The sequence below is a fragment of the Gambusia affinis genome, linkage group LG15, assembly GCF_019740435.1.
Source record: "Gambusia affinis linkage group LG15, SWU_Gaff_1.0, whole genome shotgun sequence".
Lineage (NCBI taxonomy): Eukaryota > Metazoa > Chordata > Actinopteri > Cyprinodontiformes > Poeciliidae > Gambusia > Gambusia affinis.
Window position 1 is genome coordinate 12634046 of NC_057882.1, and position 112367 is coordinate 12746412.

Consider the following 112367-nt stretch of genomic DNA (forward strand, 5'->3'; position numbering starts at 1 on the left):
CCAACGGGGGATAATGGTGCAAAGATGTTCAGCTTTTCTCCAACAGAAAGGAAACTATTCAAATTGTTTTAATAATATGCACTTAATATGCACTCGTAATTGGGCAAAATAACGTCCAATACAAGTTTTGTATTGAACAATATTGACTAATCGATTGGGTTTGGGTCAGAAACAGTGCAAAGGCATCAGCGTGGTGGAGAGCCAGAGCAACAGAGAGCCGACCTGCTGCAGTTGTGTGAGGGCGCCGCTGGGTGAGACTGAGTCCCTCTCTCGGCTGCTTCGGTCTCCACTGCTCCCTTTTCCCAAAGAAAAGAAGAGGAGATCTAGGTCCGGGGAGGAGGAGGGCCGCCGCCGCCGCCATTATCGGAAAGCTGAGAGAAATTCCACTTTCACACGCGCGATCGGCTCCTGAAATTGCCCAGGACATGAAGGATTCGTGTTGCAGCAGGAGCACATTTCAACAAAGACACCAGGGCGATTACAACAAACTCACTGTTGTCTGGTGTGCGACACCGGCCCAGCGTTATTATGTGGCCACAACAATGGACAGAATAATGATTGAAAAAGCAACGTGGTGAAGCGAGAGGAAGACGTCTGGAGCAGACTTTCGTTTCTTTTTTTCTTCTTTTTTTTTACACGCCCGAATTTCGCAGGCGGAAATCTCCCTTTTGCAAGAATAGTCCTGGACATATTTATTTCTTCCCGGCGTTTAAATGCAACAATAAAAAAAACAACATTGTTGCAAAAAAAAAAAAAAAAAAAGAAGAAGAAGAAGAGGGCGAGAATCCAGACATGTGTGATGGGGATTCATTTCCACTGATCACGCCATACGCAGCGTTGTGATATCAGTGTTATTTGGGAGCAGTTCCTGGCGTTTATTCTGCGGCTTTTGCTTATGCACATCAGGCGGCGGCGAGGGCTGCGGCAAGCACTGGCCTGACAGATGCAAGAGGAGAAAGGGGAGAAACGCGATGGTATGTATGCCCAAACCCGCTCTGATCGGCTTCTTTATTGGCTGACCCGGAGAAGCTGTCGAGTGCTCACACCCAGGACGGTCTGGGTGGAAGTGGGTTCTCTTTAATCGTTGTGTGTCGGCGTGCAGCAGGGCAGGTCAGCCCACAGCCCCGGCGCTGCAGTTGCATTAGACAGCAGGCCTGGCGTGGTCAGCCCCTCTGAGCACCCTGGAGCCAATGTTCTCTGGTAATCCTTAGCGGAACACAGAACTTGTCTCTGTAAGCGGGTTATACAACCCTGCGAGCTGAATTTGCTCTCCAGATCACTGCTCAGAAGGCGTCAGATTGTTTTTTTTTTTATTTTTAAATATCTGTTTGTTCGGGCATCAGGCCTAGCTCAGCTACCCACATTTGTTTTTGACCCTGCTGGACTTTGCCTTCAAAGAAAGGGCAAATTGTGCCACCTCTTTTTTTTTGTATTTTAAATATAACTGCTTGTGTAATGTCGAAGTAGCCAAGGTCACTTTGTGTTATTAGTTTTACCTTATGAAGTGGCCATCATAATGCCATTGCATCAGTACTAATATAGAAGCAGTTATCTGTGCTTTAAAAATAGATGCGGTGAGAAAGTTTATCTTCATCTTTTGCTTTGTTGTACTTGTGCTGTAATTTTTTTTGGGGAAATTATTTTATTGGTGGCTTTTATTAGTTGGTAGGCTTGAGGAGGCGCATGTGAAGATTGTGTTTAGAGTCTTTTTAGTATTAAATATTTAACTCAGTCAAAAATAGCTTTGACATGGTAGAACAGGTAAAATGGAGTCTACTGCTGATAAGGACTGGTGATTGTTTCATCTGCTTAAAAGTAAACTATAACTGGATATATGGTTATTCCTGGATTGTTTATATAAATGATAAAAAAAAAAAGAAATGGCTCAAATACTAATCCTTGTAGAGCACCTGTCTTTATTTGTGCAGCTAAATAGTTGTATATGTCTATACAAATATTCGTTTTGCAATGGTCACACAACCAACATTGAAAGCCATAACATATTTTTGAGTTTTAGAAGTTGGAACTATAGTGGGAATTAAAGTTAAAGTCCAAAAATAAAAGCTTAAACATGTTTTTCAAATACATATAGATCAAAACCCAGAAGATTTATTTTGGATGATTGTTTTAACCCATTTCCCCCTCAGGAATATTTAGCATGAATAATTTCTGAAATACCTCAACTTTCTAACTTTTAACCAAAACATGGGAAACTTGTATAATTTGAGAGTTTAGTTTATTTCAAATATATATATATATAAACATTTTGCTACCTTATGTGTTTTTGATTATGCTGTTGATATAAGAAGATAGTTGGGGGGATGGGAGGATAGTTTGTTGGGCTGGAAGACATTTCAGTTAAGATTTATGTTCCAACGAATCAAAGTTTGAAAATTCCTAATCATAAACAATATCATGAATATAAATTTGGTCATTTTTCCCCTCTTGTAGCAGCACTATTTGTCTGGCTTAAAAATAAGTAGAGAATGGCGTGGCGTGTCGACAGCACAGTCATTTATATGCATGTCACTAAACTCTCTGATCAGCTGATACATCAGTTGAAGAGCCACTCCCAACATGCTTGTTCTTAGATTTTGGATCTCAGTCCCTGTCTTTTTTTTTTTTTTTTTTGATCAGCTGAGCAGTGCTGAGAGTAATCTCTGCAATTTTGATGATTACTGCATAAAACTGTCCCTGGTAAAAGGCAGACAAGAAAAAAGACCTGGTCTGATTTCTTTTAATTTGTCACCAATGAAAGTGTTACTCAGGCTAAAGCTCAATTATCGAATCAAATCTTCAGCAGGTTAATTCAAAAGCTGACATCGGGCCAGTCAAATGCAGAGCTCCAGCAAAAAGTCATTACAAAATAGAATTTGTCCACACAACAAAGAAAACATGTCAAACTAGTCCGTCCTCCTCATTGTTGTGCATTGTAGCTGCAGCGCTACAATTGATAATAAATAAGCTTCCCTTTTTTATGGAAATTTTGCGCAAACCTGTGTTTTCCAGATTTGGCTGCTACTACAGTGTGAGAAAAATCAATGGCTTCTGCCAGCAGATATTATAATGGCTGGCATTGGTGTTTCTGTAACACTCCCCTCACTAGGTTTGGCTTGTAATGAATGATGGTGCCAAAGAAATACAATAGGGCTTTACAAAAAAATAAAAATCTTGGAGCTGTACAGTAAGAATGCTAACAGAATAATTTCACACAGTGGGCAACTAATTGATGTAATTTTTGCTTGCAAAATGTCACACTTTGGTAAATAATTGATATTTTAATATTGATGAGCAAAAGGGACTATTTTGTTGCTGTGCAAAAAAGGTCAGCTTGGTGTTAAATTATAATTCTTGATTTAGAGGTATACATAGCACAGCATTTAGAAACATATTGCTATTGGATATATTGGAATTTTTAAAAAAATTTTGAATTTCTTTTTTTTTTTTTTTTACATTTTCTCAATTAACAAATGCTCTTTTTGTCTGACCTCCTTTCTTTTTGTTTGTTTTGACAGGATGTGACCCTTATAAGGAATGAATGAAAGGACCTGCTGCTCTTATCACTGCACTGTTATTTATTGTATCTGACGTCCAGCAGAAGGAGGAGCAATCTGATCTGTTCTGTGGATCAGCAGTATACGGACGAGCATATTAGTGATCTCTTTTATTCAGTGCCTATTTGTGGCAGGATGAGTTTTGAAAGGCTATAATGGCGAAAAAGCAAGATGCACGATCGCCCATTTACAACCTCATTGTGGTGGGTTTGTCTGGAACAGAGAAGGAGAAGGGGCAATGTGGGGTGGGCAAATCCTGCCTGTGCAATCGGTTTGTGCGACCCAGTGCTGATGATTTCTACCTGGACCACACATCAGTTTTAAGCACCAGTGACTTTGGGGGCCGTGTGGTTAACAATGACCACTTTCTATTTTGGGGGGAGGTGTCTCGGGTCCTGGAGGAGGGCCCAGAGTGCAGGATGCATGTTGTGGAGCAAACTGAATTCATAGATGACCAGACATTTCAGCCACACCGTAGCACTGCTATGCAGCCCTATATCAAGCGAGCAGCTGCGACCAAGTTGGCCTCGGCAGAGAAACTCATGTACTTCTGTACAGATCAGCTGGGTTTGGAGCAAGACTTTGAGCAAAAGCAAATGCCAGAGGGGAAACTGCAGGTTGAAGGTTTCCTGCTTTGTGTTGATGTGAGCCGTGGCATGAACCGTAACTTTGATGACCAGCTGAAATTCGTCACAAACCTTTATGGCCAGCTCAGCAAGACCAAGAAGCCCATTGTGTTGGTGTTGACCAAATGTGACGAAGGTGTTGAACGCTATATCAAAGATGCGCATACTTTTGCAATCACAAAGAAAAGTCTCCCAGTAGTCGAGACTTCTGCTCGCTCAAATATTAATGTGGATCTAGCCTTCCTCACGTTGGTTCAGCTTATTGATAAGAGCAGGGGCAAACCCAAGATCATACCTTACTTTGAAGCCCTGAAACTCCAGAGTCAGCAAATAGCCTCAGCCAAGGATCGCTATGAGTGGCTCATTAACCGTATTGTCAAAAATCATAATGAAACCTGGTTAAATGCCAGTCGGCGAATGAACAACTCACCAGAGTACAAAGAATATGTTTTCTTGGAAGGAACAGCTAAATGCAAAAAGCTTTTTCAACAGCATGTCTACCGCCTGAAGCAAGAGCACATCGAGAGGCGCCGCAGGATATACCTTAGCACTCTCCCTTTAGCACTTAGTTCACTGGTGCCGGATCTCGATGAAATAGATCAGCTGAGCTGGTCTGGAGTGCAGAAAGTGCTGGAGTCCAAGCAACACTTTACTCACTGGTTTGTCGTTCTGGAGGATTCTCCATGGGAAGACACATCTCACATAGACAACATGGAGGATGAGCGAATCCCCTCAGACCTACTGGAGACTGCTGAAGCAGAAGATATATTCAATGCCCATCTGGAACATCTAAGAAATGAATGTAGACGTGCAGAAATAAGACAGGAGTTTAAGCAAAAGTTAGCATCCTCACCCTTTGTCACGCCTGGTAAACCATGGGAGGAGGCCCGCAGCTTCATCATGAATGAGGAGTTTTATCAGTGGCTCGAGGAGCCAGAGTACTTGGACCTGTACAACCGCCATCAAAAGGAGATTATTGACCGTGCTAAAGAAGACTTCCAAGAGCTTCTGCTTGAGTACTCTGAGCTTTTTTATGAGCTTGAAGTGGATGCCAAGCCTAGCAAAGAAAAGATGGGAGCAATTCAGGAGGTTCTAGGAGAGGAGCAGAGGTTTAAGGCGCTGCAAAAGCTTCCTGCTGAAAGAGATGCCCTTGTGCTGAAGCATATTCACTTTGTCTATCACCCCACCAAGGAAACGTGCCCCAGTAGCCCTCACTGTGGAGACTCTAAGATTGAGCAACTCCTAGCGTCTCGTTTTCCCACCTGTTACCCCTTCTTTGATGTGAAAGCTCATTTTGGGGACACCAAAGCTGATAGAATTAATTTGGTCATCCTAGGTAAGGATGGGTTGGCCAGAGAATTTGCCAATGAGATTAGAGCTCTGTGCACAAATGATGACTGGTATGTTTTAGATGGGAAGATGTATGAGTTGACACTGCGGCCTATTGAGGGGAACGTACGTCTTCCAGTAAACTCCTTCCACACCCCCACGTTTACCCCTCATGGATGTCTTTGTCTGTATAACTCAAAAGATTCTCTATCTTATGTGGTAGAAAGTCTTGAGCGACTTAGGGAATCAACTCTAGGTCGAAGGGATAGCCAGCTGGCTCAACTGCCAACATCCCTTCTTTTAGTCACTAAAAGAGGGGTGGGCTCATATGTTGATATAGGTGGAGACACTGCCTTAAACCTAATAACACAGGGACAACAAGTTGCAAGGAGACTACAGTGTAGCTTTTTAGACCCGGCCTCCCCCGGTGTGGGCTATGGGCACAATGTAAATGAGTCTCAGATCAATCAGGTTCTTAGAGGCCTTCTTGATGTTAGAAGGAGCACATCTTTTAGTAGCAGCTCCCCACCGCTCCTCCCTGAGCCTCCCGGCCTCCGAGACTCTCCACATCAGCCAGCCCAAGAGGCAGACTTACGCATTGTCATGTGCTTAATGTGTGGAGACCCCTATGACGTTGAACAGCTCCTGTCTCCTTTCCTGATGCATCAGCATTGCAGGCCTATGTCAAATAGTGGCACTTCTGTATTGTTAGAGCAGACTATTGGGGGGCACAAGCTGGCTATAGAGCTTTCTCTCCTCTCATATCATGCCTCGTTCACTTTAAGGAAGAGCAGGTTAGTGCACGGCTATATTGCTGTGTACTCAGTCACCCGGAAAGCTTCCCTGGAGACCCTGTGTGCATTCTTATGTGAGGTTCAGGACATTATCCCCGTTCAGCTGTTGGCAGTAGGAGATAGTCAAGCTGAGCTCACTGACAGCGACTTTGCCTGTGAACAGCTGATTCAGGGGGAGGAGCTGGCCCATGAGATTGAGGGTCGTTTCAATAGTGTGGTTTGTGGATCCGGGGGAGTGGTGGGAGGCCTGCACAGAATAGAAATGTTTCATTCATTTCTGATGGAGGTGGTAGAGAAGCGCAACATCGTGGAGGCCACACATATGTATGACAATGTTGCAGAAGCTTGCACGGGTGAAAATGTATACTCCCCACGCTGCATCTCTCCCAGTCCTATGACCATGTTTGTGGATTCGGAGGATGACGTAGAGCCTTCTCCACCATATTACGATGGCACTCTCTCCTCTCACGGTGGCGGCTTCAACATGTCTGACTTGGACTCCAGTGACATCTCTGTCATATCTGATATCAGAGACTTTGAAAATAAGCTCAACAACAAAATAGCCCCCCAAGTGAGAGTAAAACCAGGTGTCACTTTTGACTTCCGGAAGGTTAGCCGTAGTCCCTACATCGACACCCTAGGTCATCGTCGGTCCCTGCCCTCTGCTGTTACCTGGGTACCTGGTGGAGATGTGGGTTACGACCCCTCAGACTACGCCGAACCCATTGATGCCGTCTCAAAACCCCGCCCTAGCAACGAAGAAATCATCTACTCAGTTCCACATGACAGCACGCAGGGCAAAATCATTACCATCCGTAACTCCAACAGGATGCATTCAAATGGAAATGGCTCGGACAGCGAGGCAGACAGCAGCTCTTTGGAGCGAAGGAGGAAGTTCTCAGCAATCGGAGTGAAGCCCCGACTGTACCGCGACCGCTCGAAGCGGCTGGGCAAGTTCAGCAGTTTCCGTACAAGCTTTATAGGCAGCGACGATGAAATAGGAGCTCTGTCAAAGTCCAAAGAAGATGACTTTGGGACTTTGAAAGGTGACAGTCTTGTTAACGAGGAGATTGAGGACCCAAAGAAGAGGAACATTCTGAAGAGCCTCAGGAGAACAGCCAAGGTTTGTATTATTACAACCTTTTCTATTTTAAATCTTAGAGAAATTAGAGTAGTTTTTGTCCAAATGTTAAATATTATCAAGGACTATTTTGTTTCAGCCTATGGAGTACGGTGCACTATTCTTTCTAATTCCAGCACAGAGGTACAGTACAGACCAAAAGTTTATCCCAGTGAGATGGCTCTACAAGCCTCGAGAATTAGCAGCCTCTATGAGGAAAACCAGGCTTTGATGAATATTTTAAACTAATCAAAAGTCCTGTTTTCATCTCTCGCAGAAAACAAGACCAAAGCCGCGTCCATCGATTCCCAAACCCATTGAGAGCTGTTACTTTGGAGTGCCGCTAGCAAGTGTGGTCTCCCCAGACAGACCGATTCCACTTTTCATAGAGAAGTGCGTCCACTTCATTGAGAAAACAGGTGAGTTCCTTTGGTATATTAAGGAGATTACAAGATGCACTTCAAAAATACATAAAGTTTATTTCTTACTTACAAATTTACAGATTTGAACTGATCGACACTTAGGGCTCAACATCCCGAGTTTGATGCTTTAAATAATTCAGGAGGAAAGTGATAATTTCTACTTTGATAATCCTGTCATTCACCCTGTGCCACTTATAAAAATGAAAGTGTTTCTGTGCGTGAATAAAGACTTAAGTGCTTTTTGAAAGACTAGAGAAAAGAATTGGTCATAATGAACAGAGTAATATATGAAATGGAAAACAGAAAAGGTATTAATTTGTAGGAGTAACTTGGTCAACAAGAATGCTTCAGTTATCTTTTCATGATCATTATCTTTAATATGCATTTCTTATCAATTACTGGCCAATAGAACACAATATATGTTTACTTTACATTGATCTTTTGTTTCTAAACGGATGCCGAGGCAGCCGATACTCATCTAACAATGGCTTTAAAGCAGATATTATGCTCAGTTAAGGTCAGTGCTGACTCATTCATAAATCGGCTGGAATCAGCAGAAATGCTCCAGATTGCGCTGTCCAAATCTCCGCTAGCTGAAGACTGCCAGATAAGCTGAAGTGTTGCTTCCACGAAAGGCACTGACCAGACAAACACAATAACACCTAGTCATTTTTGTATGAGTCAGTGTGATTTTTTTTTTTTATTCTTCTTTTGAAAACATGCTGTATTAGTTCATATAATATGTGCTGCATCTGATGAAGATATGTAAAAAAAAACAAGCAGAATTTGGGGCGTGCTCCGGTGGCGTAGAGGGTAGCACGCCCCACGCCTGGAGGCCCCCAGTCCTCGACACGGCCGTCGCGGGTTCGATTCCCGGACCCGACGACATTTGCCGCATGTGTTCCCCCCACTCCTTCCCCCTTTCCTGTCAGCCTACTGTTGAATAAGGGACACTAGAGCCCACAAAAAGGACCCCCTGGTGGGGAAAAAATCCCCCCAAAAAACAAGCAGAATTTATAAAATCTGTTCTTTTATCTAAAATCTAATATCTAAAAATCACATTTTTGCCCAGCTGCACTGCATACTTGAAGAAATAAATAAAAATTGGTCAGATAGATTTTTCACCAGCATTAGCTCAAGATCCAATATTTTTGCACTGCCAACACAACTTCTCACATGCATCTAAAACTTGGATAAGTTAAATTTAATGTTTAGACTTATTGGATTTTTCTATAATATTAAACAATACATTTTCTTTGCTTCACTTCCTCTCTGAGTAATTTCTCTTGGAAACCATTTACTTCAACCATTCATTTTTGTTTATTTGGGATAATTTGCTTCAATTTACAGCTAATTCTCTTGATAGCTGACACAAAGAGTAACAACTATTACTGGTTGTAATGTTTTTTTTTTTATCATTTCAACCAGTAAAATTACCACTAGTGGTCCTTTTACCATAGTTTGCAGTTTTGATAATTAGGTTAAATTGAATTCAGTTTATTCATATTGAGCCAATTCACAATAAGTGGATCTACTTCGTAAAATCCATTGGAGGTCCCAGCCAACGGAAAGGCTCGTGTCTCTGAATGCTTTCCTCATAAGATTTGTAATTTTTTCCCCTCAGCCTTTGTGCTGAGCTGACATCTGCTGATGACAGATTTCCTCTATATGTTCATCTGTTCCAGGCATGGGACTCGCACAAAGTCAAACTAAAGGCCTAAGAAGTAGCCACTTGCAATAAAGAATCAGAGGTTATGTTGTTCAGTTTACGTGACGCGGCGTCGATGCCGGTGAGCGCTTCCAAAGGTTTATTACTGAGAACCTGGAGAAAGGCACAGAGAGGCAAAAGCTGAAACAAAGTGATATAAGAGCTCAATTTACTCTTACTCCATGAAGAAAACTGGAGAGCTCCAAATGATCAAGACATGCTTTCTTCTTTTTCAGCGCTTTGTAACCTGATCACGTAATTTGTTAGGTGCTTTTGCAAAGCATCTGTATAGTCATGTCTGTTTGCAGAATGGCTGATGAGCCGTTTGTGCTTTCCCTTTTCGCTACTATGCCTCCCTCAACATACACACACCTTTGTTTCTCTGCTTGCTTCGTCCTTCCAGGCCTGAACACAGAGGGTTTGTACCGTGTGAGTGGCAATAAGTCCGAGATGGAGAGCATGCAGAAGCAGTTTGAACAGGGTGAGTTGCTCACGTGTAATTATCTGACTCTGAAAACGTCAACACAGGGCTGTCAAAAGGAAAGGGACAAGCTGCTGATGATGACTGAAACTGGTGCTCCGGCTTTCTTATCTGATCCCTTTTTACCTTTGTCGCTGTTTCCCCTTCAGACCACGGATTAGACCTGGTGGAGAAAGACTTCGCCATAAACACTGTGGCTGGAGCTCTCAAAAGCTTCTTCTCAGAGCTGCCTGAGCCCCTGGTGCCTTGTGCTCTGCAGGTGGAGCTACTGGACGCTTTCAGTAAGCAAACACTGCTGGGCTGGGAGGGTCCTCACACAAAACATAAAACAATATTTCCTTAGGAGGGATGGGAGCTCATCTGATCTGCTATTGTTTTGTGTGTTTGCGGTATTTGGAGAGAAAGGTTGTCCCAATGATCCAGTGACAGAGTTCAGCTGAAATTTGATCCGATGGATTAGTGGTGAGATAACTCTGTGTTTGTGTAGAAATCATGGACCGAGAGCAGAGGCTGTACGCCATGAAAGACGTCCTGAGGAAGTTTCCTAAGGAGAACTACGACGTCTTCAGATATGTAGTGAGCCACTTGAACAGGTAATCTTTCTGATTTCAATCCTGGTCTAATCGATAGACTGGCTTGCATTTGTTTTGACCGTATAAGTCCTTGAAATTTTTCCACAATTTGTCATGTCACAACCACCAACATATTCCTTTTAATTGAGATATAGCAAACCAACCGACAGCAGCTTTTAACATAAGTGAGGAGTGAATTTGTGTTTTGCCTCTTTTATTCTGATACCCAAAATTAAAGTCTAGTTCAACTGGGTCGGGTTATAAAGCAATGTCACAGCCTGCCAAGAGCCCAGTGTTGTTAAGTGGAAAGCCAAGAAGCCCAGGTTACTCTGGAGGAGCTTCAGAGATCCACAGTTCAGTTGTACACACGTACGAGTCAAAAATGGACTTTTTCTTTAACCTACATTCGTAACTGTATATGTCGAAACCAACTCCGCGCACCAGCTCAAACGCACCATCCTCATGGTGAAACATGATCATCATGCTAAAGATAGGTTAATGTGAAGGCAGATAGAACTAAATACAGGACAAACAATTGAGAAGGTTATAATAATTTAATGAATAATATATATATATGTATATATATGTATTAGATGAAAACGGGATAAATCAGGGCTTTTTGCTTCAAATTTGCTTCTCATTTCACATTGTTTAATTCTCTGATGAAGGACGCCTGTCTCTTCCCCCATTAGAAACAACATTTTTTACTGAATAGAAAACAAGATGTACATCTAAATCTGCAGGGTGTGTGAATACTTTTGGTCTTCAGTATATTAAAACTTTGAACCTAAATCCAACTGAGAATTTTTGGCAAGTCTCATTTTACATTCACAGATGCTCTTCAATTAATCTGACTGACTTTAAGATTATTTTGCCAAACTTTCATTCATTATAACTCAAAATCTTAAAAGATCTGCTGCTGTTATTGCAGCAGAAACTGGGTTTGTATCCTTTTCTCTCCACTTTATGATTACAGCCTTCTTCATGTTGGTCTGTCGCGTAAAATGTCTTAAAAGACCTTGGTGGTTGCAACGCTACAAAATGTGAAAACTTATGTTCTATTAGTTGCTTTTTTTTCTGCAGAGTGCTGTAGACGATGTGCTGTTGTGTGTTTGTTCCCAGGGTGAGCCATCTGAGCAGAGTGAACCTGATGACCAGCGAAAACCTGTCCATCTGCTTCTGGCCCACCCTCATGAGGCCCGACTTCACCACGATGGACGCCCTAACTGCCACGCGCACCTACCAGACAATCATCGAGACCTTCATCCACCAGTGTGCTTTCTTCTTCTACAACCAGCCGCTGATCGACTCGCCGACGGGCCTCGGGGGCCTCCCCGCCTCGCCCACCACCACCCTGGGCGGGAGCTCCGCCTACTCCTGCTACCGCTCCTCGCCTCCCCACTCCGCCGCGCACTTCAGCCCCCTGCAGCAGTCTCCGCCCACCACGCCGCAGTCGCCCCTTCAGTCCCTGCTGCCGCCGCTCCACCAGCACCCCCACGCCCACCATTCTCCTGCTGAACAAGAGACACTGTGAGAGACGATGACACCGTGTGTGCCCATGATGACGCTGGACCTTGTCGCCGCTACACACAAACACATTCAGACACGAAAAAAAAACAAAAAGAAAGCAAAGCTACATCTCAAACATGGACAAACCTGGGTTAGGACGACGTGGGAGGGGGCGAAGGGGAGGGGGGTGCAGGAAGTGATGGTGGTCATAGTTGTGTGAAATGTGGCATGCTTCCATTATCAGTGAGGCGGGCGGAGGACGCTGCAAGGCTACACTACCAAGAAACCTCCAACCCAAGCTGGACTGAATGATTTTCTTTTCTTATGTGTAATATTAATTTTTCTTAAAGTACCACCACTGGATTCATGGACCAGCCCCCCCTGTCGGTCCGCAGGGCAGCAGTTTGCTACATAGAAGCAGAAGATTATCGTCTGCCCTTCTTTTTTTTCTTTTTTTTTTAAGGCATTTCTCATGTTGCTCTGTTTGAGGGGCTCAGCATGGTAGGAAAGGAAAGAGGGTGGAGTATCACATCCAGGGATGCACTTTAACAATCACTGTTTTTCTTTGTTTTAATTTCTCAGCTCAAACAGCCATACGTACCATTGCCTCAACCGAGCTCTGGCAGATCAAACTTTGTTTACATCATGTTTTTTCCTATTATTTTTTTTTTTAATCCACAGACCTATCTGAAGCACTTTTTGATAGTGTAGTATTAAATATGAAGAAATGCCACATAGGTTAATTATCCATTTTGTTTGTTTTTAGTGGCTGAATGTGGCACGAGTGCAGAATCATTTTGTAGAAAAAACAAAACAACAACAAAAAAAAAGCAAAGTTAGTCTTCTAATTAGATCAAGTTGTCCCAGCTGTTTTGGGTTGTGATGGAAAGTCTGAAACTGCTTAATGTTCCTCCTTCATCCAGACATGTGAGGAAAATAAGGAAAAAGAAATTCTTCTCATCTTCTAGCTGTTTGTTGATCCAAGTGGATATTTAGGGGCTTTGTTTTCTTTTAATCCGACATCAGTTGAAGGAGAACTGTTGCCATGTTGAATGTGTAACCTAGTCGCATCATCATCCTCCTCATCGTCAGCCAGTGTCCATGGAAACCAAAATGCTTGAGACGCGATAGGTAGCCGAACGCGTTGTCGTGCTGTCTGTTGACCCTCAGCTCCTTGTCTTCATGTCCTATTAAGAACCTTTAACCGGGTCTGGGATCTTTACTGTTACTGCGGGTTCTGCTGAAACGGAACCGGGTTGGAGAGAAGCGAAACCCCTGCTGCGGTTGGGACCCGTTCGGGGAGCGTCTGCTCACCGTTTTCAGAGGCAGCTCTGCAAAATGAAGGCCCTCTTAACTTTAATCTTATGAACTTTTAACAAGAAAGTAGCCTGCTGTCTTTCAAATGCGAGGATTGTAGCACTGTCTTTTGGTTGCGTTTGCATCGGGCTCATCTGTTTTACTGGTACTGTTGGGGATTGTAATTTTTGTGTTCAACAGACTGGAACGAGGAAGAAAAAAAAAAAAATAAAAAATGAAGTGTTTTTCTCAGACTGCCCTGAGCTTGAAGCTTTGACCATTTAGACCAACATGATACCTGGGAGTGTATAAATAATATTGCTGCATAATTTGGCTTTCAGCAAAAAAAGGAAAGAAAAAATAAAATGAAAAGAGAGGAAAAAAATACCCGACCAAATGTGCCGTTGGAAGGATCAACGAGTGGGTGCACACCACGTCTCCGTTATGGTTGTTTATTTGTACGTTGTGGGGAAGGGGAGGGAGGGATGCCGGCCTTTAGTTGATGGTAGAAAATATTTCTAGTGTGTATTTCAATTATCGGAGGTTCCTTTTTACAATTTTTTTTTGTGAATGGTTTAAGAGGCCACTTAAAATTAGTGCATGATTTAAAAAAAAATCTAAAGAAATTAAAAGAAAAAAAAAACAATAAAAAAACATAATACCACACAAGAAGGGAGGAGGATGAATGCCCTCTTTCTGTTTTTAAAACATGAAGTTAAGTGTGAGAACAAGAATTGATTTAGCTGAAAAAGTTCATGTGTTGTGTGCACCAGGAGCAAACGGTGGAATTTGTCTGACCGAGAACGTTTGAATATGAAGGCCTTATGTGAACTGTATAATAGTTAATAAATTAAATCTTGTAAAACTTCCTGCATGTGTATGTATGTGTATGTTTTTATTGCTCTAATTTTCAGGTCAAGAGTCTGACTTTTTACTTTGATATTCAAAAGCCCCGAGAAACTTTGAATACCAAGCATCCTACTTGTTGGAACAGCGGTGTGTATTTGTGTTTGATTTACTTTCTGACCAAAACCAAGCAGCAGAACCAAACCTAGAATGAATCACATTTTATTAAATTTGAACCACAGATAAAAAGAAAGATAAACTTCATTTTATCTTTAGAAAAATGTGCCTGACATTAGTTTGCTACTACTTGAAAATGACTTTCAAGTAGTATGAATACTTTTCCATTGCACTGTACATTGTGTCTTCAAAGTTATAAGCAGACACCTTCAGCAAGATGAACACATGACAGGAACAGTGGCTCAACAGGCACTTATACTGAAGCTTATTAGGCAGAAGCTTTAGTATAAACGCACCGGTGTATGAGACTCTAAGAAACATCTATTATTCACAGCACATCCGTCATGAACGACTGCACTCTTTTAGGAGAGCACCTTTCGCCACAGTATCCCGAAGCCTCTCTGGACGGCCATAGCTTTGAAAGGATCACTGCGCCACCTTGTGGCCGTTTAGATGTAGAGCAGAAAAAAAAAAGATTTGGGTGTGTCCCATGTAACAGATTACCATGCCGTTACGAATTTATGCCTTTGAGTCTTCTAGATTTGTGGGAGATAGTTAAACTAATTACAGTGCAAATATTTAGGCAAGTGAGAACGTCTTGTACCAGAAGTATCCTATCAAAAATCTGACTTTTTTTCTTTCTTTCTTTCTTTTTTTTTCCACATCGAAATGGAACCTGTTAGACATCTCTTATGCTTAAATGCCGTCAGACAAGCGTCCAGAAGCAACGCTACGACTCGGATGCAATTTGGTACATAACCAATGATGAGGATGCAAATTATCCGCTCTTCAAGGAGCTGGCTTGTTTAGAACGGCCAGTAGAGGGCGCTAGCGGCGGGGCAACAGAGCAGTTACCAGGCATCGGGGTGTCAGTCAAATCAGCCAGTCACCAGGCGCAGATGACGCCCTGTTATTAGCAAGCAAACCGGCAATTGCATGATGTGACAACATTTATGCAGCCTATAAAATTGAATCAGGTTCATAGACTGTCAGATGCGCTTGCAACCGCTTGCAATACATTTCTGGAATCCCAACATCTAAATATGACCTTTCTTCCTTCTTGGTAAAAATTGCTGCTTTGAAAGGTGGCCGAGCTCTTCCGACTGACTGAATTGGCAGTTAATTGCGGAGCCAATCAGAGAGCTGCCTTCAGAAGACGCTAGTAGGAGGCGGAGCAGCTTTCGATGGCCATAAAGTGCAGAAAATGGACTTTGTCGATAGATTTATTAATCTCAACTACAAATAGAGTGTGTCTGGGAAGTTACCACTAAGTATTGCTAAATTAAATAGGGTGGCATGGTTGGCTTTTTGTTCTCTCAGCTGGCTTACAAGGTCAGATCTTTCTGATTTACGATGTGGTGTGGATTCAGGTGTTAAACATCCGTCAGTTCCTTTGTGTAATAGAAGCAATGACAACAGTTTCTCTAAATGGTTTTAATTGTAGTTTGCGTGCTTAAATAATTTGTTTGCCTGCTTAATAGTCATATTGTTGAAGTTCAAACTTGTCTATCTTTGCTAACATGAAACACTGGGCTCTGTATAACATTAGGTCAAATAGTTTTAGTCAAAACTAATAAAAAAAAAAGAAAACGGTTGGAAATGACAGAAGCCATGGCATATGAAAGATAGCTTTATTGCACAAGGTGTTAGAATGATCTTTTTAGTTTTTGCTTTTTCATAGAAAATGTACCTTTGAACACAAGCAATTGCTGTAACAAGCAACTTAAAGAAATGTTTGGGATATCTTCAACGTCTTTTTTTTTTGTTTTTTAAACATTTTTCATAAATTTTTCCATCAATTTTTCCCTTTTAGCAAGCATGCAATGACTTTTCAGAGGGTCGAACAAAATATAAAATAATGATATAAAAAAAAAAAGTAAATGGGACAAATGACAACATCAAAATACGTTTTTTCTCTTTTTTTTTAAAAAAAAAAAGACTAAAAATTCTTAAAATTAGTAGTATCAAAAACATAAGGGGGGGGGAAAAAACGTATTTGTCCATCTTAAGAAAAACAAAACAAAAACAATTTGTGATGTTATTTCAATTTTGAAAGTGGGACTTTCCACCTTGATGCGTCCCCTGATTTATTCTGAAGAAAATAGCTCTTCATACAAAACTGTGTTTTATGTACAAGACTCAATTTCAAAGCAACACTGACGAAGGTAGAGATGACGGGTCTGGTGTGGGTCGGGGGGGGGGGCAAATTGTACCTCAGTTTATCTCAGTGGGGAACGAAGGCGAGAGCCGAAACGATGCCGTTTCACAACGTGGCTCCGGTCCAGTATATACACAATACAATAGCAGTCTGTATGACCAAAAGAGCCACAAGTCCCTGATTTTACTTGGCTGAACTGGTGTGTAACACAGGCCGTGTACTGTTGGACCCCTGGAACCTAAATTTCTGACAAAACTGAAGAAAAATAAATAAATAAAAAACAACAGACCAACAAAAACCCCCTCCTTTCCTCTGAACAAGCAAGCAGACAAACTAACAAAGCAAATGGGTAAATAAATAGTCAACACAAAACACTATCGTGGGACAAAACGGCCTTCCCATAGGTTCTTGTGTTCATGTACAACAGTGAGAAAAGGATCATGGGGAGGGAGATTAAAAAAGAGTGGGACATTTACAGTTCTTCAGACAGGACGACAACAAAGATATCAATTCCGTGAACATCATATAATTTTCATAACTGAATTCCCTGACATATAACATCTCTTGACAGTAATATTATTAATACTTCATTCACATTATGACTGGCATTCACTTCAGCTTATTTATTTGGCTGAGAAGCAAAATAACTACATCTTGGGAGGATTTGCCGTCTAGCCACAAACACAGGCCTTAAAACCGGAGAACAACCCAAGTCTCTAACCACTTTGCAGCAAACTGCATAAAGGTGTTTTGGGATCCACTGAGAGAACAATATACAGTGCCTTGCTAAAGAATGCATCCCTCTTGATAGATATATATATTTTTAGATTTGTTTCATGTAAAACCTATTGATAATCACGTTATTTCACATCCACCACCAATTTAACTCTACTTTATGTTGCTTTGTCACATCATATCCCAATAAAATACATTGACGTCAGCGGCTGTGATGTGGAAAAGAGGCGAAACAGCTTTTACAAGACACTGTAACTTATGAATCTCAGCACATCAACCTAAATCGAACACTCAGGCTAGTCACAAGCAATAGAAGAAGACATCATTGAAGGCCTGGTATTGTGATTGTTCCCCCCCCCCAAACAACCGAGGCGTCACAGCCCAGGGACGGTGCAATCTTCCAATCATGCTTAGGGTCACTCTTCCTTCTTAGCTGGCCAGCACGCACTAACATACAGAATATCTCACATATATACTAAACATTTTCTTTCTTAAGTCCAACTTTTCTTACATTTTCTCTACTACTAAATTCAATGATTGAGCGATTGTCTCCTTTCTTAAAATTTGCCGGCAACATTAAACCGCTGTATATAACTATCACGTCGGTGTAGCGCATACAGTTTATACTTTGTCATCATTTCCCTTAGATGTCAATAATATACCTACATAGAAATATATATGTAAAATTCTTTATAATACCAAATATTCTCTATTTGTAAGGTGAGAAATTACAGCTGCTTCACCGGGGTTGTAGTGACTGGACTGAAGAGTTGAGACACCGTTCAGCTGCAGAGAGATGAGTGGAGAATACTGATTTGTGGAGGTGAATCTGAATTGTTACCTTTTGGAGTCGCAATTAAAAAAGGGAAATCTGCCAATTCTTATTAGGGAGAGACACCAAGAGAGTGAGAGGGAGCGTGGGAAAACAGGGGACTTTAGCTGAAGTCCAGCAAACTGATAAAAAACCCCAAAATAAGTCAAATCAAAAACTGTGAAGGACATTGTGTTTGCGTGGGCGTGTGTGTGTGTGTGTGACAAAACAAGATGGTCGCACAGCTTCATACTGGCTATTATAGTTTTCATGAACTCAGAGCCTTCAGCTCTTTGGTTACAGTCAATATTTGCAAAAATGACCACAGAAATCACATTCTGCATTTGGCTGTGTGTCTCCTGCAGGAACTGAGTGGAGCTGAGCACCAGCCGGCTGGAACTGTTAGTTGGAGTTAGTAGTTCTCGTGTATTTAGTTCCATCTGAACATGAACAGTAGGGTTAGCCGGGTCTCTGTCTAGACGGGTGGGACGCCTCCAACGCCTCCGCCCCCCTTGAAGGAAAAGTAGACAGGAAGCCGGGCGGTTCGCCATGAGCTTGGCTTTCAGAAAGATGCCCGCAAGCCTGTTGTGGCCCAGACTTATGCGGGCCAGAGTGGTGCTGGCTGCGGAGCGGGGCAGCAGTGTGAGTCTGCGCGGTAGACCGGACTACACCAGCGTGTAGGACTTGGAGTAGGCCCCCACGCTCTGCTTCTGCAGCCTCCCCAGGGCCGAGGAGCTGCTCTCGAGCAGCGAGTCTCTGGAGCCGCCCACCTTGTTGCTGTTGGTGGGGTTGCTGCTCGTGCTGGACGTGGAGGCCGTTGCTGCGTTGTTGGAGCTGGGCATGGTGAGAGTCCTCTGGGGCAAGGTGGAGGTGCTGGAGCTCGCGCCCAGGCTGCCCAGGCCGGAGTGACCCAGCGTCAGGGCCTGCTGCTTGGCCGGGTCTAGAGTCTTGTGGCGGCCCTGGGTGTGGTACGCCCGCTGCGTCAGGCTGCGGATCGAGGCTTCCCTTGGCGGCACGGCTGGACACGGGTCATGCAGAGAGTCCCCTTGCTTGCGGAAGAATGGGTCTGCCTTCATGTAAAGGGGTAGATTGCAGAACTCGCCTTTTGGAGAAAAAAATAACAATAATCAGGACAGGACTGTAGTTTTCTTTTTGACTGAAAGGGAATCTGAGTGCTCGTTGATCTCAGGGATCAACCCGTGACTCCTTTTTGCCTCTCCAATTTTATTATCACATCAGTAATACAATATCTTGCAAAAGTATTTGTACCCCGAGTTGAATGTTTTGTCTTTTGATAATTGTGAACTAAAAGGAAAATGACACATGACTGTCAAAATGCTTCATAAAACATAAATTCACTCTGAGACGTCCACCTTAGCGGCAGACATCCAGTGCTCAAGTGGGAGAATCTGTCCAAAGAAAAACAAAATTTTGCTCTCCATAAATATGTTTTTGTGGAGGAGTAGCAAAATGAAAACCTTCGTTAGGGAATGCCGAAGGACGTTTTGTTTGCTACGAGCCCAGTGGGAGACACAACAAACACATGAAGGCAGGTTCTCTTGCTAAATGAGACTAAAATGTAATTTTTCTGACCTAAGTTCAGAATGCAATTTGTTGTGGAAAATTAACACACACACATGGTAAGACATGGTAGTGCAGAAGAGATGGACGGAGCTGAAAAATAAATCAATACTGGAAGAAAAGTTCTAGTTCTAAGGGTATGAAAACCTCTGCAAAGTACCGTAAAACATCTGCACAAATTGTTCCGCTTACTTTTGTTTGCCCGGTGGGGAATGGGCACCGCCACGTTCTTCCCGCGGTCGTAGTCCTGAGGCTTGGGCGGCGAGGCGGTGAAGCGGCAGATGCCCGGCTCGGACGGCGTGCTGAGGGAGGTCATGCTGTCCGCGGGGTCGTTGGTACCGGTGGTCATCTGGTCCGACGAGCTGTCGGAGATGAAGCACTCTGTGATGGTGAACTTGGCGTGCTGCAGGTGCTCCTCCAGCTTGGCGTGCTCGTACGCTCGGGCCAGCTCCTCGTAGGTGGAGGAGGCGCTCTCCGTCGACACCATGCTGTTACGACCCTTATCTGGAAGAACAAAGGAGGCGTGTTCAGAGATGTAAAAGCTGCACGTCGGTATTTGCATTTTTCTAACAAAAGGTAGCAGTCAGATTGACAAACCCGTGTCTTGAGAGAGGCTGGCGCTGTAGCTGTCGCTCTCGGTGGCGGTGATGCCGTGGGAGCCCATCGTTCGCCAGTCAGACGTCAGAGTCCGCGCCGAAGCTGTGGACTGACTCGGTCGACTCAGCGTCCACTGGCTGGAGTATCTGTTCCTGGAGCTGTGAGCGGACTTTATGCTCTTCCTGGACACAGGGTCTGAGCGACAACACAGAGACGAGAGTTCAGCTCGGTACAACGAAGGCTCTGCATCAATGATTCAGCCGCCAAGACGTCCACTTTCGTCCGCTTGAGCATAAAAACACGACGCGAGCTCACTTGTGCCAGGGCGGATGTCTGACATGTCAATCAGAGGTCCTGAATTCTGGATCAGGGCCTGGTGGTGCAGGGACACGCCTGTGCAGAAGTTCTGGGGATTCACCGACTGGCTGAACTCGGTGTCTGTTACCGGCACCGCCGCCTTGTCCTCTCCTGCCGCAGACACGTGGAAATGCAGCGTTTAGACACTCCTGCTGTAAAAATGACCACTCAGGACGGATGATTTTAGCGTCCTGTTATCCAGTGACTTGCCTATCTGTTTGATGCCTTCCTTGTCCTCGATGAGCAGCTGAACTCGGGGAATGTCGATGTGGAGCCTCGGCCCTTGCGGAGGGCCCTTCACCGGCGTGTCTATGCTGCGATTGTTCTTGCTGGACACACAAACGCATAATGATGTCAAAACGTTATATAGGTGAACCTGGGTTGAGAAGGATTTGCAAATCTTTGTATCCTGTTTTTATTTATGCTTTAATTAACGTCTCAACGTCAATGGAAACGGGATTGTACCTCTTCTGCAGAGTTAATATTGATATTCATGATGTTTGTTCACAAAGTTTTAGAACAAAACCTTTTCTCAGGCCTGCACAGAACACATACTAGCAATTAAATTAATTAAAATAACTCCTAAATTTACTAATGTAAAGGATCTTGATTGCGCTGGAATTTATGTAGGTGCACCACAGTTCTGTTTTTGATCCACTTCACAGTCATGCTCGTCTTTCACAGATTTTGTGGTCGTCACATTTTGTTATTTTAGGAATACATTGTGAAATCTACATTGTTATAGAAAATAAGTCTCACCTGATCAGCATCTCAGCCAGGCTCTTAGCATCTGTAACGAGGGTGACTTAATCAGCTTACTGTTAGCATCGACTATAATCTACGCATCTTAGAGCAGATAAATTCAACAGATTTATCTCTTTCATCTCTTACCCCTGAGCCGCTTGAGCCTCTTCTCTTTGCGCTTCTTACGGATGATGAAGAGCAAAGCCACGCCCAGAGTGACCAGGATGACAGGAGAGCCGATAGAGAACAGTTTTTTCACGTCGTCCCCCTCTCCACGGGCAGATTTGATGGGGGGGATCGTACCTGAGGAGAGTTGGACAAAATAGCAACAAAGTCTAATTGAAATTCAGAAACAGGGAGGAGAAAAGGAAAACAAAGGAGAAAAGAAAAAAAACCACTCACTGCCGTCATAGTCGGTGGTAGCAAACTGGGAGGTCTGGTTTCCACAGCCAGCGCTGTTGCAGGCCTTCATTTTGAGCTCGTACCATGTGGCCTCGTGCAGCTCGCTGAGGAACAGCTGATTGGTGGAGTTGGCCTTAAGGCTCTGCCAGGCCCAGGTGCCTTTAGGCCTGAAGTCCAGCATTAGGTCAGTGATGGGGCAGCCGCCACTGGTCCAGCCCTGCAAGTTGAGTCCCGCGTGGGTGGAGTTGATGTGGGTGAGCAGCGGCTGGTCCTTGTTGAACACCGGCTCTGGAGAGAGAAGAAGACACCAGAACGCAACAGATGAGAAACAGGCCGAGACTTCGTGAGCATATGCTGTAAATAAGGCTGGTGGCAAGGTCACCTCCACTCAACATTAGCATGAATTTTAAATCAGTTTGGGGCATTTTAAGATTTCTCTTAGCATGGTGGAATAATTAGATAACAAAAAAAAAAATCTACAATTAGTTTTGGATACGAGGGTTGAATTTACTGCAGATTTTCACAAATCTATAAAAACAGGCTCAAATATATGCATACAGCCCCAGTAACGTCTGGATAAATGTCTTTCAGCAAGTTGCAAGTTTTGCAGCCATCAACACTTCTGGCTTAATTCTGTACATCTGATATCTCTAAGTAGTGCTAATTTAAAGAGGCTGGTTTTTGTGTGGCTTTTATGCATGACCAACATGTTTTCAACAAAATTAAGGTTGAGGCCATTCCTGAACCTTAACCTTTCACAGCTGTCAGCTTTGCTGTGGATTTAAGAAGAAGCTGAAAGAGTTGGAGGTATTCCTCCGTTTTCAGGATCTGTCCACTTTTTAGCAAAACACCATAATTGGCAGCCAAACAAACACCCAAAAGGATGATACTCCACCACCGTGCTTGAGAGACAGTATAAGTGCTTTTAGACTCAAATTGACTCCTCTAAACATGCTCTCTTCACTTCATTAGACTGCAAAATGTTTTTGAGGAACTTTCTAAGAAATTTTCTTTCGATTCAGGGAGATGGTTAGCGTCCACTTTCAGATCTTGTAAAAATTGTGATCTTGGCATCAGCAGTTGTTTAAAATTACCTCCTAAAGACTTTCCCATGTTTGTGTAAATCTACAAATCTCCTTCAAAGACCCTTATTGAGTTCATGAGCCGTTCTTGTCATTTTGATCAATTTAATAAACGAGGCCAAATAAAAATATGCGTTTATGATTTTAACAGGCAAAGAGAAACAACCCAGCTGCAGAAAATCATAAGTCTCGTCGAGTTGCGAGGCGTTCCAGAGGCCTCAGAAGCTTTTGGGGGTTCAGGTGAATGTATATTTGGTTGGAGAAAATCCACAATAAATTCAAATGTTTGCACTCATTTATTGTCTTAAAAGTGCATTGATCTTGTTTTTGCACTGACAGATTGTCCTAAAATAAATCTTTGACATCCCAAATTAGAACCTTACCGACATATTCACTAAATTAACATATAAGTCCCGATGAGTCGAGATTAGATAGATACTTTTCAATAAGCCCACATTTCTGTTTTGTAAAAATAGTCTTTTTTAATGGTTGCACTTTTTTGTTCTAACTATAATGTTTCCATTACCTGTAGTAATCACCATGTTTACCTTAGTGCTAAAGTTCCTGAAATTAATGGGCTTCTCAATAACATTCTCATTTATTGAACATGTCTGTACATACTCTGGTTCATTATTAATTTACTGCTTGAGACTTTATTTGTCAAACTGCTCCTACACCCTCCTCTCACCTCTTCCGTGCGTCTTGGCCTCGATGATCTCGCTGATGCGACCCGAGCCGACGCTGTTCTTGGCCGCCAGCTTGACTTTGTACCATGTTCCGCAGCGCAGATTGTCCAGCCTGAAGGAGCGCTCGCTGGAGCTGATGAACACATCCCTCCACTCCTCTGTGTTGTCCACAGAATACTGCAGCACAAATCCTGCAGGCGCACAACACAGTTTTTTTTGTCAATGAAGCCAATGATCAAGCTGAAGCTGCAATGTTTGGACACCAGGAGGCGACAGCGAGCTTGGAATTGATGCAGTCGGTACAGGATTCGCCTCTTCATACATGAATAGCACTTGTTTTCAAATGTAACTCACTTCAAGAGTGTGAAACTGGCAGAAAAAAAAAAATCTTCTCAGGAGCGACGTTTGTTTTAAGAATAAACTGTAAAGAATGAACAAGTGGACCAAGCGGACCAGTAGGGCGAGTACCTCTGATGGAGCTTCCTCCATTGTCCCCTGGAATCCAAGCCAGGGTGATGGAGGAGGTGGAGGTGGTGGAGACAGTCAGACGAGGCTGGTCAGGAGGAACTGAGCACGCAAACAGAAACACACTGAGTCAGCGTTTAGACTCTATGGAGCCACCTTCAACTAGTAAGTCAAAGAAAACAGCTTCTTCTCACCTTGCACCACCAGATTCACAATGATGGTGTCAAAGCCCAGGGTGTTGGTCGCCGTGCAGGTGTAGTACCCAGAATCCTCGGCTTTTACCGAACGTAGCACAAGCGTGCCGTTGGACAAGATCTGCCGCTGACCATCGGCCGTCACTGGGACGGCAGAATCCTCGCTGATGAGAGGAGGAGAGCAGTCAAACGGAGTTATTATTTTCAGTTTCCCTCCTGAAGCGGCAGCAGCATCCTTCTGAGTGAGTCGTGACTCAGACATGAGTTGTGTGTGAGGGGTCTGACCTGTCTTTGGTCCATTTAATGGTGGGGGCGGGCTCGCCGACCGAGCTGCAGGGCAGACGGACTTCCTTCATCCAGGGCGTGGTCACCGTGCCCCCGAAGGAGAGGATTTTTGCCGGGACTGTAGAGACAGACGAGAAACACTTCAACCTTTGACTCGGTCTGCAAAGTCTGTCTGTGTGTGTGCTGTTTCCTGCTCTGAACCGCCTGGAGGGAAAGGCCTTCACTTGCATCAGAAGGAATAAAAACGATGCAGCGGAGGGTTTCAGTGCAGCCCCCCCCCCCTCCAGTCTATTTTTTCTCCATAGATCCTCCCTTCGATTGATCCCTGCCTACTTCCTCCCTCCCCGGGGGTCATTTTACTAGATAGCCCCTGTTCATCACCACATAATTAACAACAGCATTCCTTGCAACGTTCCGACGACTCAATCAATACCACGGCTGTCAATCAATAACCAGGAAAAGAAGACAGAGACGGTGGAGGGGATGAAAGCGATTGGCGTGCAGGAGATCTCCCTCATAACCTTTACACAGCCTCTCTTTACACGTCTCCTCCGCCGCGGGCTCGCCTGACGGACCCACCTTTCCCAGCAGGCTCCACTGTGACCTTTGAGCTGATGTTGCCGCGGCCGGCGGTCGTCACGGCCGCGGCCCAGATGTGGTACTGTTTGCCGCGGCTGAGGTGCGTGATACGGTAAAAGAGCATCTCGGGGTTGGCCTCGTACTCACTGGGCGCCTGGGAACGAGAGCACGCCATGTCATGTTAGGAGGCCCTCACAGCGCAGCAAAAGGACAGGCTCAGTGGCGGCGCGTGAAACAAACACTGGACATATCGCAAGTCAGAATTTAGGTTTGGTACGACACGTGTAACAAGACCACATGAGAAAATGAAAAGATGCAGCCATTTCTGTGCATGTTTGGATTCTCTGAATGCTGGAGGCAGAAAACTGTTCGGGACTGTTTGATGATAGATTGTAATTTGATTGATCGCTTCACTGTGTCATAATTCTGCAATGAGTGAATCAAGTGTCTTTGTTAATCCGTTTTGTTAATAGTTGGGTCAGAAAAGACACGCAGCACAGCACAGTCCTGTTAGTAATATACGTTGGGAGAAATGTAAGCCTGATGAAAATATTTATGGATGTCTTGCTGTCCATTCAGCGATGTGTAGTAAACCAAATAGCCATATTTGAATCTTTTTTCTTTCAAATTTTTAATCTTACGTCTATATTTTTAAAAATAGTGTTTTCTATTAATGTTCTAAAACAACCTACGGTGTTATTTATCGCCACCATTTTATGACATATACTGGATATTTTATTTTAATTTGCAGCCATGTTTTTAATCTGAAAAAATAAAATAAAAAATCTAGCCTGTGTCAGTGTTTATCAATGAGGATTCATAGATTACAGGCATGTTGGAGATTTCTGGAATTCAGTCTCTTTTCTAGGATTTTGTTATTGTTGTTTGAGCATTTAAAAAAAAAATTACACACATTTACTGTAAAAGTGAAACATCCATGGTTCTTAAATCATGAACAGCAGGGGGCAATTCTGAATAACAATCTCAAATTCAATACTTTTTCAATGTACATAGTATTTTTAAATATAATTGCTCTCTGATATTGATGTAAGAAATTTGTTTGAACTTTTTTTTTACTTGCCTGTCTACTACACAAGCTGGGAGAAGTAAGAAACACAGCAATAAGAGACGTTATCAGACTACTTTTTCATTATTTGTTATATGATCAAACTCATTTTTCTGATACGTTTAGAAATATTAATTTTCTTTTGCGTACAAAATTCACTCATGTTTTCTTTAAAAATGTAGAAATAGATGATAAATAGACACACAAGAGTATTTGAAAGGTGAAACTGTAAGATCAGTTCAAGTCTTCAGCATTAAAATATTACTGCTCAATAAATCTCATCTACCATACGATTCACTGAGAAACATTTTAAAAGGTGAACATTTACTTATATTCTCACACACACACACAAAAAACAGAATAGCTTGTTCAAAAAACTCGTAGCTCTTTCTGTTTTTATTTCTTTGACTGGTTTATCTCTCGGCGTTAATCTTCATTTCCTTCACCGCTTGCCTTTCCTTTTCTCTCCTCTGTCCCTCGCTGTGTTACTTGGTGAAGAGGAGAGGATGGATGGACAGAAAGGGGGGAGATAGATGTGTATGTGTGTGTGTTAGTGTGTGTACAGGGGGGTTCGAACATTCCTCCAGCGTTGCGGTGGTGTTGTGGTGATCCAGGGAGTGATACAGGGAGATAATGAAAAGACGGACAAAAGCACTCTCATCTCGATGTGACTGATACCCTCTTCTACTCCTCCCTTCCACCCTGCCTGTCCTCCCTCCATCCCTCTCTTTTTCCCTATTTCCCTGTGGTGTCTCCCTACCTCTATCAGTGTGCCTCTTTTTCCCTCTCAGCCTCCTCTACCCCCCTCCTCCTGCCTTTCCTTCCCTCCCTTTCCTGCCCATGCTCATTTACATGGCACTCATGCACAAGGAGGGAGGAATATTTGCGAATAATAAGAAAGTGAGATCCATTCCTTATATCAGACTTCGCTGCGTGCTTTGCTGTTTATGTGCACATAATCTAGCCAAAATTGAAAATGCTCCACAATACGTGTATAAATAGAAAATGCTAAAATGTGATGTGTGTGCGTGTGTGTGTGTGTGTGTGTTTCTGATGCGGCAGTCTGCATGTGTGAGCTTGTTCTCAGCCTCATTTGCATATCTACGTCTCATCACGTTGCCAAGACAACCTCATCTGTTCATCTGGGAGGGCAGGAAATAAAGCAATGGTGCAAACACAGTGAAAGACAGACATGCGCAAAGATACACACGCACACACGCACACACACCAACACACACCCAAAGGTTCAATTAATTATAGTGGTGACAAATGAATCATTTCCTTTGGCTGATTTTATCAACTTCCTTTTACAAGCAACAGAAGCATTTTTTTTATTGACCCCCATAGAGGAAGGACTCACCGGCTGCCCAGATCCTGGACTGGAGCAGTAAATGGTGTACTTGCGGATAACACCATTTGGTTTGAGTGGTGGTAACCAGGACACGACCACGCTGCTCGGAGAGGAAGGAACTGCCTTGATGCCGGCTGGTGGGCCGGGAACTGCAGAAAAAACAAAAAACAGAGAGCAGAATTAGCACACGCAGGAATGCACATGCATATGCGTGCATGAGTATGCGTGCTCAGAGGTTTGCTGAAGGCTCTATGCGGCCAGAAGCAGCATTTGACTTGGAGGCCACCAGAGGATCAAACATCACAATCTTGATCAATGTTGTTTTGTGCATTAATCTGTGTTTAGTTCACTAGAGAAGATGCAATGATTTTCTTAAACGCTACCATGAGATGTCTAAGTCTAAATACATAAACAAGTAAATAAATGAATAAAGAGCACATATGCAGTTATTTCCCTAACTCACACTTGGTTCAACAATAGTGTCCACAGTGCTAGTCGGAAAAAGGTACAATATATACACTATACAAAGAAATTTACAAGGTTAATACATAATAAAAACATAATAAAAATAAAACCCAATGTGGCTGTAATCAGCCACAAATCTAAAATTCAAGAATGGGTAAAAACTTCTACTAATCATTTTTAACATTTGTTCCGGTAACAAATGCAACTTTTGATTTCAATTTTCCTGACATGTTGCTTCGTTGAAGTGTTGTTCTCATTTGTTGTTTATGGTGTCCAATAGAGACACCATAAACTCTATTGGGTTATGGTTTATGCAAAAACATATAAAACAGATATGTTTTTATTTATCTGCAAAAAACATATCTTTTTGCAGATATGTTTATTGGAGTCGTGCTATGAATAAATACATCAACTTGGTAAAAATTTATATGAATCAATCAATCAAATTTTATTTGCATTGCACCTTTCAGCACCAAGGCATTTAAAGTGCTTTAAATCACATAAAAATAAAAAATACAAAGTCAGAAGACACGGTCAACATTACATTTTCTACATCAAATTAATGATTGTCGAGATCAGGTTTCAAAAGCAACTCTAAACAGGTGAGTTTAAGTCTTGATTTAAAGGAACTAAGTGTTTTAACTGTGTTTTCTTGAAGTTTGTTCCAGATTTGTGGTGCATAGAAGCTGAATAACCATCATAATCTGTGCAAATTAGGAACTGTATGAGTTGGAGCAAGAATTTAGATTAGCTATCTTAGTGTCGATGGTAATGCTAAAGTCAAACTTGCTAGGTTAGCAAAACTGTTAGCTTTTTAACCTAAAACAACTGCTGTCAATGGACAGTCGGCTAGCTGTGGTAGTCAGGAAATGGTTTATATAGACCTATCAATCAACATAACAATATGAGGTTATGAAACTAAACTATAGCCAAACTTTTTATCAAGTTTCTCCTAAGCCTGTAGCAGCAATCATTTACTAATGAATGATACATATAACTTGTTGTCAGTGAAAAGGTTTTCATGCTACCTTGAAAATAGTTTTGTGCAATAGGATATTTATAAATAATTTCTTCTTTTTACTGTTTCTTAAATACCAGAGGACACATTAGATTAGCAAAGGTGTCTTTTTGCTTCTAATCATACACTACTTTTAGTCAAAGAATACAATATATATAAAATAAAATCTGTTACAAGAAAAGAGCAAGAAAGAACTGTCCAGATGTGTTCAGTGACACTGTAGAAACAATGTGACCCCTGCTAAAACCCAAAACTGACTGCAATAGATCGCTGCCAACATAACAATTAAAACAGGCTCTTCTGAAGACCTCCTGTGGCCTTGAGGGCCTCCACACAGCAGCACGCTTCGCTTATTATCCAGGCCGGCCCTGTGTGTGATCGCTCGTTGGGATGGCTGTTAAAGTGAGCAGGCTTGTTTGCAGATTGGTTGTCTTATCCCACACTAAGCCGCTCTGGGAGGACTCGGTTTGGGTGGACGGCGGTGACATATGTTCTTTCAGACGCTGGTCAGCAGTTCTGACTCTGTGACACCCTGCATTCTCTTAACTCTCACGCCCACAAACAGATTAGATATTAGTGTCTGATCCGCAACTAGCCACTTCAGCTTGAGACTGGACCCTGCTTAATGCTGATTACAAGATAATGATTCAAGAAGGCGCTTAGGGAAGGAGTCACACTTTACAAAAACACATCAGGACATTGAAATGCTTCAAAAAGGAGAACAAAAGAAGCTTTTTTTCACATTGATCGTACAGTATATGGCGCTACCAATCAAGCCTATTCAGTCTGCTCCATAAATATAATTCAACCTTGACTGTGGGCCTCATCTGGGGTATATAGAAGGAGACCCAGCCTCATAAATCCATCCCCCAGTTCTTCTTTTTATCCTCCAAGAGGCCCCCCAATCTAGCCATTCACCCAACTTATACCCCTTTGACTCCACACATGACATTAGTCAGCATGAAAACAACATTAACTAAGAAAGTGTTGATGCAGCCGGGGAGCACTCAAAGGAGGATGAAGTCCAGGGGAGAATGGTAGCTGTGTCTCCAATGGGACTGATCACAGAGCAGCCAGCGATCGTTATTGTAACTGGACCGCCATGTCAAAGTAGGAGAGGCAGATATATATATATATATATATATAGAGAGAGAGAGAGAGTGAGAGGGGAAAGATAAGTCCCATCTGGTGCCCAAAATCTGCCCCAGACTCCAGACAGACGGGCGGACTGTCTGCTACGCACGGCTAGCACAACCAAAATGATGATGAAGCTGAGAGGCGCAGCGGTGCTGCATTAACAGCCCCATTATGGATGCAGTATGTGCTGGTGTGTCAATCAGGGGAGGAGGTGTCACACCCCAAACAAATGGAAATTACAAAGGACTCTTTATTTCATCAGAAAGAAAGTCTACATCTCTATTTATTTATTTTTTTGCTCAGCCAAGGCGACCGAAGGATCAACTTTCTGTCTTTGCATCTTCAATCCACTGTGCTCCTCCTCCTTCTTTATAAAGAGACATGGATCTGGCTGTAATCCCGCCTCCAATGGTGTAAGCACAAAATTAATTCTCTCTAATCCATGCAGAGTTAATCTTTGCGCCTGTGGCAGGAGCGGATGCGGGCCGGGGCTGATGGCTGACTCCTGGATGCTCCTCCTGCTCCTTCTCCACCCCCCCTCGTTCCCACCGCCAGCCCTCCCTCAGCCTCGAGCCTTGGACCCAAAGCCTCTTAATTCTCATTAGCACCACTAATGGAGCTTCCCAACACAAATGGGCTTTTGTCATGGGCAAGATACAACACAGCTCGCTTTTTGTTATCTGCCTCCTATTCAAAGCGTCTCTTGACTTAAACACAGTGTTTAGACAAATATATTAGAAACTGTACACTCACGGTCCTCGCGCGTTTGGATGTACAGGACGTTGCTGCGGACTCCGTCGCCGGCCTGCGTGTAGGCCAGAACCTGAACGCTGTAGTTGGTGAACTTCTCCAGCCCTCGCAGCTCCACCTGTTCGCGTGTGGTGGTGATGTTCTGCATCTCTCCCCATTCTGAGGCAAAACAAGACCGGAAAAACGCGCGTGTTCATGACCTGCAGCTATTGTTTTTTTAAAATCAGAAATTCTTATCAGAAGGACTGTAATTAATGCAGAATTGCTCTGAGCAAGCTAGGATGGCGATAAACAGTTAACATTCAGTTTCCTTACAAAAACATATTTTCAGGGGAAAAAATATATATACTACATACATCAATATTTATAAAAATCAAGATAAATATACATATATATGTATATATTTATTTTACACAAACATGTGCAGTGCCTTGCAAGAGCATTTGTACTGCATGGTATTACAAAATCATAAGTCAGCGATGGTATTGATAAGGATTGCGTCGCCAACAGTGATTGAAAATTCAAATATTTTCTTTCTTGTTCAGCAGTTCTCCTTGCAGCAATGAGATTTGATTGGCTATATGGCATTCATTCCTATGGATTTGTGGGCTGTCCCAGTGTTCAGCCACATGCATGTCTGGTTAACTGGCCTCTCTATAGAGCCCTTCGCTCTGAGTGTGTGCGCATCGCTCTCTGTCCTGTAACGTTTTTCCTCGCTGTTTTGGTCTATTATATAAAATCCCAAGGAAATAAACTGAGGTTTAAAGCTCAGACATGAAAATGTGAAAAAAAAGCTAAACTCATTCTCGTTTGCAAGACACTGCATAGAAACACGTGCAACGAAACGAAAGATGCTTCATGAGAAAGGTAAACAAACAAGCTCACAGTACTGACACAGAGGTACATGACTATGAGGATGAGTTTTGGTGAATTTTAGAATGAGATAGGTGATAATTACTCTGCATCGGCCACTGGGCCCGGCCCCCACAGCACCCACCTCCGTCGGGGAAGAGGGACCAGAACACAACCCGGTAGCCTTTCAGCACGCCGTGCAGCGTCATGCGCGGAGGCTCCGACCACGTGATCACCGCCTCATCCGACGTCACCGAGATTGCTCTCACGTTCTGTGGGGGCTCGCTCGGCACTGTAAAAGCAAAAAATAAATACGATCCATGGAGTTTGACTTGACATATAATAAAACACTGGGTTTATTTTCAGACTTTAAAACCAATGCATCTCCACAGATCTGGCAGATGAATCCCTGAAAAGATCTCCAGCAACAGACATTGTAAAACCAATCAGTCTAATATGTTCAAATTGGCCCAGATTTAATGGTTGGTAATTTGCAGCTTTTAGAGAGAACAAGAAGTGGGGGTTGATGGAAGGGAGAAAGGGCATTAAGAGAGCAACGTTAATCATGAAATGGTTAAACCCAAGACGCTGAAATGCAGATGAGTGGCGATATGGAGAATAAAATCTTAAGTAAAAAACTATTCACACATCTTCAATCTAGCAGATGGCTGCAGGCCTCACACTGAGAGACAATAACTGCCACTCAGGGAGTCTACCATTACTTTTCAATCAGGCAGTAGGAGTCAGTGAAGAACTATTTTAAATGAGACACTTTAAAAAGAAAGCTTTTCCATTCTCTTCTCCACAGCTGCCCAGTAAAAATCTCCTCCCTCCGTCCTCATTTTACCATCAAATGGTCATACCGTCTTCCAGTGTGGTGGCGTTGATCTCGGTGCTGGACGGTCCAGTTCCAGCTCTGTTGAAAGCCTGGACGACCACGCCGTACTGAGCAAACTTCTTCAGGTTGTCCAAGGTGTACACCTCGCTGTCCCCCGTTGCTTTCATCTCCACGATGCTGTACTGGCCGTTGCTGCCAGGCCCGTTCTCCCTGTAGCCGATCTGATAGCCTCGGATAACCCCATTCTGCAGTTCCTTCTTGGGAGCCTAGATGTTTTGGAGTAAAACAGATGATTATTTTGAAGAAGAAAGAGTACGCGAACATTCGTACTCTTGAGTTATGCATTTTTTGGGTTTGGTTTTGTTTTTCTACTGAGCACCATTTATCAAGCAGCATATGCCAGATTATACATTCAGATCTAACAGCAATGAAGTGTGAAATCCCTTCAAACACATGATGCATTGAATCATAAAAACGTTGTTTGGGTAGAAAGAGCAACTTCCTCCAACATTGCAGGAAAAGTCTGCTGATCCAGAAAGAAGGAGCTCTGTTTTACTATATATATAAATAAATAAGATATATACACAGATATATAGATATATAGATATATATATACATCTGAGGCTCAAAAGTGAAATGTTTTATTTATTTATTTTTTATCCAAGATCTGAAACGCATTAAACACGTGGCTATTTCTTGAAAGGTAGGTGGATAAACGGCCAATAAATTATGATCAATTGCCAATACATTATGACCATATTCTCCATCAGCGATAGTCCAGAATTTCCCTGGCATTAGATGTCAACAGTGTCAACAATGACTCCTCAAAATTGGATTCATTTTCAGAGTTAAGGCCATTTTTGCGGATCCAAAAAAATGTAATTTTTTAAGCATACAATTAAAACACATAAAAACTAAATAAGACATGTTTATCACAGCAAAAAATCTGAGCAATGGCTTTACTGTTAATTTAATAAAACATGTATGTTTGAGGTTTAAATCCATAATTACATTGGTTGAGTAAAACCAATCTGCCTCCATATGTACCTGTGCTCAATGTCTCTTAAGGATTAAATCCCCGGAAAACAGCAAAACATGCAAAATTCTGCAAATATTATAATTATCTTCAACACTTTTAGTTAAAACACGTCGCTCTGACCAGCACTAAATGAATAAAAACATAAGTTTTAAGATATTTTTTTCCCAGAAGTTTTGTAGTTTTCAGGGGGGAAACGTCATTTCTTAGAAACTGCAATGAATTATTCTGTGGCAAAAATTACTCATAAAAACACTCAATGTTAAAATGCAGGAGAATCATGATTTTTACCCTCCACGTGACTCGAATGCTCTGAGACGTCATCGGTTGGAGGACAACATCCATCGGGGGCCCATCAGGCGCTGTTTGAGCAGAATTTATTGCCAGACTGACAAATCTGAGCCAAACAACGAACAAGCAGAAAACACCAGAAAACGTGGGAAGGACTTACGCGCTTCCTCAGTGCTGATAGTGAGCTCTTTGCTAGGGAGGCTGCGTCCAATTTTGTTATAGGAATACATGCGGATGCTGTAAACGCAAGCCGGATGCAATTCCACAATGTTGGCTTGATTGTTTGTAGGGGAGATGTTCCTGGTTGTGTACATGTGATCCCAAGAGTCTGTTGAACATGAGCAGAATTTTGGTATTTTACAAATCCGTACAGGAAGAAATAAAATAAGCACGTGGAGGCACAAATCTGAGCTGTTTTACCTGATTTATTCTTGTACTCAATATCATAGCTGGTGATGATGCTGTTGCCGTCAAACCTTTGGATCCAGCGCAGGTTCATGCTTCTGTCCTTCACCTCCCTCACTTCCAGCTCAGGAGGATCCGGTGGTTCTGTAAAAGGGGGAGGAATAGGCATTGAACTCCAGAATACGTATAAGTAATCGTAACCACAAATACAGCAATAATAATGTTATTGAGATATGGAAAAACGATGAAAAACAAACCTTGCACTGTGAGTTGGATGAGCCCTCGGCCCTCCCCATAGGAGTTGATAGCGTGGCAGGAGAAGAAGACTGAATCTCCTCGCTCGGCTGGGTTCAGCTGGGAAAAACAGCACAAAAAAGTTTAGCACACACCACAAACTAACATCCCAGCGTGGGGTGAAGATACTTTTTTTAAACAATATCTAATGTTCTGTACTGGGCTTGAAACGGCCTGGTCTTCTTAAGACAAAAACCACTTTTGTTAACCTTGTCCACCTCGAACACACAGTAGAGGGCAAAATATATCCCTACAGCTTCCCAAACAAATCATACAAGCTCAGTTAGAGACCAAATTTAAATAATTAAAATACACTGAATTATGTGTTTGCATCATGGGAAAAAGTGGAAAAGTTCATGAGCTATAAACGCTTTTTATTTGAATGATTTGTAAATCCAGCTTTTGAACAGCTTCAAATAATCCCCCTCCAGTTTGTTGCAAAAGCTTTAAAGCCGAGCCCAGCTTTTGTATTCTTACCTTCAGGGTGGAGATGACTTCATCTCCCTTCTTGTTGATGGTGATGGAGTACCGGGGGTTTCTCTCTGCATCAATGACCGTGTCTCCTCTCTCCCAGCGGATAATAATGGGCTGCTCGCCCCGTGCTGTGCAGTTCAGCTCCTTGGTCTGGCCCTTCCTCGCCATGGTGGTGTTGGGGTGGCTGGTGATCATGGCGGGAACTGAGCAGATCCACAGACATGTGTCACAGTAATGAATAGTTTTATATGGAGTAATGAGAAGAGGGAATGGGGCTGTGGTATTGGAAACTGTGGCTATAATACAGATGTATGGATATCGCTATTCTGCCTCTACGTTCCCTGTTGTCATTTCACGCTTCAAGCCTCAGCGGCTCCCTTACATCACACCCTACTTTCCTATTTCATCCTCGTCTCCTCCAAGATTTCTGCTCTTTCCTTCTCCTCTCTTGCTTACTTGTGGATTATTGATTGAACGGGGATCCTGTGGTTTTGTTTTTATCACTAATTCAGCAGCCTCTTTTCCTCGCAAAACATTGAGTAGCACGCAAACTGACAGCTGAAACACAAAAATCAATAACCAAGACGCCCCCCGGTTAGGGGTGCACAGGACAGAGACAAGATTTTTTCCGGGTTCGGTGCAGGCCGAAATAGCCTGGGGCGCGAGTGTATCTTACAATCCAGGAGATGTGGTTAAAAAAAGTACTTGAGCCAATGGAAGATCTGACTGGCACTCACTCTTGACAGTGAGGATCATGCTTTTACTGATGTCTGAGCCAACGCCATTGGAGGCCTGACAGAGGTAGTACCCTCTGTCGTCCTCAAGGACATGCCGGATAAGCAGGGAGCCGTTCGACATGATCTGGATGCGACCGGTGAGCGGGACGGGGTGGTACTGCTGTGGGTTTCCAACACCTGCAGATGAAATCACAGTTAACACAGAAAAGCGTGTCGAAAGCTTCAGTTGTTTCTATTTGTGGGAGCAGGCGACGGCTCGCTTTACCTTTGGCATGTTTCCACATGACTTTTGGAGGTGGATAACCCTCCACCGAGCAATTCAGAACGCCGGCTTTTCCATAAATGCAGTCCTGGTTGTTGGGCTGAACCACAAAACGTGGCGGCACTGGAAGCCAGACAGAAAAAGAAAAGTAGGTGAAACAATCGCCCCCCCCTCTGTCAGCTTCCTTTGCATGTTTGAGGCAACCCATGCCTCGCTCAGTGCCTCACCAGTGACAATCAGCTGTCTCTCCCAGCTGACGGTGGCTGCAGCGTTGCTGGCGATGCAGGTGTAGTTCCCGTTGTGCTTCAGTGTCACCTTGGAGATCTGCAGGGAACTCATGAACTCTTTGGTCTCGATTGCGACGCCAGAGGCAGAGCCTGGCACTATGAGTTGCCCGTCTTTGTGCCAGGTGATGCGTATGGGCATGTCCCCGGACGACACCACGCAGGCGATGTACATGAGCTTCCCCACTGAGGTAGAGGGGATGTCAAAGGGCTGGATGAGCGGCGGCACTGGGAGAGACAGGAAGAGCACATGGAATCAGAGGAATAAAGGCAGCGATAGATGTCTAAGGGTGGCAGTGTGGCCATCTGGAGCAATGCTGAAAGAGATAGAGAAGGTCATTGGCCAGTGGGTTCCTTCTTTGCTGCCACCCTCCCTTTAGCTCCCCCGTCTCCTGCAGCCCATAATAGCTGCTCTGGTTTGAGTCCAATTGGCTGGGGGAAGTCATCCCGTTGCCATAGCAATGGAGGTTGAGGTTGGGGTACTACAGCTGAGACATCTGGGGGATTTAATCTAGGCTTCATTATTATTCATCTAATTAAATCAGAGACACACTCACACTCAGGCACACGCACACACCCTTAAACACCTCTGCAGCTGCCGCGCTACCATCGTTAGCCGACTGTCAAGCTGAACAAAATAAAGACGCAAACGTCCGAAATTTACAGAAGACCACCAGCAAACACTACTGATCTGCATCAAAAATAATGCCATCGTTGCAAGTTGGAATATTGCATGTATCATAATTAGTCTGAGTTTACTACAATCAGTAGTAAATTATATTTACTACTGATTGTAGTATTAAATATAACTAGAAAATTCTTGAAGAAATTTAACTGGGGCCTGCCAAAGTGTGCCCGTCGGTTTGGACCCAGCGTTCTGATGCTAAAAATTAGCATCAATGCTAAAGAAAGCTGAATGGTAGTCAATAGCCCTTGGAGAGTCACAAGCATGTTGACTAACATGCACCTTCACCATTCAGTATGTTGAAATTAGTGTATAAGCTCAAGTTAGCCAAAATGCTAATGTAAGCATAAGTACTTTCAGTAACGTGGGGTAACAGATACAGATAATGCAGAATATTATTGCACCGTCTTGCTGCCTTGCTGCGCAAGGCAGTTCCCTGACCTGAGAGAAGAATATAATGCATTCTAATATTGTTGCACCACCACATATTCGCCTGAGGGGAATATGAAGGCTTTTATTTTGAAAAATAAACATAAGCTTCATATTAAATGCCCACACTAATCCGATGCCTAACAGTGTTTGGGTTAAATCCCTTATTTACAGGCCTAAACAGCCAGTAGTTCTAAATGGAAGCTCTGTTTTAACTGAGTTTTAGTTACAACTAAAGATATGGCGTTTCTAAAGATATGGCGTTTTTGTAGTCCTTTTTATTATCATTAGGTCAAAGGCTAATGCCATTAAGTCAGTGCACATTACTTTTATATAGATCTATATCTATCTATATATAAATGGATCTATATAGATAGATAGATATAGATATATCTAGATCTATATAGATATAGATCTATATATATCTAGATCTATATCTAGATATATCTAGATAGATATCTATATAGATATAGATCTAGATATATCTAGATCTATATAGATATAGATCTAGATATATCTATATCTATCTATCTATCTATCTATCTATATAGATCCATCTGTATATAGATACATATATCTATATATAGATCTCTCTATATAGATAGATCTATCTATATATATGTGTATGTATATATTAATCTATCTATATCTAAATCTAGATAGCTCTAGATTTAGATATATAGATTTATATATTTATAGAGAGTGAGAAAGATAGATATCTATCTATACAGACATCTATCTGTATCTATATATATAGATGATATATATCTATATAGATATATATTATCTATATAGATTTAGATTTATATATGCTATATCTATATATCTATCTATACAGACAGATAGATTTAGATACAGATAGATATATCTTGACCAGAAAGATAAATATTTTTCAAATTTTGTCCTAATTTGCATAAGTTTAGATTTCTAAAAGTCTGTTTTTGTTCCAAGTTGTTTACATTTTCTTTTTCCAAATCTCCCTTTAATTAATAAGTCAGATTTTCTTATTTTCTGTTTAGAATTAGAATTAAAACTCTAACAGTGGATGAACATGAGTGCTGATGCTGTTGAATGTGGGGGAAGCCGGAGCACCCGGAGTGAACCCACAGCTACACAGGGAGGGAGTGAACCCACAGCTACACAGGGAGACGTTCCCCACTGTGCAGTCCTGGCCTTTTAATATTGAAATGTCCAATTAACAACAACAGCAGCTCTTTCTAAATTACCGCCGATCACCCAGCCCACACCTGGCCCCACCGCCCTTTTAAATCTGACATACTGGAGACATGAAGTCTACGCTGGATGGACTTTACATCTGTTTTTGAACTTGCGCAGAGATTTTGGAGACAAAGCCTGTTTCAAACGCTTCCACAGTGACATCTTTTTCATGGGGATCTCTTCTTCTTCAGAGACAATGATGTGCTCCACTGGATCTTCAGCTGATTCCTGAGCTGTTTGGATCACTTCTTCCTTTAATGTACCGTTTACCTGTGGAGGGGATGTTCTCAGTGTTTCCATTAGACTACCCTCTGATTCTATGGAAACTACAGGAACTTTACCCGTTACATCTTCTGAACCTTTGCAAGATTCTGTCTCTATTTCCTCAAAAGCTGTCTGGGGGATCTCCGATATAATTTCTAAATCTGTTTTTGGTGTCTTGGTGTTTTGGACCAAGTTTTGTTCGGTCTCTATCGGGTTTCCAGTTTCCAGTTCAGCTTTCACTGCCATCTTTCTCGTTTTCTTACATCTAGATTTCTTTGATGTCTTTTTCTGAACTTCCTGGTCTCCATTTTGTTGGGTTTCAGAAACAGTTTCTCCTTCAGTGATCTGCTGTGGTTTACTGATCACTGCTTCTTTTGTCTGAATCTTACTTATAATGGAAGCTGTTGGATCCTCAACTGTTTCTAGAGTAGAAACTACTTGATGTTCACTGTCTTTTCCAGAAGCGTTTTCATTATTGGGAGTCTCCAATTCAGAGGAAGCTTTTAATGCTGCCATCCTCTTGCTCTTACGTCTGGATGTCTTCGATGTCTTTTTCTGATCTTCCTGGTCTCCATTTTGTTGGGTTGTTGAGACCATTTCTTCAGTGATCTGCTGTGGTTTACTGATCACTGTTTCTTTTGTCTGAATCTTGGTTTCTATGGAAGCTGTCGGATCCCCAACAGTTCCTAGTATAGAAACTTCCTGTTCACTGTTTTCTCCAGAAACGATTTCATTGTTGAGCTTTTCAAATTCAGAAGAAGCTTTTAATGCTGCCTTTCTCTTGCTCTTACGTCTGGATGTCTTCGATGTCTTTTTCTGATCTTCCTGGTCTCCATTATGTTGGGTTATTGAGACCCTTTCTCCTTCAGTGATCTGCTGGTCTTTAGAGATCACTGTTTCTTTTCTCTGAATCTTGTTTTTAATGGTTGCTGTCTGCTCTCCAACTGTTCCTAGTATAGAAACTACTTGTTCACTGTTTTCTACAGAAACTTTGTCTTTGTTGAGCTTTTCAAATTCAGAGGAAGCTTTTAATGCTGCCTTTCTCTTGATCTTACGTCTGGATGTCTTCGATGTCTTTTTCTGATCTTCCTGGTCTCCATTATGTTGGGTTTCAGAAACAGTTTCTCCTTCAGTGATCTGCTGTGGTTTACTGATCACTGTTTCTTTTGTCTGAATCTCATCCCCAACTATCTCTGGTACTGAAATGTTTTGCTGGTCACTGTTTGCTCCAGAAACCTTTTCATCGCTAAGAGTCTCCAGTACAGAGGCAGCTTTCTTTCCTGACTTTCTCCTGTTCTTACCTGCGGATCTCTTGAATAGCTTGTCCTGATCCTGATGCCCATTCAGCTCCGTTTGAGAGGGCTGTTTTCTTACCAATAAAAACAGCTCAGTTTGGGTTGAAATTGATTGATAAACTGGTTTGACTGGACATCTGGTTTCCAGTGTATCCATCTCCGTTTGTGTTGAAGTTGTTTGATGGATTGGTTTTAGCTGATAACTGGTTTCCAGTATATCCATCTGTGTTTGAGTTGAAGCAGATGAGTACAGGACTGTTTTCTGCTTTGGGGTTTCTTGAAAATCAGTCTGAGTTTCAACAGAAACCATTGAATTCTTTCTTTGTCGTCTCTCTGAGAGTCCTTTCCTGATCAGATCCTTCTGCTGTATAAGTTTTGCATTCAGTTTCTGATTTACATTGAACATCTCATCAAGTTGCTTGAATAAGTACTTCTGTACTTCCATATATTCAAGTTCAGTTTTCTTAAATTTAGCAACACATGTACACTGATTTGTTGTCTTTCCAGGAGATGGACTTCTCTGCTCTTTTTGCTCTTTTTGCTCCTGTGTCTCCAGCGGTTTGAAAATGGATTCCTTGGTGGTGACCAGCTGTCTTGAAGGAATCACGGTGTTCTTGGAAAAGCTTTCCTTTGTCAAGGAAGCTGCCACATCATGATCTTGCGTTGGCATTGAAACACTTTGGGCTTCAATATTCTCGGTAAAAAATTGTATATCTACGCGAGGTTCTGACTTGGGCAGCATTTTCCAAAACATCTTCTTTCCGCTGTTGGGCAAACCTGCTTGAAGACTTTGGTTTTCCGGCAGAGGTCCGTTATTAATGTCACTGTTTTCAGAAAAAAATGATAGATCTACGCAGGCATCAGGCTCGGGAAAAGATTTCCACAACAGTGGCGTCTTCTTGATGCGCTTAGTCTTGGATTGTTTTTCTCCTTTCTGATCCAGTTTCCTCTGTGGTTTGGAGATGTCGTTCTTTTCAGTGACCTGTTGCGTTACAGAAATCTCAGGTTCCTCTGTGCAGATCTCCTTCTTTAAGGAATCTTTCTGGTCACGATCCTCTTCAGGCAGAGAAGTGTGCAGCTTTTCAACAGTTTCAGTGCTGGACTGAAGGGGCTGTTCCTTCTCTATTGTCTCCTGCAGTACAGAGGTCGGTTCCTGTTTGGCAACCAGTGAAGCATCTTCAGTGCTTTCAGATGGAAGATCAACAGGGGAGTGTTTCTCCAACCAGATGTGGAATGGTATCATTTTCGTCTTGATGCGTCTCGTAGTTCGTAGCTGTTTCTTTGACATGGAGGGCTGTTCTTTCTCTGCTACCTTGACTGTCTCCTGCCCTCCCGCGGTGGACTCTTCTCCACTGACCAGTGATTCGTTCTGCTTCTCAGTGTTTTCTGCAGAAACCTCTTGGTCAGCGGGGACGTGTTCCTCCGACCAGGTTTTAGATGGTACCAGGTTCTTCTCCTTAGACTCACTGTCAGGTGTCGGTTTGTCCCCTTTCTGATCGACTGCCTCCAGAGCTTTGGTTATCGATCCATTGTCAGTCAGAGGTGAAGCGTCCTGCTGTTGGATGTTTTCAGCAGAGATCTTCAGCTCTTGCTGCTCCAACCAAACTGCAAACGACACCTTCTTCTTCTTCCGCCTGGGTGTCATTGGTGGCTGCAATTCCTTTTTGACAAAGTTGTCGGATGCAACCTCTTCGATTCTATGTTGGTTGGTCTCCATTGTAAGCTTTGCTTGTTCAGGTTCTAAGCTGAATCAATTCTCAAGAGAAGCGTATTAACAAGGCTGCTAAACGGCTGTGATGAAAGTTGATGATGTGAGGAGCTTATATAATGGCTGGTGATGTCAGAATTCTGCCTTTGGAGTTAAACTGTGATGTCACACTGTGACATCACAGTTTTGTTTGGTATTCAGAGCGGGCTTGTCTGATGGATTTTTTATCAACAGGACGGATGTGAAGAACCAACCAGACCACAGAAAGAACTGCCACTGGTTGCCATAGTTACCAGTGAGGTGCGGTCACTGGAAGCAAGTGATGCAGAGCCTCACCTGTCGTAATGGAAAAATATAATGGAAAAAATAATTTAGATAGCTATTTTTACCCTGTGGTTTGTACTGTAACGTATTTATTTTTTATTTAGCTTAACCAATTTTGATTATTTTTTCTTCAAAATCGCTGATTTTTTGCATTTTCCCATTCAAATGCTCAGAAGCGCAGCAAGTGAGGCAGCAGCAGCTGAGCCTCACCTGGGACTGATCAACTTCTCACTGGCTGCCATCCTATGAGAGCATGCTCCTCCTGTCTGTACGCCGCCAATAAAATGGTTAAAAAACATTTCATATATGAACTGATTTTCCATAATTTAGCTCATGTACATAATGCACAGTGTTTGTTGTCACCAGCTGTGTGTGTGACGTGTTTCGTGGCTGAGGAGCGATCAGAAACCAGAGAACAGATTCGAGGTGAGGCAGGCAGCTTCCCGTTGTTACTGTAAACAAGTTATTATTTGGTGGTTAATCAGGACAAAATACGGTGTTTTGTGGGTTTTTCCATCCATATCCTTTAAAATATTTTAGTTTAATAACACTTTTTATTACTAAACCTTTCTAAATAGATGTTGGTACCAATAATATGTGAGACTGAAGCTGTGTGATAGCAGTGTAATATTAGTGTACATGAATCATATCCTATCATTTCAGTGAAAAATTTGTTTCCTCTGTCTGATACTGTTTTGTTCTTACAAACGCCCCTGTACTTAAAATATTTTTTAACAGGTAGGATATTCTAGTAAAAGGATTAGGACAAACAGGAAGGATATTCAGATGGAGGAAGTGATCTTCTTGTGGTTTCGTCATGTATATAAATTGTTCCAATGATAATCTAATCATAACTCCTAAGCTTCCATTTCAGTCTCGTCACTCAAATAATGTTAAGGTAAAATGAGCAAAAATGCTAATGTTAGCAATGTTTTTGGGTCGCTCAGAAAGAAGATGTGGATAAACCATAATTCATATCGACGTGCTCTCTTCACTTTAGAAGAGATCACGGACGTATCTACAAAATGAAGTTTGAATGGCGTTTCTACATGAAGTTATGACGACACAGAAAATCCTCAAAAATAGGGTATTTTTAGGATTTAGTGGTTGCCTCGTCCCCTTGACGACGAGAGTTGCACCTGGTGAGCTCGTCAGTGATTTTGGGGTCGTTTTTTGCTTTTTACGTCGCCATGGTGACTCCAAATCCCACCAAAAGTAATAGCACACCTTCCGGGATCGAGCCGCACGTTTTGATACCACTTTTGTGGGTGGGCTCGCAGCGGTACGAGCCGCATTCCGGGTGACGGAAGAATAATAAATAATACTTAAAGAGACATTCTATTGGGTGTAGAACAATAGGTGCCTGCCATGCAATGCATGGAGGCAGTGACTGACTTTCTTCGCAAGTCAGTCACTGCTCTCCTTATGCATTGCTATGGGCAGGCCCCAATTATATTTTGCAAATAAAGCTTAGGTCTTTTTGTAGCTCAGAGTCCTGAGAGGTTAATGACTTTTTGGTGAACAATTTTTGACCATTTGTTTTGGATCGCTATCATGTTGAAAAGTACCAGTGATGACCAATTTTGAGTTTTCTGGCAGATATCCAGAGATTTCTACTTAAAAAGACTTTCTGATGCGATACGGAGCTTCACAGATCCTCTGCCATTCTTATTTACTGGCATGAAGGGTAAATAAATGCATTAAGCAGCATGTTCTACAATTCAGCATTGCTTTCAGTAGGCTTTTTTCAGATGTTGCAATTGGATACATTTATATTTTTTGCTATTTTCTCCTCACTCTTACCTTTAACCGTTACATGGACCGTCTGGTTGATTGACACTTGGGGCTGGATCAGAACGCTACACAAGTAGGTCCCTTCGTCGGCGCCCTTCTGCACGTCCGTAAGCCTCAGGGTGCCATTCTCAAACACCACTTGACGATGATTATCAGGCAGCTGCATGCTGTCCTTCAGCCACTTGATCGAGTAGTACGGGTAGCCAATCACGCGGCATGTTATATATGTGTTTCTGCCTGCCACCGCTGTGATATCTCGCATGGGTCTAATTCGAGGCGGACCTGGAGACACGGGGAAGAGAGGGAGGGGATGGAGGGAGGACACAGGGACAGACGCGAAAGTAGGAGAACAGGGCGGATGAGATGACGGAGGTCATAGGGGCAGCCAATGGGGACGAAAGGTGAAGAGATAAAAGTTGAGGAATGGAGTGATTGGGGCAAATTGACAAGTGGAGAGGAAGGTTAGTTATGCCCCCATTGCTAAAATCTGACTGAGGATATTTGTTAATATCTAATTACCCTAAGCAGATTTAAAATGTATCTAAATGAGTAAATACAAACAGAAAACTAGCTAGCTAGCTACATTTGTTTGATAGATACACAATATTGCCAAAGAAATTTGCTCATCTGTCATCCTATGCGGCACATGTGAACTTTAGTGCCATTTTTTAGGGTTTAAGATGATGCCACACATCCTCCCCAGCTATATTAGCTTCAATTCTTCTTTGGTAGCTATTCACAAGGTTTGCGAGTGTGAAAATGCATTTGTGAGGTCAGACACTGATGCTGGAAGAGAGAGCTTAGCTTGCCATCTCCTCCACAATCCATCCCAAACTTATTCTGTTTGGTTGAAGTCAGGAGTGTGAGCAGGTAAGTCAAAACTGATCTTTACTGACCTTGCTATTGTACTGGTGTGTAGTCATGTTGGAACAATCCTTGAGCTAATCTGAAGGCCACAAACATTTTGAAGCAATTGAGCCTACAGAAAGTTGGCAACCTCTGCACACGATGAACCCCAGCACATTTCACATGTCCAAGTTTCTGTTGTTTCCAGTCAATTCCACTTTTCTATCATACTACCAACAGCGGTGTTGTATGGACTTGTTCCAAAAGTGGCGTCCAACATTGATGCATTGATTCTATGCTGAAAGTCGCTGAACTCCATTCTGATGTGCTGACTGGCTTTTACGCAGTAGTGGCCATTGACATGATTAAAACACCAACTTCAATGATGATATGGTTGAGCAACTTTTGGCAACATAGTGTAGATACAGTTACAGGAAAAAAGAGTGCTCCCATGACTGTATTGACAGTTGTAGAAAAACTAAGCACACCCCTTGCATGTGAACTAGGTTTTGTAGACTTTCTCCTCTGTTGCTCTTCAGTATATTGAAATGAGAACAAATGTGTTTATACATCTTTCCTACAGACCCATCAATATGTTTCGGTGAATGCAACAGTCTTTTTTTTCACTGCAAAGTAAGCCAACATCATCACTTCACCACCACCAGTTAGTATAGTGAGTTTGTACCGACGTGGCGAGCTTGTTTTTCGCCAAATACGGAGCTGTGCGTTCTTCCTGTGGCAACTCCAGTATATTTTCCCGTAATCTTTTTGCAGGGAAAAGGGTCTCGCCTGATAACCCTATCAAAAAAGCCAAGCTTGTTCAGTCTTTCTCTAAATGTGGTGACATAAACTTTTAAAGGCAACGTGTTCCTCAAGCTCCAGATTTTTTTTTTTTTTTTTTTATTGATCTGAGCATCTTATTTTGGAGAGAATTTACTCTGACTGGGAAAACTTAAAAAGTTGGATTTAAAAATGTTCTTAAATGACTTATTAATCTTTCTCAGGTTGTTGAAGAGCAACAGTCGCTTCCTTAAAGTCTGAAAGTGTCTTCCGGCTTTAGCACTGCAGTAAGACACAAATGCTTTCTCCTTTCCCTTTAAATATTAGGAAGGCAGCAAGGGTGGACTTAGTTTTTGACAGACAGACAGACAGACAGACAGACAGACAGACAGACAGACAGACAGACAGACAGACAGACAGACAGACAGACAGATAGATAGATAGATAGATAGATAGATAATGATATTTGCTTTGATCTAAGCCCTGCATGTTTGTATAGAGTCAGGTGTGAGTGCATTTATATTGAAAAGCAGACAGGCACCTCTTACGTTTATGCGCGCTTGGTACTCGGCGCTACCGGCCGAGTTTCGTGCGACGCAACGATACACTCCCCCGTCTCGAATGAGTGGACTGCTGACGTTGACATGAGACACGGTCAGGCCGTCGGACAGGGTGTACTGGCTGGTCTTGTAGGTAGAATCTCGCACCACGGGCTCATCGTCCAGAGTCCAGGTGATAGAGGGCGGTGGGGCTCCTTTGGCAGCACACATGAGGGAGAAAGGCTCGCCGGGGTTCACCACCCGCTCGCTGAAGGAAGACACAATACGAGGAGTACCGTCTGAGAGTGGACAGAGAGGACAAATGGAGATGGAATAAAGCCGTGATTAAAACCAATTCATTCTGTAGACATCTCTTCTTATTAAGTATCCTGACGGCCTTTGTCCACGCACCCTCTAAGAGAATAATGGAAAAGTCCTGAGCTGTGTGGCCCTTTCGGGAAGCAAAGCATTGGTAGGCTCCGGAGTGGAACTTCTGAGCTGCAGTGATCTGCAGCGTGTCGTTGTGTTGTCCCTGTATGGAAATGTGCTGGTCGGGAACAATAGGCTCAGTGTTCCTGTACCAGCTGATGGTGTATTCTGGAGAACCCTCCACAGTGCAGGTGAAGAACAGGGTGCTGCTGATGCCTGTTTTCAGGTTCTTGGGAGACAGCGTCACTCGCAGTGGATCTGAAAAAAAAGAAAAAAGAAAAAGGATGTGATGACAGAATGAACTACCTGAAGGTATGTTCAGACATGCAGAGCAGAACAATAAAGGTATTTCTTTTTGTTGCATCTTTTATGTTTTCTTTATATTAAGTCTAAACACTCTCAATCAGCTGATTATGACACAACCAATCTATTAAGACAATACATACATTATAGTTCTTAAATACTCATTTTTATCAGCGCTAATAAACTTTTTCACAAAAAAAAACAAAAAACATTTTACTATGTGATACGAAACTGGAAGATTTACCAATTTTACACCTGAACGACCCTGAAAAGGGATTGATCAGTTGCAAAAAATAAAAATCTGATGCATTTGCAATCAGTGAGGTGTGTTCTCTCATTTAACATGCTGTTTTAGGAAATATGGGTCAGTCAGCATCTGTCTTCACTAGTAGTAAAGCTGAACGCTAACGCTAATGCTAAAAACCGCTCACAATAAAATAATTTTTTCTTTGATTGGAAATATTTCTGAAATATTTCCTAAGTTTGTGGGTTTCTTTCTCTTTCTCTCTCTCATGGGAATAGAAATTATTTTTACAGGCGTCTACGAAAAATGCAATGAACATTCAACTTAAAATTGGTAGATCTAACAGCCAATCACAGTGGAAAAAAAAATAATTCTGTTCTGTGCCATTTTCTGATGTTAGTTGCTAAATCTTGCACAAAATGACCAGATTAAAGACCACATGAAACAATACAAGTTTAAACTTTGATCTATTTGCAAAACGACAGCGCTCTGCAACATTAAAACACGTATAGAACTGCAACAATATCAATCAGAACGCTTCTTCTCTTCAGTGTTTCTGTGAGTTTTTGCTGGTGCAGCTCCGTGCTGCCTTCAGGAGGATGGGACATCAGAGTATCATTCACAAAATTTCATCCACATGGCGTTTACTGCGCAAATCAGTGCATTCAGTGGAAAACTAAAACTTCCAGATCCTTAATGCCATACAAATATGGGACAGAAACATGGATTATATCTTAATACAGACCTGAGTATTGATTTATAGATTAATAGTTTTACTGAAATTACGAAGAACAAAGATGGTTCTCAATCAAATCCTAATGAGTCAGATTAAAAGTGTCACGGAGTCACTGAACAACCTCGTGACATTAACAATGACATGAAAACTAATATTGAAGAAATAAATATATCAAAACTAATTAAAAACATAAATAAGTGCTAAGTTTTCTACTGATATGGTCTGTAAAGCAGTTTTCTTCTTAGATGGGGTCTCAACAAACCCACAGCACTTCAACAATATTACTTTACCTTTTATCTGGAAAATAGTGTCTGTTTGTTCTTGCCATACAGTACTCTGTATTAATTATTGCTCGAAAAGTCTTGCCATACCAGTTTATTCATCTGTATTTTCGCTAGTTTCTTAGTTTTTTTTTCTTCTTGTTCTTCATTCATTTCCATTTAGTTTTCTTTGATTAGTATTATCCTCTCTTGGTTTATTGTTATGTCCTCTTTAGTTTTTTTCCTTTTGCTAGATTTATTTTATCATTTGTATTGACGCTCAATCGCTCACCACCAGTAATCTTCACTCATCACCTGCTGCGCCGTCGGCTAATCATCATGTGTTTCACCTGATTTGCCTCTCATAGTGATTTTACATTGTTAACCGCCGGATTCGCTGATCCTGATTCTCATCTAGTTAGTTTGTTGCTCCGTTCTACATCTCGGTTCTCCTGTTTCAGAGTTTTGTGCGTGTCTTTTTCTTTTATTTTAACCTCCTACGGTGCGGAGCGGTCGGGAAGCATATCGATGGAGAAAAGCAGATTAACTTAAACCTTTTAAAACAATGGGAGGAAATCCCGGTATTCTTTATCGTGGAATCACCATTGGCGGGAGTTATTTATTTAAATTGGTTCATTTTTCTGAAGGATACAGTGAGTGTATCGTGATTTCAGTAATTACAAAAGAGCGATTTTCTGTTGTCCTTCCATGGAAGCGGGCAGCATCCAGACGGACAATAAAACACTTTTAAAATAAGTTGCTGCTTTGACATGATCACAGCACTGCCAAGACATATGTACAAAAATACTCAATAAAACAAAATGTTTGAAAATCAGACACCAGACAAGTGAATTACAGCAACGTCATCAGCCGGTGTAACGCTGAACTGACGCGGTGAAGCTACCAGTAGCAGGAGAACGGCCAAGAAGCTAACAGAAGCTAACAGAAACACTGAAGAGAAGAAGAGCTGGCATCGTTGCAGCCATGCATATTTTAATGTTACACAACACCGTTTTACCAAGTTGCTCAAAGTTTAAACTGGTATTGTTGTGCATATAAGGTGTAAGGTTTACCTTGGAGCAAACGCCCCCCAAAGGAACCTCAGCCCCCTCTTTGTAAAAATTTCCGCCAGCGCCCCCTGCCGCCCTATGAACGCCCCCGTTGAAAAACGCTACTCTAACCCACAACATAGAGAAAGTTTTTGCCATGCAGAGCGATACAGCGCTAAAAGTTTGAGTTGTTTTTAAGAAAACATTATTTAATTTTATTAATAGGATGGCTAACTGTATTATTTATCTGGAAAGTAGAAAATATAAATTGTAGTCTGCTGATAAAGGTATGAGCAGGTCAGAGCATTACACACCAAATATTTAGCTACAAAATCTCTGGTCAGAGCCTCTCTACTAAAAATGAAACATTTATTTTAAATTTAACAACGTCACTCTGAAACTGCTACACTAGACCAGCATGATGACACGCTGATTTAAACGTACAGTAGGTGTTTATGGTTAGAGAGGGCACAATCAGCAGTGGTGACTCAATCAGTTCGACACACTCATTAAAAAAGCAGCTGGAGATATCTCTTCACATCTCTGTCCACTTGTGTGTTTATAAGTGTGCCTGTGTGTTAAGGAGAGTACGTGTGTGTGTGTGTGTGTGCGTGTGCGTGTGCGGGTGTGTGTGTGCGTGTGTGTGTGTGTGTGTAAATGTCAGTGAGCAATAAGGCAGCTGGTGGTGTATGCTGGGGGGCATCGCTGCGTCTCCCAACCCCCCCCTCTCACCCTGTCAGAGTCACAGAGTGTGCTGCCATGATGTGCCCACTGGCAAAGCCTACTGCCTTTCCATTCTCTCCCTCTGTCTTGCCTTCCTGCCTTTGTTTCTTTGTATACTTCTCACAGTGTGCATTGATCTAACCTGCTCTTATTATCCTGCTATTACATCGTAGATAATGTCATTCCTACACTGTCTGGACATCTGATTGTCCCTTCTGTGACCCCTGGTCTTCTTTTCTATCTTCCTCAGCTTCAGTGTGTGTGATGGTGAATGGTGCTGGCAGCTGTGTTATGGAGTCACACTCCACAATTTACTGCCCCTGTCTCTCTTTTTGAGGGCTGATATGATGGGGCATCAAGCAGCTCACATACATTTGTTACCGACACACTCGAAGTGTGACCGCTGGAGAGTCGTGCCTCAAACCAAAAAGGAGACAGCTCAGAAATGTGTCCCTCTGCCACGATGATTCACTCAGAAGACACGGTGAGAAACTGTCAGGTTATTTGTCGCCAAGTGTGTGTGTGTCACACACCTATTACGTGAAGCTGTCCAGACACCTCCTTTGAGCCAAAACTGTTGGTGACCTCGCAGGCGTAGCTGCCGCTGTCCTCCTGCCTCAGGTCGCTGATGGTCAGCCCAGTCAAGCGCCGGGTCCAGCGGGCGTCTGAGGGCAGCGGCCGACCATCTTTCAGCCAGCGCACGGTGGGGCTCGGGTAGCCGCCCGCTATGCAGGGGAGCTCGATGCTCTGGCCGGCGTACACCTCCCCAGCTTGGAAACTGTCCAAGATGGTGGGCGAGGACTCACTCGGGTCTGAGGGTAGAGGTTTTGTTACAATTACTGATGAGCTAAAAGAGGAAACAAAACAAAACAAAACAAAACGGAAGTAAAATTGATTCAGAAAAAAAAAATTTAAAAACGGTGCTCACCCATTACTGACAGCCTGGCTCCGTTGCTTTGTCGCGTCTCACCACTGTACTTATGCTTGGTGATGCAGCGGTATGTGGAGAGGGCGTCCTCTTTCTGAACATCAGAGATGTAAAGAGCTCCAAAGGAGGTCAGGGAGAACCTGTTACCTAAAGAGAACATATCCACAGTGAAGAAGTGATGACCACAAATCAATTCATTCTCATTTAAACACAAACTAAACAGCACACAACAATACATAACACTGTCTCTACATGACAAAAGCTTATACTGACAAAGAGTTCAATGCACCAAAACAATTTTGGAAAGCCCAGAAGGTGATGTTATGGCTTTTGCAAGCTGTGGATGTAGCGGCGATACTAATAGGGAGCCATGTTTGCTGTGATTAGTTTCTTTATAAACACCCGATATAATATAAAACGTACTATCCCAGTCCCCTGTGCATTCTGACTGTGGAACAAATACGCTGCGCTTATTGCTAAAGGGTGTTTCACTGAGAGCTAACAGCTGCCTGAACAGTTGTCTCTACCTGCCTAATGATGTCGCCTCCAACAACCTGGCACTCGGTCAAGACCTGGAGGACAAACTTCGGTCACTTGAACAAAACAAATTGTCTCTCGCAATACATAACCCCTACTCTTCTGCATAATACCACAATAACTAATGTACTACAACAGATGAAATGATGAGCAGATTTCCAGGTGACAACGCTGCCTCTTCTCATTTTCCCTTTAGTTGTAATTGTTTGTTTTTATGTAAGCCATGTAAGGTTTTGACTTAGTGGCTTGGCTCAAAAGGTTTCTCCACTATTCAATGACTTTGGGCAAAACAATCACTTTTCTTCATATTTCCATTTTCCACTGCAAATATTTTTTTTTTCATAACTGTGTGTTTCAGGGTTACAAAAACTTTTAGATTCATTTTTCATTAGACTCCACTGAGCCTTTTACAAACAACAAAATGAACCCACTAACACTTAGTTTACAGATATTAGCTTTGCATAGGCATCTCTAAGTTAACCAATTATTTTAAGGCCTAAGTTCACACAGGAACACACAAGAAACCACATGATAACATGAGCCTACAGGGAGGTAGACTGTCCCCCGGTGACATCCTCCGTGCCGTCTGTCCTAGATCAATACAGAAGTCATTTAAGATTATCAGTCCTATAGATCAGCTCCACATCTTGTCCTCTTATTAAAATAACTGTTTAGACTTAAGTTATTTCTTTCTGAAACTCCCCTTTCAGAACATCATCACAACAATGCTTCTTATTATGCCATTTACAGCCATTCTTAGGGGCGTTGGACTGAGAAGTTGTTCATATAATGAGTTCAGGTCCACCAGGTGTTTGCCAATTGCTGCTGCCACTAGTCTGGAGGAACTACTGGGGACTGAAGCTCCATGGAGGAGCTTTGTTGAAATAGGTGGAGCAAAATGAGAGCAAACATTAAGACATCACCCAACGGTTGCCACGGGATCCTCAAACATGCATGACAGAATCAAAGTAACACTCTAGGTATGATTTTGATGAGGAAATAACATTATCATATGAAGTTCAATAATCCTTCCTTCAAGCTGCAAAAAACTGATAAATTCTTATATTAAATGAAATAATGAATATATTATTATAGCTACACTTATGTAGTAGTTGCTTTTCTGTTTTAAAATAAAAACAAAAATTTAAAAGATTTTTATGTTTCCATGGTTCCCAAAACTATTCACAGACCTGGAAAATTCAGTGACAAAGAAGTCTCTTTATTTTTACCAACATGCTTCTTCTCACTGGTAGTAATATGAAAGCTTTTTAGTGACCTAACCAGAGTCCTGACATGAATCTGATAGAAACTCTGTGGTGGAAGTTAAAGATTAGGGTGATGGCAAGAAGGCTCTCTAACCTCAAAGATGGGATTTTTCTACTTGTGGTTAAGAAGGAAGAGAAGTAAATGTAACAACATGAAACGAGATCTGCCCATCATGCTGAACATCAACATTTGTGACGTCATCTTTAACATTTAGGGGTTGAAAATCTAAGCCAGTGTAACTCAGTCCTGTTAATAATGATCGGTCCATTTTTGACAAGCACTGACTTAATTGTTTTTAACCTAACAATTTTTAAAGTGCACATTTTCTGATGTTTACTTAAAAAACACAGCAGTTCCAGTCATCTTTAAACTCCGCCACATCCCTCCGTCATGTCTTCCTCAGTTTTCATGCATCGTAAGTTCCCCTCAAGAAAAACTCGATTAAAAGAGTCCCTTATTAATAAAGTTATTGTATAACAAATAACAAATTGAGTGTGACAGGTTTCAAAATTGATTTAATGCACTCGGTTTTAATTTGCAAACATTTCATATCACCTGTGCGTTTTAGCATTCATCTGCTAGCAGCTGGTCTGTGCCCATGTGCATGTAAGTGTAAGTATGCACATAAGTATCAATATTTGATCTAAAATTCCTGTGTTTGTCAGTCAGGAGGCTGAGGAGATGTGGTGGAGGTGGCAGTTAAGGACTGTGTATGTGTTTCCTCTCACAACATCATGACCTTAGAGGAGGCACAGGCTGCAATTTCACAGCAGCCTTTGTTTGCCCCCCAGAATGAAGCCTTACAGGATAATGAGCACTTTAAGGCTGCTACTCCCACAACACCGAAGACATGCCTGTCACAACACTCTGACACAGGCAGGGAGAGAGAGGTTGCAGGAGAAAAAGGGGGGAGTCAGCTGGATCTGTCAAAGCCACACTTTTTGTCTCGGTCCCCAGGTCCTCTGCAGCGAGGCTCAATTCATCCCATCTGCAGCTTCTGAAACAATGCTGATTACACAACTCGTGTCACATAATCCCTCTCACTCTCTGTCCGTCCTGACCTAGTGGTTTGCTCACAGAATCCGTCTTGAGTTGACTCCCGTCTTTGTGTGAACTCTCATATCATCTGTCTCACCTCTTTTATCTCTCTCCCTTATGCTAGCTCTCAGTCTCTAAGCAGAGTGTCAGACAGAGTAAAATATTAATTACTAAATCTGAAATCACGGTGCTCCTTCAGTTTTTATTCATGTTGACTTGACTGGATAATGAGAAAGGGAGGGAGCATGCATCACACACACACACACACACACACACACACACACGCACGCAGACATGCACATGCAGGTGCAGCAAAATATGAATATAAAAATCTTAAAATGTGAGTAACTCTGTGTTTACTGAACAGGGAGGAAAATACCTCATCCACCAAAATCGTTCACTTGATCTGGAAACCCAAAAGACCCAACAACCTCTAAAACCAATGCATCTGAAAGTCTGGATTTGTATTAGTCTGATGCTATAAATAAAATCCAGTGCAATTAAAAAACTTCACAAGTCACCTAACTGGTAGATGTGTAATTTACTCTCAATAGCAGGAAGCCTCTGCAGAAGAAAATCCACAGAATGCACAGCAAGCATGTGGAAGAGGATGTTCCGGTCGCGGCCTTGACTTTTCAAGATTTAGGGAATTTACGACAGACAGAATTGTGTTTATTTGCTAAATGCTTCTGGCTGTCTTCCCACAAGTAGTTTGCTGGAAGTTTGACCCATTTCCCCTGACAGAACTAGACTGGCTGAGGATTGGAGGATGTCTTACTCACACATTTTATAGGCTGTACCTACAAAGGGAGTAAGATCAGGGCTTTATGTGTATTTCATAAAAATCTGACTTATTTATGCAAGGCAATTTGTGTCCCACTTTCAACATCCTGGATGATGCCTTGAGAAGTAAAGTTATTATTTTCCTTCTTTTACAAACTGCACCAATCCCCCCTGGAGTAAAACACCCACACAGCATAATGCTGCCACCTCCGTCCTTCACAGGTGGAATGGTGTCAGGTTTGCAGGAATGATACGATGGCTGGACATTAACATGTTATTTATTTCCTGTTTGAACAGATGGACGTAGCATCTTCAGGTGTCTGGAGACTCTATTCAAGAGTAAATGTGTACAAGTCTGAAATTCTTCTCCTGAAATCTTTAGATTTTTCTATGAGGAAGAAAGCTCCTCAAATGTTGTGAAATAATTAAATCTTACAAAGCAATGACATTACTATCTAGGTTGTCTAAAACTGACATAGTAATCTTAATAAAATAACACATTGCATGTGACTATGTGGTCAAAACTTTACTTCACAAACCTTAAACCCCTAAAGAAAGACTCACAAATGACCAAAACAGCTCCCAGGGACTCACAGACTAAAACAATTTGTCAACAACAAGATGAGTCTTTAAAAAATCTTTTCAGTCCTAAAGAAGCTCTTTGAAAGCAGCCGCGTTGCCTTAAGGAAGTCGACATTGTTGGATCTCGCCAGAGTTTGGTCAGCTTCAGTGAGATGCATTCATGGAAAAAAGATAAGCAAAATTGCTCATGATTCCTCCATGCAGATGGGCGCCAGATGGGAGCTCGTATTTCAGCCTCCTAATTCCAGCCCCTGCACCAGAATACCCAGAAGTGTTTCATAACGCCATAATAATAGCTAAAGTTTTGAATAAATTCATATTTGTTGCAATTTTCTCACTGGTTTTCCATGAAAAATATTTTTCAACTTTGCTGTTCACCTTCCTAAAATGCTTTGGGAAGGTGACATGTTGCTCATTTCGGACCAGCTTTAAGCACCCACGGGACCAAAGTGCTGTTAGCATTATGAATGATTTAACATGTTTGATGGGAATAAATTCAAAAAATTCAAAAATAAAATGACACATATGCTCATTTTGTCTTAAATTGGGCCTCAATTTGGAATGAATCACATGAATAAAGTCTAATCTGCAGGCCAGTTACAACTGGTGTTTATCCGGGACCTACTCTGTGTTCCCGTACAACGATTATCCGTAGTGTTGAGATTCATTACTCAAACTGATGTTTTTGTTTTTCTTTTGTTTTTTTTTATGTATTCAACAAAATGGCAGCCAAGCAGTGACATAACAGTAGTAACCTGCTGCAAGAAGGAATTTTAAAGTAGGGGAAGGTAAATGGGAGATATTACAAGTATAAATGTGTGCAAGAGAGAAAAGGAAAAGAAATATAAAAGCATGACGTTGTCTATAAATAGAGCATATACTGTAGCCTTTGTGGGTCCAAAGGTGTGCATGCAGCGAGTGTGAGTTAGGAGCAGCCTCATTTTCTCACATGCAAATGAAGGCGTCGGTGCAAAGATAACGAGGCCCATATTTCCACCTCCTCAGCGGGGCCATTATTTATTGATGTTCTGCATCTTCCCCCCTCCCCTATTACTCTCGTGCTTCCTTCATCCTCTCTCTGTTGCTAGGGCCTTCTCACCGCCATCACGTTAGGATTTCAGCGCACTTCCACCAATTACTAGATCATATTTTGTTTCGCAAATCGCTGAGGATGACAACGACCATGTAACCTTTGTAGTTTTTGGAAATACAAAACGGCTTTGGAAGTTGCTGAGATGAAAACGAAGATGCTCTAGATAAATTTATAGCAGCTTGGAGCTTAATTACTAAGTGCTATTGTTAAAAATATCTAAAATAGCACAAAATAATTTTATGTTGTGTTTTTCTCCAAAGGTCAAAGTGCAGTTCAAAAATTTAATTTTTTTTTTTTTTTTTTATCTAGCTGACTTTACCTTCTGGACATCTTTTTACAAATTGTAAATATACTATTTAGACTAGATCAAGTGATTTTAAAAGAAAGTTATGACTTTTTATAAGTTCCCTCTGCATGGACTCTGTCAAATCAGGCTGGAAAAGGCTAATGAGTCATTGAACTCTCACTCCTGTTCCTTTTTCTGGTGGATCATTACAATCTGTTCCCTGGCGTCCGCATCTTACTCAACACAGATTACAGTCAATGACAGCAGTTTATTCCCTAGAAGTCTCTCTACTTTAAATTCTAAAGCTTGCTAATTAAGACATCAGAGGATAGCAAGAAGTTTCAAAGGTAGCAGAAGGTCAAAGGTTTTGCAAACGGTGCAGAATCTGTCTGGACGTAGATTGTGTTTATTAAAACATTCATACCGCTTTTTTTTTTTTTTTTACATTTTCGTACTACCAAAGACCTTTATTCCTTTAATAGGGATTATACCTAATGCACCAACACAAAGCAGATAATAATAAAGAAGATCAAAGATAATACATTACAAATTTTTGAAAATAAAAATCTCTTGCATTTAACCAATTGTGAAACTACCATTTGTTGGAAGTGGGTCTTTAATTTTTAGGGGGGGGCTACATTCTTACTGGGTTTGCACATCTACATCTCAAATTACAAAATACATGGCTCAGTTGTATTGGATGGATAGAGTCTGTCAACATCAGAGTATTTGGGTTTCAGCTCGGACTTTCACTTTGATTCTAACAGAATGTATGTAGGCCACAAAGTTCAATTTAGAAACTTTTTCCACATCTTTGCAAACAGGACTTTCTGTGGCTTTATTTCAATAGTGGCTTTCTTATTGACGTTCTTCCATAAGGGTGAGATTTGTGGAGTCCAAATCAAGTCGACAGATACTTCTGATCTGCGGAGCTCTGCAGGTTCTCAACGGTTACCTTGGACCTTTTAGCTGTGTCTTTGAAGCTCTCCTTGTTGGATAAATTGGACGACCATGCTAAGATAGGTTTTGCAGTTGTGCGACACCTTTTCCACTTTCTGATGATTTAATAAACAGTACTCCATGAGACTCCAAGGTTGCAATTCTTTTATACTCTAACCCTAATTTGAACTTTTGCACAATTTTTTCTGTGATCCGTCTGCTATGGTCTTTAGTCTTCATGATCCTGTTGTTCACTTGCGATCTATAACAAACCTCTAAAGCCTTCATAGAGCTGCTGGAATTAAATTGAACTCTTTTCACTAATCAAGGGACTTTTGCTGGCAATTTGCTGCTATGGATTTTATTTAAAGGTATCAAATTAAAATTTTTTGTTGTTAAAAATTTTTTAAAACATTGTCAGTTTGCTTTCACTTCACATTTATGTACTTTTTTCTGTTAGTCCATCATACATAGTCTAAACATACAGTGACGTTTCTGTATGTTTAAAGGTGGTATAAATATGTTTTTCAAGGCTCTCTATCAATGAGATTGCATTTTTTTTTTCAGAATAGGGCACGTTTACACCAAAAATACTTCATGGATATAATAAATCACACATATTGTCTCCATTTTCTGTTGTCTGTTTTCTTTAGTTTATAATTAAAGCACAGCTGCTCTTAAAGCCACAGTAGTGGCTTTGAGTGCAGTTAAGACTTTTATATTTCAACAAAAGTCAAGCAAAAAATAAATGCACTTTCTGCAGAATATTTTAAAAGTTTTTTTGGTCTTTTCAACACATCAGAAATAGCTTTGCTGGACAAAACACTTTGAGTTTGAGTGTGAAAATATAATCAACATTCTAAATGTGACTTTATCAAAATTGTGCTCCGCTCTTCTGCCTTATACCTTTTGCTCTCAGCGGCAAGTTGCAGAGAAGAATTTGAAAGAAGGTGAGAAGACAGAAGGAAGGAGGAGCAGATCAAACACTTGTGACTGTCACCGAAAGGAGACAAAAGGAAAGAAAAAACATGCAGCATATTCTGGAGATATTTCCCTGCAGTGCTGGAATATGCGCGGTGCCCACAAATGCTGACATGATAGGCATGCACACACGCTCAGAAACACCAACCAAGCTTAAAATATATATCTTACACAAATGTATTTATATATATTTAAATGTTTGAATATTAGCTTCAAAAAGTAGACGATAAGTGTTTATTAATCAGAAGGAGATGGGAGAAAGGAAAGATGGGGAAAGTCAAAGGAAAGATGGAGGACTAGCTAAGGGGGATGCAACAGTGCATGTCTCTGTTCCCCATTTATGCAAAAAAGGAAGTTACATCTAAATTCAGAGCAAGAGCACACGGCAGCCTGTCTTTGCTTCTCTCTCTTTGTGCAGTGTAAATTTAAAGATCAATGCAGATCCAGGTGGTTGCCATGAAATATGTGCTTTCCTAGCTTTATTCTGTTATATTGTCACATATTCTGCCTATGTGGTTTACTAGATGACCACTAAAATATGGCCAGTCGCTGCAGTTGGATGATTTCCAGGTTTGACTGGTGGGTGGCTTGTCAAAAACTCAAAAATCCCACTTTTTTTCAATCTCTCAATGCACCATGTCTACCATGCTACCTGGTTGCAGAAAAAGCAACGCTCTTCAGTGTAGACATGTGTTCCTGAAAGAAGTAGTATTTGTAGAATCAGTGAGGTGCTTAACATCACTTATTTTAGGTGGTGAAATAGTGACACTTTGAACAGACACCCAGAAGGTCCAACATAGTACAACAAAAAAGTATTTTCACCAAAATCACACTGAAGCAGCTGCTTTATAAACACCAGCTCTGCTCACTGCAGAAGACAGTTTAAAATGGCAACTTTGTAATAATTTGTATTTACTTAAAAAAATAAAACATAATTTTATTGTGAATGTTTGATGTTTCCACTGCTTCCAATATAATTTATTGACCTCACATCACAGGAAAGCTGGGAAAAAATAAATTTTCAATGCTTTTCTTATGTTTTCCTACATAACCGTACAAAAATTACACATTGAAAATTGACCACAAACTTTGATTGGCGAGTCTCACACTGGTCTCCTTTTATTTCACAGTCAAATCAGGTTTTACTGCCACAACCGAGGCTCAACAACACTGATAAACCAGGGTCCATTCTGCTGCATTGCTCTAGCAAAAGAGATTTTGTTACGGCGGCCAAACCGTTCCTGCGGAGCATGAATCAATATGCCAGTTAAGTCCAACACAGCATAAGGAATGTCTGAATCTCAGCCTTCAGCTCTCTCTTTTTCTCAGCTCGCCTCTCTGTCACTTGTTCATTTTCTGGAAGAGGGTCGGTCGAGTCGCTGGGAGAAGCTGCGGCTCTGTCATGTTTTCATTAAAAAGCTACGCTTCACTGTCTAATCCTAACTACTGTCCTCTTCCCTAACCAATTCTGACTGCTTACCTCATCTTTCAATCATATGTGCCCTGCCTCTCGCCTATGTGTGATCTCTCGCACACCGACTCTGGGCGCGTGCGGAGGATGCTTGAAAGTTGAGCCGGACAAACGTAGGAGCAGAGACGGGGCGGGGTGGGTGACACGGACAGGGAGCAGAGTCCGGTTTCTGCAGCAATGAGACCTTGTCTCTTCTGCTCCACTGGACCCTCTGTCCCAATTTGCCCTGTGTGACTTTAAACAGTAAACACTGGGGGAGGGGACAGAGTGGAAGGGTCTGTAAAAAGTCTGAACGGATCGTTGAGGACAGAATTAAAACCAGCTGCATTCGCGAGATGCACACGACACAGAGCCACAGCAAGGACTGCGTCCCATCCCAACCAGACAGCCTAAATGGACCAACCCAGATAGAGGCAGCGGCAGGGAGATTAAGAAACAGTGGGAGCATCAGAGGAAACGAGGGATGGAGGGGGAAGAGGCTGAGCGGATGGAAGAGAAATAGGGAGAGATGTAGAAATAGGACTCCATTATTCATGACGTGTGTTTCATGTGCTGGGTGACATCTGGGACAGCAGTGATAATGAGAGTCCCACGAGACAAAAAAAAAAAAAAACTACATACACACACATCCTAATACACAGAATCATACAGACACGTGCTGCCACAGTCCACACACCTACCCTCTGCAGGATGTCCCATTAACTTCCACTGAACTGTTCATTCTCTATGCACCAAAATGTAAATTCAAAAAGAACGCAAGACTTTAAAAGTGTCCCGGAAAGCAAGACGCCCAACAGCACAAAGCTCTCACTTCTTTACCTTATTATTATTTTTTTTTTGTGCCTAGTTTCAAATAAGATAAAGATTGTCTGATTGTGTGTGTTTGTGTGTGATGCAGTGTAGTCCAGCTTAGCCCATGGCCTGGGGCAGTGAGCTGCATTAGCAGCGCTGAGTGAGCCGCCTGGTCTCTCCCTATTAGAGCGCTGGTGGCAGAGGAGTGTCACCGCCCAGCAAAGAGACACGCAGGACGACAGAGAACATAAATACCGCTAGACACACACATACACACATGAATACAGACAGTGACACACCACAGAAGGACAGGTAAATGACTCTCGATACAAACAGGACCAAAGAGTAATATAAAGACGTTTATTTCTAATAAGGAACACAATTATGAGAAATAGTTATATTTTCGTTTTCTGTGGAAACGCTCTCCTCCCTGCCATCACCCTAATATTTAGTTCTTGCCAGAAATTCCTCATCAGATTCAAGTCAGGACAGGATTCTGGTTTTCAAATGTAGAAAATAGTATTATATGTCAATAAAAACATGATCTTAAACATAAATCTGTATTAATAATTTTCAGCTGATTTGTATATATATATTTTTTGTAATTTCAAAACACAACTCAAAGAAACTCCCACTATCAAGCTGTTACAAAAACTCAAACCACTTCTCACAAAATCTGTATACCTTTAATATCAATTGCAGAAGTATGACAGAGTATAAAAGTCCAATGTGGGAAAAAACCCAATTTAGGTTGATTTTCAGTTCAGTTCAGTTCAGTTCAGTTATTTATATAGGTACAATTTAACAAATGCCATCTCAAGGCACTTCACAAAAACAAGTTTGCTTGACGTGCAGTTCACTGTTAGCACATTTTGCACCTTCGCCTTGCGGGGGCAAAAATCTCCTCCCATATGCTAACTGGTCTGGGCATCCCAGTTTGCTTTCAGGATTCTGTGTCTTTTGACAAGTAAAAAACTGACTGATAGTGTTTGGCAGAATACACTTCAGTTTGCATGACACAACTAACTACTGTTGCTGTCTCCTTTGTAGCTTTGTAGTTAAGATTTCTATTTAAAGTTGCAGTATGTAACTTTTATTATTAAAATATTTTTTCGCACTTTTATTGAAACTGTCACTATACTGTGACACTATAGTATGAGACAGATAATCTGTGAAAAATCCTCTTCCAGTGTAATCTAAAAACAACCAATCAGAGCCAGGAGGAGGGTCTTAGCGCTGTCAATCACCCTCTGTGTGGTGCTCCTCTTTCGCTACTCCCGCTCTCCCCTCCTTGCTCTCTCTGCTACAGCTAGAATAGCCTGTCATGAATAAACTGTTTTTCTGAAATGGTAAGTTGCTTCTCCGCCATTAACACATTTAGCAGCGAGTGCATGAGACTGATTGACAGCGCTAAGACCTTCCTCTTGGCTCTAATTAGTTGTTTTTGGTGAGGAGCGTTGCATTTTTTCAGATTGCAATAACAGCTGTCTGGAGGAAATTGATCGTTCCACAGATTACTTGTCTCATAACAGATAGTGACAGCTTTTTTCCTTTTTCTCCAATCAAAGTTACATACTGCACCTTTAATATCATGTTTATTTTGTGTTGATGTACCAGTGTGCCAGACAGGCTGGCCTTACTTTGCACCCTAAATGCATTTAATCACTTCCTCTTATATTCTGCTGTCACTTTTTGGTTGATAAAAAACACTTATCTGTAAAACATGAACATATTTCTGCAACGGGAGCAGCCCGGGTTCAAACAGGTTTTTATTGTTTGTAGCTGATTATAGTCCTAAGAGACTTTGACTGCAGAGAAGAAACCTAACCATGTGCTGAAGAATGTTGAATTATTGACTTGTATACATGCCACATTTTGTATGTACAAGCTAATCTACAAACAACAGCTGAGAAACAACTCTGTCCTCTTCCGTCACGTTAACCTCGCACAAGCCTTTCTGGTTTGTGCGCTGCTCATCTTCCTATCCGTTACAGTCAATCTCAGCCAGCAGTGTTGACTTGACCCATCTGTACGTTTGGACAGTTTATAGTGCGGAGAATCAATAGGTCTGATTGGGAGGTCATGTAGGAACATGGTGCCTGGATAACCTCCAGAGATCCCGTTCAATCCATGATCACGATTCCTCCCAGACTCTAAATGATCAGTGGTGTCAGATAAATTAAAAGTGAGTTATTTATAAATGTGGATATTCATAAACATGAAGTTGTCCATTTTAGAAAGACTTACTCCATGTGACTGTCTTATTAAATCTCATATAAAACACTCATGCAAGTTGAGAAGCTCTTTCTAAAGCCAGGATTAGAATAAAAATCACTGCCTTCCATAATGATGGAAAGAGACATGAAGATTGAAAACCAGATCCAAACTTCTTGCCACACTTTCCTTTGTCTTAGTAAATAAACATTTCCTTAAACACAATTTCCTAGTAGAGCCGCTCATAATCTCCTCGCATTAATCCGTCTTTCGTTAGCCTTAACAAAAGCATGGAAGGGAGCCAAAGAAAAGGGGGTAAAACCTCTTTACTTAAATCCTATTCCCACTCCAGGCCACATAAACCCTTCACCTCTTTTACTTTAAGCCTCGACACAAGCCTTTCTGCTTTCACTTTTTCTTAAAGACTCTGGATGAAGATTAGTGTCTATCCTTTGCAGCCCCAGTATGGACAAATCGCTTACCTAATTTTTAGAAAAGGTAGAAAATAAAAAGTGCACAAGCAATGCTAATCTTACAGGCTTGACGTGACTGAAATTACAAGACCTAATAATAAAGATGCAGCTAATTGGCTCTCAAAAGAAAATACACTCTTGTTGTGTTTTAGAATACACAGCACCTCTCAAAATTATTTCTACTTTTGAAAAATGTCAACATTTTCACACTTTACAACCATAAACATAACACGTTTTATTGAGATTTGAAGCGACAACCAATACAGTTGACCAAGTGTGGACTAGAATAAAAAAAAACATACAATTTCCAATTTAAGAAAAAAAGATTGAAGAGTTCTCTGTGGGTTGTTCAACTTTGCAGCTTAACTCTGCTTTATACTTCTCCAGATCATTACAGAAGAGTGGAGTGTATATATAGTTTTACGTTTCTTTCAGTTTCACAGTTAATCACCACTTTGAGTTCATCTAGCCCATAAAACCCAGATAAATTAAAATTGAAGTTTGTGACTGTAATGAGACAAGATTCAAGAAATAACCTCAAATGTTTGAATAGTTTTGCAAAGTTTTTGTGGACTTTGTGAGCATCAATTTGACAAATGAGGCTTGAAACCTCTGGTCAGTATAAAACAATGAATAACAGAAATCAGTAGATCAGAATTTATACTACTCATCAGATTTTGTGATAGCTTAACCAAACAGAATAACTTCCTACTCTATATGAAATCTTCATTTCGTTTAAGCCTTTCCAAATGTACTGGCTCCCTTTCTCTTTCAGTTGCCGTACCAACACTTCTTGGCTTGGAAGAAAAGATTGTGGCCAGATTCCTGTCAGAGTGATGTGCTCGCAGGGGGCTTTCCCATCTTTTCCTCTTACAGTGAGTGACACTGATACACTGACACACTGTAAACATGCCCGCGCAGCACCCGTTTTGTGTTCGGCGGAGACTCAAAGCCAGCGGAGGCAGAGGGGAGCGACTGCGAGCCACGATGGAGTGCATGCATTATGCGAGTTAAATGCACGCGAGCAGGCGAGTGTGGCAGTGTGTAAATAGTCAATAATAGCCGACACTTGTCAGCCCTCTGCTCTGCACACACAAAGCCTGCAGTTGGGTCATTGCTGAACCGCCTCTTCTACCCCACTCCCCATTTCCCATCTCTAGCCCCCCCCCTCTTCCCCCCCAGTCCCAAACACACACAACTGGGCCTCTCAAGCAGATATAATTATGCCTATTGTGCCCCTCGAACACACAGGCAACACGCATGCAGACACACGCACTTATCTGTGCTAATTAACACACCCACCCACGTGCCTATTCAACCTAACTGAGTAAAAGATGGCTGCCAGCACTCCATCTGCTCCTGCTCTGCTCTCAGCACACTGGGGCAAATAAGAGAGGGGGCAAAAATACACAGAGAAAGCGGCAGAGGTGAACAACCCATACATCAAGTGGCAATCATTTACTTGTGCTCAAGTTCTCAGACAAAATCAGAAATCAGAGCTAAATTTCAGCGCATTCGGGGTAAGTTTGCATGTGCGTAGCCGCACCCTCATCTGCATGATGCAGCCCTGACACTAACCCCCCACCTTGTGCCCTGCTGCGTGCCACATGGGACAGAGGCAGAGAAGAGGCGGGAGAAGGATGATGCGCGACCCGATGACGATGGGGGGAGGCGATGGTTGGTAGGGTTGTGTTCCAAGAGCCCTGGGGATGCCCTGGGGGTGCTCTCCGTCCTCCTCCGTCACACAGCGCCCTGATGCACCCAGGCAGCCCGAACACAACAACAACAGGACAGGCGTCACACAGCGGGGCAGAGCTCTGCCTTAATGTGTCCCGAGTTAATGTTTAATGAGTACTCCGCATTCAGGCCGCCTCATGCAAAACCTGAAAATGGCTTTACTATGTTGGATTTGAGAGCAATGCGTGTTTGTGCTTTGTACTGCTTGTACTTTCTGGAGGCGCGCGCGCGCGTGTGTGTGTGAGACAACTGTTTACAAGAGTCCGCGGTGTTCCAGACGAGTGTATCTATTAATGTATTCCTGCTCCGAGTGCACAGGCACAGATTTACAGTACAAACAGACAACGTGTCCTCTCATGCCGCTGCTCTCCATGAGGTCTCTCTGTCACCTCTCTGCTGCACCTCTGTAGAGCCTCATGACAATAACTTCTTAATCACTGAACAGGCATGTTACACAGCTTGTGCATAACCCTTTGACTTTGACTGGGAGAATCCAAAATATTAATATTACTTCCAGTCAAAAGAAACATGCTGGCAAAATTAAGAGACTACTTTTGTCAAAGTTAAATTTACAAGGTATATCAATCAAAAGATTTTATGGAGTAATTCATGAAAATGTTTTCCCTTTCTTTAAATTGAGTATTTTATAAAATTTTCATTCATTTAATATGAATGAAAATCTAACCTCAAAGGCCATTCACAGAATTATTCACACTCTCTGCAAGCTGATCAGCTTGCCTGTTGTTTTCCAGTTGTCTGAATGAATGTGTGTTTATAGGCTGCGCACTGCCATGTCTATTGAACGGCCTAACATCAAACTAGGACCTGAGGGACAAACAATCGATCTGTAATGTAGCCTGTAAGTGACCTCGCCACCTGGTGAGTCCCTGTAGAATCTAAGTTTGCACTACAGGGCCTCTTAATGCAGCATTTACACACTTCCACTGATTAAATTCGCCCAGCCTTCAACAATGAGGACTTCTGTTGTTGGACTAGATTTCATGTATATCATATGACTTCTTTGCAAACGCATAAACATGAGCAAACTGTGTAGCAGGTGGATTACATAGAGCATTGCGGGGCATCTTCTGTGGACCACCATGTGGCTGCAGCCATCTGCTGGTCCTGTTTCTATTCATCGGAGCCTCTCATTAGCTCTCTGCTAGTTAGACTGGCTGCCTGGATCTGCAGGCATCACTGTTATTTTTATTCTTGTCCACAAACCCTCCATCTCTCTGTCCCTGCTCCAGCTCTCCTGCTTCAGATCCTCACTTAGACTACCAAGCCTCCCTTGTCTCATCAAGGTCCATCGTACGCACACACACATGCAAGGCCCAACTGCAGGCAGTGTACAGTATGGGACGGCGAAGTGCGAGGGAAATAGGTCAGTCTGCCTGCACCCCTCCCCTGTTAAACCCCACTCACTGTCCTGGCTGGACGTAAAAGTGGGACAGGCGAGGGGACATGCACACACACACCAACACGCACAATGCACCAGATGGGTAACGTGTGTGTTTGACAAAACGGAACCTGTTGGGGTTCAAAGGGCACACGGCTGTGTTGTGTTATGTCATCAACTCCACCTTCCAACCGGTGTGTTGGTGCTAATGATCAGTGTCCGCACGTAATGACACCACTGTAAAAAAAAAAGAAGAAAAAAAAAGAAGTGCAGGTATGGAGAGAAAATGAGGTGGGGAATTAGCATTTTTAATTCAGTAGAAGCAGGGCTGCCTAGGCATTGGCTTGTCTTTATGTTGTGTCCAGATGGTGGGAAATTTTAGAGGAGAGCTAGAGGAATGAACTGCACCTCAGGTCAGCCGTAGCACAAATCTTCCTTTGAAGGCAACGGTTCTCTAAGACCTCAAGATCCCAACTAAATCAAATTGAATTTAAATAATCAACTAATGGAGAAAATCGGTAAGTAATGTAGAAAACATCTTGCAGGCCCTCTTGGTGACTACAATAAAACTCAAGGTTTTTATAAATCAGAACTAGGATACATGATGAAACTGGACAGGAAAGTCTACAACTTCCTGAACAACAGTTGTCTTTGCTACACAATGACAAAACTGGAGGTGTGCCCCAAAATTTCCAGTTAGACATTTCCAGGAAGACATTCACCAAAGGTCATTGGGCCAGGACTCGAACCTATGATGGCTGAATCGAGGAGTCAAGTCTGTGTCGCACGCTCTAGCCCTGCGGCATCCAGAAGTTAGCTGTTTTCATTATTGATCAGCTGTATAAACACGGATATAAGAAGCCACGTAAAAGAAAAATGTAATTTATATGGAAGCATAAGGACTATTCATTCAGGCAGGTACAACATAGAGTTAGGCTTATACTATGGTCATTATACTTCATTTAGTGAAATGTTGATTTGAGTAAATACCTTTTGTCCTTTGAAGTTGAATTTGAAATTGGAAATGTTGGGAGTCTTTTCGAAGTCTTAGTGAAGGTAAAGCCTGCATTGTCTGGACAATCTGCGTGGGAACTGATATAAGTCTTACCATGCTAATCGCTGTGATTACATGCAAAAGACAGCCTAAAATTTCAACTCTGGTCATTACAGCAACTTTTCTCTCTCACACACACCTCTGATTCTAATACAAGTAGTTAAGACCAGATATACTTATTAGAACATTGTTGCTATAGTGAAACTGGGTAGAGCTGGGCAATTGTCCACAGATCTCTGATTGGTAGATTTCTATGAGGTAATAAAGTCCATAATATAATATCTAGTGTTACTTAAGAGCGTGCAGTGGACTCCAGGAGTTCGCTGGGGTTCGGACCACATCCACTAAAATATCCCCTCTGAAAATGCTTATATCTATCTATTTTAATAGTTTAAACATCAAGTGCTGTAACGTGTATTAATAAGCACAATGGAAAACCATGTAAGATGTTAGCTTCTTGAGCAGAAGCTAACGTCTATAGTCTTCCTTATCTCCATTCTTGGAAGTACAGCCAATAAGCTCTTGGGGAAATCAATTGTATTGACTGGTTTGCAAACGCCAGGCAATAGTACGTCAAGTAGAATTGGACCTAAGGGTAGTTCAGCTTCCCAAACTGCATTTTCTTTGAATGTTTTAGAAAAAGACATCTGTGAATCTGTGAATACTGAACTGTAACCAGTGGAGGTCCACTGTATGTGACTTAGCTGTTAATGAGGTATGAACTGAGGCTCAGTTTTGGGAAATGCCTATTCTTAACATCCTTATATGCAATAACGTTTTCTAAGATGAAGATCACTAAGACGGTCAAAATGCGTCCGTATGAATTATGAACATATACTCATCACGGTGTGCTAGTGTTTTATGTGTGCGATGACAGGCAGGTTAGACAAGCCTCATCACTATCATTTAAAAAAAATATTTATTCATTTTATTGCTCAAATCAAACTCTCATCTTTCATGAAATCAATTTTATTTCACACTCCAAGAGCAAAGTTGGAAAGTTTTCTCATTAAATACAAAAAAGGCAAGTTATTAAATGAATGACCTAACTGTGTGCAGAGAAAAAGCAGACGTGTTCACCTTTACACAGTGGATTTACTCTCTGCGGATCAGCTGTAACACCTTCTGCTGTGTTTCTTAAGACCAACTCACAGGACTGTGGCAGGCAAGACAGGCAAGACAGGCAGTCAGCCGCTCACACACACACACACACACACACACACACACACACACACACACACGCACAGAGCTTTTAGTCACAAAATCAATTTTAATTTTCACATCTTCATTAGATCTATCCAGAGAGACCTTCACTGGAGAAGCAGACCATGATGAAGCACAAAGACAGTTTGGTGATGGTTAAAACTCAAGCATGAGATCAGCATCAATAATGTTTCCCAAATATTTGCTTGTTTCTGCTTTTATATGTTTCTATGTATTGTTCTGACTCAGATTTACTGGAATATGCTACGTTTCTGACAGCCAAAGACAAACATAAGCTGAGCTCAGTGTGCAACTCGTCTCGTTCAGCATCTGATTCTCACACTCACTGCTCATCAACTGACCTATATACCCCTAATTACCCACAGCAGCCTCACAAACCCATACACAGAGACCATAAATACACTCAGAAATGACACATCCAAATTAGATCTACCGAGCTTATAAAATTTTTTTGTTCTTTCCGTAGTTTTGTACATAGCACTCTACTGGATATAATTTTACATTTATGACAAAAAAAATAACAATAGAAACTCATTAGGCACATATTAAACTATGTGTCATGGTGCTGGCAACATCATGCTGTGTAGATGCTTCTTAGCAGCAAGCCCTGCAAGGTCAAGATTGATTGGAAAATTTTGCCAAGTGACTTGGGAGAACATTGACTTTCAAGCAAAACAAGGTCCCGAAGGAAGGGTAACACAGAAGTGGTTCAAAGACAACAAGGTTAATGTTCTGAAGTGGCCAAATCAAAACCAGAATCTCAATCCTATTGAAACTTTGTGTCTGGACTTGAAAAGTGCTGCTAACACCAATCAACAAGCAGCGAGGCAGAGATTGAGCTGTTTTGTAAGGAAGAATGGAGGAAATAAATTTAATAGCATCTCCCACAATGTTTATCCTTTGTAAACATGAAAACAATTTAATAACCTCCTTTACTTTGTGCTTGGATACCAAAAAGCTAAACCATCAAAAAAAAAAAAAAAATAAATAGATGAAATTATAATGAGAGCACAGTACAAATGCAACATGGTATCAGTATTTTTTGCATACATATGAAGTAAAACACCATCTGCTTCAGGACCTAAGGCCATTCTTGCCCTACTACCCTCTTTGCGTCTCTTACTTCCCGCTAATTTCTGTCTTCTGTAAAGGGATTGCGAAAATAAAGCTTGCATTCTTCATAAACATAAAAATTAAAATGCACAAAGTGCTGCATATAACATCAAGCTCAACTTTTTTCTGTATCTTTCCCTGTCAGACATACTCCCACCCTAATGAGGTTAATGAAGATGAATGTAAGGGCACCAGTCCTATTGACATCCTATGTCTCTAATTGTGGCCCTGTTCTTCAAGGACACGGTGGGAAGACAAGCAGGGAGTGGACAGAAATAGAAACGGTGGGACTTTTGGAAGAGAGTCTGTCTCTCGTTTTCTTTAGTGTCAAGCTCAATTAAGTGCAGGATTTGACATTAGCTGGGGAAAACTGAGTGTGATGAGGAAAGCGGTGAAAGGAGGGACAGAGAGAGGGAAATGTCAAGAAAAAAACAGGAGGAGGAGGATGAGGGCCACCAGATCAGTGATCCAGAACGGTAAGCAGACAGAAGACACACGTTAGGAGTTCGGTCAAGCAGAGCGCCGCATCAAACCCTCCTCCCACAAAATCAGAGACATAAAGGATAAAGACATTCCCACATCCAGGAGATGCAAAGCAATCAGAATCTCCAACGCACAAAAAATGAAAAAAATTACAATCGGCTATTTGATTTCCTACCTGGAACAATGGAAACAGTGTCTCTTTCCCAGGACACAACACTGACATACTCCTGCACGGCAGCAGGAATGAGGCACTTGAACACTGCTACGTTGCCCCGCATTGAGCGCTGGTCCGCCACCCGCACAGTGTAGGGTTCCCTGAAAACTGCAAACACACACACACACACACACACACACAAAAATATCATTCAATAGAATTTTTTAAGCTTATTTTCATTACAGACAAAAGAGGTGAAATAAAAGTCTAGAATAGTTTAATATGTGCGTGGTCTTAAGACTGAGTAAAGAGTCCTGGGTCCATTTATTGGCACTCCTGGTAAAAACGTACAAAAGTCTCAAAATAAATGAATCTTTTATTGAAGGAACATAATCTGACACTGAAATATTTAGAAAAATCCAATCGTCAATGGGAGAACAATTATTCAGTAGGAAAAATGCCACATTAAAAATGGATTGTTTTTAATAAAATGCCCAGTGAAATGGTTGGAACCCGAAAACATACCACAGTGTGTTGCAAGGTTTTCATTTGTGTTTATTTTGCTCATTTTTATTCAACAACTTTTGTGTTTACTCCGTGCCCATTTTGATTTATTTCTCTTAGGTTGGTGTTTATCTTTTCTGTAGTTCCATTTTGAGGCTAAGGTCTGGAATTTCTTTTTCTAAAGTGGGATACCTGCATCAGAAGCACCCGCGTAGACATAGAACCATTTACAGAAATGTTTTCATCCACATGGAAACAACTATTTAAGAGGTGCTGAACACGGCACATGCATCAGGTGCATAAAGCCTCCACACGGTAAGCACAAAAAGAATATAAAAACGCCGAACCACAAAGTGTGAGCGGAGTCTTTTGTGTGGACAGACAATGAAGTCGAGCATCTTCTCCGTGTCACAATGTATTATGAAACTCATAAACTACAGGACAAACATGTAATCTGCCTTTGTTGTTATGTGAGATGTGCTTAAAGGTTGGGTTAATATGTTAGAATCTTCTCAAAAAAGGCAGTTTTGCTTTCCGCATGTGTAGATAAGGGAGACATTTTCACTCTGTAACCCATTAAAAAAAACACAATTAGAGTTTCCTAAAGCGCCATTTCCATGTGGACCTGGGGCTCAAATATGTAAAAACTTTCCCATTTTAGGAAAAAGCTTTTCCCTGTAGAGGGAACCTTAGTTTAGCTCAGTTCCTGTCAATTAGTCTCCCCCACCACTTTTCCTTCTGCCACAGCTGCACCACTTCTCCAATGGTTAGTTCATCTGGTTTCTTTGTCATTTTAACCCTTCCTGCATATTTAAACTCCTAGTTTTCATTTGTTTTGTGCTGGATTTTAAATTACACTCACTACTTTTATATCATGTTTCCTTCACGACACTTTAGTAATTATTTATGTGTCATTTACAAAAACTCTTCACCTTTCTACCTTTGGTTCTGCCTGGATTTGGGCCCAGTTACAAACCACATAACTGAAGTAGCTAAAGCAGTTTTTTTAATTTAAACTTTATGTTCATCAGAGTTTCAATGCACATCTAGGTAGCACTCTTTGACTTTCTGACATTTCTTCTATCCCAGTACCAGTAGGCTGAATGTGGGTCCTAATTTATCACACAGTGAGGACAATGGTAAGTGAAATAAAAAGTCATGAGGGCTCACTGTAGCTAAGAGGAGCATGTATGCTCACCAACGCTCTCTAACAACCGTACGATGTAATGCACATATCAATTAGTTGTCCAAGACTGATGCCAGAAAAAAGCTTTTTCTCTCCAATCATTACAAACATAAAAAGTTAAAACTCCGCTGGGACTTCATCTGTCCTTCAGTCAGATGAGACTAAAGGACACAGTCTCACATGAGACTAAGTTGGAGTTTTTAAGCAACAAACACTTCAGGTGGGTTTTGTGTGAAACAAAAGATGAATATGTGAAAATAGACTTTATCTCTACTGTTAAGTGTGGAGGAGAATCTGCAAAACCTTGGGGCTGTTTTCCTTCCAAAGGAAAAAAAAGTTAAAAATATAAAAAGTGGGTTGTTGTTGGGTCTTTTAGCATTCATCCATCTAAAACAAAGGCCAAAATTACGTCCCCTGACTCCGTTTGATGCACAGGAACAGTCACCCTCAGAAGACGGTACTCCTGTCTCTACAGGTTGGCCTGGCTGCCCAACAGCAGAAACTCATTTCAACATTTTGATCTGTTTCTTTTGGCCATGAGTGTTATCTGATGACAATAAGGGAGGGTCCGACGGTGGGAGAACAAGTAAATCAAGAGCTTTATCAGGTTTACCAATCACAAAATGTACCCACTTTCATGGCCAACTTTTAAAGCAGAAAAATATGATGAAAGGTTAGCATAAGAGAGCTGGACAATCTTGAGAGATTGATCAAATTATATTTTACAATGAGAAATGTTATCAACTGAATAACTGTAATGTAAATCTTTAATTGATTCTTTCCCCTTTTGATCCAGGAGTACCTTTTAATGGGATAACAGAAACAACACTCAATTTCTTCTAGCCTTACTCCTCCTTTGAGCATATATGATTCAGGCCGCCATTAAACAACACAGTCAAGAAAGTCCTTTTCTAGCGTTGGCATGACATCAACACCATTTGTGCACAGAGCTTCACAAGGATATAATGCACAGAGCTTCAAAAACCATTGGGAGTTTGTTGGTGCTTTGGTTTTATGCAGGTTCAGGCAATATTTTACACTCTGTTGAATGAGCAGGAGCTCATTAGCAAAATGACATGAAAGCTAGGATGTATCTGAAGGTTGCTAAGAGACTGGTTCGGAATCCCTTGCCTGGTAACAGACACGGAGATAGCATGCACACATTCCCCGTTGCAACAGGGGAAGCCATGCACAAAAATTTACATCTTCTTTAAATAGACAAACCAGGCGCAGGAGGTCAGCCTGGTTCTTGTTTTAATAAATATTTTCAAACTCATGTATTTCTAATTGAGTTTCAGGTGTTATCGCCAGAAAACATTTGGCCAGTGATCCTTGTTTATAACCATTCATTGGCAGAGGAAGCGCATAAACATCGGGAACCAAATAAAAACCTACATTCTGTCCGATTGTGACCTGATCGCCATCGATGCCAGGGCTTGACACAGGCCGCTGGCGGCAGGATGTTTGCTTCGAGCTAATCCCCCCCCCTCAGCTCTTGAGGCTGGGCTTTCTGGTCATGTGGGACCGAAGGCAGCAAACCGGCTGCCGCCTCGCTCAGGGTCCCGGCTCAAATCCCCCACTTGGCTCTTGTATTAGTATTAGAACGAATATGAGCATTAGTTCATGCCTGTGTTGGGAGGCAGAATATGGAAACAGATGTTGATGGCAGCAGGGAAGGGGGAGGGACCAAAGTGGCCGGAATGAATGAGAGGAATAAGGTACAGAGCAGGACAATGGATGTGGTTTAAAGGCAATGCAGCTGTGTGTTTTAAGTATCTGTTAATTGGGTATTTCTGGGCCACAAACTTCAAATGTACTTCTTCTTTGAAACTCTGGATGAAACCTAGCTTATTTAAAGCAGCCTAACATTATCAAATTAATAATAATAATAATACCGTAATTTAAAAAAAACAAAAAACATATTGGTTAGGTCTGTTAATGAAAAACAATTACAGAAGCATTTTAGTCTGGAACAAGATGAAGAGAGGGGACAAAAAAAGGGAGAAAAATAACTGAATGTAACAGCAACAGAGGCCACTTCAGGTCAAAATGTCCCAAATTAGACTGCTGCAGTGTCTGCTGATGTTTGATGATTGATCATCTATTCTAATGCACTATGGAAAAGATTTTTTCCCTGGCGTTTGTGAAATAAATCAATATATGCTGTGCCAAAAAGATGACAGTGTCTACTAGGGTTGCCAACTTTTGGAACACCCTTCTTTCAGGTTGAGGAGGGGTTATTAACAATATGTATCACCCAGGAAACACAATAAGTTTACCTGAACAAAGTCAAAGTGAAGGTAGAAATTTGTGGATGTTAGATTATGATTGTTAAATTTTGTTAAACAGCTAAACCTTTATTTCAGCAAGCAAAACACTATTTGCAATGTTAGCATGAAATGCTAAAACAATATAAAATGCAGCTTTTGTTTGTAGCTTTTAGTCATGTATTGGTGTTAAATTTAATATACAGATAATGCATGTTGGTGTTCCCACTAAAGCCTTTTATTTATCGTTGTATTCTTTTGGCCTGATTACTGCAGATTGTGGAGTTTTCCCTGACTGGGAGCGAGAATGCAGCCTGTTGAATGTGACAGGTAGCCAATCAGAAAGCGCGGTGAGGTAAGAACGGAGGGGAATCCCAAACAGTTGCCATGGCAACTAAGAGTCCGGTGGACATCAGAGGTGATATGTGGAAATGCTTATTACTATATGTAAAGGTCATTTTATATATGTTTATGTTTTCATGTTTATTCAGTTAAAAATGTTAATTACGAAAAAACAAAACTTACCTATAAATCGTAGTGCAGCAAATAGAGCGGCTGCTCCCTCCTCTTTTATCAAACGCCTTTTCTTTTTCTTACGTCTTTTATCGCTTAAAATGAGTCCACAAATTATCACTACTGCTTCTCGTCATCCGTGTTTGATTATTCTAAATTCACGTTTGGTATGTTGGGGATTTTACTGGATTTTCTTCTGGAATCGGTTCATGTGTGGTGTGTTGCTCCTGCCCTGTGGCTGGACACACGAACCGATCGAACCTGTTGGACTTTTATCGGCTCTGTGGTCACAGAAGTTTGGAAAATCGGCCCATAATCCTTAAATCGTGCCGTGTGAACCAGACCTAAAACTCAAAAGCTCTACTCCTCTCATCTCGTCTCGACCGCTGCCCTAACGCTCTCTGACTCTGGTCGCTATGGTAACGTTTACATATCCCTTCAAAATAAGATACAGATGTGCCACAAAAACGAACATTTTACTTTTGTAAAAATTTTTAACTCAGGATAAAAACTGATGGGAGCCCTGAACTTGTTTCTCTTTAACAAGACGGTCCCATCTGGGAGTGATGAGAGACAATGATACCTGAAGTGTTGCTTATGCACAGAGTGCTTGGTCTTTAAGTGGAGAAGCAGTTTGAAGGCTTCATTGCCTCATTAGTGAGCCGGTCACCACATCATGCAGAGCTTGGAATATGGGAATCACCTGCTGGGATAAATCCATTCTCCTGTCTCTTCTCTGGGCCTTTTCCCCTTCACAAAGAACCTTTCCAGAGACATTTGATCCGTTTCTTACTCATTTTGCTGCTTGTGGGCTCAATGTTGGCGCGCAAGATGTAACCGAGAGAATCCGGTTAAAGAATTTTCAAAATAAAAGATCCTCCAGCCTCAAATAATACATAAAACGGAAATATTTTATTATTTCCTGTGCAGCCCGGTACCGGTCTGTGACCTGGGGGTTGGGGACCACTGCTTTAAAGCACAGGTTTCCATTCTTGTTTTCATCTAGATGCTTTATATGTTGGAATGAGACGACGTTATGAAGAAGAAAGTCTTCATCTTTCACTTCTCACCCATCAAATACACAATACAAAAGTGAAAGTTAATTTCACTTTTAATCATTAAGCAGTGTTGAAAGACAGCCAATGCAAATGGCAAAATATATGGATTGCAAGCAGAGATTTAATGTATGGCAGACGAAAGACGCAAGCCAATCTAATTTTGCATCTAAGCATTTCTTTGTGATTGCACACGTTACTATGGACAGTTGCGATTTAAAATATTGTGTATTTCTAATGCAATCCATGAAGATTAAATGTTTCAAAGATGGAAGATTTGGTTAGGAACCATAGAGTCCACTTTTACTGTAAATATGTTAAAGCTAATTACCATGATAAGGTGGTATGTTTTTTTTGTTTTTAAAGTATTAAACAGACAACAGAGGTGAAAATAAAGCTGAACAGCCGATTTTGGAGCGTTTCATTACTCGCTCTGCCTAATAGGTGCAAGTAAAGGCCGAAGACTGATGTGGTGAGTGATGCAGATGTTCTCTCTGCAGACTCTGTTCTAGGTCAATCTGTGTTCAGGTCAAGGGCTATTTTAGGGCAGGTGATTCAGTGTGGGCTGTTTTATTTATTTATTTATTTTCTATGCAGCTGTCAATCACATCTGCTCTATTTTCTGCTTAAATCACTGTCTGCCGCTGGTACTCACCAGCTTTGATGCGGATGTTCGGGCTGCGGATCTTGCCCGCCTGGTTCTCGGCGGTGCAGAAGTAGTCGTTGTCGTGGATGTAGCTGTTGTACGCGGAGGGCGAGAACGGGTACAGCTGGAGGGTGCCGTTGGCGTGCACATGGCGGATGTGGGGCACGTCGTAGATGTCATCGCCAGTGGCCAGGTACCAGCGCAGTATGGCGCTGGGGGTGCCCCCTGCAGGACAGGGCAGGGACACCCCCACTGAGCTGGAGTAGGTTACCCTCTGCAGGGAGGCATTTACAAAGTACAGCCTGGTAGAGCCCACATCCTCACTGTGTACTGCAGAGACAAACAGACGAAACATTAGCACTTATATGTCATATGGGGTGGAAACGCCAAAACAAAAGAAAAACATCACAGTAGGCATTGGCCAGCTGTCATTATCTATGTATCCCAATGTGTTAAAAAGGTAAGATTAGAACAACGCTACAATTTTAAACTGTGTGCAGTATTTTGAGGATTTTCCCCTGATAGATCATTCAAAATTTTGCTGTGTGTTTTCCTAAAAAACTATGTTCTTCTTTTGGCATGTTTTGGTACCATTGGCAACTATTCAACCTGAATTTATTGAAAACATCACTATTCCATTTTGATCTTCAATCTTAGTCCTTTTTCCACATTTTATACATCGATATCAATTAAACAGTGTGAAACCCATTAAAAAACATGCAATGATCAACACATTTAGAAGTATTTCTTGCTGCTTTTTGTTTTGAATTATTAAGGAATTTTGTTAATTATTATTAAAAGTCGTAAAACCATGTCATACATCTTTACGTCAACTATTTCATTTACTCCAAGTTATCACACATTGTAATGGTTCTTGCCCACATCAAAACAACAGAAACAAGTTTAAAAAGGTGGGAACGTCCTTCAGACGTGTTGCAAAATAATCAAAAATAAATGTATGTCAAATGTCCAGCTGCAAACATCAGTCATGTGACTCAAAAAGCCAGGGATTTGGGCTAAAGCTTGTGATGGTTTAGGTGGATGGGACATGGTGGGGGGAGGAGGAGGAGGAGTCCGTTACCTCCCTACAGTTTGTGGGCAGATACACAAAGACAAACAGAGACACGGGGAGGGAGGGAACTCGCTGATAGGTTATGTGATTGGAATTTCTATGCCAGACGCAGAGATTTAAGTCTGTTTAATCTCCTTACATATTTACACAAAAACACACACACAAATACACACACGGAGCCATGTTACTCATAGGCCGTCAGATTAAACACACACACCTCCAACAGAGAAAAGGAGAGTTAAAAGAGGAAAAATTCAGGGGGGGAGGTCGCACCAGGTTTGGGAGTTATTAAAAGAGGAGTAAATGGGGGGACACTTCTGATGGACAGATGTGGTATTTAACCACTGCTGACTCTAAGTTACCACATTACCTCATACTGACCAAATGATTCCCCCCTTCAGTCCGGGACAGATTTTATTAAAAGGTCCTCAAAGATAACAAAAGATGCAAAGTTTGGGTTACCACCTGCATAACATCGCTGTATTTTTTCTCTCTACATTAACATTTTATTTCAAACCTTCACAAAATCGACTGGTGATCAAAAAAAAAAGACATTTCAATTTGCTTCTTTGTTGTTTTCTGTTGTTGTTTCTTTTTTTTATTTTTTATATTACTACTCCGCTAAATAGCTGTTCAGCTTTGGGAAACACTGAGCACAATCACTTGTTGCAAGTATGACATTCAACAAGCAGAGATATTTTTGCAAAGATTTCACCAAAAGGTAAAATTTAATTTGTAAAATATCTTTTTGAGACTGCAAAGCTGTGAAAATTAAGGCTCACTTCATAGGATTAAACAAAAAACTTTTAAAAATGTGTCATTTTGGGAATGTGCAAACGGCTACATCTGGATATTTCATGTGTATGATTGTTACAATTATTCTTTTAATGTTAACGTTTTCCTCATGTGGCACACTATGCTATACAGTGAGGGAAAGGTCTGGTGGTTTTGACTCACAAAAAGGGAATAATAGAACCTGTAATAAATATCTCAGACATTGCCAAAGGCTTTTACAAAGAGGATGGTTTTATAAGGCAGTTAGAGATTTAGTGTGCCTGATTTCAGTGGGCAGGGAGTTCGATGAACTGGGGGTGGGGTTTGAGAGGAAAACGCTTCATTTCTCATTATAACAAACGTTCACCTGGAGGTAGTTGGCAAGGCACAAACCATGGATTTCTGTGATCAGGAGAGCGAAAAAAGGTCAATAAGTCAGAGATGTTTTTAGGGACATTTGGGTTAAAGTAATGTTTTCTTTATTCATGGTGGGGGGGTGATGTTTTTGGCCACTGAGAGACTGACCAGTCTCTCAGTGGTCAGTCTGAGAGGAATCTTTAACCATATTCCTGGTTAAAGATTTAAAGTTTTTTTTTCAAAATTGAACTGATTTTGACACTATCAAAACCAGAAACATTTTTGACTTGAGATTAAAACAAAATATTATTTTCAAACTCCTGGACAATATTATTTGAGAGACAGTAAAGATAGCTAGCTATGAAATCTTTAAATTTACAGAAATTTTAGGCCATGCAAAATTTATAGCAACGAGAGAAACGTTTCTGTAGCATCAGTCAAGCTTACTTTAGATATCATGTGTCACTATGGATGAATGCAGGTGCAGATGAATTGACAGAATTGTGCTTTTTACCTTTTTCTTATGATAAATTAATGCAAAAATATCCAATCAAAAATGGAAACTTTGTTGTTCTAAATTGTTAATATCAATATTATGTTACAGAATCAAAGAGAAAGGCAGCCATCTTATCCACCCGATGAGGTTTATCAATAATTGCAGCTTCTTTTAGAAGAAGGGGAGATTCCTGGTTAAAGATTGATAAATCTGGGCAACATGTTACAGATGGTATATGAAAATATGTCTGGCAGTCCAGCGGTGGGCTGCAAAAACCAGGTCAGACTCCCTCCCCTCTGCAGATTACTGATAATAGCCCCTGAGCATAAAGCCCATATTAAAGATTGCAATATCTATAATCTCCCAATGGGGGGACAGCAGTAAAGTAGGGAAGTGAGGGGTCGCCCTATCAGCTTGGGGGAGGGGGTTGTGGGCAGTGAAAGACCCTCTCATACAGTAGATTCTATGGCCTGGAGGCATGGGCATTTGGGGGGCTGCAGAGCGCTGGGACTGATGGTGCGGGAAGTGGATCAGAAAGAACTCCCACTACTCAAAACCATGTCAAAGCTGTGTCAAAACCATGCAAAATGCACACACACATGAAAACAGATTAAAAAACCCCTTCCCATACAGTCTGTCCTCAGCCATATTGGGAGGAGGCAAAGTGGCTTTCAATGGAGGCTCATAAACTCCACCAAACAACTACAAACCATCAACCTAAACATTTTAAGTAGAAACTCTGTCTGTTAGTGCAGATCATTTAGAGAAAAAAAATGCCTCTTTATAATGTTGTGAACTAAAACATTGAGCTTCCTTCATTTGACAACTTGATGTCTGGACAAACACCATGTCTGTCTGTCTGTCTGTCTGTCTGTCTGTCTGTCTACGTGTCTACCTATTTAAGTCAATAACTCAATGAAGTCGGCTGGCTGGATGGAAAAACTTCTATCTGACCATCTTTACAGAAGCAAGTTAAGAAATGTGCTGGCTAATAAAGTACGAGAAATTTCATTTTTTTGGTCCGTGTTAAAAAAATCTTACATTTTTCAACATCTCATGTGCAAAATGTTGCAATATATATATGCTGACAGACTAAAGGGATAATGAAAACACATGTGGCTTCTAGGGCTTCACACAAGCAGCTAAAAAACGCAGCTACCAGCTATGAGGTTCTTAATATTTAATTTCCCATATCTCCTATATTTGAAGCAATGTAATATAAAAGTGGGTATTTTCTAATTAAGCTAAACTATAACTTATTAAATATTTACAAATAGAGAAACTAACTACATAATTTTGATAAGATGACCCCCCTGCTGTATGCAAATAATATAAGTGGTAGGGGAAAAGCAACAACAAAACAAAGAAGAAAACCCTTTTCAAAATTACTTTTCACCATGTCAAAAAAAATCAAAACTACGATTTCAAAAATTATATTTTTAGAGTATTTTAAAATTTTATACAACAGATTTATGCTTCACAGCCAGCAGGAGATATTTGTTACAAAAATATGATATATATTAGATATGCATAAGAAAAAAAGAGTATAGACAATGTATTTAAAAAGGAAGTCAAAGGACAAACAAAAGCTGATTAAGATATGGCCATTTAGTCTGCAGCAGAGCAAAAGAGATCAAAACTTTGAACACATGGCACAAAATCTGGACAAAATACGGAAAAGTTTGTTTTTATTTACTTATTATTAGAAGACTAAAAAAATTCTTACTCAGAATTGGCAAAAAAAAAATGACCATGTTGCTGAAAGCAGATAAAAGATGCGATGAAACAAAAAGAAACTCTGCACGTTGCAGATATTTCATAAGCTTGATACTTGGAGGAAAAACAACCTATATGACACTAGTTTAGTTATTTTTTGCCCTTTATTATTGTCCAGTCCTGAAAAGGTTGCAGAACTACATCTTCTGACATTTCTACTTGGACCTACTGATTTTATATAAATAACTACATGTTACATGACAACATTCCTTAAGACTGGCACTGAATTGGAAACAACTGATTATGACAGACAAGAGAGCTGGAATTTTTTTCCTCTATGATAAAATATTTTTCACACTTTGTTTACTACTCTTTTCTTAGAAAATAGTCTTGAATACTTGAATACTTACCTAGTCCATCCTACCTTTTTCTAAGCTCTTGTTTAGCTCCTAAATAACACTTACACTTTAAAATGTTCTTTAAAGCTTACAGCATTGAATCTTTCTGGTATCAGTTTTGAAGCAACATTATAAGAATCACAGAAAGAGACCACGTGCAACTACAACGAGTTACTTTGTGGCAATGTCTAAACTCTAAACAAATGGCAAATAAACATAACAGCAATTTTAATCTTTACGACACTACTGATTCACAGCACGTTGTAAAGCGAAGGCTAATTTTAATTGGCCTATTTCTACAACTTGGATCTCAGTGGAGCAAAGAGATGCCCCAATGAGAAGATGAGCTAGTGCAAGTATTCCACCCATTCCCCACTGGGACAGAGATTTTAACACTAAAAACAGCCTGCCTGAAAACTGTCACCTTACATTATCTTGAAATTATCATAAGGAGTAAAAACTGAGAGATGAATTTAGATCGCAACACACAAAATGCTATATTTTGACAAAAAAGGGACAGCTTTTTTTGCAGATAGAGGGCAACTGTAAGCGATACGTCACAGATCCAGCCCACCAGGTGTGGTCAAAGGCTCGCTGCTGCATTTGTGCCAGGACAGCAGAGTTTCCACTCCATTTAAAACCAGCAGATCAAACGCTAACAACCACCTGTGCCAACCAGTGCGGTGGCTTAAACTGCCAAGAAAACAAACCGTAACCACTGCGCCAGGGATAGAAAAATAGAGGAACATAAATATATTGCATGTTTTTAATGATGTTTAAAGGTTATCCTGTTGAACAAGTTAAGACATAATTTTTTTTTAAAAATCAGCTAAACGTTATTGATGCTTAACTTTGCTTCTGATTGTGTATTTAGAAAGTAGCTTCCTCAGAATTAATTTCATCCCTTACCATAACTAATTTAAGCTGCCTAGCTGACTTTTTCTGGAAGTGCAATCCAAATGTCCAAATCCCAATACATCTTCCTCAAAAAATTTAAGATGGATTGTTGAATATTTCTTGTTAAAGCCAGATTAATCTGCAGCATATGAAATAAGGCAGTGTAAACAGCAATGCAATGAATATTTGAGGGACAGTAAGAAGTATCTGGAGGAATTGTTGCTGATTTTCTGCTGAGCCAGCATTAATGCTACAGTTTTCATTGTACAGGTTTCACTGGTGATAACTGCATCCAGTGGCCCACCAATTACTGGTTATCCTAAGTGAATCAATCCTTTGCACTCCTAAATATTGAGAAACCACACTACCAAGCACACCAAGTACACAACAAGGTAATAAGCTATTGAACAATCAGGGGTCAAAAAGTGCATTTCTGATTTTCTCTAAAAAAAGACTTAATTAAAAAAAAAAAAAAAAAAAAAAAACAAGTGCCAATTCCTCTGAGCAGCTTATAGCGTAGAACAAAACCACAACTTTTGCATTATGTCTACAGACATTTTAATGTTTTGCTAGTTGGTTAATAATTGAAAAGTGAAAAAGAGAAATACAGAGTCTTTTGGCCAACGCCACGTCGCCTCAAAGTAGTTTTGATGTTGCAGCATGAAGGGAATCAGAAGGAACATGAAACAGGATGGCAGAGTTAGACTATATTCTAACGATTTGTGATTCCTTTAAGAATACTACTGCTGGCTAACAGTTAGCTGCTAATGATGCTAATGATTTACTGTGCTTAAAAAATGGATGCAATTGGACACTTCTGGTACAAAATCTGAAATGTGCAGAATAGTCACGCATGGACTTGATATTTATATCAAGATATTAATTTGATTTCTTCTTCACTTTGTAGAAACACAAAAATGAAGAATTTTAATGTGGAATTAAAATCAATTTAAAATTAGACAAAAATGCAACATGTGGATTGGTCAAACCTTGATTTGAACAACCTGTGTTGCCTACTGAGTCTTTAAAAGAAAGCTTCCAATCTATAAAACCTTGTATTTTTGTCAATGAAAACAGTTTCTTCTCAACAAAATTATTACAATCTTCTTGACTTGCTCACCTGAATTCATTAATGTGTTTTAAAAGATGGAAGGTGAAGTAAGCAGCATGACTTTCAAACACAGGAATGTAAGTCCAGGTATTAGTGTTTCAAAGTGCAAACACTTCCCTTCATAAAATCTATATTTCACATGCAAATTCCTTGAAGCTTTGGTTCTTGCTTTATCACCGTTTTTCACTTTTCAAAGTATTTGGTTAATGAAAGACTCTCAAACGTATTCAATGCTTAAACCGCACTCTCTGATCAAGCAGACCGTTTTGAAAGTTAAAAAAGACGCTCCGTTACCTCACAATCATGTTGAACATGAGTAAAAGGTGTGCCACATCAAAGTCCTGCTTTACTTTACAAACAGGCAAAGATGTCTGTCTGTTTTTCCTGCTAAAATCAGATCACAAGATCTTCAAAAATTGTAAATGGAGAATTTTGCATTTTTCACAAAATTATCACCTACCAAAATATTGGAGATTGCTTTTTCTAAACATGTGAATTCCAAACTGGTTCTGAGGATTTAATACACGCGCTAACGTAATTAAGCAGAACAGTTGTTGCCCGACCTTTGCAGCGCATGGGCAGCTGATAGCCTGGTAGCAGTACTGACGGTGCTGCATGGCTTTGGAGAAGGTGTTGTTGCAGCTCTCCTTCACCCTGTAGGCTTCATCAGCCTCGTTCAGACACAGCTCCGGGGAGAAAAGCAGCCCTTACAGGGAAGGTGTTGGAGTCGCTGATGGCACCGCTGGAGCTGCAGCTTAGGCTGTCAGAGTCACGGGAACTATTTTACACACGCCCTGCCAGTGAGCCATGCATGAATATGTATGCCGGAGAAGCAGAAGTCATAACCTATGCAAGGTTTCATCATGCATAATGCAGCTGATCTACGCCTCTCCAGGATGTGAACGCACACAAGTGTGCGTGCACGCACACACACACACACACACAATTCAAAGCTGTATTGTTTTGGAGGGGGGCTAAACAAACTCCAAAACCCTCAAATGTTTGAAATTCACACATTTTTACAATTCCACATGCCCCTGTGCCCAACCCAAGACAAAACACATCCTCATGCTGCCCTCGTCTGCTCTCCTCGTTCCCTCTCGCAAATCTCAACCCAACAATAATTTCCAACACATTTTGGTTAGAAAATCTCTCTCTTCTTTCCCTTAGTTCTATCTAGAAACAGCTTTGTTGTTTTTTGGGGGGGGGGTTTCAGAATAGTTCTACTTTTTCTCTCCTTTTTTGCTCGCCATCTGGCTGTCACTCATCCATCAGGTGTTTTCGGGACAGAAAGTTGTGTTTTGATTTGGGTGGAAACAGGAAAAGCAACTATGTGTGGAAACATAAACCGGCACAGGAAACACTGAGACGAGTTGTATTGAGAGATGGGGTGCGAATTGAATATCGCTGGAGATATGGGGCGGGGGGTGTAGAGAGGTGTAAACTTATAGATAATCCTCTGGAACCTGACTTAAATAAGTAGTTGGTGGAGAAGTCATGAGGAAGGTTGCTGAAGTTGGATCTAATCAATGGATGGGGTTTTGCTGTTCCCCACCCTTGTCCCCAGCAATCTGTTCCCCCAAACCCGTTGCACCCACCGACGCCTCCGCCCCCCCGGACCGTGCTGTGTCAGTAAAAAAAAAAAAAAAGTGTGCTACTTCAGCAGTCCTCTGGGACCTGCTACCCCCTCACTTCAAAGAAGCCAGTTTCTCTCTTAATGTGAATATCAAATCTGTGGATCACAAGTCCCAGCACAGTCTGCATAAACTGCCCCTCCCCCCAGCCTTTAATTCTGCCTAGTGATGAGGGAAAGAAAGGGAGGGGAGTTGTTGCGAGAGGAAGCGACTGAGCAAGAGAGGGAGGGAGGGAGAGATGGAGAAAGAGATGGAGATAGAGGGAGATCCAACGAAAAAAAAAACCCAAAACAACTACTTGCTTCAGAGATTTGACATTTGCCGAACACTCCCTCCTTCGGAAAAATGTGCAACGCTGGCGTCCAATGAAACTCAGAGGAGGTCTGGCTCAATTTAGCAACACTGTGTTGATACACAGAGTTCTTACTGGGGAAAATTTTGCACTTCACTTTAGATGTCGGGCATGGATGTTGTTTATTTTACTGTCCTCTATTGGTTAGTCCTTTTAGATAAAATATGAGATAAATTCAGTCAAACTGGGGAAAAGCTGTGCTGTCCCCTGGGGCTTCTTCGGAGAGCAACTTTTTATTATTCTTTGCGAATGAATGAAAACTTAAGAGTTAAAGGCAAATTATTAAAATCAAAAAATATTGTTCGAATCAAGTTTATAGTAGATTCATTTTTTCAGAGAGAGAGAAAAAAAATAACTATATGAGTCACATTCAAGAAAAGGTCAATTACAGGTAAATTAACTCAAAGAGTGCTATTTTTACAGCCTTCTTAAGAGTCAAATGAAGTAATATGAGGTTTTCTGGTAAAAAAAAAAAAGGCCTGCTTGAGAAATTACAAGCACATGCTGCCTATAATTGAATGCTGCATATTACTCAAGTTGCAGCTTTAATTTTGGAGTCTTGCTAAAGAAAGGGGAGAAGGAAGGGGGTAGGGGGTCAGTGGTGTGAAGGATCATGGTTCCCCCTGCTGCTGTCACACCTCTCATTAAACACCTCTAATTAAAAAAAATCACATCATACCATTGCAATTTTGTATAAATAAATTACCATTTCAATTGAATTTATTTTTATTTGCTTGGGATTATAGGGTTGTTTATTAGAATGTGAATTCAATTTTACTTATTGCTAATCAATCCACATTTGCAGTGAAGACCGTCTATAAATTTAAAAGAGAACACTGCACATCTTCTTTTCAGGGACACCTAAAAATGTTGCTCTTATAACAGAATATTTTTGAAGAACAATTAGTGACTTTGAGACGGAGCTTTTTTTCTTTTTCCTTTTTTTTCTTCTTCTTCATTTAAGGCCCAAACATATTTTTTCCTTTCCTTTGCAGCCGTTTTCGAGACAGCTAGGTGCAAGATGTTTTTTTTTTTTTTTTGGTTTTATTTAAAAAAGAAAAATAACTAAGCACGCACTAGAACCATTACAAGGGACGTCCCTGACGCACGCCTCTGATGCACGCGCCCGCGCTGGCTGGCTGACTGGCACACGCGCGCGGACACGTCCGCGGGGTCCAGGTGCGCTATTAGGGAGGAACATGACCGGGCAAGTCTCTAATCTGCACCCACGCCCCTGGAGTTTCTAGTTTGGTGAAATAAATTTGCGTATTTTAATATAATTCCATTGAGCCTTCAGCCAAGCTATCAAATCACAATTGTAGAAATAAAAAAATATATAATACGAGAAGATATGTTTAAAGAGCTAATTTTTCACCAACTAAAATTTGTCTGCATTTGAAACCAGTACAAAAAAAAAAAAAAAAAAAAAAACTTAATTCATACACTGGTAGACCTATAGGGCCTTTTTATGCGCTAAAACCGCCATATTTCTGCTCCCAGTACCCGAGACTTTTAGAAATAAAAAATACATATTTGTCTCTCTCAAAGCTTCAACTAATAAGGACAAAATCACATAAAAACGGTTCCTGATAGGCAGGATGCACACAAAGGCCTATAAATACACTCTAGTGTTAGAGTGTTGGATTTATGTTATTTTCGACGCAGATTTACTCGGGATTATTTTTAATGCACTGTAAAAGAACAAAGATGAACTTTACAATAGGGTTAGAGATTTGTTGCATCGTGGACAAGAAACACAAATGAAATAATATGAAGGAGCATTTCGCATTTGCAGGCAGCAAAAATCAGAGGACGTTTTCCAAAAAGGGGCACGATGAATTAAGTAAGAAGGACAAATCTGAATGCTCTAATTATGGCCTTTATGTGGGTGTAGACCTATTACACTAATAAGGCCGTTGTGGAAGAAAAGGGCCCCTTTTATTTACCATCAAATGACAACAATTTGTCATTATTAGAAGAAAAAAAAATCTCATTCGAAAAATAAGAGCGTCTCTGTAGCAACCAGCGCTACTCCCCCCCTCCCAATCAGTCCATCCAAACAGCTGCAATTAGCAAAGGCTACAAGATGGAAGCACCTAGATATAAAAATAAATCACAAATGTTACACCTGAAAACTTTGGACTAGAGTGTAAAAATGACTTGGTGGAGAAATCGCAAACGGGCTCATGATACGCGCATGTTTTTATTTCTGTCTCACTCCCCCTCTGTTTGCACCTCATTCTCCCCATTCAGCCATTTTACATATTCATAACTGGAGTTGGTAATGCGAAAACAATCCGTGCTATCAGCACCATCTGAGACACCAAGGTGCGCTACAAAAAACCCCACCAAACATCCTTGAAATTATACCACTTAAGTACCCTCTTTCAAAATTTCCACTCTCTCTGCTGCAACAGCTTTACTTAATTTGATTTAAATGATGAATTTCAATCACATCATTAGATGTTTTTTTTTTCATCCGGAGCATGAGAGAAGACCAGCAGGCAATTTATTTATTTATTTTTTAATTAACAGCAGTTTCCACATGTAACTTTTCGTTCAACTTTAATACCAATAAGCCTGTCTCACACCGCGAGGTGAAATATTTCAAAAATATAATTTATGTTTCTCTTACCTTCTTGGAGAGAGTACAGCAGGAGTAAAGTTACAAGCCACATGCCATAAATAGCAGGTATATTTTTCAGGAATTTTTGGCAATCCTGGTAAGTGTGAGGCGCGTTCTTTTGGCCAGGCGGGTCTCCGTGCTGGACTGGCGACTGTGCTCCCGGGAGGTATTTCCAGCCCTGCTGCCCCGCTAAGCGTGGAGGGGAAACGAGAGGCGCCTGGGCCCCGCCCATGTCCCCTCCTCTCTTCATGAGACTACCGTGCATGCAAATCCATTTCTTTTCTTCCTTTCCTGAAATTAATTGCCAATCGGGTCCTTTTGCAGCTGATCGTTTTGGTCCACCTGTGTCCAAGATCTCTCGTTTGGCACCGTTTGGAGAGGGCGATTGGAGAGCGCACCCACCTGTGCGCCCCGATGACCGCGCTTTCTTTCCTGCGCAATATGGTTGCGGAAAAGTCGCTCAGACTGACCCGGAGCCTATTTTGGGTTGGCACACTCTCCTCTGAGTTGGTGCTAGATGTTAAGGTCCATGCAGCTGCGGAACAGGGTGGGCTACAAATATTTTTGCTTTTCTTTGTCTGCTTTGGGAGCGCAGGCATTTGCGCACAGAAATACACTGCAGATAGAGGAGGAGAGAGGTGCGGGCAATGGGGTATGGCAAGTTCACAAAGCGAGCACAGTGTGCCAAACTAACCAAAGGTTACAGGGACGCTCTCAAAGACGGAGCAACTTTCTGGAAATCTGTTTTCTCTTTCAACTGCTGCCCAATTTTATGAAAACAGCTCCACTGCAAAAGTATAAAGAATGGATGAAGGAATGAAAGCTACGGGATCCTCCTAGACTCACTGAATATTTCAAATAATGGTACAAAAAAATAATTAATTCAATGTTAAATATCAAAAAAAATATTACGCTGCAAAATCCACAAAGATCAAAATAACACAAAGTATACACTGATAATAATGCAATAAATTATTTGAAAACTATTATTTCTTCACCTCCCTAAAAACTGAATGGGGAAATATGTTAGAATCCGCCCTGCTTGATCGTTTCAAGTCTTACATCACTTACAAAATAATAATAAAAAAAAACACTTAATGCTCGTATTTAAACTGTAACTCAATAAGCTTGCTTTAATTGGTACGATAAAGTTCTTGCAGATTCACGTTGTTGAGGGCGTTTTTACTTTCTGGCGATATTTAAGAACAGTGAAATATAACTTGCTGTAGTACTGCAGGTATGAACACATATTAGTTGTATCCCCAATTTTAGAGAGATTACCTGAAGTTCTCTCCAGGGTTCGCTCTCTGCCTCTGGGATCTGAAATCCAAGCGTCTAAATCCATCCTGCGGCTCAATGGTCCCATCTGCTGGTCAAACTTGGAACAGATATGTGTACAGGCTAAACTTATTGTTTACCATAAATACACAAATAAATGTTTATCTAACCTTTCAAATGAAATATCCATGTTGTTTATCAATACAAAATCAACTATAATGAAGTGAAAAATGACATGTAAGCATAATTACTCACCAGAAAATGCTAAGTATATGCTAAAGATTAGCATAAACTTTAGCTCAAGCGCCACATAAATTATGAAGATAATGTTTCCGATCTAAAGGGAATAGTATGCTGTTATAATAAAGAAAAAACATATTTTGAAGTGTGAGTGGGAGTGAAATATTTGTAGAAGAAAAAAAAAAACATGTCACGATACCTGCCTGGTTTGCCTCTGAATCCTGCATATCTCTTTCAACAAATCATCCCTGCTGCTGGTCTAATGTCTCCTCCCTGACTTTGCTCATTCTATTGTTCCAATAAAGATTTCTTTTAAATATGTGAAAAGCAAGAGTCATAGACATGAATACGTAGACGCCTCATGGAGCTCTAACATTTATTTATTATTTACAGAAATCAGGAGTACAAATAGCTAAGCTAGGGTCTTTAATTGCTTCTCTTTCTCTAACCCTCACTTTGCACTCATTTGTCGCAGAGCCCCGATAAGTAGGCTACTTGTTGTTCTTGCTATTTTAGCTTTTTGGTTATCATTAGTATGTCGAGTCACTAGCCTGTAGATACTACCAGTAGGACGTAGGTTATCGCTAGCATGTTGACTAACACAAAAGTACTCCATACAGTAGGCTAACATTACTGTATAAATAAAAATTATACAAAATCCTAAGTTTAGCTTAATTGATGCAAGTAATATCGACATGCCAGTGACTCAATGTGCTACTGATAGCCATCCTGCTAACATTAGCCTTGTACCTAAAATAAGCATTTTACAAAATTCCATATTTATTAGCAATATTTACCATACTGAATGGATTAAGTCAATGTAAGTAAACATACTGGTGACTTCACACAACCCAATGAATAATCCAAAATGCTAAGGTTAGCTTAAATGCTGTCGGTAACATGTGTGGCACCAACATGTTAGTTTACACTAGTGGCTTAATCCATTCAGTATGATAAACATAGCTAATGCATATATAATTATGTAAAATACCTTGTGTTTTAGATACAAGGCTAATGTTAGCATGAGGGCAAGGGGTTGCCACCCGTCCCCTTAAATATGGAATCATATTTGGCTGTTAAATGTTGCGTGAACCAATACGATTCGTTCCGTATTTCTATAAATGTCCGATACACACGCCTATCACACACATATCAACACTAAGTGAAACAATAATGACCAAAATAAAACACAGGAAATATTAAGGTCAGCTAAATTGTAGTGGCAGAACCATATACATTAATAAGTCTGTGGCAAGAGAGAGCACAACATCTGCAGACAAATAAAAGAGGATTGAGTTTTGTCACAGGATTAAAAAGCCTGCAAATAACGCAACAGGCAGAGGTAGCAAGAGTAACACAACTTCAACATACTTTTACTCAAGTAAAAGTATACCTTTCCAAGAAATGACTTAGGTAAGAGTAAAACAAAAATATTTGGTAAAAAGCCTACTCAAGTACTTACTGATAATCTTATTTAATATTTTAAAATGGTGTCATAAACAGATAAAAGAAAGTTATGTGTAAAGTTGGATATATTAAAGGCTAAAAAAATTTTTTATGACAAATAAATACAAAATAATGCATTCCGACAGAATAAACTCTTTCTTGAGTTATTTTTTTATAATATTAATCTTTACATAAAATTATTACTTAAAGTTGGCAATGTGTAGGCCTATATTCAAAAAGTAATGCTCTTCCACTGACATTGCATAGTGTTTGTTGTATCTTATTAACCTCCAAATGACACAAGAGGCTCAGCAGATAGAAATAACATTAAAACACTAAAGCTGCTGCACCTTTAGAGAACAAAGTTTCGTCTTGCCTATACGTGTTGACTCAATGACAATAAAGTTCCACTTGACTTGAAAATATTTTATAGAAATGGCGAACATTTTCCCAAACTGATATGCTGTAATATTTAATTTTGTAGAATTAATGGGTTTTTCCCTTTTTTGGCATTATGTTATGTTAAGACACTTAACAGACTTAATAAAGCTCTAAAACGGTTTAAATTGTTTTGTCCTTTGCTGCCACCCTTTGGCACTTTAACTTTACTGCAGCATTTTGTTGATTTTATAATGAAATATGGTACATATGTGCGAAATCTGGCTGAACTGGTAACTGTAGTATTCTATTCTACAGTATTAAACCACCGTAAAATTGATTATTATTCCAGTTTTCCAGACATCCTGGTCTTTGGCAAACTGTAACCTGGGCTTTATGGATTTCCTAGAGAACAAATATTTAATTCTTGCACACCTCTCATAAAATATAAACTTGTGTAGCCTCTTTCTGATGGCCATGCACTTTCCTACCAGAAGTAGTAAGAACCTGTTGTAGACTTCTTCTAGAATTTTTCCTTCTGCTCTTACAGTGAAGTTATTTGGACAGCCAGACTTGTGCGTGGTATAGGTCGCTTTGAATATTTTCAATTTGTGGACTATTTTCTGTACAGTCGGATGGTTAATTACAAATTTTTCTAACACGTTTAAAAGGCCTGGCCAGACTCATAAGTAGTCACCCTAGAATGCCTGCTAGCAATGTTGTAATTTTGTGCTCCTAATCTGACACACCCTTTGAGTATTTTTAGCTATTTTAATTCAGAATAAGTGTGGGATTCACCTTATTTAAAGTGACTGAAAATCCCTTGTTTTGTGCAGAGGTAAAAGTTGCTTTTCTTCTTTTTCTTCTTTTCTACAATTTTGATAAACTATTTAAATTCTTTGAAAGTTTTGGTCTTGTTCTAATTTATACTATCCACATGCCCACTTTATGTTAGAAAAAATAATAGGCGGTAGTAGGCTGTTGTAAAATTTCACTCTCCCTGTATCTATAGGTCCAGTTTAAGTTGTAAAGATGTGTATTGTAGGATTCACACATTCAGAAATGAACCATTAAAATAAATCAAGCAAACTGATAGGATGGAGAAATTTAGTGTTAAGGTTCTCTCTCTATTGCTTATGTTTACTCTTTGTCTACCTAAGGTTTTTGCATGCTAAAAACATTTACAGTTTAATTTACTGTAAAAGCACTACCTGCTTTCTTTGGCCTGAAAGCAGGTGGTGCTAACAATAACAGCGTATCCCTAAATATACAGCAGAACAACAGAGATTATATTCAAAACTTTATTAATTTCAAACAGAGCTGATATGCATGTAAGAGATGATGGAAACAGTAACTTCATCTAAGTGCAGGCCATAGCATTACAGCTGTTTATTTAAATGCAGAGAGCAGTGGGAGAGAAGCAACAGAGTCCACAGGCTTCTCAGTTTCTGTTCCAGTTGAGGGGTTTCTGGATCCCGCCTGCACGTCATCACCACAGCGCACATCCCAAAGGTAACTACTGCTGTATCGAAGCTGTCACAGTATATCAGAGGTCCTGCTGCTGTCATTTGCATAGAGTTGCATATAAAGGCCTACAATGCCACATTTGTTTTGACACACTGACGGCTTTAATAAAAGATTGTTAATATTATTGTCATAACGTAATTTTTAAAAAATGGATATTTAAAAAAAACAACAACTCACAGTTAAAGTTACTTAAAGTTAGCAGAGAAACTTCACCCACTTTAAATTACTTATTATTATTATTATTATGAAATCCAATAATTTGGCTAAATCTTTCATAAATGTTTCCAAAGTCACAGAACAACCCAGGCACAGTAAAAACTGGACTTTTTAAATGTATCAATTTCTCCTACTGATGGGTGAAGTGAATCTGCAGAACAAGTCACTCTCTATCTTAACTTTTTTTTTTTGTAAAAAATGTTTTTACTTTTTGCTTTTTACAGAGAACTGAACAGATTTATGAACTAGTGAACTAGAACTAAATAACAAAGATTAGTCAGCTTTAAAAAAAGAAGAAGAGAGAAATAAATAAATAGTGTATGATTTGGTTGCCAACGATGACGGCATCCAGTGGCGGTTAAGATATGGGCCACATGGGCAGTAACCCAGGGCGGAGTTAGACAGTGAAGTGGAGGAGGACCATCACAAATTATGGTATGACTTTTTTATCTTTCAGTTGCACCTTGAACATTTTTTTTTCTATTGTTTTTGAAATGCGTGTACACAATAGAGACCAAGTTACCTGCTTTTTGCACTGCCTTTTCCCCCCCAAACCATAATCTCTGATCATTTCCTGTATTTTGGTCGGTTTTCAGGAGTTATGGTTGTAAATGATGTCAATCAAATTGTGCCAATGAAAAAAATCCTCCCATCATTTATTCCTCAGTTAGCTGGAGTTTTTATTTTTAGCTACGCCAAGTGAACAATTTGAAGAAATTTCCTCTTCACAAACTTGCAACGTATTGTTTATCATGGAAGCAGAAAATGTAACATAGCAGCTAACAAACCCGTTGCTAGTCAACAAAGGTTGTTATAGTGGGGGTGGTTGCTTGCCCAGGGCCCCATACATGCAAGATCCGCCTCTGATGGTCTCACATTTTTGTGCTGTTTGTTTTTGCTTTTTTTTGCGTTGCACTTGCATGAACAATGTGAAAGACAAATCCAATCTGGATTACACATACACAAAAATATACATCTTCTTAAAGAGCCCAGAGTACCCCATTAAAATATTGCTTCAAGCTAGTATTTAAAGATTGAGGCACATTAATTTTTTATTTGTTTTTTTTTTTTACAAAGCAATGAGGAAACCATCAGAAAATTACACTTCATTTTACAGTACTGTCTTATTTAGTTTACATGCACCCGTCTTCCAATTTCTTGTGTTGGTATAAGTATTTTTCAAGCCATTATCTTCTTACTGCTACTTAAAGTTGTACTTTGCAAGGTTTTGATCTCGCCATAAAGCAAAACTCTGTTGGAAACTTTCCTGTTTCACAAAAGCTACAACAATGAAACCATCACCTTCCTATTTTTCTTGTGCAATAGACTTGATCTATGAGCTCTCTGCTCAGCTTACTATCTGACATTTGCAACGTCAATAAACCAAATAACATTTAGTTTAAGGGTGCTTTCTGTCTTTGTTCTAAATTAGAAATGCATTTTAATAAAATCAGTACTTGTGTTTTTAAAAAACAAACACTACACACACAAAAACTGCTGGGTTATCTTTCTACAACCCTAAATGCTGCTGAATTATTGCTGCTTAAACAGAACTTGGGTTATTTTAGCCAAGAATTGGGTCAAAACATTTTACTCAGGGAGGAAAATCGAAGAAGAAACTAGGAACTCTTCCATTCTCCATAGATCCTTTAGAATAATCTGATTAGAGTTCACTGAACTTCTTCCACAAGAGTAAATAGGAATTTGTTAGATGGAAAAAAGAATAATTTAAAACAATGTCTATATCTGTAGTGTAGATTATTGTCTTTATTTCACAGTAGAGAACACATTCATTCAATAAATATTGCATTAGCCTTTTATCTGCTAAGCATTAGCTATAGCTATGTTCAATATCCACACTTTTACTAAACAATCAGTCACAATGTCAATATAGACAAGATTTCTTCAACCAATTTTTGGGTAGTGTTGAATAAAGGAGAAGGGTTGAGGGTTTCACATTAAAAACAGGCCAAAAATTTTAAGTTAATTCATACTCAAAAACACATTTTTACTGTTTTTTCTCCTTTTTTCACCCTAACAGTGCCAATTTCCTTTTCTACTATGCCAAATACATTATCAATTAGGTGATGAAATTATAACATTTTGGATGATTAAGAGCTAATTCCTGGACTGGGGACCTGGCAACAATGTTTTTGGTTGGAAAATTCAGGCCCAAGACGAAAAACTTTTTTTTTTGCTCAATGGCTGAATCAGTCCATATTCAACCCAGGACAGACTGCATAACCTTTATTGAGTTGGCTTTAACCCAGCAGATTTTACAGTGTAAGGAAGTGCTCTGTTTTCTCTCGAATCTACAGCAACTACTGCTTAGCCCTGTCAGGGTTAGCTTAATGGCATTAGCATAGCATGAAATTGGTTTGCAATTAATTTCAGCCCTGACACTACCAGTGTTAGTATGAGAAGGTGTGTTTCTTAAAGTATATTTATATCTCTTTATATATTATATTTAAGCATTAGATCTAAAATCTGGCCCATGTTGCACATGCTCCTATTGCATTAGGTATTTATTTGAAAAGCAGCATCCTCTGAATGGTATTCATTTATCTAGATATTGCGAGATTGTCTATCATTTTGATGTAAAAGCTTATTGTCTTGTAACAGTTAAGGGTTTAAAAACTGTTTTTTGCAATATTTAGCTATCCTACTAAATACTAAAGCTTTTATGCTTTAACAGGCACATGTGTTGTTTTCAAGCAAGGAGGAAATATGGCATGAAGAACTAGGCTGAATTCTACAATACGATATTTGCATTAAAACTAGTTAAAGCCCTCTTTCCTTTGCTAAACCTAAACATATGACTAATTTGTGTAGAAAAATACTAAATATCAACAGAATTATCTGTTTACAGATTATTAATATGTGAGATTTGGTGTTTATTTCAAGGGGATTCATTCCAGCTGTAATTGAAGAAAATTTTCTCAGCCTAAAGCAATTAAATCAGGACTTGTGTTTTGACTTTGGATGAAGAACAGTCAAATATTTTTTTATTGCCTAAAATGGCAGAAGCTACAGCCTGAGTGGATATTTGGTGGAAACAAACAGTGAGCAACTATGCTAAATGCTGTAAAACTTGATTTTCTTTTTACTTGTGTAGCTACACATTTTCATAACTTGCACCAGTTCTTAGTGACAAAATAAAAACATCATTTGTTTTTGTTCTTATTTGAATAATTTAAAGAAAACACACACAAAAAAGGGGGATATATTTGGAGATGTGTAAAACATCTCCAAACTGTTTTTGAATAAAGAGACAGTAGATGCTGGAGGGAAATTCTTACTTCAGTCAAATCTTATTACACAAGTAAGATTTGTTCTTATACCTAAGGAAGAGTAAGGAGCAATTATGTTGTATGTCAACTTAATTGCCATACGTTTTAAGTTAGAGAAATGGCTCTGTGGCAGAAATTTGAACTGAATAGTAGCACAAAAACAGGTGTATTAATGAGGGCTGCATTCGAAAAACTCAAAAATTGAGTCAATAAAACCCAGATTTTGGATCAGATTGCGTCCATGATACTTCTGTATAATCACAGGTATGTGCACAGAGTGCTGTGCCTAATTAAAGTTCAGGATGCAAAGGCTTGTGTGCTGGATAGTCCACAGTGCTCAGTAAAAAAAACAAAAAACAAATGCTGCTAATAGGCTCCTAAAAATACTTATGCTGTTTACTCTTCCAGGGGTGCCCAAAGTCGGTCCTCAAGGGCCGGCATCCTGCACGTTTGAGTTCTATCCCTGGTTTAACGCACCTGGATCTGATGATGGCTTGTTAGAAGGCCTAAGAAGAACAATGACATGATGAAAATTTTGTTGGTACCACCCGGGAGAGAACTAAAATGTGCAGGATGCTGGCCCTCGAGGACCGACTTTGGGCACCCCTGCTTTAAACCATGGCTGAAACTGATGTTAGAGATTCGGAAACCTCTAATAATGGCAAGGAAAATACACAGATTGTCTGAAAACATTGTATCCTACTCTTAAAACATAAAAAATCTTTGGAAAAGAGTTTTTGCAAAGTTGTCATGATTCCGTGACATTCCAAAGTGTTGATGGAAATGGAAAATCTCAGAGCGGACTTCATTTAGTGGAAAAGGGACATTAATACACCTGTGTGCTTGTCCCACGTCAGGCATTTTTTAAATTATGAAATAAGGTCTGTTAGATCTGATTTTATTTTTCCTCTGTGAATTAATTTCAGGTTTACTTTAGAATTACTTGCTGTAATGCTTTGTTGCTTAGTTATTTGTCCTAAACAAGTTAGTTTGAATTAATTACAATCAAAACTTAAGCAACGCACAACATAATTGTGTAAAATTTGCATACATTCAATATTTGTACAATCTTAAGTTGTATATCATTTGCACAGTTACCACTTATAGCACATTTGGTATCATTATGTGCAAATGTATGTTTTCTCATTCAAACCTCATTAGCAGAGTTATTAAATTAGACACAATGACCCATCAACACATTTGCATTCAGAAATATCAGCAAATATGATCTAAATCTGAGTCATGTTTACGTTTTACATGCTCCCCCCCCCCGCCTCATTTCTTTTTTGGCGTCGGTTTGGAATCAGCTTTGGATCCTGAGAGGCCGTTCTCAGTGTTGTCAATCCCTGAAGAAGAGACAAGGCACTCCTTACTGCGGTGGGGATAAGCGAAAAAAGGAGGTCGCGTTAGAGCGGCAGAAGAAATCAAAGCACCTCAAAGACAAACTTGCAGCTTTAAGAAAACAACTTCAGCATGTGTACGGCTCAAAGTGAAATGCCACCGAGCAGCGGTGGTGGCATGTGATGAAACAATATGAAACATTTGCACCATCATTAGAAAATGCCAGGAACGGAAAACTCACTTTTTCTCCTCGAGTTTGGCAAGAACAAAGAGAGTGAAGTTCTTGAGCAACATAAAGGCCATCAGGAACGCAATGGCTCCACCAACAGCTGAGGCTATAATGATGGTCAGCGTGTTGTCCACCACTCTTACTGCAGACATGGAGAAATCATTTAAAACATTTGAATAGATTATTTACATCTGTGTCATAACAAAGACATACTCAGAAAAACGGAAAGGGATGATTCAATCAGAATACCTTTTTTATTTACATTCCTTAAAGTCTTAAATTCTTCTTGCTTACCATTTCAATTACATGTGTTACTATTCCCTGTGTACCATAAACACAACTTATTATTTTCTCCAGCCTGATTCCATTTGTCATCGATGTGGCCCACTTTACTTTATCTCCAGATAATAAATGCATGTTCTGGTTTACTTTTACCTGAGTATGCATATTACTGAAGCATCAACAGAGCCCAGTCGAGTTGCTCCATTTCTGTAAATTGGCCAATTTCAGGTTATTTTCTTGTGATAAACTAAATGTAGGTACGACTTAACAGTGACAATCAAGACAAATGGATCTGGTAATATGTGGGTAAATTAGACAGTAGATAAAATGAATTACCAGTCAGGAGATTTACATAAATAAAAATTACGCCCATATATTATTTGGTATCAATACAAAAACTCTGACAAACAGACGCCCAGGGTAACTTTGAACAGGATACTAATATGCCTTTTAATATGGCCTGTGTTTGGATATTTTAACTGTAAACTCTATTTTCTTGCAGCCTCTGCATGTAATCATTAATGACCAGGTAAAATATAGCAGAGTGTCTGCCATACATCAACAATGTGGCGCAACCTTGAGCCTTGCTCCAACTACAGGAATGTAAAGGTCAAGTTGAGGGCAAGGAAGGATGATAGGGGAGAGTGGATATTTTCACTTTAGAAGAATCCTAGAAAATATGAATCATATGACAAAACGTTTGAGGAGTTAGCCATCCTGCAAAGAAGAGAGCCTCACTGCATGAGAGGAAGGCACATTTAGGTTAAAAATGAATGTTTTTCTTTTCAAAGTAACATATCTATGAAACACATTGAAGTCTGACGCTGTAGCAAAATGTAAAAAAAAAAAAAAACTTTTCTAAATCACTCTATACCAGCAAGAGATGTTGAAGTCTTACATTCGTTCACAACAATGAGGTGGAAAACTGTACTGTGGTTCTTGTTCTTCTCTTTGGGATTGCGCCCAAAACACGTGTACAGGCCTCCGTCCTCGAAGGTGATGTTCCATATCAAGATGGAGATGTTGTTTTTGTGGTTCTTTCCGATAAACTCCATTCTCTCCCTGAATATTTTCACATCAGGTTCCACGTCCTCTGTTGGTATCACACCTTCACACACCTGATGGAATCAGCAAGCCGTCAATCGAGCAAAAAAACTCAACCTTCGAGTTAGCAGACGCTGAATGGAAATAAGAAGGATTTTACCTTTTGCATTGTGCCATTATCATTGTATTGCCAGTTAAAATACAGGTCTTTGATGCCAATGCAGCTGGCATATGTGCAAGGCAGGATGACTGTGCTGCCGTTCACTGCTTCCAGGAAGGGAATTTTTCCCACTGACATCTCCAGGCCCTGAGCAGACCAAACACCTGGGACAGCAAAGAGATATTGGTGAGATAACATGACCAAACATGGAAGGCGTTTAGTCTTCAGTAGCAACACTGTCTGTGACCTTCAGAAAAAACGAAAAACAAGCTTTGTTTGTGCCTACTAATTATTATTATTATTATTATTATTATTATTATTATTATTATTATTATTATTATTATTATTATTATTATTATTATTATTATTATTATTATTATTATTATTATTATTTTCAACTGAACCATTTTTCTGGATGCCTTTGTTCAAATTTATTTAAAATTCATTGAGCCAATTTGATGATGATAAGCTAGAAGTTTGAGCCACATTGTCACCATATTTCTAGGGCTCATATAAAGAGACAAACGTATAAGCATGTGAAGACTGCAGCAACACCTATGGGATTAAAATGGCAAATTTAAAGACAGACTAAAACAATCTGGACTTTGTCAGTTAATAAAGCTGGTTTCTCAGCACAGCAAGAACTAATAACCTCGCTATGAAAACAATATGCAGCATTCTTTTTAACTAAAGAATCTAAGTGTGAAACTTGGTTTTTGTTCTTTGTTTTGCTACAAACAACAAATTGTAACAATTTCATAGTCCACTAAGTCTATGCAAGAAATACCGGTAAGTCAATATTGGTTAAATAGTGCTGTAGGTTCATCAAGGTGTTTCAAGTGTTATTCGGCGTTTTTTTTTTTTGTTTTTTTTTTTGTTTTTTTTTTTCTGGAAATATTGATTCCCATGGCAGCTAGTTGCTGTAGGACAAATCTAAAAAAAGATTCATAGACGTAGAGCCGTGGCCAACCCATAAAACCGAAAAGTTGCATTGTCAGACTTGTACCAATATTTATAACTTTTACAACATCTTAAAGTGTGTCCTTTTAGTCAATGTTTGGACATGCTTTTGACTAAGCTTGTTTGTCCTCTGACAAACTGCTGAAGGGAAGTTATTTTATAATCAAGTGCAAAGACTGTGTCTGATATTATTGTTAGGATAAATTCATATTTTATTCTCAAACTACTTTCATTACAATTCGTGTCTGTGAAAGACACACTAGTGATGAAACATTTGATTTACAGAACTCTCTACAGCATTCTGCTACTTTAACATCTCCTATTCACATTCATGAACTTGAAGCCTCAGTAACAGGACACCAGCATGTCCTTGCTGTGACATTACTGTCAGTAAAGGATTCAGTCTGCTTGCGCTTGAAAAGTGTAACTCTACACTAGACATCATCAGGGTCAGTCAGCTCCAGGAAGTAGCAGTGATTTAATGCTGCCTTCATAAAAGTACAACAAATAACAATAAGGAAACGGAAAACAGAAGAAAAGGGATGTAAAGAGCAAGTTGTTTTTATTTTTTTCATATCAACATGGGTTCCACTTTAACATTTAGTTCCCAGCTTTGAGTACGCAGGTGTGGGATCGCAGACTGAAGGTCTGAACCAAGGAGCAGCCATAACATCCTCTGCACTGTTTCCAACAATCCCGAGATTCTGCGCTGTGTTTCGTGTTCCCGGGTTACACAAACAGCATGGTCAAGGTCAGCGCCAGGCAAACACCACTGCAGCATGTAGGAAAAGTACAGCTAAGGCAGCCAAAGGAAGTGGCTGGGAAGAACATCCTGTTATCTGTTATTTTATTTAACTACACCTGTGAAATCTTTTTTTTTTTTTTTTTAGTTATCCGTGTAACACATTAGTTTCAGTATTTTTGTCCACCATAAGCTGGGAAGTTTATAATACTGCCTATATTTAAACAGGTAGCAAAACAAATCAGCAACATACTTCCTCTCTTTTTTTGGGTCAGACTGGTCCTGTGCCTAAAGTCACAGTGAGAACAAAAAAATAGAAAACTCTGGATGAATAGAAGAAAGGTTATGCTGGAGGAAGATATTTTTGCTGCTGCAGTGACAGTTTCTACTCCTCCATCAGCCTCTATGCACTTCTTGGACTCTGAATTAACGAGGCCTTTTAAAATCAGCAGACTGCTGAGCTAGCATGCGTTCATGCTGCGCAAAATCATTTCATCTTTCACGTACACAAACTGGTTGTTCTGAAACACAACCTAATGAAGTTGTTAGGATCCTGCGATGTTTCGAGTTTTGGTTATTTGGTTCTAGTTTCATTATTATCCTCTGTTCCTCAGCTTCTTTATTTGATAACTTCTGTTTTATCTTAGTTCAGTTCATCCTCACAATATTTACATCTTTCTCCTGCTGATGATCAGGAGAAAGATGATCTTGTCATCATCTTGTCAAATCTTGTCTAGTTATCTCCCTGCTTGCTTTTTGTTCCTGTTCCTGTTTTTGTTCTGCTCTGGCTCCCTGTGCTTTTTGTAAGTTTTCAGTTTATTATTAAAACATCCAATCCATGCTGCCAGCTCCTGTCTCCTTTTTGGTCCATCCACCAACTCACAATTCATGACAGAAGTGGTGTTAGCCATGAAAACTCTCACCAAATGAAGCTCCTGCCACCCTATTCAGACATGCTAAATGGAAGAGGCTAATTTTATTTCCTGCTTTATTATTTACCTGTGATGTTGTTTTGAAGCATTTTGGTCAGCGGAGGTTGTTGTAAATGTGCTATAATATAAATAAACTTTGACTTCATCTTTGGCTGACAATAAAGCAAGCAGCTTGATTTGCTTCCTGATTATTTCAGCTGGTAGTCATGAGGCAGCAATCTGGTTCTTTAAAGCTGATGCTTTCTCTTATAAATAATTAAATGTCACCTACTCACACAACTTGGCTCGTTGAGTTTTGTTTTGTTTTTTTCAAGTTTCCAGACATCGTTATTTTTTTTTTCCATCTTTGTCTTTTTAAATATATCAATACAAGCAAAAAAAAAAAAAAAAAAAGTGCTGCTCTAGTTTCTGGCCTATCTGACGAATATACTCCTTTTTAAAAATTCACTGGTAAATTAGGAGAAAATCAAGTTGCAAAACCAAAAGTACAGTTTTTATTTTCCTTTAGATAAAAGGTAAAAAAAAAAAAAAGCTTCACATTTAACAACACAGAATCCTGTAAAAGAAACGTCCTTCTTTTTCTGTTTCGTCACATCTGAATGTTTTTAATAATTAAAAAAAAACATTAATATCAAGCAAAGATTACTCTGATACAAATAGCAGTTCTCAAATAATCTTATAATATTTCAGCTGTGAAGGGAAAAACATATTTTGGTTCAACTTAACCAGCCACACAAAGTCACTGATATTAGATAATTGCCCAGCCAGAACCTGTCTAACAATATGAAGTAAGCATTAAGATATCAAAAAGCAACATGACATGACACAAACTAAAGACATACAAAAACACATTGTTAGGTAAATTGTATATATTATTATTATCAAATATTTGTTGTTTCATGTAGCCTTTAGTTTTACCTATATAATGTTCTTGATTTATGTAGCTTTATTGTTTTGTCTTAGCCTAAAGAATGTTTGTGTTGTTGTATTGCTCTGTTTCTTTCCTCAAGAAGGCCTCTCTGAAGAAACGCAGTGATGACCAGGTCCCACAGGGTTTATCGCTCAGCAGAAACCAAGGCCTTCCTGACCTGTTAGATAGCTATAAAACTGTCGCAGGGAAGACGTACAACTTGCTCTGTTTTTCCAGGTGCCTGGAACAGAAGAATCTAGTGTGTAGATAACACGTGTCTAGATAGTGACTAACATTTGCGTTGCAATTATGTGATTGAAGTGTTTTCCCCACCCCTTGAGAATTGCAACGCTCTCTGTGACAGGGATCCTAACAGCAATAAAAAGGGAGAACGGACACATACGGTATGTTTTCAGAAGCAGAAGAGATTTGTGACTGAAAAACACATCTCTGGCTGTTTCTCCTCGCGAGTAAAAAAGAATCTAACTCTCTTGTCTTTCTTGTGTTTGTTTAATTTGTCTTTAAAAGTGTAAAACCTGACACACATATAAAAAAAAGTAAATAGTTAATAGTTACAAAACCAAGGTTTCCCCCAGAAAACTTGCTAAGCCTGGTGGTTGGTGCTGGAGCAGTCATTCATCCAGCAGCCCATTGTGGTTTTGAGTTAAGAAATATTTGAAGTTTACAAGAAATTTGAAAACATCACTTGATAATTATGTGTTATTCAAAGATTGGAAGATTAATACCTGAACACCAACTATAATGTCCTAAAATATGCAAACATTTTAAAAAGATAAATAAGCAATTCTTAGTAACAAGTAAAGCCTGGTGGCCCACCAGGCTTATAATACACTGGAGGAAACCCTGAAACATGTTTCTTAACCTGTGGCACTTCAGTATAACAAAGTGAGACCTATTATCCACAAACATGGAACAACTGTGATCATCAGGTCTACCTGCCTCAGTTAATGTCATTTCTCCTGATTCAACAATAAGGATAAAAAAAAATAAAAAATCAGGCAAAGATGGCGTCCAGAAAAAATCAAAGCTGACCTGTGAGAAAACACATGCCTTCCTCACACTGACCCAAAACATCTTGAAACATTTTTATAAATGTTCTGTAGAATAATGAGAACAATTGGTATGCTGGTTTCACAAAAAAAATACAACAACAAAAAAAACAGTTTAGCAATTCAGAGAAAAACATTCTATATGATTATCGCCCTGGTTGAAAACAGTGATAGTGTGAACGTCTGAGCTCCTTTACAGCTTCATAATGGTTCTGGAGTGGCCTAATGAAAGTCTGTACTTAAATCTAGTTATAATGCTGTGACATAAAGTTTAAAAAAACAATTTTTAAAAAAACCAGGTAATCTGTGGTCTAAAACCTCCCTAATGGTTGAATATTTTACAAATTTAAAAGAAAATTTGCCCAAAAAACCCATTGCCATTTATTACCAACACTTGTCATCCTTGATGACAAAAATCAGCAATTTGCATTGGGGAGTGATTACTTTCTCACATAGGATCAGATAGGTTTCCTGTATCCACTAGGTTTATATTTATATATAACACAATGAATATCCAAATAAAGATCTAACTTTGTTGTGCTACTTCTCCACCTGCATGTGTAAAATTCTGGTGCACAGGTTGTTTTTTTGTTTGTTTGTTGTTGTTGTTGCAGGTGGCCTGTAAAAAAAATAACTCCTTTTTGTTGTTATATAATAAAGTAACAAAAAGTCCCTTACTCATCTCTAATTAAATTCACTGAACTGAAAATGCCGGACAACATAATTACAGGCTGTTTTATTAGTGATTCGTGTGTGCTGCAGTTCAGGAGGCTTAGAGACATGATTTTCAATATAATGTGTGCAAAGGTGGGTCAAGTAAACTGCCCGGTAGCATTTTTTTAAAATGACCTGATTAATATATATATATATATATATATATATATATATATATATATATATATATATATATATATATATATATTCATTTCCAACTGTAAGGCAGACATGTATGTGAAAGTACCTGACCTATATGCGAAATTCCCTGCAACAACATGACAGCAACATCCTCTGCTGCAAAAATCAGAACAAACTGTGAGAGCGCAGGCCAGGAGTGCATGATGCAGCCTTCCTATAGCAGCAGGATCACCTTACTTAACTGAGATGCCTTCTTTTTATACAGAGTCACAAACTAAACCAGTAGGAATTGAATTTAATCTAATTTACCAGAGGCAACGTTTAAAGCATAAAAACTGATTTGACTCGAACCTGAAGATTTTGTTTCTTGTTTTGTGTTTGTAAAATGTTCGGGTTATTTCCTCTTTAGCTATTTCTGTCATGGAAAATTTTATGCAGCAGTATGTCTCGTGAAAATGCCTGTAGGTAATGTATAAAAGACCACTAGTAGCTTTAATGCCTAATTATTAACACTATAACATTGTGTCTTGAATGACAAGTTGAGGCAAGAACTCTAAAGCATTAAGAGATTCCTTGAACACCAAAATTAGATAAAAAAAAACATATAAATAAATATATATATATATATATATATATATATATAAATATATATATATATATATATATATATATATATATATATATATATATATATATATATATATATATATATATATATATATATATATATATATATATATATACATACATATATATATATCACATAGAAAGAGAAGTTAAGAGATTAAAAGTTGACTTTACCAAGCAGCAAAGTGAAGGCTGTATATAGAGAACCCAGGTTGGAGCGTTGGACCCCAGTCCACCGAACTTCCATGGCAGCTGGCCCCAGCTCACTTTGATACTGTTTTCCAGATGTGTAGGATCAATTTTGGAGGCTGGAATCCCGCCCCAAAAGTGCTGCTATAGTCTTGAAGTCTCTTGGAAATGCACTCATGTGGAAAACGCTGCTGCAGTTTAGACGGAGGGCAGCAGAGAAAGAAAAGAAATAGGTGAGGAGAGGTGGAAGAAATTAAAAAAGATTTGTCAGTGCACCGTCAAAACTTTTTCGGCGTCACAAAGAAAAAGCAAAACACTAATCAATGAATTAAAAGCTACTTTTGTAAAAAATAAAAATTAAAAAAATAAAAAAAATCTAAAAAAACCATACAGTAGAGTTCTTTTTGCCTACCTGCTCCTGTGGCCCGGCGGCTGGCTTCACAGCTGAGTCAGTGTGGGACGGGACGGAAGCAGAGCGGCAAACTCTCACTGCGCAGAGTCAGGGTTCACACAAGGAGAATCTGCCAGCCAGCACTTTCACTGCAGAGACAGCCACATTGCAGCGCCAGCCAGGAGGAGAGACGACCGGCTGGGAGACGGAGAGGGAGACGAGCAGGAAGGCAAACAGCAACGCAGACACACAGAGGGAACACAGTGTTTCAGCCCCACTCAGCAGAACCCCAGCAAGCTGAATTCTTCCCAGTATCGTCCCTCCAGATGTTTCTCAACCTGTCTTTCTTTTGTTTTGTTTTTTTTTGTTTTTTGCTTGTCATCTCTTGCTGGCTGCAAGCCAGACCTCCTCACTTCTATTTCCCCCACTTGGTCACCTGCCTCCACATCCGTCTCATAGTTCATTCCTCCCTCCCCATACTGCTCCCACCCACTGCCTCCAAACCCTCCTCCCCATTGTTAGGTTTGGTGTGTGTGTGTGTGTGTGTGTGTGTGTGTGTGTGTGTGTGTGTGTGTGTGTGTGTGTGCAGACTCAGGCACCCTTGGCTGAGCGTTCTGAAGATCAGAGGAAAGTTCTGCAGTGCCGGCTGAGGAGGAGGGTGTGTGATACTGCTTCAGGGCCTGGGCTGGGACGCGCCACCATTCATAAATATGGCGGCTTTCATTCTTATTTTAGCTGGAGAGAATTACAGCAAAAGAGTAAAAACAGTAGATACTTAGTTTTCCCCTTGCATGATACAGACTTTCTTTTGAGAACACTTTTATTTGTCTGCAGCTTGTTACATTTTATGAATGATAAAAAGTATTTGTTCAGTCATTGGTATCAGTTAATTATGCCAGGACAGCTCCTTTTGCAATTTGGTAAATCCACCATTCTTTCAGTAAACAACATCTGAATATTGATAGAATACTGATTTACTGATCAATTCAAAGACAGGATTCTGGAAACGTTTCAATTGGAAATATGGACATGATATTGGCTTTTCTTTTAGTCGAGGGATGGCCTTTACTGAAAAAAGTTATGGATCTGTTTGCAACTTAGTCACATTTGTAGAGTACCTACAAAATTGTCAGTGCTTTGAAAAAGCTTCAATATTTTATTTTTCTTTGCAACTTTTGGTTGACGTTTGTTTTTTCGTTTCTTTGTATTCAGCATAAATGAAAATCTTAAAAGGATTGTATGCAAATCTTTTGACAAGGCTATCCATATAGTCCAAAAGAAAAGAGACATGAGGAGCAGATTATAAAATTTTTCATTCCACGGCGAGGACAAAAGTCACATGGTTTCTCCTGGAGTTGAGGCTTCGCTGCCAGTCTGAGTCTCTTCTCTAACAACTCACAGCAAATGTTTCCAGGAAGGCTGAGAAATGTGACACCCATACATAGCTTGAGATGATCCCCACTTCCAGTTTCCGAGTCACTGAACAGTTTTCAAGGAATCAAACAAAAATCTCTCTAAAATGACCTTTTAAAATTCCTGAGTTGTCATTTCCAAAAATTTACAACATTCTTTGGTAATGTGGGACTTAAAGCTGCTGTAGGCATTTTTTTTTTTTTTAAGGTTTATTTACGTTGTTGTATGGTATGCAACAGATAATCTATGACAAGATCAATCTCCTCCACCTCTTACCTGAACTACTACTGCCATTTGAAAAATGAACAGCTTCCGACAATAAACAACCAATCAGGGCCAGGAGGAGTCTCTTAGCGCTGTCAGTCATCCTCATGTTTTTGCTGTTCAAAGTGCTAATGGCAGAGAAACAGCTTACCATAACAGAAAAATTGTTTATCTGACATCATCAGTGGTCATGCTGAGTAGCTTGAGCGTTCACAACAAGCTCTGCTTTCAGTTTGATGAAAGAGTGTTTATTATGCATCCTTATACTCAAAGATGGGGGAAAGAAGAACCAATTTGTAGCATTTGTTTTAATTATTTTAAATGAAATTATGTAATGAAGAAGGCAATCAGCTTGGATAATTGTCATATGATTTTTATTCAGAGTAAATCTGAATTATTATTTTCAACAGATGATCCAGACTGATATGCATTTTTCAGAAATCCACAATGTAAAAAAAACAACAACTTAATGTAGGTTGTTGTGTAAGGTAAAAAGAGGTAGTGCAGTTTATTAGATGTTAAGTTAACGTTGAGTCAGAGACAGTTTGGCCAGGATGCAGGCTCACCACTCTGCTCTGCTGGCCCCTCCACTGGAGTATCAATGCAGCAGCAGTGGGAACTCTTCCAAAACTGCAATAAGAAAAAAAAAAAAAGGCTTTTTGCTGCAGAAAGACAGAGAGCTGCAGCAAACAGCTGCAGCATCTTGGTGGGGATGTCTATTTGCACACACACACATAGAAGTAGACGAGCTATAGTGTGTACAGATGCTATGTTCATGTGTTCCTCTTCATAATTCAATGGTGCCAGGAAGATGCATCCTCAGCTTTAAAAAGAACATACGCACCTCTGGGATTACTGCAGCAAGATGTGTGCTGCCCGCAGCAGGAGACAAGGACACACATCTCAGGTGTTATTGTGCAGTAATGACGTCAAGTAAAAAAAAAAAAATTGGAAAAAAAAACCACTTAGCTGTTTGAAGGGAATAATTTAAGGGATATCTTGAAACTGTTATCTTTTTTATCCCTTTTGAACTGATTACTACAAGTCACGTTAGTACATGAGCAAAAAAAGGTAAAATACTTTTTTTTTTACATGCTCTCATTCACCTCCAAATATTTCCACTCCAAGTTCTATTCAAATAATAATTAAGAAGTACTTTTAGCTTTCTGATGAGCTTGTGCACTCTATGGAACTACAGTAGTGCCCTTAGAAAAACAAAAAGCCAGTAGTCAGATATGAAAAACTAAAGAATTAGAAATTAGAAATACTAGAAAAAGATTTTTTTTTTCCAACAGCAAGTTTTTTATGTTTTAGTGTAAATGACTTTTTTTTTTTTTTTTTTTTTTTTTTTTTTTTTTACAGCCCTCCGGTGATTCCATAATGTATATTGCAAGAAGAAGTCATCCAGGACTTCTTCTATATATCTCTCTGACCCCTCACAGAGATATATAGACACCCTTATGACTAAATTTAATCAGTGGAGTGATTTATGACCCTAATCATTAATTGCTTTTAATTTCTGGTGACTGGATGTGGCGCCCCCTAAAATAAACATTTCTTCGACATCTGATAATCCCATCTTTGTGACACTTTGTTTTGGTGAACTCCTTCTAACCTCTAAGAAGGTCTGGAAGCTACAATTCAAACGCCACCACAGGATGATTGTCGTGACCTCTGGGGAAGGGTCGATGGCAGTAGTGCTCAGTGTACCGGTGTGTGTGTGTGAGGGGTGTGTGTGCATATGTGATCACGTGTGAGGGATTTAAAGAACAACACGATTAAAGTATGAAAAACAATGAGTGATAATCAGACTGTTAGACTTTATGGAACTCCATAATACTCCATAATAGTGTCCAGTAATAGCGGATTAAGCTCTATCTTGGTAGAATTATATTTCTACATTTCCAATTATTTACTATCATCTGTAATAAACACCACGAATTCAACAGTGAGGAGTTTGTTCTAGTCATCTTAAAGATGGAAAGAGTCAATATTGTGCTGATTCTGAGTAGCTGAATGATTAACTGAATGACTTTTTATTCATTTCAGAGTTCAATCAGTGAGGTTATTCATTTTGTGGTGGTCCTGGTCTAAGAAAGAAAGAAACAGAGAAAGAAGGCAGCAAATATACATGTTGGTTCCACTGGCTTCCCCTGAAGATATGGATAAAATCAGTCATTACAGTGTAAAAGTAATTTGAAGAGGGAGAAGCGTATAAACAAGTCAAGTCAATGACATGATGCATTCTGCATTTTTAACTCGGATAACTTAACTTTTTTTTTTTTACCGACTTAAATTATACATTTAAATCGCTGCACTGTTTGATAAGTAAAACGCAGAATCTTGAGCGCGTGACGTCACAAAGCAAATGCAGTTTTAGAAGCTGAGTTGCTATGGTGACGATTACCAAGATAGTTCCATATCATGATATGGAACTAACATTGGATTTATTTGTTTATTTTTTCAGCATTGCACTTATCTAGTTAAGAGTTTGAGCAAGGAGTCATGATTCACATAACATTTGCATGTGTGTGTTTGTTAGAAGATGCATTTACACAATTAAAACCTGCATTTTATTTTGTACAGCAGGACAATAATGTAACAAATATAAACATTTATTTCAGTGATGTCTATGTATAATGCCATACAGGTATTCTGTGTCATGATTTGCGGTGGTGGAGGTGAGGCAAAAACGCTGATGGACCGGATTGAATGTAAAATAATGAATTTAATGACAAACCAGGATACAAGGGAACAGGACGACGAGGAGTGACATGTGACCAAACGTAGACGTGACGTGACGAGGATCCGACAAGACACAGAGACACAGGTGACACTAAATACACATAAGGTAATCAGGGAACGAGACACACCTGGGAACTAATCAAGGGGAGACAGGACAACACAGAGACTCAGACACACAGGAAACTAGAAATAAATACACCAAAAAACATAGAACCTGACAGTACCCCCCCCTTAAAGGGCGGCTCCAAGACGCCCAAAAACAGTCCAAAACACAACGAGGGTGGGCGGAGGGGCGCTGGACGGAGGGCCAGAGTTCATAACAAAAAACACACCCAACCAAGTGGGCGGAGGCCAAGAGTCCAAAACACACACACACAAAAAAAAAAAAACTACCCACAGGGTGGGCGGAGGCTCAGGAGGCAGAAACCACTGAGGCGGTCCGGGGGGCGTCCGCGGCGCCGGAGGCGGGAACCACGGAGGCGGTCCGGGGGGCGTCCGCGGCGCCGGAGGCGGGAACCACGGAGGCGGTCCGGGGGGCGTCCGCGGCGCCGGAGGCGGGAACCACGGAGGCGGTCCGGGGGGCGTCCGCGGCGCCGGAGGCGGGAACCACGGAGGCGGTCCGGGGGGCGTCCGCGGCGCCGGAGGCGGGAACCACGGAGGCGGTCCGGGGGGCGTAGGGGGGCTCGTGACTAGGAGGCTCATGATAGGCACTAACAGGGGGCTCTGGACTGGCACTAACAGGGGGCTCTGGACTGGCACTAACAGGGGGCTCTGGACTGGCACTAACAGGGGGCTCTGGACTGGCACTAACAGGGGGCTCTGGACTGGCACTAACAGGGGGCTCTGGACTGGCACTAACAGGGGGCTCTGGACTGGCACTAACAGGGGGCTCTGGACTGGCACTAACAGGGGGCTCGGGACTGGCACTAACAGGGGCTCTGGACTGGCACCAACAGGGGCTCGGGACTGGCACCAACAGGGGCTCGGACTGGCACCAACAGGGGCTCGGGACTGGCACCAACAGGGGGCTCGGACTGGCACCAACAGGGGCCTCGGACTGGCACCAACAGGGGCTCGGGACTGGCACCAACAGGGGCTCGGACTGACACTAACAGGGGGCTCGGGACTGACACTAACAGGGGGCTCGGGACTGGCACTAACAGGGGGCTCGGGACTGGCACTAACAGGGGGCTCGGGACTGGCACTAACAGGGGGCTCGGGACTGGCACTAACAGGGGGCTCGGGACTGGGAAACTCTGGACTGGGAAACTCTGGACTGGGAAACTCTGGACTGGGAAACTCTGGACTGGGAAACTCTGGACTGGGAAACTCTGGACTGGGAAACTCCTCCCTTACTGGGGCCGGCAGCGGAGGAGTGCCGGCGAAGCGCCTCGGGGCCGGCAGCGGAGGAGTGCCGGGGGCCGGCAGCGGAGGAGTGCCGGCGAAGCGCCTCGGGGCCGGCAGCGGAGGTGGCGTTCCCGGAGGGCGACGAGGGGCCGGATCCTCCGGCGGCTCACGTCGTTGTCTCCGGGTGGCCTGCGGAGGGGGTTGATCCGGGAAGCGACGAGGGGCCGAGTTCATCGGCGGCTCACGCCGCTTTCTCCGGAATGACTGCGGAGGTGGTGGTTCCGGGAAGCAACGAGGGGCCGAGTTCATCGGCGGCTCACGCTGCTTTCTCCGGGCGAACTGTT

At 40.7% G+C, this 112367-nt stretch overlaps 3 protein-coding genes across 4 annotated transcripts; 1 reads left to right on the plus strand and 2 right to left on the minus strand.

The window, feature by feature from the left end:
* The first annotated feature begins 207 nt into the window (after positions 1 to 207).
* arhgap35b (Rho GTPase activating protein 35b) lies at positions 208 to 14280 on the plus strand. The gene is made up of 7 exons (XM_044140294.1): positions 208 to 974; positions 3516 to 7426; positions 7701 to 7842; positions 9957 to 10034; positions 10184 to 10315; positions 10522 to 10627; positions 11729 to 14280. The coding sequence occupies exons 2-7, from the start codon at positions 3710 to 3712 to the stop codon at positions 12138 to 12140; spliced, it is 4587 nt and encodes a 1528-aa protein (XP_043996229.1). The 5' UTR covers positions 208 to 974; positions 3516 to 3709; the 3' UTR covers positions 12141 to 14280.
* A 1770-nt stretch (positions 14281 to 16050) lies between these two features.
* On the minus strand, positions 16051 to 88412 carry LOC122844630 (Down syndrome cell adhesion molecule-like protein 1 homolog). Its single transcript, XM_044140295.1, has 33 exons — positions 88157 to 88412; positions 76724 to 77044; positions 70565 to 70711; positions 50925 to 51071; positions 50530 to 50808; positions 46664 to 46939; positions 46255 to 46551; positions 44097 to 44369; positions 36314 to 36598; positions 36090 to 36209; positions 35825 to 36001; positions 35091 to 35290; positions 34577 to 34673; positions 34335 to 34463; positions 34075 to 34242; positions 33915 to 33985; positions 32613 to 32853; positions 31856 to 32041; positions 30901 to 31056; positions 27537 to 27676; positions 25111 to 25264; positions 24532 to 24649; positions 24247 to 24410; positions 24056 to 24154; positions 23590 to 23778; positions 21820 to 22107; positions 21565 to 21720; positions 21433 to 21463; positions 20884 to 21002; positions 20632 to 20784; positions 20317 to 20511; positions 19912 to 20223; positions 16051 to 19240 (listed from the first exon to the last, which is right to left on the minus strand). Exons 1-33 carry the CDS (start codon positions 88410 to 88412, stop codon positions 18804 to 18806), a joined length of 6381 nt encoding a protein of 2126 aa, XP_043996230.1. The 3' UTR covers positions 16051 to 18803.
* Positions 88413 to 92810: 4398 nt separating this feature from the next.
* scn4bb (sodium channel, voltage-gated, type IV, beta b) lies at positions 92811 to 106716 on the minus strand. Of its 2 annotated transcripts, none has more exons than XM_044140297.1 (6): positions 106276 to 106716; positions 105849 to 106051; positions 99579 to 99742; positions 99273 to 99492; positions 98105 to 98234; positions 92811 to 97894 (listed from the first exon to the last, which is right to left on the minus strand). In XM_044140297.1, the coding sequence occupies exons 2-6, from the start codon at positions 105919 to 105921 to the stop codon at positions 97798 to 97800; spliced, it is 684 nt and encodes a 227-aa protein (XP_043996232.1). In that variant the 5' UTR covers positions 105922 to 106051; positions 106276 to 106716; the 3' UTR covers positions 92811 to 97797. The 2 variants fall into 2 exon arrangements, with proteins under 2 accessions (XP_043996232.1, XP_043996231.1); XM_044140296.1 differs by having other exon boundaries at positions 105849 to 106054.
* Positions 106717 to 112367: the final 5651 nt, after the last annotated feature.

Excerpts from the sequence above, each read along its gene's own strand:
- arhgap35b (XM_044140294.1), top strand. The coding sequence starts at position 3,710 with ATGGCGAAAAAGCAAGATGCACGATCGCCCATTTACAACCTCATTGTG. Across the intron at positions 7,843-9,956 it reads CCACTTCATTGAGAAAACAG|GCCTGAACACAGAGGGTTTG; the intron begins GTGAGTTCCTTT and ends TCGTCCTTCCAG. Across the intron at positions 10,316-10,521 it reads GGAGCTACTGGACGCTTTCA|AAATCATGGACCGAGAGCAG; the intron begins GTAAGCAAACAC and ends GTGTTTGTGTAG.
- LOC122844630 (XM_044140295.1), bottom strand. The coding sequence starts at position 88,412 with ATGCACGGTAGTCTCATGAAGAGAGGAGGGGACATGGGCGGGGCCCAG. Across the intron at positions 32,854-33,914 it reads GCATTCGAGTCACGTGGAGG|GCTCCCAAGAAGGAACTGCA; the intron begins GTAAAAATCATG and ends CAAAACATCTAG. Across the intron at positions 20,785-20,883 it reads GGAAGGCATCAAACAGATAG|GAGAGGACAAGGCGGCGGTG; the intron begins GCAAGTCACTGG and ends TGTCTGCGGCAG.
- scn4bb (XM_044140297.1), bottom strand. The coding sequence starts at position 105,921 with ATGGAAGTTCGGTGGACTGGGGTCCAACGCTCCAACCTGGGTTCTCTA. Across the intron at positions 99,493-99,578 it reads ATAATGGCACAATGCAAAAG|GTGTGTGAAGGTGTGATACC; the intron begins GTAAAATCCTTC and ends TGATTCCATCAG. Across the intron at positions 97,895-98,104 it reads GCCAAACTCGAGGAGAAAAA|TAAGGAGTGCCTTGTCTCTT; the intron begins GTGAGTTTTCCG and ends TCCCCACCGCAG.